Source organism: Monodelphis domestica, chromosome 4 (genome assembly GCF_027887165.1).
Source record: "Monodelphis domestica isolate mMonDom1 chromosome 4, mMonDom1.pri, whole genome shotgun sequence".
Classification (NCBI taxonomy): domain Eukaryota; kingdom Metazoa; phylum Chordata; class Mammalia; order Didelphimorphia; family Didelphidae; genus Monodelphis; species Monodelphis domestica.
The window spans coordinates 55,908,626-56,052,804 of record NC_077230.1 but is presented as its reverse complement, the minus strand read 5'-3'; positions in this window follow the sequence as shown (position 1 = coordinate 56,052,804).

Here is a 144,179-nt window from a genome sequence, read left to right as displayed (position 1 = left end):
GGAGAAAGATAATATAGATTGCAAAATATGAAAAAGTATTGAAAAATTAGATTGATGTAATCTGGAAAAAAAATGTTATTATAATAATGAAAAAATTGGTCTTAGACACTTACTAGTTGTGTGACCCTGGACAAACCACTTAACTCTGCCTCAGTTTCTTCATTTGTAAAAATGAGCTGGAGGAAGCTCATTAAGCCATTCTAGTATCATTGCCAAGGAAATCCCAAATGTAGTCACAAAATTTAGACATGCCTGATAAATGACTGAACAACAGAGTTAAAGGTTGCCTGGGTTCATCATCTTCCTTCCTTACCATCTAAAACCAATAAGGCAGGTGTCCACCAGTACAACAAAATTCGCACCCGAAATTGAAATGAAACATCACCCTGAGGAAATTCTTACAGGAAGAATTGAAGTTCATCTTGTGAATCTGGTAATCCATTTAGAATCCTAAATCTTGAGTGAGAGAGGTCCTTGGACACCAGAATTTCATTTAAACTCATTTTACAGAAGAGTCAAGTGAGTTCTAGGAGGAATCAGTGATTTGCTGAAGTCTGGTAGTACGTACCCACTTGTACAAGGCAGTCAGGGCAGGAAATGAGCCCAGGTCATCTGACTTCCAAGTCCTAGTATTTTTACTGAGCATATTGACTTCTATAGATTGAAACTTGGTTGACTTGGATTTCCTCCTCTCTCCTGGCTGCTATATCATCAGCTTTTGGAGTTATTCCCTTGGCAGTGTCTCAGAAACTTGACATAGCTCCTTAAGCATATTAATATTATTAATATTGATATGATGATGATAGCTAGACTGAATTCTAAGTCAGGATTTAAACTCAGATTTTCCAGTTTAAGCTATCTCCCACACTATCTTTTATGTCACCTAACTGCCTGAATGGGTTGAGGTCTATGAATGAGAACATCCCTGAGCTTAGGATGGAGGAAATGGGACAAATATAGAAGAAACCAGGTGGAGATGAAGTCAGGTGAAAATCTTGCTGGATTAATTTCCTAACCAGAATCACTTCTCAACAGGTTAGGAGACCTTAAATTTGGGGATTGTCCACAGATAGGAGAAAGTCTTTATTTATTGCAGAAGAAAGGGTCTAGAAGCTATCACGTTGAAATTATTTAATACTTTGCAGAAGGAAATAAGCAACCAGCAGGAGAATTGCTGGAAAGATGAAGAAGAGGCCCAGCTGCAAAGCAGTCCTGGGTTGAGGCCAGAGAATCCAACCAGACTCCAGAGTTAGCCTGGAGATGGAAAAAAAAAAAGTTGGCTGCTAAAAGAAGGTGGAGCCTAGAGGAGAGGAACCAAGAAAAATGAAGAATAGGCCCAGCTGCAATGGTCTCTTGGTGTCTTTTTGTAACAGCAACCCAGCTGATCACCCTTACTTCTTAAGAGTCACAAATCTCATCCAACCATACAATCTGGAGATATCAGAGAATAGGCATAGGAGATGGACCTGTAAACCATCACTGGACCTCAAAACCATATAGTAAGGTCTAGAGGTCTCATAACTTCAGTACGTACTGACAGAACTAGATATGGAATTCAAATTTATTGAAAAATTAGGAACTTTATGAGGGGAAAATCCTTGTAAATACAATGAAAATTTAAAAAGAAACACTTTAGTTAACAGTCAGTATGACCAGATAGCAAAATATTAATTTTAGAGAGAAGTCATATATGTACAATAATAATTGAATAGCCTTCAATCACAAATTAAATCTCAAAAAAATATTTGAAAACATATTCTGAAAATTCCATACATGCAATTCATGTTAGAACACTCTTTGAGAACTCATCTTTTTCAAAACATTAGAGAATTCATATAAGAGAAAGACCATCTGAAGGTAATGTACCAATCAATCGAATCCATCAATACACATTTATTAAACATTGACTCTTTGCTGGGCATTCCACTTGGTGCTGAGACTATAAAGACAAAAAAAAAAATGAAAGTCTGTCCCTTTAGTTTGTTTCTGACATAGGAAGGCCTTAAGTTTGACTTCATAACTAACTTAATATTAGGAGAAACCCTATTAATGCAATGAATACCGCCAAGTCCTCTCTCATTCCTCTGCTCTTATTAAACATCACAAAATGCATATTAGAGAAGAACCTTAAACAAGTCTGATAGTCTTTCCCAGAAACTGGTTGCATTGGGAGGTTAGAAATGGACAAAATGGGGATGGGGCACTTTTATCTTTAATTAAGTCTTGTCTTTGGTGATTTAGGGTAGATGATGGAGTTTCCTGGAGGAGAAGGGATTTGAATTGGGGAGCTCTGGATTACTGGAGTGGCAGACAGTCAAGATTGAGTGTGACTAGAGAGACATAGGAAGGTCATGTGGAAAGAGGGTTTAGGACATGGAACTTCTTACTTAGTAATGGGGAGCAGTAGAAAGTTTAATCTGGTAGAGGTAATGTGCCTAACCCTCTTTTTCTTCCCCCATCTCTTGTTGGACCACAACTCCCAAGAAGAAAGAGAAGTTTAAGGGTGCCTTCCACAATAAGGGGGTTAGGAGCACAATTCCCCTCCCCATCCCAATCTGAAAAATCCAGGTGAAATATTTTGGCCCTCCTTCCATACCAGAGAACATTCCTGAATTTTTTCTTTTACTGTAAAATTTGGGTTAAGTATTTGGTCATAGGCTATATGTAGATCAATATCAAAATATCTCTACATTTCTTGCCTTTTTGTATTGTCTTCTTGCTTTTGCATTCTTTTGTAAACTTTAACTATTTTATTTATTTCAACTTTAAAATAGAAGTTGTATATATTTATGGCACTAAAAGATAAAATATGTTAGTATTATAAAATACTGTACAATTTTTTTGCATGACAGAGTTTCTAAACCTTTTCTGTGTTATCTGCTGACCTTGCTATGTCATCCACAACTTCCTGCAAACTACTAAAAAATCACATTTGATTTCTAATGCTGGCCTGTGATATATCAAAACTGTGACAGGGAAAGTCATGATCTGGAGGAGATGCCATCTTAGTAGCTAACTAAGCACTGGATGTTGAGAATTTTTATGTCAAAGTTCTATCTTAATTCCTATGCTACTAAACCAAAGCTTAATTGTTGACCTCTTTGACTAGTGTTTAGATGAAATTTTGAGTCATCAGTAAACCCATTTAAGGAATTAAATTTTATGTTGGACTAAATATATGAGGCTTTTAAGATAATACTGTGGTTGCCAATTTTAAAATGAATAAAGTTCAAGTCAAAATGAGTTTTAGCACCCTTTATTTACAAAAAAAAGTGGAAAGAGTGAAAGAGAAATGAGAAAAAAAGGGTTGAGAAGATGCCTATCCTATCATACTAAATATTTGCTCCTGTGCTTGTTCAACTCTGGTAGGGTTCCTTAATCCCTCAGCCAGAGGACTTGGAAGTGAATTAAACAAGGGTTAAATCCACGTGGCCACCTCCAAGAAGGGGAGGCTTCTCTGGAACTAATCTCTCCAGAAGCCAGGAAAGGAGGGTCATCTTTTCACCTACCCAAGCTGAAGTTCCAAAGGGAGAATATCCAGGAGCAGTTTTACCAGAAGCAATCCAAGAGCCAGAGTCCCAGGTCCAAATTGAAGCTCCAAGCTGCAGTCCCAGTCCAAGATCCTCCAACCTGAAAATTCAGAACAAAGGCCTCTTGGACAGGAAATTCATTACTTTTTATAATCCTTTTTTTTTACATCACTTCCTGACCCTTCCTCCACTTTACAAGGACCAATTGAAGTCTTTAAATTTACTTAGTGTTGCTCAGGGGGTGGTCAGTCATTTCTGAGTTGTCACCCACTTTAGCAAGTGGTTTGTGACCATTCCCTACTTAGTGTTAAGAAGGGGTATCTAAGTTTTTCATTGATTAAATTTAAAAGTAGGCAAGGAGAGAGTCAATCCCATCTTCACAATCCCCATTATAATCCTTTGGAAGTCTAGTCTCCCCAGTGGATCATTTAAACATAATTATCTTCTACCTCTAAAAATCTAACTAAAGGTGCATACAATATTGCATTTTCTAAGGGGAAAGTATAATAGTTAGAGATAAGAGGGAAATAGAAGAGAAAGGAGAGCAAAACCAATGTTTTCTAGGCACATAGACAAAAAGCCAATTAAGGGGAAGTCCCCTTTGGCATATACGAGTTTACAGTCATAATAAATATATTCAACCCCCTTCAGTTCAATTAATTACACCCCAAAGTTCATTCTGGATCATCTTGATGCAGTGGAGGTTTCTTTACGGCATTTTCTCCAGACACTTCATTTTCTAGATTCAAGTTAGCGAGCTTCTTTCCCTGAAAATTTTTTTCAAAAAGTTTTTAAATCTTGGATTTTATGAAAATTATACACCCCAGAAGGGAAAGACATTTAAATTACTGATTTTCCAACACTGCTGGCTGAGAGCTCATATTCAAAGAAAAATGCATTTATTGATTATTTTCATAGTTCCCTAGAACCAAAAGAATGTATTCTTTAGGAATATCACCTAGAGATAAATTACAACTATGACTGGCTAGAGTGTTAACTCAACTAGATTAGAAAAGGAATTAGTTTTATTCTTGTGATGAATTCAGAGATGTAATGACCAGAATTTATAGAGAATCACTCTTAAGTTCAATGTGAGGAAATATTTTATAAAATTAGAGTTATCTCAAATTGGAATGGATTATCTTTGGTGGCATTAGGTCCCCCTTTCATTAAATATTTCACAGTCAGAGTCCAGATAGTTTCTAATATTCCTTCCAACTCTAAGATTCTGGATAGGCCTAACACAATTGAGTCCAGTGATTTAAATTCAGGACTGGAATGCAACAAGATACTATGAATAATAATAATGCAATGATGATAATATTTACTGAATGTATTAGTTTAGAAAAAAGAATACAATTCAGATAAAGTTACTTCCTTCTGTCTCTGTATTCAGCCCAAAGACCACAATAGACCAGAGACTCATTCCTGTTGGACAATGGGAATTCTGCTAAAAATCTCTGGCATCAGTTCTACGTAAGCTAAGTCTTTTATGCCTGAAAAGCAAGAAAGCCAAACCAGTGATAATCCTAGCATAGCTTCTTGTTATTGTCATTCAGTCATATCAAACTCTTCTTGACCCCATGAACCATAGTTATTCATGGAGTTTTCTTGTCAAGGTTACTGGAGTGGTTTACCATTTCTTTCTCCAGTGGATCAAGTGTATGTATTTATCAGACAATCCAAAGTTAAGGGACTTGTCCAGGATCACACAGTTAGGAAATGTCTGAGCCTGGAATTGAAGTCAGATCTTCCTGACTCCTTGTCCAGTATTCTATTTACTGAAGCACTTAGCTGCCTTCCAGGCATACAGAGGTTATTTGATTTATACAAGGTTGCAAGTCTAGGAAATGTTTGAGGTTGGATTTGAGCTCAGATTTTCCTGACTCTAGGCTAAATGATCTTTACCACTGAGCCACAGCTGCCTTGGTACCCAGTCTATCTAAAGGGAAATGATCCCAAGCCACATAAAATAGGTGCCACCCTTACCACACATTTCCATTCTTATTGATACCTTTGCAATACCCTCCAAATTGGTTGTCCATCTTCATCTCTTTCCAATTCATCCTTGACAGTTCTATAACACTAATGATCTTGCTAAGGTACAGATCTAAAGTTACCCTCAGTTGCCTCTTAAAGCCTTCCAAATAGCATGCAAACTTCTCATTCTGCTATTTAAGTTCTTTTCCCAAAGTAACTCTAATATATCTTTCCAGTCTTATTTATTGATGCTTTTCTTCATATGCTTTTATGTGCTAGACAGTGTAGGTCCTCTCTTGTGCATTTGCGCAGATCTAAAACATATCCTTGTCTCTGCCCTACATTTCAGAATGGTGATTGATTGCATTTAGGAAATTGATCAGTTCTTTCAAATTCTCAATGAACCAAGACTCAACTTTTCAACACTAATCATTCTCCCAACAATGCGAGATGGCAGCAAATGATGTGATATCTCTGTCTTCAAAGAATTAAAGTGGAATATGCTGGTATAAAGAGAAATTCCCATGTCACACCTTTGCTGGTGGTTAGGATGGGAGTTATTTTATTGTCTTTTGCCATTCCTTAATTCCTAGTAAAAATTGTTCTCAACAATAGCAGCTACTTCTAGACTAACAATGTATTTCAAATGCAGAATTGTTCTGGGACATAAGTGGAATGAGTGAAACATTCTTGTTACCTTGATGTAACTAGAGGAATATTGTTTTTTCTTGAACCTAACTACAAAATTACCACAACATCAGCTGGGCCATATGCTAGACCACTAGTCAAGCACTTAGAAATCCTCATAAGGAAAGACAGTATTTAAGTGCTTCAAAACCTCTGCTAAAGTTCTCTTTCAAGGAATCATTATGGCATGAAGGTACCACAGATTCTCAAAAGCTACATTATCTGAGCTGTTAGCTCTGGCAATTTGTTTCAAATTGTAAACGTTTGAAGTTGCACACAGAGTTAGAATGTATTTCTGCTGTATGAACATTGGCTTCCTTAAGTTTAGGAAAGTTAATCAACAGAAGGTTGTTCATAATTTTTCTCTGTCACAGAAACTCCCACAATATTCTGGTGGAAATTCATATGATATTGCTGTCTTAAATGTAAATTTCGAGTTTATACCTTTGCTAATGGGAAGGTTTGGAGCAAGAGATTGTTATGTTGAGCATGGGGTCCGTAATGTTAGCTGTCTTCTGTTGCCATCTGTGGTGGTGAAGTAGAATATTTCTTTAAATCTTTTTAAATTAAAAAAAAACACACCTTTTAAAATCCCATACATGGATCCTTCCTCCTCCTCCTTCTGTCTACCTACTGGCTTCCTTTAAGTCCCAACTAATGTCCCTTCTTTATCTGGAATCCTTCCCCTCTTAATTCTCTCTGTTAATTAGTTCCTTTTTATGCAGTGCATAAATCTTACTCTATATACATTTACACATTGTCTCCCTCCTTAAATTGTAAGCTCCTTGAGGGCAAAAACTGTCTTTTCCCTCTTTCTGTATCCCCAGTGCGAGGTAGTTCCTGGCACAGAGTAGGCACTTAATATATGTTTATTGATTGATTGAATTTTAAATGTTTTGTTGATCATATCTTTATGTTCTTTTTTTTAACATCACTACCCTTTCTCAATGACTCTCCTTCTTACTCCCTTCTTGACTCAACTCCAAGTAAAACACTGCTTTGTAACAAAGAAAAACAGTTCGTCACAACAAATCAACCCATTTTCCATATCTGACAGTGTACATACTCTGCACCTGTAGTCGGCCACCTCTCTAATGAAAAGCAGGAGGCATGCTTCATCCCCAGACCCCTGAAATCATGATTAGTTACAGTATTGCTGTATTCCTGGACATCACTGGCATCCTTGAGGCTAAATGAAGCCTATAAGAATTAAGTCACTTATTCAACCAATCTCTACCAGGGAGGATTGTGTTTCCTTTAGATTCATTCAGCACCTTTGCCTCTTTAATCTGTGTAAACCCTTTGCCTTGACTGCTTGTGAACAGACTCACTTACCTTTAACTTGGGGCCTTGCCACACTTGGGGAGAAGAGAGTCTGAGGTGAGGGAACTCAAACATTACTCAGAAATACTTTGTAAAGATTTCCAGCTGCTGGCAATACCACATCTGACCTTTATGATGGGTTTTGCTCCAACTTTAATCACTTTACCATCACTTGCAAAGGACGAGTCATTGTGAGCAGTGCCCTATTTATAGGATTCCCCATAGCCAAACTACAGAGAAGGCTCTCATTGTTTAGCACGCTGAGGAAGTAACCAGATGTACAGTAAAATGACTACTTTTCACCAAAAGGGTTTGCCTAAAGCTCTCGTTGGAGATGAGGGGCACGCTTTATGGTGGCCATTTATTGTTGCTATTAAGTCTTTTATATGGTGGTGGGTTGTTTCTTTAAATGTTTGCATAGCAGTAAATGAAGTGTATATGAGCTTAGCGGTGTCCAGAACGTTACCTCAAATTTCCCCCAACTGATAGCCAAACCTCTTGTAAACTCTTTAAAAGCCATAACTGCCAGAGATTTTCACCTAAAGGCATTTACTTGCACTGACTGATTTGGGGTCTCTTGGAGTCTTTAATCTGTTGGGGGCTGGGGAGCTATTGCTCCATTTCAGGGTGCCTGGGCTCTAAAGAGAAGGCATCCCCACTTTGAGCTACACACTGATATTTAAATATTTGGGGGGCCCATTTAGTATAAGAGTCTTATAGAGGATCTGGGTATATTTTACTGTATACCTTTAATTTCTCTCCAAATTTAATCCACTCTTCTGAATCACAGAGATAATCTCCTCAGAGGGATGTTCTGAAGAAATACTCTATAAAACCCCCAAGGCTATAGAAATGTGAAATTGTGATGGTCAAGGCTCAAAGGTTCTTTCTGACTTAGTCCTCTATATGGAGTGTATGGTAGGGGCAGCATTCAAAGTACTTGTTTCAAGCTAGTTTATGTTTCCTTAAACGGTATTGAAACCCATCTTCTAAATTAAATGAGCATAGAGAACTCGGGCTCAGGACAGCAGCACGTTTTCCAGTGGCCTAAGCACAAACAAGCCAGGACATAAGGAGTCAGGGACTCCTCCCTCATGCTTCTGATCAGGAGACTAGCAAGACCAAAACAGAGGCAGGGAAACTGATCCCAATCAATGCTATATTCTAGCTGAATATTCTTTCCATTTTAAGGTTAAGAAGTTTTTTAACTCTATCATCTTATTTTATTTTTGAACTTAAACTACCACTTATCCACTACAGAGCCTAATGCTATAGCATTTTATGTATATATATATGTATAGATACATATATATATATATGCACCATAAAAATAGTTAAACCTGTTTAACTCAGGCCCAAGTTGTTCCTTAATTAAGCAGTTATTAGTTGTAATGTGTTTTCCCTCCTGCTTTAAATTCATCTTTAGAAAGATGTCTCACATTTTGTCTCACTTAATGAAGCACTGCTTGCTTTTATGAAGTAATATCCCATTTTCATTAGAATTAAATTGCATGTAAAGAAAGAAATGCATTTTTGTATTTGTGTTTTACAATTGCATAAGCTTAGTGAATTTTTCTGGATGAAAACAAATCTAGGAATTCAATGACATGATGAGAAAACCAAAATACATTATGGATAAAGTAAATTAAATTTCTGAGTAAGACAGCTATTTATAATGGTTAAAGGATAACTAGAAGATACCTTGAATACTATGTCACCTTCATTCTTTTATTCTATACACACAAAATCTAAGGCTCAGAGAAGTAACATGAGATAAGTGCCTCTGTCAGGCCCAATGCTCAAACCAAAACTCAGAAGAAGAAGAAGAAGAAGATGAAGAAGAGGAAGAAGAGGAAAGCGAGGGGCAGGAGGGTAAGAGGAAAGAAAGAGAAGGTTTGGGAGACAAATTAAATGTTTGCACTGAAGAGTCCAGTTGGTTTTGTAGTACACATCTGCTAACCACTCTTTATCCTTGGCTCAAAGTGTTCCCCATGACTGCGGGAAAAAAAATGTGATGCTTTCAGAAACATTTCCCCTTTGTGTAGCCCAACATATTTCAGAAGTCTGTGTTCTTAAAACTGGTGGTTGAAAAAAAACACTAAACCTTATGCCTACATTTCCTGAAAGCAAGATCAGCCCAGAGTGGATTCAGTAACAAATTAAGCCTGCACTCTAGACACCAAGTATGAAGTTCAAGTCAGGAAGAGCCCTGGCATCGGAAATGACAGCCTCTTCATCACGCTGAGTCAGTCATTCAATCCTATTATTAGTTAGCAGGGATTGAGTGTTCTTTGGCATTTCATGAGGGCCAACAATAGGCTCGGCCCTGTATAGAACATGGAATTAGACACGGTTCCTGCCCAGTGGGCTTGAAATCAAGATTAGACAGACCAGACACTAACTAACACAGACCAGAAGTCTGGAGTAGGAACAATATTGAATTTACTTGGGGGATCTAAGGTCATTCAGCCCATGATAACACTGGCTTTTCCTCCAACCAGTACTTATTTTTTTCTCATTATGGTCTGATACTTTTAGAAACTTGTATTTTCCATGCAAGGTGTGAAATAACAGCAACTACTTTTCACTAATTATCAGGAAAGTCCCAGCCTTCTCCTTCAAACCTTCGGTTTCTTTGCAGAGGTGAGGGACTATGGATGTGGAACATCGCATATGACCAGATTTCAGATATGTTTGCTAATTTTATTATATATTTTATTCTTTAATCCCTCCTCCCTTTATTATGAGAGATGGTGTGAGAGAAGGGAGGTCAAGGGGATACAGTGTGAAATGTTCACATTGTAAAAACCAAATGTATGGGGGGGCAGCTGGGTAGCTTAGTGGATTGAGAGCCAGGCCTAGAGATGGGAGATCCTAGGTTCAAATCTGACCTCAGCCACTTCCTAGCTGTGTGACCCTGGGCAAGTCACTTGACCCTCATTGCCTAGCCCTTACCACTCTTCTGCCTTGGAGCCAATACACAGTATTGACTCTAAGAAGGAAGGTAAGGGTTTAAAAAAAATGTATGAGGGCATTAGAGTAAACAATTTCAGGAGAATGGTGGGTTTGGAAACCAAACTATAAGAGGCTGAAATCTGAATGGGAAGTGAGCAAGCAGAGGTAAGAGTACAATTCATTTTTAATTGAGTTTGGCTACAATAGAAAGAAGTGATATGAGACACCATTTTGAAGGAAGGAATTTGACAAAAGGAAATGTAGGCATAAAGTTTAGTGGTTTTTCAACCACAAATTTTTAGGGCTGAATAGACTTAGGATTTGAGAGGATGAAAGGGAAGGGGGCACAGAAATCTCAGCTCTGCCATCACAAATGATCCAGTAAAGTTCAAAAAATGAACCAGAAGGAAAAATGATAAAGAGAACCAGAGATAATAGCTAAACGTTTCTCTCTCTAGTTTGGAATTGCAGTGTTAGGAGCCCGAGAACACTCTGAAGCACTATGAACAAAGGCAAGTCAAGGAAGAAGAAATCAGAGCCACATGAATGATCTTCTCCAAAAAACCATTATAGCAGGACAATGTTCTGGAGAAAGAGAACTTAGAAAGAGAATAAACAGCACAAAATGTAAAGAAGAAAACCTTAAATAAACAGTAGACTTCTTATAAAACAGAATGAGGCCATTGGAACTTAATAACTTCATGAGAGGATAAGAAATTTTTGAAGTCAAAAAACTAAGAAAAGAAAATGTGAGGTATCTATTGTCAAAGATGACTGACCTGGAAAATGGGTCAAAAAGAGATCATTTAAGCATGATATTGGTAGAGTATGACTAGAAAAAAACCTGGACATCATATTTCAAAAAATAATCATAAAAGATAATTAGGTCTTTAGAAATAAAGAAGAAAGGATCCGTTGATCACCTCTTGAATGAAACCCCAATTTCAAAATAAGTATGTCAAGGCTAAAATTCAGAGCTTCTAAGTTGAAAAAAAAATACTGCAGGCTAGAAAGATAGAGTTCAAATGCCAAGGAACCACAGTAAGGGTCACACAAAACTGTGCCAAAAATAATCTTAGAATATGTTATTCTAAAAGATATAAGTTAACAACCAAGAATAATTTACTTTGCAAAAGGAACATTAATAGAATCGATGTTTTTCAAGCATTCCTGATGAAAGAACCAGAACTGTGTAGAATCTTAGAAATAAAAACATTAGAGATAAGAGAAATCTAGAAAAGTAAAAATATTGAGTAACCCAAATGGGTTAAATAATGATGAAGTGCCTACATTCAGATAGAGAGAGGAGAGACAAGGATGTCTTCAGTATCTCACAGGTTTCCAGAGGAAGGAAGGAAGGAAGGAAGGACTAAGCATTTATTAAGTATCTACTTACTATATGCTACAGTCTGGACTAAAATGGTTTACAAATATCTCATTTGATTGTTAGCCACCTGTGGAGATAGATGCTATTTATACCCATTTTACAATTGTAAAAATTGAGACAAGTTATTTGATTGGACTCACACAGGTCCTAAATATCTGAGCTCAGATCTGAATTCAGGTCTTCCCAATTCTAGGCCCAGTACTCTATCTACTCTGTCACCAGCTGCCTCTATCTTAGAGCCATAGAAGGAGTAACAAAAAACCTACACAGGACTTATGATCTTTTGGGGTGAGTGGGGTTATTAAGAGAGGTAAGAAAAGGAGAAAGCTTTAAACTAGAATGAAGAAAAAAGAATTTACAATTATTCATAATTTGGCTTCACAAGAACAAGCATATATAGTACCCAGAAGTGAAAGAAGGAGGAGAGGAAGAAGGTATTTGATGAACCTCATTCTTATTTGAACTAAGAAGGGGGGATTGAATAAACAAGCAAAAATGCTCTGATGTAGAAATATATTAATTTTAATATGGTATAGAGGAGTGAGGGATTTTATAAGTACCAGCTGGAAGTGAACAGTCATAAACAAAAGTCTTTAATTTCAGAAAGTGGTTCATAAAAGGAGTATTAAAAAGAATAAAAGAAAGTAAAATATTGATTAATGATAGGTATCTGGCCAAAATACACAGAAAGTTTAGAAGAGTATGATCAAATCCTTTCATTTATAGCTTCTTAGTGCTGATTGCATACCTTTTCCTTTACTATTGGTCTCTTTGTTGTAAAAATGAGAGTAAGACAATTAGGGAGAAAAGTATGAGCATAAAATGGAGAAAAAACACAATTATCAATAATAATCATAAAGGTGAATGGGGTGGGTCTACTATAAAATGGAGAAAAAAGCAGACTGGATTGCAAAGAAGAATTCAATTATATCTTATTTACAAGAAAGAAACAGAGTTAAAAATGAGGAGTTGGAGCAGAATTTATTATAGCTCAAGAAAAAAAATTAAAATAGGGCCTTTGATTTCTAAGCAAAGAAATTACATTTTGCTTAAAGATGCCACAGATAATATCTATCTGCAGCTATCCTTGGTCTCAGCTCCATTTTTGAAGACAACATCCCTGTCCCTGCTTTCCAGATTCCTTTTGTGTGTTATCTTCACCCATTAGATTGTAAACTCTTCAAGGGCAAGGAATGTCTTTTTATTTTTTTTCCATTTGTATCCCTGGCATTTAGCATTGTGCCTGGCACATAAGTGATGGGGAAAATTCAAGTAGTGTTTTCTGCTGGCTCATAAACTGGACCATATCACATTAATTACAGTACTGTTATGGAATAATTATCACCACATTTAGCCACATTATGAATTATTAGCTATATTTTTTTGTACCTGTGATATTAGCATCATGGAGAACTCCAGATATGGGAACTTCTAACCATACAGATCTGCAATTAATCTGTAAGTTCCAATGTTAGAGAGTAGTCTGGAAGCAATGAAAGGTTTACATGGCTTCGCTAAAGTCATATGACTAATACCTATCAGAGTAATATCTGAACGTAGATCTTCTTGACTTCAGTCAGCCACCTATACGCTACATCACAATGACTCCTTATATAGCAGTACAAATAGTTTTTCTGTCCTTTTCCATTATTTTTACATCATCTTGAAATTCCTTAAGAGTCAAGTAGAGATGTGTATTATAACAGAGAAAAGAAAAAGTCCAAGGATGTTACTCCACTGCCGGAAGCTTGGTAGATAAAGCACTGGACCTGGAATCTAGAAGTCCTGTGTTCCAGTGAGATAATATTTAAGTAAGCATTTAGCACAGGGGCAGGTACATAGTATTATAAACTATAATTATAGCTTAAACCACAAGTTAGTTACAAATTATAATTATAAATATAATAGGTGCTATTATAAATGCTTATTCCTTGACTCTTTGCCACAGATATAGCTATGTGACTCTGGGTAAAACATTTTATCTCTGCTTCATTTTCCTCAACTCTCAAATGGAGATAATAAGTGCACTGTGCTTAGCATAGTGCCTGGTGCATTGTAGATACATATAAATGCGTGTTTCCTTTTTTTTTCCTACACTTCTCAAGAAGTTCCAGTATTTCCCCTTTGCCCCTAGGATCAGATACAAACTCTTCTGTTTGGAATTTAGTCTCTCCTAATTTAATTACAAATTATATGTCCAGACTCACTGCATGTTACTCTCTGACACATATTCTATGTTCCACACGAGGTGGCCCACGTATTCCTCCCTAGATAGAACATTCCATTTTAAATCCCTCTGCCTTTGAATAAGCTTTCCTTCATGTCTAAAATATGATTCCTGCTGCCTTTGGCCTCTCAGATCCTCTAGCTTCCTTCAAGGTTCAGCTCAAGTGATCATTTCAATATAAGCTACTAGAGCCTTCTCTTCACCACTCTAGAAATAACCTTCCATATTTTTTGCACCTACTTATAGGTGTACCTGTTGATTTCCCCTAGTAAAATTAAAGCTCCTAAGGGCAGATAGCATGTTATTTTTCTGTCATACTGTCTGGCACATGCTGGGTGTTTGAAAATGCGTGTGGAATGAATTACTTGATTTCTTAATGGTTATCTATACTAATATAATTGTAATATTTGTGGAAAACATTAGACCAACTGGTACCTCATTTAAAAAGGCATTTCTACCTTAAAAGTCTTGTGTATTTTTTTCTATCACACTATTTTGTGACATTTTTTAAAGGCCCAGTACAATTGTAACAATGAAAAATGGTTTTTGGGAAATACATTATGCAAATGTAAGACAGAGTAGCTTCAAGAGAAATGGTCTTCTACATTCTCTTCACAGATTCTTTTGCTGTCCATCATTAGTTGATGGACAGCAAGGCAAGAAACAATGGTGCCCCAAATGTCATGTAAATGTTGGTTCTGATAACTGAGCCAAATTCAATATTGACCTAGCTAAAAATGAATTAAAGAACCTGTCATACATATGTGGGGTTTTTCCCTTCTCCCAAGGAAAAGAGGGTTTGGGAAAAGTTCAGCCATATAAAACTGTTAAAAATAGTAAGGAAAGATTCTTTTGGTCCATAGACAGAAATTTAGCCATCTTCTTAGCTTTACGTAGTCTTTGAGTTCTGATGGGAAAATGCTCTGGGACATGTCCATCAACTTGCTCATGGTTATTTAATGTGACCCAAACTATGCATTGTCCTTGGAGTGAGTCAGTCAACTGGCATATATCAAATGCATACTACTTGCTAGGTAACATGGTAGGCACAGCGGGATACATAGAAAGAGAAAAAAAAGACTCCAGTAGCACAGAGCTCACAGTCTAAATCAAAGTTAATCAGCAGAAAGAAGGAGCCAGCATTAAGGAAGACTGAGAAAGTCTTCCTACAAGCCAGAAAAGCAAGGAGGTAAGGTGGAGATAAAGAGGGAGACCATTTCCTGCATGATAGGCAACTAGTCTAAGTCAGAGTCAAGGCATTGTCTGATATGTTCACATTTATGAAAGGACAGATTTTTGCTGTCCAAAGGTCGTTACATCTTTCTTTCCATATTAGGATATGAGCATTTTAATGGGAAGAAGGAACTTGCCTGAATTTTAGCTAGTTTTGTTGGTTACCCTTTTAGTTATTATAAGCATCAGTGTCAAGGGATCGGGGAATTCCTAAAGAAAGGAAACAGTATTTCTTACTTTTACTTGTTTTTCCAAATATTTCTTTTAAAATATATTAAACATCAAGGTAAATACCTTGTTATTTACTAGCTTGTTATTTAAATTAAATTTAATTAATTCAATGCATAAAATATCAAGACTACTTTTTGTAGAGAAGATATAGAGAGCTATGCAGTGGAGAGATTTAGAACTGCTTTAGTTGGTTAAGTTCAAAGAGTGACTGTTGACAATTCATTGTCAACGTGGCAAGAAGTTCTTAGTGGAGTGCCCTTTAGATTGGGCCTAGGTACTGTGTAGTTTAACATTTTTTCAATGTCTTCGATAACGTTATGGAGAGCATGTTCATGAAATCTGAATATATCAAGCTGGGAGAGAGAGAGAGAGCTAATAAACTGCATAGCAGAATCTTTAAAAGCCAGAACATTGAGCTGAATATAATAAGATAAAATCCAAAAGGGATAAGTGTAGTCTCTTGCTTGAATTCCAAATATCTCCCTATGGCTCACCAAGCTAATGTAAACAAATAGAAAAATAGTTGACCAAAGTTTTGAAAAGGTTGGAGTCACTATCCCTTCCAAAGGAGACTGGCAGTCCTATTCATTAGAATACTCCTATTTGGGAATTCAGCTTCTTGAAGAAAACTAATAGAGGCCTCCATGCAGCATGTGTTATCTATGCAATAGTAAAGACACACAATAGCTCCAAGATAAACGTTTCTTTATTTGATTCATTCTCAGTTTTGACTAGGTAGACTTGTTTTTGAAAGCATGTTGCCCCTCTGTAGGGCCACTGAATTTAAGGAAGACTTCTTTTTATAAACAATCTCAGTGATTTCATCAGTTGCAAGGAGTACAATTACTGGGTTTTTGTTTTAGCCTGGGTATCCTTCTCCCATTCAGGGAGCAATTATAGTGGGCATTCATTGGCCTGACCACATTAAGATAAGCACATAGTATAGACTTTGACTATCCAGTTTTCCCTTGCTTAGGCCATCTTATAGTTTCCCATTCCCAGGAAACTTGTCCACAGTGGTGGCAGATTTAGTGTGGATACCTAATTAGATTATACTATTCATCATCATCATCATCATCATCATCATCATCATCATCATTTGTAGCTCCCATTAAAGCTTTCAAAGAACTTTAAATATACCATCATATAATTTGATTCTCACAATAACCCTGTGAGGTAGGTGTTATTTTATAGCTGAGGTAACTAAGGCTGAAAAAGGTACGACCTGGGGTCGTACAAGCTTGAAAGGATCTGAAGCAAGATGCAAGCTCAGGTTTGCTTGATTCCATACCCAACTCACTCTATCCACTGCATGATTAAGTTGCCTACTGAAGCTCAGAACTTCCAAGTTCAATGCTTCACCAGTCTTAGCTTCCATAGTAAAAGAGGTACAAAATATGGACCACCACATATGGCCACAATGACCAATTCCATGGAGTTGGCTCCTATTTCTAGCCCTTCTCTGCTTCCTGCATTATATCTCTTCCTTCCTTCTTTAGTTCTTTTTTTTAATCCTTATCTTCTGTCTTACAATCAAGACTGTACATCAGTTCAATGGCAGAAAAACAGTAAGGGCTAGGCAATGGAGGTTAAGTGACTTGCCCAGGGTCACATAGCTAGGTAGTGTCTGAGACCAGATTTGAACCGAAGTCCTCCCATCTCTAAACCTAGCTCCCAATCCACTGAGCCACCTAGGTGCTCCCTATTTTAGTTCTTAATTTTTGTCTGGTAGACATCTCTACCTGAATGTACTATATGAATCTAGAATACATCCTACCCAAAACAGAACTCACTTCCACTCCCCTCAAAATGTGCCTCAATTCCTATATTTCTATTGCTAATGCCATGCTTCCTTCACTCAGGTTCATAGCATTAGAGTCAATTTCTATTTTTCATCTTTTCTCATCCTACAAATCCAGTAATGTGCCACGTTTTGTCAATTGTCCCTTCACAACATGTCATCTCTCTTATCCATCTTTCTCTTTACTCATGTAGCCATCCATCTGGGTCAGGCCCTCTTTTCCTTCCACCTGAACTATTGCAACGATTTCCTCATGAATCTCCTGCCACTTGTCTCTTCCTTCTCCAAATTCTCCTCTCCAAAGCTGCCCAATTGATATTCTTATAGCATAATTGTGTCTCTCACCTACTCAAGAACCTCCAGTGATTCCCTATTACCTCTCTAGGTAATAAATAGAGATAAAACCTGAACTCCTCCATTTGACATTCAAAGCAGTTCACAGTCTGACTCCAACTTGTCTTTCCAGATTGTTGGCACATTATGCTTCTTCAAACACTCCATTCCTGGCATATTGGCAAACATTTACTATCTTCCTTTTTGCCCTTTTCCTCTTTGCCTCTTTGAATCTAATTGTTCTCCTTCAAATGTCAATGTGAATGTGAGTGAACATAAAATCTTTCCTATTCACTCAGTTATGAGTACTCTATTTATTCTCTTAATTATGTGCTTATGTATGTTTTTAGTATAGACTTGTCTGTGTTCCATTGGTTCCCTCAGTAGAATGTGGGCTTCTTGAGGGAAAAAGAGATTAGGTCATTTTTATTTTTCTATTCCTAGCACCAAGTGCAAAGCCTGTGACAAGCTTCATAAATACTTGAACTGAATTGATGACCTTAAATTTAGTTTATGTGACCTCTTCCACCTTGATTCCCTGGGACTTTCCTAAAGGATAAGAAGATGTTCAGTTCATTTTCTAGAGAATAAAACCCCAAAGGAAGGAAGGAAAGAAGGAAGCAAGGAAGGAAGGAAGGAAGGAAGGAAGGAAGGAAGGAAGGAAGGAAGTTAGGAAGGAAGGAAGGAAGGAAGGAAGGAAGGAAGGAAGTTAGGAAGGAAGGAAGGAAGTTAGGAAGGAAGGAAGGAAGCTAGGAAGGAAGGAAGCTAGGAAGGAAGGAAGCTAGGAAGGAAGGAAGGAAGAAAGCTAGGAAGGAAGGAAGGAAGAAAGCTAGGAAGGAAGGAAGGAAGAAAGCTAGGAAGGAAGGAAGGAAGGAAGCAAGCCAGCCAGCCAGCCAGCCAGCCAGCCAGCCAGCCAGCCAGTCCAATATCAGTGACAAATCAGCTATTTTACAACTGAAAAGACACTGGATCATGTGGATTACTCATATCTCAGTAAAATCCAAGTTCATCAGACCCTCATCTTCACTTTGGCAGTGTAGATATAGGCCATGAAATCAGTCACAAATTTGTTTTTAATTTTATCCTACTTGGTTCCAAAATGACATCCAAATCATTAGCTAAACAATTGCACATTGACTTGAAAAGGAGAAAAAGAAATGAGGGCTTTGTAAGCCAAATTGAAAGGTTTCTACCTTGCCAAGTCCAATGTTTGCTTTTGGTGGCTGTCATAAGAGCAGTAACACCCAACCCAGGCAGGAGACTGTGGCAGACAGTCTTCTGTACTAGATACAGATCCTGATGACTTGAGACATGGTTCAGAAAAGGAATAAAAAATAGTGTGCAATATTCCAGCTTTAAAAATGAGCTTGTTGCGTCCTTTTTTTCTTCCAGTTGTTGGTATGATGGGGTGGCTAGGTTGCACAGTGGATAGAGCACTGGGTTTGGAATCAGGAATTCTCATCTTTCTGGGTTCAAAGCTGACTTCAGAAACTAACTAGCTGTGTGACCCTGGACAAGTCACTTAACCCTACTTGCCTTAGTTTCCTTATCAGTAAAATGGCTTGAAGAATGGAATGGCCAACCATTCCAGTATCTTTACCAAGAAAACCACAAATTGATGATGAAGAGTAAAAAATGACTGGACAGCAATGAACATTGGTAAGATAGATACATTAGATGAAGAATTTATTGAACACTTATTCTATCACGGCACTTTGCTAAGCATTTAAGCTATAAAGCCAAGCAAACAAGATTGTCTCCTGCCCGCTAGAGGCTTATATGGTAATAAGAGAAGCCAACGCATATAAGTGAGCTAGAAGTGGGGGAAAATATAATAAAGTGGCAGGTAAGGTGGAGGAGAAGTCTGAAGAATATCATACTATCTTGTCTTTTGTCACTTACCATGTTTGTTGTTCTAATGGACCCAAAAGATATTTAAAGAGGGAGTCCGGTCATGAGGAATGTGAAGGGTCATTTGTTTTCTTGAATTCAGTTCCACAAATCTTTTATCACTTTTCAAAGTGTTCCAATAGTGATCACAATTCCAAATAGCACTTAAGATTGACTATCTAGGTTCCACAATGGATAGAGCACTGCACCTAGAGGCAGGAAGACTCATCTTCCAGAGTTCAAATCTGGCCTCAGACACTCAGTAGCTGGGTGGCCTTGGACAAGTCTCTTAACCCTGTTTGCCTCAGTTTTCCCATCTGTAAAATGACCTAGAGAAGGAAAAGTCAAACCTATTCCAATATCTTTGCCAAGAAAACCCCAAATGGGTCACCAAGAGTCAGACATAACTGAAAAATGACTGAAAACAACATCTTGGAGATATAGCACTGGGAGCTAAAACCTACTCACTGGTAAAACAGAGAATAACGACTTGGAAAATATTGGAAGAGAGACAGAATAGTATAGTGGAAGAACTGTTGGCCTTGAAGTTGAATTGGGTTAAAGTTGTGTTTGACTCTGAGCAAGTTATTTAACCTCTTGGTGTAAAAGGCAGCTATGTAAGATTCTAAGTTGCTGGGGAGCTACATTAGTGGATTGAGTTTCTATACCAGAAGTACTATACACCAATGAAGTCCCTAATCCAAGTGCCCCACCACCACCAAAAAAAAAAGGTAAATGAAAAGAGATGCTACAATTATTTTCTATAGTTTATTTTTCTGGTCTGGGCAAAACTAGTGACTATGGCTAAACAAATATGGTTTAATTGAGCTCCATAAATATTTCTAATAGCACAAGCACTATGAGGTCAGCAAGACAAAAACCAGCTGTTAGTTCTCTAAATAAAGTCCAAATAAAAATGTGGTGAAAATGTCAGGTTATTAATGCTTCATGCCAACCTGTTTTTCCTCTTTTCTGCTCTTTTAACTAAGAGGCAGTTAGGTTGCACAGTGGATAGAATCAAATCCAACCTCAGATACTTACCAACTGGATGACACTGGACAAGTCATTTAACCCTAACTGACTCATTTTCCTCATCTGTCAAAAGAGCTGGAGAAGGAAATAGCAAATGGTATCAGTATCTTTGCTAAGAAAACACTATGGACAGTAGGGTCCATGGAGTTATGAAGAGTCAAGCACGACTCTACAATGACAATTTTTCTAACCAAATGATATAGCATACAAAAGGGTAGGTAGATATCACAGTGGATAGAGTGCCAGGAAAACTCATCTTCCTGAATTCAAATCTGGCCTCAGACACATACTAGCTGTATGACCCTGGGGAAGTCACTTAACCCCATCTGCCTCAGTTCCCTTATCTAAAACATGAGCTGGAGTGAATTTGAGAAGGAAATGGCAAATCATTTTAGTATCTTTGCCAAAAGAATTCCAAATAATGTTATAAAAAAGTAAAATGGCTCAGCAACAATCAATAGCATACAAAGAACCCACTAATTAATGTCCTAGGTCTGATACAGTGAATTCTCTCCTAACATACCAGCCAACAAACATTTATTAAGCACTTAATAATGATGTGCTAATCACCATGCTAGGTGCTCAGAATACAGACAAAAATGAAACAGTCCTTCTAGCCAGAGTATATATATCTGCAATGGTTACCAATTTGTATGATTCTTCTCATATCCACCCTCATCCCATACTTATTCCAATCCAGATAGAGAATCTCCTAAATTAGGAAAGAGTTATTTCTGTTATAGCTCTAAAATTGCATTCTTTAGTATCTTTTATAACTTCTGTTTTGTTCATTCCAATCTCTATCATGTTTTTGTTCTAATGGACCTGAAAGTCATTTGCTAGCTTCTGCATTTCTCAAAAAATGAAGATGTCAACTCCAAATTGTTTTTCTTTAGTGGATAAAACCCATTATCATTCTAAGCCACGATAAGCAATCTTTTTAAAAAGCATGAACCAGAGAATGTCGAAATCTTGCAATATCTCTCTTGGGATTTTAAATCCTGCTGCTAATGGTAATATTACATGACTTTTGTCATAATGAAAGACTTAGATCATTAGAATCCTCACATATTGTACTGTATATGGGTAGCAGCTTCTCTTCGTCATTGTCATTTGCCAGACACTTGTTTGATTTAAGGGAAAGAAAAAGGGGATAACTAATAATTTCTTTTCATTTCTTCTAGTTTCATCTCCTTTCAGGCTGCCTGATTTAAATTAATAACCAGATGTTGTTGATGGCATGACAAGTGGTTATCCATAGAATGTTAGTTTTAGAAGAGCTCTTGGAAATCTAGGTCAATGTCTTCATTTAATAATTGAGGAAACTGAAATCCAGAGGCATGAAGCTGTACATTAAGATAACTGCTTTGTCAGTCAGAGGGCCTGAATTTCAATTCTGGCTCTACTAATTACATAGAACTACTATATAGTATTGATTTTAAAATAGAATGTAAGGGTTTAAGAAAAAGAAAGGAAATAGTATAATAACTTCTGTTACTCTTCATTTCACTGATTAATTAGGCTCCTAGAATGAGTCTGCTACTCCCCATCTCACCTTCTGCCTCAAATTTGAAGGATATCTTCAAACTGTTGGGGATTATTCTAAATATAATATACCTCATGAGTCCCCACTGGTGTATTCTTTTTTTTTAAACTTATTTATTTAATTAATTTAGAATATATTTTATTTGAAATAATTTTAATTAATTAATTTAGAATATTGTTCCACGGTTACATGATTCATGTTATTTCCCTCCCTTCCTCCCACCTCCCCCTCCTGTAGCGAACAAGCAATTCCACTGGGTTTTACATGTATCATTGATCAAGACCTATTTCCATAGTATTAATATTTGAATTAGGGTGATCTTTTAGAGTCTATATTCCCAATTATATCCTCATCAACCCATGTGATCAAGCTGTTTTTTTTTTCTTCTGCATTTCTGCTCCCACAATTCTTTCCCTGGATGTGAATAGTGCTCTTTTTATCTCATAAGTCCCTCAGAACTGTCCTGGAGCATTGCAATGCTACCCGTAGAGAAGTTCATTACATTTGATTGTACCACAGTGTATAAGTCTCTGTGTACAGTGTTTTCCTGGTTCTGCTCCTTTCACTGCATCAATTCCTGGAGGTCATTCCAGTTCCCATGGAATTCCTCCACTTTATTATTCCTTTGAGCACAATAGTATTCCATCACCAACATATACCACAATTTGTTCAGCCATTCCCTATTGAAGGGCATCCCCTCATTTTCCAATTTTTTTGCCACCACAAAGAGGGTAGCTATGAATATTCTTCTACATGTATTTTTCCTTATTATCTCTTTGGGGTATAAACTCAGCAGCTGGATCAAAGGGCAGATAGTCTTTTAGTGCCCTTTGGGCATAGTTCCAAATTGCCTTCCACTGATGTGTTCTTTATCCCCATTTTAAGTTGATATTGGTCAAACAGATTTACTTAAATTTTAGACATTGATATTTATTATACTAATATAATTGTTAGAAAATATCATCTCAAAAGTTAGTGATAGTCTCTTCTACCATGACCTATGAAATTCAGGGAAAAAAATGAGCTCATATTTAAAGCACATGTAGCTATGTGTTATAGCTGTTATAGCATCACTTACAACTCCTACAAATTCTTTTTTTCTGGAATCTCCAAAATGTTCCCTTTAGGTTTTATGTACTTTTTCTTCTGGGTCCTTTGCCAAGCTTTTAATCTTCTTTTCTCATCTCCAAATTGTCTTTGTCTCCCAATGTAGACACTGATACCAAATGCTGCTGTTGTGGGGACACTGCTAAAAAAGTCTAAATCTTCTGGTTATCATAGTTCATAAAATCCTCCTTCCATCAAAGGAGTAAGCTGTGTCCAGGTAAAGCTGAGGTGAAGGTGTTTCCCCTCTTCAAACCAACTGATTGTTACTTCATAGAAACCCTAATTTTAACCAGCTTGATGTTTTATAAGGACCCTAGAAATCCTGACAAAGTCACTCAGTTAATCTGAAAAGATTTCCTATTATGACTATTATGTTCAGGCCTTGTTCTCATGAAAAATCAAGATGTATTCTCACCTGATAAATATATCAGAGTTAAATGGGTTATAATGATTTTGTCTCTATCCTTACACTATGATCATTGAAGTTCTCACAAGAGGTATGTTGTCAGTTTCTCTTTCTTGCTTCCTATTGTCAGTCCCTTGCTTCATTTGAAGGTAGGGAAAGCACCTGGAGAATTAATTTCTTTTTGCTTGCTCTAATATCGTGTTCTTTCAGGCTCATTGATTTTTTCTTGAAACCAGATGTGATGGATGACATGTGTATATTACCTGTTTGAGAATGACAGACATGGAGAGGGGAGAGAAAGAAAGAGAAGGAGAGGAAGAGAAAGAAGGAGGGAGAGAGAGACAAACAGAGAGAGAAATGGGGAAAGGTAGATACAGAGGAGAGAAGGAAGAGGAGAGGAAGAGAGAGGGGGAGAGAGATATAAAAGGAGGAGTAGCAAGAGAGATCTAGAATCAAAATTTAGATCTAGAAAAGACCTTACTCATCTAATTCAATCCCCTTATCATTTAGTAAGTGAAGAAACTGAGGCATTCCAATATACATTGGCAAAATGGGAAGAACATTAGATTTGGAGTCAAGGGAGCTAGATTTGAATTTTGCCTTTCTTAACTACTAGTGTGACCCTAGGCAAGATACTTCATTCCTCTGGGCTTCTTTTCTCATCTATAAAATGAGATGATTGAATAAGATAATTTCTAATGTCTATTATAGATTTAAATCTATAATCTTGAGTATCTTTCCTAAAAGCATATAATCATACTTTCTATAAATATCCCAGATACCTACAATTTTGGTGTTTTATCTCAGTTTTTTCTTTCTTTGTTTTGTGATTTGTATTTGTTTTGTTTTTATTTATGATAATGGTATTATTTATTTTCTAGGCTCAAGGCCAGGTATCCCTTTCTTACTTTCCCCATCAAATTTTTGATATATTGCAGTAAGCATACAAAATTAAGAGAGAATTTTTTAGGAGTTTTGAGGAACCTACAAGCAACATGCAAAAGGCCAGACAATGACACATAAAATGTTTAGAAACTTGGAAATGTCCCAAATATATGTATAGTATTACATAATATCATTATATTTTATCTATTAATACCATCATATTCTTATTGAAGTAAAAATAAGTACAAGGTTAAAGTTTGAGAAAAAAAAATTTGAAAGCCAACAGATGACACTCCAGAAATGTAGTGAGATCTTAACATTGACCTACACACAGCCTATGACAAAATGAATTTTATAATAAGGTACTATAAACAGTCCATAAAAGAAAAAAAAATCAGACTTCTTCTCTGGCTCAAAGGGAGGGCCAAAAATTTTTACACAGATTTTCCAAATTGTGGGGGCTGCACATCTCTAATCCCCCATGTAGAGACAGTTATCTATTTTTGAGTGTGGGTTGCTAGGAGCATTGGGAACAATAAAACGAGAATTGGGGAAGCTAGGTGGCATAGTGGATAGAATGCCAGGTCTAAAATCGGGAGGACTCTTCAAATTTGGCCTCAGATACTTCCTAGCTGTGTGACTCAGGGCAAGGCACTAAACCCTTTTGCCTTCCATTCCCTCATCTAAGAACTGAGTTGGAGAAGAAATGGCAAACCACTCCAGTATCTTTACTAAGAAAAACCCCAAATGGTACCACATAGAGTCAGACATGACTGAAAACCACTGACCAAAGTAGGGATCACTGAATTATGGATTTAGAACTGGAAGAAACTTTAAAGACCATTTAATCCTACTGATGACTTATCTATCCTAGGTTACATGGAAAAGAACTCACAAAGTCCTTTCTATGATGCATGGTGGGGTTCCCCATCACTTAAAGGATAAAATCCAGATTCCTTAGTCTAGTAATTTAGGCCCTCTATAATCTGGCCCCTGTTGACCTTTCCAACCATCTTCTCTGCTACTCCACTAAAATAACCGTCTCCTCCAAGCTGTTCTATTCCTTCTTGCCCTCAGATACTTTGTAAATACCTTTGCTTGCTTCATTCTCCCTTCACCTGTCACATTCCAACTAGCTTGGCTTCTATACTCTACTTTGCTTATTTGAAACTTATCCATCCTTCAAGGCTCTGGTCCAAAACCAACTTTTCCATTAACTTTTTTTCCTGGCATTCCCAGAGATGATCTTGCAGCCATCTCTCCCTTTTTTGAGCAAACATGGACAAGATGGCTTATCTTTCTCACTTGACAATTAAATCCTGGTTTGTGTTGTTAACCTTTTCCCTCTTGCCCATGTCTTATTTTGTCAGGAAGGCTATCAGATCCCTGAGTCCTAGAGTGTGCCCTGTACTTTGAATTCTCTGCAGAGACAATGCCAATGTTCAATAAATATTCTGAACTTAGAATTATAATCAAATAAACTACTTCTTTGTGAAAGGAAATGTATATTATTCCACCTAAGAGAAGATGGCATATCTTGTGTTTGTTTTTTTATATTATTAAAATTTACTTTCTGCTGACAGGAAAGTAAGTTCCCCAAGGACAGGGACAATTTTGTTTTTATAAACTAATTTGTACTTAATAAATGCTTAATAGATCAAATTGGGTTCATAGTTTAAAATATATTTTTAGTATTAACTAAAATGTTTTTTTTTTAAATTCAGTTTCTCCATTTTATAACATTTAGGACACATCCTCAGGTTGCAACCATCAAACTTATCTACCAAGAATGATGAGTACGGGTCTATTTTGAATCCTAACAATGGTCAAATGTGTCCTTATGTCAGGTGATCTCTGATGTCTTTTCTGTTCTGTATCCGGTGACTCTTCACTGGAGGAAATCTGTTAAGTAGAAACTAGTCCCAAATAGTGACACTCCTGGAATTAATCGCTTCTGAAGAAGTCTGGTCGGGGAAAACTTTTGACATGTTGGACACCTTGAGTGATGATGATTAACATGTAAGCTCAAACTTCAGAAATTTTTTATTTTCCCCAACTGCAGCAGAAACCTGGGAGAAACCTAAATTTACTTCTCATACTTTGTTGTTTATCCAAGAAATGAAACATTTTGTAAGAATTTGGGCAATGTATGTGCATGGCGCCTTGGGTTTATATTGAGAATTTATGCAGGGTGGAAATCAAAATATACAGCATCTGTGTGAAGAATGTACATGGGTCCTGGGGCAAAGTGGAGATAGACAGAGCTTGACAGAGTGGGCGAGCCAAGCCAGTATCCTTCAGTTGGCCCTTAGCAATATCCCCTACCCTGAGTATTCTTCTCCTCCATTCTGTTGCTTTTGGCCTTCACTTTCCTCTTGGAAGTTAATGGCTTTCTCTAAAGCTGGCGGAGAGATTGACGGCACTGTGAACATGAAGGGTAATTTTTTAAAAATCACGACAACACACCAATAGGATCCATTTCAAGTTTTCAGCATCCTGTGCCTGAGGGCCAGTGGGCGCTTTCACAAAAACTAAACCTCAAGTCTAAATAAACCAGGAGCTGTCAGCCCATGGAGACGCTGAAAGAATATGAGTAAATTACTTTGCATGTATTTTGGTGAAACTTTGGTTCAACCCTATGGCTTTTTTTTCTTTCCTTTCCCTCAGTAGCTGAAATCAGACTCAGATATCTTCCCAATGAAGATGACAGTTAAGTCCCCATGTGCTATTCTTTGATGGTAATTCTGCTGACTGAATATGGAGCACACCTGGTGATCAGTGTGGACTCCTTGTTCTTGGCTATGGTGAAATAGAAAAATTAATTGGCTTTAAAAGAGATCTATTTACTTACTGAGGTCATTTTACCTTAGCATTTGGTTTATCCCTAATAAGGACGTAGACACTAAAGTAATTTAGGACTTTCCCTTGCTAAATACAACTGAGACACCTGGTAGGATAGGATTCTCATTATTTCTCTCTGTCTCTCCCTTCTTTTCTGTCTCTCTGTCTCTGTTTCTCCCTCCTTCCCTCTCCCTCTCCCTCTCCTTCTCTCTCTCTCTGTCTCTCCCTCATTCTCACTCTGTATCTCCCTTTCTATCCTTGTCTCTGTTTCTCCCTCCCTCCCTCTCCCTCTCCCTCTCCTTCTCTCTCTCTGTCTCTCCCTCATTCTCACTCTGTATCTCCCTTTCTATCCCTGTCTCTGTCTCTCTCCCTCCACTTTCCCTCGTGCTCTCTCTGTCTCTGTCTGTCTATCGTTCCTTTCTCTTCTCCACCCTGTTTTTCCAATTGAGCTGTGGATGACTGGTAGAACTTTATTGACACTTCTGGCATGACTTCTTAAATCCAATAAAGACTTTCCATTTATAAGGGTAGACAGTCAATAAGCATTTGGTGCTTTAATGGAGTTGTATTCCTGTGACCTGACATACTTGTTTTGTTTTAAGCACAGTTGCAGAATTATCATTTGTTATACTCTCGATGGTAATGTTGTGGATGATGCAGAATTAAATAAAAACATATTTATATACTTGAACTTTGACACAGTAAGACAATATAATATAAACAGGCAAAAGACTTCAACCTGGTATAATTATAATAGTCAACATGTATATAGCACCCACTAGGTGAGAGGCACTGTGCTAACATTTTTAGCACCTACTAAGTGCCAGGCACTTTACAAATATTATTGTATTTGATGCTCACAATATCTCTGGGAGGTAGTATCTATTTTTAACACTATTCTACAGTTGAGGAAACTGAGGCAAACAAAAGTTAGGTGACTAACTCACAGTCACACAGCTAGTAAGTATCTGAGACCCAATTTGAACTTGATTCTCTTTGAACCTGAAGGTCTCCCTGATTCCAAGCTTCTATCTACGGTATCACCTAGCAACCTTACTGGGTTTTCTACCTAATTCAGTAAGTAGGGAATAAAAAGTCTGGAGGCCAGTATAAATCTCCATTTAGGTCCTACTTCTGATGCTAGGTAACCAAAGATGAATCATTTAACCTTTTGATGCGCTAGGCAATTCTTTAAATTAAAAAAAAAAATCCCTTACTTTCCATCTCAGAATCAGTCCTATGTATTGGTTCCAAGGCAGAAGAGTGATAAAGGCTGGACTGGGAGTTAAGTGACTTACCCAGGGTCACACAGCTAGGAAGTGTCTGAGGCCACATTTGAACTTAGGATCTCCCATCTCTAGGTTTGACTATCTATCCACTGCACAACCCAGCTGACCCCTATACAATTCTTTAAGCCTTTCAAGTTTCAGAGAAGTCATGCTGTACTGGTAGAGGGAATTCCTTTACCTTTTAACAGTGAAGTTAGAGGTCTGTTCCTTATCTCTACTACATCTAAAAGCCATGTTATCAACTAGTAATTATTAAAATTTAAGTATTATTTATGATCAATTACATTTCATTTTAGCAAATTCAGTAACTTCCTAATTTCTGGTAATTTTTTTAAAGGAATGTGAACATGTTATGAATAATGGACAGTGTGGCAAAGAGTAAAGAACAGGGATTATGAAGGCCCAGGTTCTGGCCCTTTGATAAATTTGCGGAGAAAGTTCCCTCTCTTGCCCTTACTTTCTCTATCTCTAAAAATGAAGGAATTTGTTTAAATGATCTTTAAAGCCCTTTTAGTACTTGTGTGCCTATTTTAAACTAAGACCTTAATTAAGAAAAAGATTACAAATTTAAAGTTCATCGATAGAAATAGAATAATTGATATAAAATACTAAAAATGTCAAGAATAAAAAAGATATATATACGATATGAAATGTAGATGGTCAGATTTGGGCTATACTTCCATTAATAACAGGTGTAGACAGCATCACCAGGAGGTTATTGATGAAAAGAGAGGTTCCATACATATTGAAATATTTATAGTGAGACAATATTTTGTAACAAAGAAGTGGAAACAAAGTAGATAACTGTTGAACTACATGAATATAATGACATATAGGTACATTAGTCTAGGCCTAGAAATGAGAGGTCCTGGGTTCAAATTTGACCTCAACTACTTCCTAGCTGCATGACTCTGGGCAAGTCACTTAACCCCCATTGCCTAGTCCTTAACACTCTTTTGCCTTGGAACCAATACGTAGTATTAGACAGAAGGTAAGTTGCTTTTTTTAAAGAAACACACACACACATATAATAATGTGTATATATGTATATATATGTTAGCACATAATTCAAATATCATATATAATACACATTCTATAATATATAACACAAATAGAATGCAAATATATAAACATTCAACATTTTAATACACATATATTGTATAATACACATGTATATAATATGCACTCTATATTATATAATACACACCTACATTTTATAATATACATGATATATATAATACATAGTTTATATTATATAATACACTATATTACATAATACATATACTGTATTATATTGCATACATATAATTCACATTCTACATTATATAATATATGTTATATTTGATTCACAGTCTAAATTTTATAACACACATTATATATGATACTCATTCTATATTATATAATACACATTCTAGATTGTATATACACATATATGATATATATTCTATATTATATAAAAAAGATATTATATGTAACACATTTTATATTAATACACACATATAATACAATTCTATATTATGTAATACAAATATATTATACAATATAAATATATAATATACATTTTACATTTTACAATACACATATTATATATGATCTATATTCTATAGTATATAAGACACATGTTATATGATATACATTCTATAATATATGACATATATAATATTATATATTACACAATACAAATATATAATTGTAATATAAGTCATATTATATAATAAAATATATTATATATGATACAAATATATCATACATACACATATTTATAGACATCATACATAATATATAAATATAATATATATATATACACACTGTGAATAGAAAAAGTTTATTTGTAACTTGACTTTTTCTTCAGGTTCATTTTTCTATGAGTTTTTATGTTTTGGGAGGGGCTGAGGTATAGTGACCTTATTAATGAGCTGACACAGGATCTTGAGAACCTCATGATATTTTAATTCATCTATAGGATGCTGGTCCCCATGAGGCAACCTTGAATTTAAGAAAAGTCGAAGCTTCTGTATTTTGTCAAGCTCTTCCTGGACTAATGAATCCAAAAGAGAAGTCTTAAATAGGGACGTCAAGCTGCTCTCAGGCCATCCAGATGTAATGCATTAGTTTCTCCTAACATATGTAAGTACTATGGGAAAAGCAGTTCAGGCACTCTATTCTTCATACCTCATGTAAAACTAATCTCCAGGAAGATATTTATTGTTTATTTATAAGCAATAAAATACACACACACACCCATACAGTTACATATAATTACTATTTCCTTTGAAGTATTACAAAGCAATTTATTTTGTAAATGTCATTTGAATTAGACAAAATCCTGTATCTATTTAAGGTGTTTAATTGGGGACATTTTAATAAATTCTCTTTTCTCCTCGAGCACATAAAAAAAGAACTAGCATAGAGCAGCTAGGTGGACCAGTGGATAGAGAGACAGGTCTGGAGATTCCAGGTTCAACTATGGCCTCAGATACTTCTGAGTTATGTGACTCTGGGCAATTCACTTAACCCCCATTGCCTAGGCTTTAGTGCTCTTCTGTATTCTAAGAAAGCCTATAATGGTTTTAAAAAACCTAGCATAAATTAGAAGTTAAAGGTAAGGGGCAGATGGTATGAATGCTTCCTTTTTTCCCCCACTACAGGGTGAGGCACATTCAAATGAGCATAATTTCTCTGATTCTCCAACAGAGAAATGGTGAGTGAGTCATTTTACTTCTCAGCATCCCTAGGTGATTTACTAAGGCAACAATTCATAGGGAAGGTGCTGAATTACAGCTGGATGGCCCAGTGGATAGTGTACTGAGTCTGGAATCAGAAAGATGTCAGTGAAATCCTGCCTTAGACACCTACTAGTGGTATGGCTCCGGGCAAGTCACTTAATCTCTGCCTCATTTTCCTCATCTGTAAAATGAAATTAATAATAGTACTTCCTTTCCAAGGTTGTTGTAAGAATTGAATGAGATAATAATTGTAAATTGTTTAGTATGGTGACTGGCACACAGTAAGTACTATATAATGTTATCTATAATTATTAGAGGATAAAGATACTTCTCTTGGGAAGCTCTTTCAATAGATGAGATCATAGGTTTGGTTTAAAAAAATGTTTATGATGCTGCCAGGTTCCTAGGGTTCTATGGAGTACATGCCAAGGATATCCCTAGGTTCAAACCTCAGTTTTGGTCTAAGTTGTTGAAAGTATTCTCAGCTTAGAAAGACCCAAGATCCTGATTGATTCTCCTAGCCTCAGGGAGACTGGTTTGAAATGATCACCATGTTCTTCGGGGATTCTGATCAGTCTGGTCAGAAAGGCAAAGAAAGAGACTTTCCATATACAATTCTCCATATCTCTTTGGAATTAACAGAACATTTTACTTATACTTCTGATGTATTTGTCACATCTAAGATTTGACAGTTATTTTCATGTATAATTCCTAGTTACCACTAGACTGGAAGCTCCACGAGAGCAGGGTCCCTTTCTTAGGCATTGTGTCTCCGACAATTTTCTGGGCATTGTAGGTGTGTAGTAAATGATCATTGCATTGAATTACTTCATTTTAACTGCAGAAAACCTTTGTTGAATTGTTTTATTTGTTAGATACATAGTAGTAGTATTCCAATAAGTCCTTGTTGGTTGAATAAAGAGATTAATTAGGGATAGAAGAAACTCCCTGTAATAAGATTATAGTATCTATTGGCTAGAGCCAGGGATCCTTGATGGAGTCAGACTTGCTCAGGCTTGATCCCTAGGAATCTTTATCAATAGCATCATTTTAACAAGAAGTTCAGTTATTGGACTGGTCTGGCTAGTAGTTCACCAGCTCATTCTGTTATTCTAAATATTATGACATTCTTCCTTCACTTATAAGAGTGGGAGGGAGTTTCTCAGGAAGAAACAAGTGACTAATCCCATCTTGAATCTTTGGAAACAATTTGTAAATTACATTGGAGACAGCTGCAGTAACACAACCCTCTTGGACTCTTAAAATGACTTTTTCGTGGAGATCACATTTATTCAAAGTGTCTGCATCATCACACATCCCACAGTCCCTCAGGTTCCATACTTCTTTGCCACCAAAATGTCTTTGAAATATTTTCCTCTAGATCCAGAGAAAAATGAATAACTAGAATGGCTCAATGGCCCTGAGTATATTGTAATTCTGTAAGCTGTCTAGTCTCTTCCTTGTGGCAAAATATAGTACCATACCTGGAATATAATTAAATGTCATAGTGGGGGGAAAAAGGAGCAGGGATGTGTGAATTAGTGTAAACCTCAAAATTCCTTAGACTTATAAATGTTGGAAATTTCACCATTGGGATATTTCGTACTTGGAAAATTTCTTACTGATAGTCTATTGGAATGGGAACCCCATTGGCATGGGAGGTTCCTTCTCTTCCCTTCTTAAGATTACTTTAGGACAGAAACCCTTTGCTGAACAATGGAAAGGACTTTGACCTATGCTTAAGCATAGAACAGGAATTTCTTTGAGTCTTGATTGATTTTAGAATTGATACAATGGAGATACTTGGAATAAATCTCCACCCTATTCAGTCCTAACAGGATTGAGTAAGGGCTGCAGCCTAGATCAAAGATTTAATCATTTGAAAATATGACCTTCAACAGACATGTGCAAAAGCCAGAAACCTCTGGGCGGTCCTGGGTTAAGCTAGAGCCTCCATTGGCACAGGGAAATTGATGAACAGTGATTGGTAGATGGGAGAACTGAGAGGAGGGACTTGGATGGTTTCCGAAAAGAGAGGAGGGTCTGGAGAGTGGAGGAGGGTTGAGGAGTTTGTGGAAGTAGTGGCGGTGGACTCGGAGAAGCTTGCGCTGAAGGAAGCTGAAGGTGGGGGCCTCTGAGACTGTTTCTCCATTTTGGTCACGTGAGTGATAGGGACTGATCTCTTTTCTTTGCCCCAGCTATCTAAGGGCTTGGGCCTTTTGGCCCAGCCTAAACAGAAGGGGTATTTAAGCCCTATTCCCTTCTCTCCCTTTTTCTCTCTCTCTATCTCTAATTCCTTTCTTGCTCCTATTGTAATTAAACTCCAAAAAAGGCTGACGGCTGATTTGAGTTTTTCATTTAGGAATTACATAGCTGAATTCCTTGGAGACCTTAAATTAATATATATCAGTCTTTTAAAGTGATTCCCTTGTAACATTAGGAAACTCTATGGATCATACAGGGTAGCACCATGAAAATGTATAACTACACAACTTTGTCAAAAAGATGTACTTTTGATGGGCACATTAATTTTACACTTTGAGGGAAACTAAATTGACCCTATTCTTCTGAAAAACAATTCAGAAATATGCTAGAAAAGTAACTAAATTCCTACCCTTAGATCTAGTGATCCCAATACTAGGCAGATACTGTAAGGATGTCCTACAGAGAGAAAGTTCAGATGTATATAGACAAACAAACATACATATATGAACTTTTGGGTAGAGATGAATATGTATATGTGAACTTTTATGCATATGTACACATATACATATATATTAACTTTCCTTTCTATTTCACATCCTTAGGGGATCTGCTCAGTGATGAGATCACTAGATCTAAGGGTATGAGATTTAGTAATTTTTCTAGAATACTTCCAAATTGTTTTTCAGAATGGTTGGATCAGTTCACAGTTTCACTAATAGTGTGTGTGTGTAAGTACAATGGGTTAATAAAATGAGAAAGTTAGACTATATAATTGATAAGCTCCTTCCCAGTTCTAACTTGCTAGGATCTCAGATTTCAAGCATTTTAGGGGTTTTGTGTTTAGAATGCTTTCTGTAATGTCTATGTCAGAAACCTGTAGTATCTCATGAAAGACTTTTTATAATGATGGTTACCTTCATCTTTAGCCTTGATGAAATATAAAAACTTTCACAAAACATAATGTTTCGAGGAAACTGAACAAAGATTTTTCTAGTTCTCTTCACTCTACTTTCTCCTTTTACTAAATATGTAAGCAATCACTACTTTAGCTAGATTGTAGCCAAATAGCATCTCTTTAAGAACAAGTCACCTTTTACATTTAAGTAGCACGTAGATGCAAGTGTTTTAGTCATCCATTCATCATGATGCCAGAGAAAAAATATCAAGAGAGATGATTATATAAATCAAAAAAGATTTATTTAATCTTAAGTCCCTTTGTGGATTTGTGTCTGAAATCTTCAAAAATATTTCAGGCAATAACACCTATTCTGCCCAATTTAAGACTGCTGTCCAAGAGGGAGGGAAAAGTGAGTGCTGGTACTATATTTTCTATTGGTTAAGTGTTTCTAGCCCAACTTTCCTCCAAACTGTGTGTGTGTGTGAATTGCTGTGTTTCCCATGTATTTTGGTATTCCTTGATTTTGTTTTAGCAACTGTGACTCTGACTTCACTTCCTGTTTAGAACAGCTGCTTATGATCTTGGTCTTTTTACTGAGTGATTTCTGTCTGTCTTTTGATTATCCTTCCTGCTTGACTGATTGGTTTTCTGTGTACTTGAGTAATGACTCTGGGGAAACTAGGTGGCATAGTGTGTGGAGTGCCTGGCCTGGAGTCCTCAAGACTCATCTTCCTGAATTCAAATTTGGCATCAAATACTTACTGGTTGTATAACTTTTGATAAGTCATTTAACCTTCTTTGCCTCAGTTTCTTCATCTATTAAAAGAGTTGGAGAAGGAAATGACCAACTACTCTAGTATCTTTGCCAATAAAACCCCAAATGGGATCACCAAGACTCAGATATGACTGAAAAATGGCTGAAAAACAACATCTTGAAGACACAGCCCTGGGAACTTTATGGAAGGATAAATTGCTTACTTCTGGGTTACCAAACTCATATAGAGGCAAGAGCCACTAAACTAGAGAAGCCCACATATTGACTTTTAAAACGACAAATTAACATTACCTATGCCCTGCTACATTTGTATTTATTTTGTTAAATATTTCCCAACTATATTTTAATGAGATTCTCCACACCCAGGAGTGTGGCATGTTTGACATCTCTGGCTTATGTCATTTAATCATGTTAATTTTCCCAGAAAACTAAAGAAAAATCTTGATTGATCTGATTGAGATAACGGTACTGGCCTCTTAATCATTCAACAAGAATAAATAATAATAAAGAAAATGTTCATAGCAAACATCACTCTATGGATTTAGGGCATAAAGTTTGAAAGACATTGTACTAAAAATAGATTTTATTGTTTAGTCATTCCTAGTCATATCCAACCCTTGGTGATTCCATTTGGAATTTTCTTGGCAAATATAATGGAGTATTTTTTTTTGCCATTTCCTTCTCCAGCTCATTTTAAAGATGAGAAAACTGAGGCAAGCAAGGTTAAGTAACTTGTCCAGGGTCACACAGCTAGTGAGTATCTAAGACTGGATTTGAACTTGGGGTTTCCTGATTCTAGGCCACTGTGCCACCTCTCTAGAAGGAAGCCCTTAAAAATATAGAACATCTCCCCCTAATATTATTCTTTCTGGAGTGTTTTTCTAAGTTTCCACAGAATCATTCAGACTTCTCTAATAACTTTCTGTCCTTTGGGCCCATTTTTGTTGTTTATCCTCTTCCCATAGTTTGTGCATCATCACTCTTTTGTGTGGTTGCATTGGTTTTCCTTTTTGTCTCTCAGTTTTTCATGAGGTTGTTCTCTTTTTCTGCTTTTCTTCCCAGAACCATTTAAAGATGGAAAGATGCATTTGATCATGAAATCCCTCCTCATTCAGTGTCAAATAGTCCTCGGCTACAGTATAATTTTTCTAGTTCAGTTGAAAATCATTCAAGTGATGGGGTTTCCACCACTTCCTGTGAATAATCATTCCACAGACTGACAGATCCCATTACGTGGTCACTTTCTCCCTCATGTTCTGCCTACATTTTTCTTTGCTCAATTTCATTCTGTTTCTCCTAGTTATACCCCTTTGGACAACTCTAAAGAAATTCCTCTCCCTCCTTGCTCCATGTCCCTTTCAAATATTTGCAGATGGTTATTATTTCTCCTTAGTCATTATTTGGCCAAGCTACTTGAATTGATGGCTTTCATCTTTCCCCATCATGCATTGCCTCTGGGCTTTTCTGATCTTTCTGGTGTTTGTTCTTTGATCTTGTTACTGGTTGTGATTGTTCTGGTGAATTTGTTATTGAGCACTGTTCCAACCAGACAGAGATCTCAGAAGCTTTAACCCTGAGATCCCTAGAAGAAAGAAAAAAGCCATTTTTATGTGGCTGTTATGAGAACTTTTTAAGAGTGTCATGGCATAATCTGTGACACAACCAGGTAAAAGAGGCATATAAGGACAGCTAACTAAAAATGACAATTCAGCCTCAAGATGCGTAGTCATTGTCAGAAAGAGTTTTCTCCCTGCCCAGAGCTATAAGTGCTTTTTGACAACACAAATTGTCAGCTAAAAAGTACATTTTCTCTCAAATTGTTTTGCAAGCTTTATTTGCTGTTCACAGTTGTTCCCAAGTCTCTAGGCTTCTTTTTGGCATGGAATTAGGTTTCTCATTAGCCAGACCTCTATGTGTCATTTGAATAATATGTCCTAACAGTTAGACACTTTCATTTTTACTGCCAAACTCCCAATGTTCAATTATTTTGATAGCAGCAAAAAAATAATTAAGATGTGAAAAAATAATAAAAGCAAAACAAAATATCCAGAACCCCTCCAGTATGACATTAATTCCACAAGCAGGTAACATCTGTCCTGAGTAGGTCTTTTGGTTAGACACAAAAATTTCAGCTTTGTTTTCCCCAAATTTAATTCTTTTTTCCATTCTGAAATATTACTAACAGACTGTACTCAATACTTGTTGACTCCTATTATTTTCTTCAAGGCCCCTTATAATGGGATTTTTCAACCTCCAATAAAGCTTATAGGACTTTCCTTTATTGTGCTAGGTCTAGAAATATTTAAGAATTTGATAGATGCTCAATAATGGCCTTTAGTGTTTTCTCAGATCAATGGGTAGATGACTTTCTTTTGATATATTTTAAAAACTCTTCCATTTATATTTATTTGTATAATTTATAAGGTTTGTCAAATAAGGGATCATTCTGTGACTTTTTCTTTATTTTCCTTTAGCTTCTGGCTGGAAAAACCTTTTAAAAGACTTATCAGAACCTCCACTTAAGATGGTGATATGAAAGGTCCTAAAGAATGCAGCACTTCCACAAACATTGCAAGAAAGGTAACTAAATGGATCGATGATCAAGATGGCCAAGAAAAGCATCATTAAGTTTCTCCAGCATAATAAAATAGTCGGGAGTTTTTAGGATGATCTGAGTAAGATTGTACCTAGGAAAGTGAAAGCTAACATGAACTCTAGTAAATAGGGCACCACATTTTGCAAGCCATGTGGTATCAGAAAATTTCCCAACCTCTAGGAAATTGGTCCTAAAGGCTTTGCAACTCTGAAGAAATTTGCACACTGAGTTTACATGTAGAGAAGTTAATTCTGAGTGGAGGCAAGTAGAGACAAGTGATGTTAAGACCAATACTAGCTCCTAATGGGTCTAAAATCAGTAGAATCTTTGCCCTAGGTTATTGGAACAACACTGTGAGAAAGAATCTGCTTCCAATAGGGCATTCTTATGGAGATAAGGCCAGGGATTGAATGGCCCAGGGCAGTGATGGTGAACCTTTTAGAGACCCTGTGCTGTGCTGCAGACTGTGTGCTATTCCCTGCCCCCCCCCAGACCCAGTGCTGACCCCTCCCCATCTCACCCTGGACAGGGGAGGGAGAAAGGAAGAGAATTGGCCTGAGGGCTCTGCTCAGGGGAAGGAGTAAGATCTCCCATTGGGCTGCTATGCAGATGGGGAAACATGGTGAAGAGGGAGAAAGGAGTAGCTCCACCTGAGTCCCTCAGCCTTTCTAGTAACTAATTCTGGCAGACAATAGCATGTGTGCATACAGAGATCTCTGTATGCTATCTGTGGCACATGTGCCATAGGTTTGCCATCATGGGCCTAGGATACTCAGAGCCATGGCAGGGGAGAGGGGAAACAATGACCAATAAGTCAATCAACAACATTTTTCTTTGTCTCCAGCATTATGCTAAGCTCTAAGGATACAAGTAAAGGGGAAAAAATACCCAAGTATATAATAGAAGCACTTTTAAGACTATTCAATTTCTGACATCTAATCAGGGTAGCTATTTTTTTCTCCATATCTATCTTAAATAGCTTATAACAGAGTGTAGAAAACAATGACCCAATATTATGAAAAATAGGATGGAGTAAACAGAACTCATTGACTCCAGGCAACAATATAAAATAGAAGAAGAAAGGTAAAGGGCTGAAAAATTAGAAGTTATCTACTTTCAAAAACAGTTGTCTGGGAAAACAGTAAGAAGAGGTCATTTAAGAATCATCAAATTCCACCGGGTAAGCATGGCTGCAGAGTAGACATGGCTAGCTTCTTCTCCTCAGACCTGACAACACAGACAACCACAAAAGACCCCCCCCAAAAAAAAACAAAAAAAATCCTCATGAGAACGGAGAGGTCCCACACTAAGGGGCAGCACTGAAGGTAGGTGGGACTCCGGCAATTCCACAATATAAGGGAATGAAAAGCTGACCCACCCTCCCCCCACCCATCACACCAACGGAGCCAGAGTTTAAGTTGGCACTGGCCCAAATCAACAAGTGAGAAAGCGCCACCCCAGGACTGAACAACAGGCAGCCCCAGGTCTGGGGACCTGAGTAAGACCACCAAAGACTCCCTCCTGAGAGTAGTAAAACCCGAAACTCGAGTAGGCCAGCAAGGGGAACTCAGATCATGGGCACCCAGAACCAGCGCGCTATAATCAACAAGTGCATGAAGGGATCGCCTGAAGTGAGCAAGGGGCAGCCACAGGTCTTGGAAGTTAAATATAAATACCAAAGACACACACCTGAGAGCAGTAACACCAGAAATGCCGGCAGGCAGGGGAGGGCAGACACTGGGCTTCACCGGGAAGACAGCACAGCTGTGGAGAATGGAGAATTGGCCTGAGGCTAAAGCCTTGAGCATTAAGCCTTTACACTGAGAGCCAGCCCTCCTCACTCAGATTTCTGATTGGAAAGGGGAGAAAAAAAACCATAGAGATGGCAAACAGTGCACAGGAGCAACAGACTCCAAACACCAAGAAAAGCAAGAAGAAGGGGGTGAATTTGGACACATTTTATGGAGCAAAAATACAAAATACAGAAGAAATAGAAGAGGAAACACGAAGAAATGCTCCAAAACCTTCCAAAAGAAATGGAAATTCTCCACAAGCTCTTGAAGAATTTAAATTGGAAATTATCAAAAAGATGGAAGCTTTCTGGCAGGAAAAATGGGAAATGATGCAAAAAAAAAACAAAAAACTCAGCAATCTGAGTTACCAAAATATGCAAATGCAGAAACGGCTTGAAGGCTCAAAAAAAAAAAAACAGGTCAGAAAAACTGAAAAGGAAAACCATTCTTTAAAGGTCAGAATCAGGCAACTGTAAGACAATGATCTTGCAAAAGAGCAAGAATTAATAAAGCAAAGTCAAAAGACTAAGGAATTAGAAGATATAATAAAATATCTCACTGATATGGTGACAGACCTGGAAAACAGAAGAAGGACAGAGATAATCTGAGAATCATTGGCCTACCGGAAAAGCCAGAAATAAACAGTAATGTTGACATTATAATACAAGATATCATCAAAGAAAACTGCCCGGAGATTCTAGAACAAGGGAACAAAATATGCATTGAAAGAGTTCACAGAACACCCTCTACACTAAATCCCCAAAAGACAATTCCCAGGAATGTAATTGCCAAATTCCAAAGCTTCCAAGCAAAAGAAAAAATCTTACAAGAAGCCAGAAAAAGACAATTTAGATATAAAGGAATGCCAATCAGGATCATACAGTACCTAGCAATTTCCACTCAGAATGACCATAAGGCCTGGAACATGATATTCAGAAAGGTAAGAGAGCTGGGTCTTCAACCAAGAATCAGCTATCCATCAAAACTGACTATATACTCCCAGGGGAAAGTATGGGCATTCAACAAAATAAAAGATTTCCAAGTATTTGCAAAGAAAAGACCAGAGCTCTGTGGAAAATTTGACATCCAAACACAAAGAGCAAGAGAAACATGAAAAGGTAAATATGAAGGAAAGGGAAAAGGAGAAAAATGTTATCTTTTTCTTTTAATCAAACTCTCTTCTATAACGACTACATTTATATCAAATTATATATATTAATATGTGTGGAAAATGTAATGTGTAACTCTCAAAAATTGTATGCATCATTAGAGTAGTAAGAAGAATCATGCATAGGGAAAGTTTGGGGCATCAAGACAATATGGAGAAAGGGGGGGAGAAAGAAAAAGGGAGGGAGGGAATAATTGATGATACTAAGATATACTGCAAGAAATAAAAAGGAAAAAAACAAATAGAATAATCTTTCTCACAAAAAGATACACATGGGAAGGGGAGGGGAAGAATTCTCCTATAAGAAGGAGAGGAAGAGGGTTTTTACTTAAATCTTACTCTCAGTGAAATCAACTCTGAGAGGGAAGAACATCTAGATCCATTGGGATCTTGAATTCTATCTTATCCAACAGGGTAAGTGAGAAGAGAAAACCAAGAGGAGCAAGGGGGGAGGGAACACAGAAAGGGAGGGAAGGAGAGGGGAGAGGGGAAGGGAAAAAAAGGGAGGGGATAGAAAGGTAAACATATCAAGAGAAGGGACTAGGGGGACAGATTTAAAGTAAATAACTGGTTTAAAAGGTTATAGCAAAAGAAGAAAGGTCAGAATTAGGGGAGGACATCCAAATGCCAGGGAATCCACAAGTCACAATCATAACTTTGAACGTGAATGGGATGAACTCACCCATAAAACATACATGAATAGCAGAATGGATTAGAATCCCAAACCCTACCATATGTTGTCTTCAAGAAACACACATGAGGTGGGTAGATACTCACAAGGTCAGAATTAAAGAATGGAGTAAGACCTTTTTGGCATCAGTTGATAGAAAGAAGGTAGTAGTTGCAATCATGATATCTGACAAAGCCAAAGCAAAAATAGACCTGATTAAAAGGGATGGGGAAGGTAAATATATTTTGTTAAAAGGAACTATAGACAATGAGGAAATATCACTAATCAATATGTATGCACCAAATGGTATAGCACCCAAATTACTAATGGAGAAACTAGGAGAATTGGAGGAGGAAATAGACAGTAAAACCATATTAGAGGGAGATCTGAACCATCCACTATCAAATTTAGATTAATCAAATACAATAAACAAATAAGAAAGAGGTAAAAGAAGTGAATGAGATCTTAGAAAAATTAGAGTTAATAGACATATGGAGAAAAATAAATAGGGACAAAAAGGAATATAGCATTTTCACAAAGATTGACCATACACTAGGTCACATAAACATGGCATACAAATGCAGAAAAGTAGAAATGATGAATGAAGCCTTTTCAGATCATAAGGCAATAAAAATAATGATCAGTAATGGTACATGGAGAGCCAAATCAAAAATTAATTGGAAATTAAATAATATGATACTCCAACATTGGTTAGTTAGAGAAAAAATTATAGAAACAATTAATAATTTCATTGAGAAAATGACAATGGTGAGACATCCTTTCAAACCTTATGGGATGCAGCCAAAGCATTACTCAGAGGAAAATTCACATCCCTGAGTGTATATATTAATAAATTAGGGAGGGAAGAGATCAATGAATTGGAAATGCAAATTTAAAAACTTGAAAGCAAACAAATTAAAAATCCTCAGAAGAAAACCAAACTACAAAATCTAAAAACTAAGGGAGAAATTAATAAAATCAAAAGTGATAGAACTATTGAACTAATAAATAAGACTAGAAGCTGGTACTTTGAGAAAACAAACAAAATAGACAAAGTACTGGTCAATCTAATTAAAAAAAGGAAAGAAGAAAAGCAAATTAACAGCATCAAGGATGAAAAGGGGAAACTCATCTCCAATGAAGAGGAAATTAAGGCAATCATTAAAAACTACTTTGCCCAATTATATGGCAATAAATATGCCAATATAGGCAATATAGATGAATATATACAAAAATATAAATTGCCTAGACTAATAGAAGAAGAAATAGAATTCTTAAGTAATCCCATATTAGAAAAAGAAATCCAGCAGGCCATCAAAGAACTCCCTAAGAAAAAATCCCCAGGGCCAGATGGATTCACAAGTGAATTCTATCAAACATTCAAAGAATAACTAATCTCAATACTATACAAACTATTTGACATAATAAGCAAAGAGGGAGTTCTACCAAATTCCTTCTATGACACAAACATGGTACTGATTCCAAAGCCAGGCAGGTCAAAAACGGAGAAAGAAAACTATAGACCAATCTCCCTAATGAATATAGATGCAAAAATCTTAAATAGGATACTAGCAAAAAGATTCCAGCAAGTGATCAGGAGGGTCATTCACTATGATCAAGTAGGATTTATACCAGGAATGCAGGGCTGGCTCAATATTGGAAAACCATTCACATAATTGACCATATCAACAAGAAAACCAGCAAAAATCACATGATTATCTCAATAGACGCAGAAAAAGCCTTTGATAAAATACAGCACTCATTCCTATTAAAAACACTAGAAAGCATAGGAATAGAAAGGTCGTTCCTAAAAATAATAAACACTATATATCTACAACCATCAGCTAACATCATCTGCAATGGGGATAAACTAGATGCATTCCCAAAAAGATCAGGAGTGAACAAGGATGCCCATTATCACCTCTATTATTTGACATTGTACTAGAAACACTAGCAGTAGCAATTAGAGAAGAAAAAGAAATTGAAGGCATTAAAATAGGCAATTAGGAGACCAAGTTATCACTCTTTGTGGATGATATGATGGTCTACTTAAATAATCCTAGAGAATCAACCAAAAAACTAGTTGAAATAATCAACAACTTTAGCAAAGTTGCAGGATACAAATAAACCCACATATGTCATCACCATTTCTATATATTTCCAACACAGCTCAGCAGCAAGAATTAGAAAGAGCAATCCCATTCAAAATCACCTTAGACAAAATAAAATACCTAGGAATCTATCTCCTGAGACAAACACAGGAACTATATGAATACAACTACAAAACACTCTCCACATAACTAAAACTCAACCTGAGCAATTGGATAAACATCAACTGCTCATGGGTAGGATGAGCCAATATAATAAAAATGACCATCCTACCCAAACTCATTTATCTATTTAGTGCCATACACATTGAACTTCCAAATTTTTTTGTTTACTGATTTAGAAAAAATCATAACAAAGTTCATTTGGAAGAATAAAGGATCAAGGACATCCAGGGAAATAATGAAAAAAATACAAAGGAAGGTGGCCTTGTAGTCCCAGATCTCAAACTATTATAAAGCAGTGGTCATCAAAACAATTTGGTACTGGCTAAGAGATAGAAAGAGGATCAGTTGATTAGACTTGGGGTAAGTGACATCAGCAAGACAGTATATGACAAACCCAAAGACTCCAGCTTTTGGGACAAAACCCAGTATTTGACAAAAACTGCTGGGAAAACTGGAAGACAGTGTGGGAGAGATTAGGTTTGGATCAACACCATACACCCTACTCCAAGATAAACTCAGAATGGGTGAATGACTTGAACATATAGAAGGAAACTATAAGTAAATTAGGTGAACACAGAATAGTATACATGTCAGACCTGTGGGAAGGTAAAGACTTTAAAACCAAGCACGACATAGAAAGATTCACAAAATGTAAAAGAAACAATTTTCATTACATCAAATTAAAAAGTTTTTGTACAAACAAAACCAATGTAACCAAAATGAGAAGGGAAGCAACAAATTGGGAAACAATCTTCATAACAAAAACCTCAGACAAAGGTCTAATTACTCAAATTTATAAAGAGCTAAATCAATTGTACAAAAAATCAAGCCATTCTCCAATTGATAAATGGGCAAGGTACATGAACAGGTAGTTTTCAGCCAAAGAAATCAAAACTATTAATAAGCACATGAAAAAGTGCTCTAAATCTCTTATAATCAGAGAGATACAAAGCAAAACAACTCTGAGGTATCACCTCACACCTAGCAGATTGGCTAATATGACAGCTATGGAAAGTAATGAATGCTGGAGGGCATGTGGCAAAGTTGGGACATTAATTCATTGCTGGTGGAGTTGTGAATTGATCCAACCATTCTTGAGAGCAATTTATAATTATGCCCAAAGTGCGATAGAAGACTGTTGGTCCTTTGATCCAGCCATAGCACTGTTGGGTTTGTACCCCAAAGAAATAATAAGGAAAAAGACTTGTACAAGAATATTCATAGCTGGGCTCTTTGTGGTGGCCAAAAATTGGAAAATGAGGGAATGCCCTTCAATTGGGGAATGGCTGAACAAATTGTGGTATATGTTGGTGATGGAATACTTCTGTGCTAAAGGAATAGTAAAGTGGAGGAATTCCATGGAGACTGGAACAACCTCCAGGAAGTGATGCAGAGCGAAAGGAGCAGAACCAGGAAAACATTGTACACAGACTGTGGTACAATCGTACATAATGGACTTCTCCATTAATGTCAATACAACGTCCCTGAACATTCTGCAGGGATCTAGAAGAAAAAACACTAGCCACAAGAAGAGGACAAATTTTGGGAGTAAAAACACCGAGGAAAAGCAACTGCTTGATTAAAAGGGTGGAGGGGACATGACTGAGGAGAGACTCTAAATGAACACCCTAATACAAATACCAACAACATGAATATGGGTTCGAATCAAGGACACATGCCATACCCAGTGGAATCTTGCATCAGCTATGGGAGGGGTGTTGGGGGGGGAGGAAAAGAAAATTAATGAATAATGTGTGAAATTGACCAAATAAAATAATGTTTAAAAAAAAGAATCATCAAATTCCCTGAAACAAAGATGCCACCACCCCAAACAAAACTGGATGCTGTATTTCAAGAAGTTGTAAAAAAAAGCCTTGACCTATTTATTACATCCATAGGGAATGTGAATAAGAAATAACCTACCGATTACCTCCTAAAACCAGAAAGACCCAGGAATGTTTTAGTCCAATCTCAGAGCTTCCAGATCAAATAAGAAAGCCAGAAGGAAAGCATTCTAAAACTGAGGAACCATACTCAAGATTATCCAATGCTTATGTGACTTTTCATTATGGTATTCCAAAAGGCAAAAAATAAAGTTGTATAACAAAGAATAATTTATTTTTAGATGTGGTCAAATGAGATAAGGAAGAGAAAATTACATTATACTTAAAGACACCAACAATAATGAAATCATATCAATACATAATAAACGTGTACATATGTATGTGCACTAAAAGAAACATATATGTAGTATTGAAATGATTTTGCCATCTTTGATATATGTACACACACAAACACACACCAACCAAATGGCATAATATTTAAGTACTTAAAGGGAAGATAATAGAATTGTATGAACAAATAGAAAGCAAAACCATAACCGCAACAGATATCAGTGTGTTGTTTCTTTCATACCCAGACAAATTTCACAAAAAATATAAGCAAGGACAGGTCATATGATCATTAAGACGATAGACTAGACATTTTTTCCTCATCTCCATTACCTCTCAAACTTTTCCAAAACAGAAATTATGTGCCAAAGATAAAGCGATTTCAGCTGTTTCCATGATCTAGAACACTTATAGAACCCAGCCACCCCCACCCCAAATGAAACCCCTCCCTTAAAGCCAAGTGATCCTTAGCTCACTCAGCAGCCCTCTCTAACCTCCCACATTACCAGCAGTGAAGCCTAGCAGACCCAAGGACACAACAGAAGCTTACATGAAAACTCACTCTCTTCATTTCCAGAGCTACAGAGATCCTAGTTCTAGAATTTTCTCCAGCTTTTACAGTCAGCTTGTCTACAACCCTCTAGGAGGAGAAGCCATTAGCCACTGCAGCCTGGAAGCACCAACACTGAAAAACTCAGTTGTCAGGCTCTCAAAATCAGAATTTGAACTGCTGGTCCCAGTCTAGAGAAAGAGCCAAGAAACAGAAAGAGTGGGAAAGGTTACCACAATAGGACATCTTCTGTGTGAGGAGCTGTATAGCAGCACTCCACCAAGCCTGCAGTAGAGCACAGGATCCAGCTAGACCTTTCAAAAATTTGTTGGAGCAGAGACGAGTCTGGTGAACTGTGAATTACCCAGAATGGAAGGAAGCTGAGATGCTTTGAGATCTAGCCTGAAAGGAAACCAAGATCAGAGGGGAATGAGTGAGAGTGAAAGTAAAAGACTGAAAGTACCAAAGATTTCAGGAAAAATAAATCTTAAAGACTGAGAATACAAACAGGTAAATCATCAGGAAAAATAGTAACAGAAGGAAATATGGCTTCTAGATCTAGAAAAAAAAGTTCAGGCATCTGTGAATAGATACTACAAAATTATGAAAAATGTTCTACCACTTGATAAGAGAGGAGATTCTGTAGAATATAAGGAAAATATGGAACCTCGACACAGTTTCTGTATGGTTTCAAAAGGAATTGAGAATTATGAAAGCGGAATTTATGTCCTTCATATGAAAAATAATGAGCATAATGGAAAAAAAAACTTGAACCTCTAATGGCAAGTCTCAATAAAGATGTAAACAAGAGAAAAACAGATTGAAAATGAAAATACATAGAAGAGAAGGACAATATAGAAGAAAAGGAGCAAAAAAATAAAAGAAAATATGCTTACAGAAAGAAAATATGCAAACAAAAGATCTTTGTGAGTCTCAAAAACAAAATATATAGAGACAATCTAAGAAGCATAGGTCTTCTGGAAAAACACAATTAGACAAAAAAAAATCTTAATACTATAACGAAAGAAATAATAGAAGAGAATTGTCAGAAACTTCTGAACAGAGGAGATGAAATTCCTATTGGAAGAATTCACACATTGCCTCCAGAAAATCCAAAGACTGTAAAATCTAAGACAGTGATTAAATTTAACAATTGAATTCAGAAACAGGTTTTCTAAGGCATCAGAATGATAATCAAATACAAAGAAAAGCACATTTAAATAGCTATTCTGTGACCACTAGAAAAAGAAGGCAGGAATAGAATAATGTCCTCCAAGAATATAATAGCTGAGGATTGAGCCACAGGGGACCTCTCCTGACAATCTGTACTTAACCATATTAGACAAAAGATGGATGTATAATAAAAAAGAAGAATTTGAAGTGTTTTAGAAAGAAAACCAGAGATAAAAAGGCTATTTCCTTCTCAAACACCACAAATAACAGTCCTGCAAGAGGGGTTAATAAATGCAGGCAACAACAGCAATAGAGGAGAAACAAAAAGACAAATAAGTTTTTTTTTTCTAAAAATACACCAGGTAGATAGGGGGGGATTATGTACAGAACCTGGTTTCATACTGGTAAATGCTTCTTTTATGTGACTGCATTTCAACATGAGTAGATACATGAATGAGACTGAGGATTATCAGGTGGATAAAGAGGAGTAAGTGATGCTCTAGCATCAAATCAAGGGTTAACAATGAAAGGAAAGTGGTCTCTGTGGTCTCAGAAAGAAAATAAGGAGTGGATAGGAAAGAGGAAAGATTGAAAAGATGAAAAGAAGAGAAATATATAAGAAAATATAAACCTAATTTATAACTTTAAATGTCAATAGACTAAATAATACAATAAAAGAAAAAATGATTGTTTTGATAAGAAAAAAAGTCCAAAATCTATTATTTATGAGAAACATTTAAAAAACAAAAACATACACAAATGAGTTTATTTCCTTCTCAAACATCACAAACAACAGGTGAATAAATGCAGATAACAGCAGTAGTAGAGTGACAACAAAAAAAGACAAGTAAGATTTTTTTTTTTTATAAAAATACATTAGGAGACAGGGTGAAGGCAGAAATCTGATCGAGACAACAGTAGATGGGAAATTATGGACAGAATATGGTTATATCTTGCCTACAGGTAATTAGTTTCTTTTGTGGGACTACAATTTCAACATAGATCAGTATTTTAAAGAAGTAAAGGGGAGAGAGATGAGCAAGGGCATAAAGAGAAGTAAGGGATCCTGTAGGGTCAAATCAAGGGTTAACAATGAAGGGAAGGTGACCTCAGTGGTCTCAGAAAGAAAATGAGAAAGGGGTAGGAAGAAAAAAGATTGAAAAGATGGGGAAAAGAGAGTCTTTGTTTTGGAGGTAGGAGGATATTCTACTGAGGATTACTAAGTATAGTTCGTGAAGGGGGATTATGTTGAATGAGATTTAGTGCCTGAAAAGTCTACCTGTCCTTGGAGGGAAGGGGAGATGTAACCCCTTGTCAGGGCAACAGACATCAGGAAAGTGGGAGATATGGACATAGGAAGGAGACATCTAAGTAAACTTATGAGAAAGAAGGAGAACAAAAGCAGGAATGGGGAAAGCATAAACATGGAGCACTGTGTCCTTTCTGACAACTATAATAATTGGCATTGTTTGTTGTGAGAGTGAAATACAGTGGAAAGGGGAAATCTATGGGGGAAGCCCAGGGGGAAGCCTAAAATAGATGCCTCAAGAGCTTTGATTGTATAAAAAATAGTGAAAATAGGCCTGGTAATTATAAGGGTCATGAGGAGGGCCTAAAAAAAGGGCCTATGAAAAAGAAAAATAATAACTAAGAGAGAGTGAAAGAGTGAAAAGGGGCTCAAAAAGTGAAATTGAAAAAATAATGAACAATAATGAATAAAGGAGAGGAATGAAAGAAGAAATCCACTTGACTAACTGAAAGGAAAAAAATGGGGAAAGAAATCTATGTCACATAAAAGCAGGTCTGAAGAACAAATAAACAAAAATCAAAAGAGAAAAGGATAAGAAACAAAAAAAGAGGAAATTTAGGGAGAGGAGAAGAAAGTGAGTGGGAACAGGGTCATCTTAAAAAAAAGATTAAAGTAAAATAATTGAAGGAATATAAAACTTGTTTTTTTCTCAGTATAGGATAGAGAAAACCATAAGCTAAAGAAACTCAATTTTAGAGACAACTGTAAGAAAATATAAACCTTACAAATTTAAATGTCATTTCATTAAATAATAAAATAAAATAAAAAAGAATGATAGATTTGATAAGAAAATGTAGCTCTAAAATCTATTGCTTATAAGAAACACATTAAAAAATAGATATATACAAAATAAAACTAAAGAGATGGGGGGGGATTTACTGTGCATCAATTAAACCCCCAAAACAATAGGAATTGATATCATGTCATGAGACAAAGCAAAAACAGAGTAAAAAAAAATAAAAAGGAACCAATAAGGAAACTACGGTTGATCTTCAACATTCACAATTTAATTTTCACTACTTTAATCATTTGTATAATTCCATTAGTAACTTCATTTTCACTGTTGTATTGGCAACTTCATAACAATCATGGCTCTATGCAACAGGGGAAAAAATGAACTGCATGATATCAACAAGTTTGTGGAGCAGCCATCTTTAAAAATCTAAAATGGGGCAGGGAGCAGAAATCACTGATGGATCATTTCAAGATTGTATGGCTTTCATGCTCTCCAATGCCATCTATCAGCCATGAAGGATAGAATGTTTGAGGTGAAGTTAAACTTTCACCCATTTTGGTGTCTTCTAGTAGGAGTAGCTAAAGTCTCAGCAACTTCTCTCATGGTTTTCAGGGGGTGGTCAAGGTAGAGAGGTTTAAAACAGTATACAATACAATGCCCTCACACTGCCACCTGACAGTATAAAGTAAGACAAATTTAAAAAATGTTTTTGTTTTTGAATTTTTATATGCTGTACAAGAATTATGGTACTACAAATTTCATGTATTATGAAAAATGAATATTGTCTGAATTCAGTGTGTTATTTTATTGAGATGTTAGCATAAAAGATCACAGAATTCTAGGAATTACTAGCAAAGAAAAATGTTTTGCATATTACCAATTTTATTTTGTATACTGCATTTTATGGGTTCTTTTATGGTTCCTGTGTTGGGAAAAAGTGCATGTTATCAAATTAATGTTTGATTATTAAGAACTATATGCAGATTTCTTGTTTATATTCATACAATTCTTAATATTTATTTCCTGACATTTTGTAATCCATGTTCTCTCCCTTTTTTCTACCCCTTCTTCCTTCCCATGAAGGCAGATAAAATGATATAGTTTGTAAATATATATTAATATAATACATATTTCCATGTTCATCATGCTATAAGGTAAGAAACATATTGCTTAGACTAAAGAAAATTTTATGAAGAAAATAAAGTAATAAATTTTATGTCCCAATCCTCATTCAGACTGTTTGTTTCTTCTAGGACAGTGGATATTCTTTTTTCATCATGAGTCTATTGAAGTTGTCCTGGATCCTTACTTTGTTGATAATGGTTGCCATTCACAGGCAATCATCATACATCATTGTATTTACTGTGTACTGGTTCTGCTCATTTCATCTTGCCTCACTTTATATGTCTTTGCAGGTTTTTTGTGATCATCCTGTTTGTCATTTATTATGGCACAACAGCATTTTATTAAAAGCATGTGCCGTGAGTTGTTCAGCCATTCCCCAGCTGGTGAATATCCCTTCAGTTTCCAGTTCTTTGCTACCACAGGGGGAGTTGCTATAAATATTTTTGTACAGGTATGTTATTTTTCCCCTGTCTTTACTCTCATTGGGATATAGACCACATTGGTATTGCTGGATCAAATTGTATGTGCAATTTTATGGACATTTGGGCATTGTTTCAGATTACACTCCAGAATTGTATTGTTTCACAGTTCCACCAACAGTATATTAGCATCCCAATTTTTCCATATCCTCTCCAATATTTATCACTTTATATTTTCCATCATGTTGGCCAATCTGTTACATGTGAATTGATACCTGAGTCATTTTGATATGTATTTCTCTAATTGATAGTGATTTTGAACATTTTATATGATTAAAAATAATCTTGATTTCTTCATCTGAGAATTTCCTGTTCATGTCTTTTGACTATTTGTCAATTGGGGAATGTTGTATATTCTTATAAATTTGATTAAGTTCTCAATATAGTTGAGAAATTATGCTATTTGCCTTTAAAAAAAAGAACTATTTGTGGAAAATATCTAGAATATCAAGGGAAATGATGAATAAAATTAAGGATGAAGGGAGAATGGCACTTCCAGACCCCAAACAATTATAAAGTATCATAAATGAGAAGTTATCAAAACCATCTGGAATTGGTAAAAAAAGAGATAAACCATTGAAATAGAACAGACAAGAAAGATTCAGAAATAATAGCTCTCAATAACACATTATTTGATATAGTATAAAATCTAAATTACACAGGGAAAAATTCCCCATTTGATGAAAAGTGTTAGAAAAAATGGGAAGTGGTCAGCTAGAAACTGGGCTAAGTCCTTTCACCTTACATCAATGCCATCTTATATTAAAAAAAACACAATATGTTATAAAATGGTTTGAACTTAATAATAAAAATGTATAATAAAAAATTTAGAAAGAAATAGGACATGCACCTCTCACAGCTGTGGACAGGAACCAATCTTAAAAATCTTAAAAATCTTAAAAAGAGACAGATTCAGTTACAAAATATAAAATGGACAACTGATTACTAAAAGATGTAATGTGTCCATGGAAGCCTCTAGGATAAGAAAGGAAGTGGTTGAGTAGAAAAAAAATATTTGTATCAATATTTTCTGATAAGGTACATATATTTTCTTTCTTTCTTCCTTCCTTCCTTTATCTTTCTTTCTTTCTTTCTTTCTTTCCTTCCTTCCTCCTTCCTTCCTTCCTTCCTTCCTTCCTTCCTTCCTTCCTTCCTTCCTTCCTTCCTTCCTTCCTTCCTTCCTTCCTTCCTTCCTTCCTTTCTTTCTTTCTTTCTTTCTTTCTTTCTTTCTTTCTTTCTTTCTTTCTTTCTTTCTTTCTTTCTTTCTTTCTTTCTTTCTTTCTTTCTTTCTTTCTTTCTTTCTTTCTTTCTTTCTTTCTTTCTTTCTATTATCTATAGATACATACAGTGATACCTTGGTACTCATCCTTAATTCATTCCAGAACACAGGTTGAGCACCAAAGAAGAGTACCAGATGATTTTTTCCATATGGAATAATGTAAATTAATCCATTTCAGACACCCAGAAAACCCAGTTTTTATAAGGCACTGTATGCATTAATGTCATTGTAATTTACTAAATAAACATTAGTAATACATAAACATAAATTTAAAATGATAATTAAATTATTTTAACAACTTTACCTTTATCAAAAAGAGTTCATGGCATAATGCAGTGATGGTGAACCTTTTATTAGAGACAGAATGCTGGGCCCTGTCCCCACCCCACCCTCCAGACCAAGTTTTGTGCCCTGCCCTTCCCCACCTTTCTTCATGCCCCTCATCCCAGACCTTCCCCTCCTTCCTGTCCCTTCCCATAGTCAATGAGCAATTCAACTGGGGATTTATTTGTAAGAAGACCAGGCTGACCTATGAATCTCAAATATTTGAAAGAGGGCATTTCTAATACAACAAAGCACATGATGACAACCATAGAGAAATCTACATCTCCCCAGAAATAAAAAAGGAGGAAGCCAATGGCATTTATCAGATGACTTGGTAACATGCCAAAAGAATGTTCCAGTCACTGAACAGCCACCCCTTCAGTTATGAGGCAAGCTCAAGATCACCAAGTTCCATCAATATAAAGTAAAAAAAAAATGTCTTAAGACATTATCTGTAATAGATACTGTTACTCTGACCTTTTATTCTTACTGCCCCTCCAGGAATGAGCATGAATGACTGACTACTCAGGAATTCAGAGTGTGGATACAGTATTCATCATGGGAGGCCATTAATTTTTAGATAGCTTTCTGGCTATTGAATAGGTCTGAGCTGTCCAAATACTTCCAAATTAAGTGTGCATAATGTTCAAAGTAAAAGGGCAAGGGCAAGGATAGCATGCAGGTTGGAAAACACTTCATTCTATTAAATACTAACTAACCTTTCTTGCAGACAAGGGAAAGAGGAGGGTTAGGGGAGACTTCTTAATTGGGTGATGAAAAACTGTCAACCCAATCTGCCTGCTCTCATCTTGGCTCTGCACTCCAGGTGACCTAAAGGTCCCTTTCAGCATGATTTTCCATAATAATCTGAATCAGCATAAATTAACCAATGGCATGCTGTGCTAATATCAAACCCACCATCCTTATTTTGTCCTCAGCTATTCAGCAAGGATTCTCCTATATTCATTTTGCATCTGAATTTAAATCTCCTCCTTTGCTTTCAATGATATAAAAGTTAAAATGTAAAAAAGCAATTCCACATTTTTAAGAAAAAAGGCACTGACAAATCCTGCATAGAAATGGAAATAAATACTTCATTTGTTTGTGGATCCAAAGTCAATCTACAAACGAAAGCAACTAATTGGTACAACAGGTAGAATGCTAGGCACAGAGTTAAGAAGAGCTGAGTTCAAGACTGGTCTCAGCTACCTAGCTGCCTATAATTTAAGTTCTCTCTGTTTCACTTTCCTCATCTGTAAAATGAGGATAATAATAGCACCTACCTCCCAAGGGTGGTTTTGAGGATAAAATGAAATAAAATTTGTAAACTACTTTGAAAATCTTAACACTCTATATAAATACTATTATTATGATCATTAATTTCATCACGCTCTTACACAATATGTTAAGAAGACATGTAGTAGAAATATCTAGAGTGGATCTTTGATGTTCGTATGATGAATGGCTTATCTTCATTTCCTTCCCTAGATAAAAGTCTCAAAAATTGTTTGAATTATTTGAATGAACTGTCTCTTGTGGCAATAGGAAGTAACAGTTTTTAAAATATGTTAATGCTTTGAAATGTTTTGAAATTTGAATAGATTTGCTTTTCCATCCATTTGTTTCTATATCCTATAGCTATTGCTTATCAAAAAAAAAGGAAAGTTCTTCAGCTACCAACAACTTAGTAGAATCTGAAAGTAAATGCATTTTAATTAATTAAATTAATTAATTTAATTAAATGCATACAGTTCCTAAGCTCTCCAATGAACAGGAGGCCACATGAACTCTAAAGAGAAAGTGCCCCACTCCCTTTAATACTCTGTTGGCTTTTAGTGTCCTAAATCACAATATATTGATTTTCCAGAATCACTTATGGGGCAGGTAAGTGGTGTAGTAGATAGGGTATGTTCCTGAGTTCAATTCTGGCCTCAAATACTTACTAGCTGTGTGACCCTGGGAAAGTCACTTAACCCTCTTTGCCTCAGTTCCTCATCTGTGAAGTAATCTGGGAAAGGAAATCAATCCAATCTTTGCCAAGAAAAGCCCAAATGGGTCCATGAAGAATCAGATACAACTGAAAAAGACCATCCAACATCACCACCACCATAAAAATGATTCTAATTGGTGCCTCTACCTGGTGCTGAAAAAAGTCCTCCCTTATCACTTTTACATCATTAAAATTTTTATTCATTCTTCCAGGATTAACTCAAAAGCAACTTCCTATAAGAAGCCTTCATAAACTTCTCCAGACCCAACAGATCTCACCCTTCTCTGAACTTTGTTTTAAATTTAGAGTACTCATCACACAAATTTGTATTTATTTGTTTTCTAGGACTTAAGTTTTTTTTTTCTCCTTTGTAAACTAATTAGTTCCTTGAGGGCAAGGATTCCATCTATACTATCTTTATGTATCACCTTCCCCAGTGTCCAGAATAATATTGGCTACACAGCAGGACTTATGCCAGTGTTCATCAAGTGACTATAATTATTCTTCTGCTATTTTTCACAGAAAGAAAGAATCAGAAAATAGAAAAATATGGAAAGAAAAAGGATATGAGGCCAAAAATGGATGAAATGCTAATGTTTTGGACATGGCAGTTAGCTGCTTTTATTGCAACTGTGTTGGACAATGTGTGTAATCACAGAAACACAAAACTTGAGCTCTCCAACCTATTGCTTAGACATGACATCATGCCTTCTTATGACTCAGGGAGATTAAGTGACTGTTCAATCCTCCAAGATTAATTCCATTCCAGAGTCTTACTAAGACAAACAAACAAACAAAATGAAGTCATTTTTCTTAACCTGTAGCTTTCAATTTCTGAAGTCTTCTCTTATCCTCTGTTTTACTGGAAATTCTAACTGTAACTTCCCGCAACAGAGCTGGAGTTTGGAAGGGAACTTCTGGGGTGCTGAGATCATTTTTCCTTCCACTCCAGCCCAACAGCCAAGTTTTCTTACCCCATATTTTCCCAAATACTACAGCCAATTATGACCTGAATACCTCAGTGATATCCAAGGATAAATGCCATTACTAGTCTGACCTTACTATTGGGAATGCCTTACAAAAGAACTACTTAATAATATGCCTTTTTTCCTTTGAAAAAGAAAACTCTGTCACTAATGTCCCTTAAACAGTGCAAATTATTCTATTGGTTCATTTTAGTTACTATTTCAAAAGATTTTCTGGACCACTTTTTGATAAGTATCTTTTTCTTAAATAATTATATAAACAATTTTTCCTTTACATTGAAGCCTAGGAATTATTATTTAGTTGTTTTCAGTGGTGTTTAGTAACTCTTCCTGACTCCATTTGGGTTTTTCTTTGCCAAGATACTGAAGTCAATTGGCATGTCTTTCTCCATCATTTTAAAGATAAGGAAACTAAGACAAACAGGGTCAATGCCCAAGATCAGATTTGACTTCTGGACTGTAGGTCCAAAACTCTATCCATTGTGTAACCTAGTTGCCCTAATGATAAGAATATTCAATCAATAAATAATAAAATATTTTAATTAATAAATTATATAATAACATAATAAATAAAATAATAAACAAAAATAATAATCAGTAAATATTTATTAAGCACTTACTGAATGCTGTAGTAAGTACTGAGAATATAAAGAGAGCCAAAAGACAGGGACTGACTTAAAGCAAACAAATATGTACAAATAAACTATATACTAGATATGGGAAATAATTAAAGGAGGAAATGCTCTAGAATTAAGAGGGGCTGGAAAAGACCTCCTATAGAAATTAGTATTTTAATAGGGACTTGAAGGAAGCCAGAGAAGTCAGTAGACAAAATGAGGAGGGAAAACATTCCAGGAATGGGGAAAGCCAAAGCAAGAGGAGTGTGTTGTTCAAGGAACAACAATGTTGTCCAGTGTCCTTTGATTGAAGAGTACATGATGGGAGAGGGGGGTGTTGGAGGGAAGTCAAGTCTGAGGATCCTGGAAAGAGGTAGGTTATGAAATAATTTTAAAATGCCCCAAACAAAGGATTTTTGTAGTGAGCAATATAGTGAAGGAATCAAATTAGTTCCATCTTAAGGAAGTATATTGTGACAAGTTAATTAAAGATGGTCTATGACAAATGCTAATAAATCGCATTGGGGTTACAAAGCAGAAAGTTAACTAAAATTTTTTATATATTTCTTTTCTATTTTTCTTAAACAGGTGAGGAACTCACACATAACCAGCAGTCCAGTCCATTTCTATCTTGCTCAAATCGTTAGGAAATGGTTTCTTATCTTAAACTGAACTGGGTCCAGCTGTGATAAATCTGAGCCTTCTTTTACATAACTTTTGTGCTTTTGGTCAGGGAAGTGTAGTTAAAATATTTGGTGAGAGAACTGTCTGATCTTTAGAATATCTTTTCTAAACCTTTTATGTCTCTCCTTGTATATCATTTGTTTTACCAATTCCATTTCATCTGTGAACTCTCTATCCCTGACTTACCTAGGAGGCATGAATGAGTCACTTAACTTCTTGACGCAGTTTTCTTCTTCAAAGTGAATATCAGGCTCCAGAAATGGCATGCTGAAATACAAAGGCATGCTCAGCATTAACAGTATAGTCTCTCAGTGTCACTATTCTATCATCAAGCCAGATCCCAGAAATATATATTTATTTATATGATCCAAAGATTTGGAAAACTTTGCCAATGTGCAGAATGTATTCATTTCCAGAAAGTGGTTTACACTGAAGGCAACTTTCTTGTTTTGTTCAAACCACTTTCTTTGATGAACATACCACAGAACTGAGGTGGCTTTGTGCATATGAAGGTGTGTGTGTGTGTGTGTGTGTGTGTGTGTGAGTGTGTGTGTGTGTGTGTGTGTGTTTATATATGGGAAGAGGTAAAGAGGAAGAAAGCAATTCATCACCATCAGTGAATTCTTTTGCTATAGGTCACAAACTGTCACAGGATGGAGTTCCTTTGGTCAAAAAAACCCAGAGCTCAAAATTTGCACAATAACAAGTGCCAAGGAAATCTAAATTCAGATGACTCTTCAGAAACATGTCCAAATACCTGGAGAGGTCCTTCGGATATAACTGAACCAAACTACTTGGAAGGTTTACATAGAAAATTCGGGATTTTATGACACATTGACAAGGATTTTGCAATATTCCCAAATTCACTAGAAAAAAATCATTATTGCTTCAAGCAATTTGTAAATCTGGAAAAAAAATTACAATGTGATCTACCTAAATTGAGATGTGTCATTTGTATTTCATACTATAGCAAAGTCCCAAGAGGGGTTATTTTTTAGCGGGGGATTTCCCTCTGTCAATAGAATTTTATAGTTAAGATGAGCAAAAGGTGGATATTTGGAAATCAGGTGAAAGGGGAAAGGACTAGGTAAATATATCAGATATCAGCCACTAAAGGGTCAGGAGGAAATGAGCTATTAGAGTGAAGGCTTGTGATCCTGGCCTGAGTAATTAACTTATTATTGATAATTTGCACTACTCCCTTCTCATGGAACTGAGTGTGATTCTAGTTATTAGGATCCCCATGGGAGTGGCTTTCAAGAAACATGTCTTAGATGGTTTGTATCACATAGAGATTTGCAAGTCATACAAGGCAGCCACAGACTCTGGAGTCTAGCGTTGGCAAGAGAAATAAATATTTCCGTATTACATTTAGCAATTGCTATACATTAAGGCAATTTTGTCTTAAAATTATTAAAGACTTTATATCCCAGAGACCCTGTTAAGTTACATAGAAAGGATTATGTTTACGGGGTGGGGTGGGTAGGGGGATATTGGATATGCATGTACAGATGGTCTTCATCAACTTGTTAACACACCAGAGCCAAACTGGAAATGTATGTTTTATGTAGTTACATATGTCATAAAAGACTCTCAGTTCTTTTCTAAAAGAAAGAGAAGAAGAGGAGGGAAACAGAAGAGAAAGGAAGAAAAGGAGGAAAAGGAGGTGAGGAAGAGAAGGAGAGGAAGGAAAGAAAACAATTGGTGGCAAAAGGTGAAAAAAGACAAAAGCAACTCCCAATGCAGATGTCTGGCAACGGAACAAGAGGATGTGGAGACAAGGGAGTTGAATTCCTTTTCCCTGTGGCATCTGCATCTGGAAGATGGAGCAAGAAGAGATCTTTTTCTATGCCAAGGATTGGGAGTTTAGACATTTAGGGTGGGACTTTGTCTGAAGCTTGTTGCCCAGGGGATCCATGTGCTGCTGCCTACCCAATGAGGGTTAGGATAAAAAGTAGCTACCTGAGTAGGACAAGGCTACATCAGTTTATCTTTACTTAAGATGTATATGTCTATGTAAAATAGGTATACCCACAAGGGTTTTCTAAATGAGACTCCTGGGCAACTGAATAGTAATTTCTGGATGATTGTCCATTCTTTTCTAAGGATTACTTCCATCCTTGCCTTACGGGAATCAGAAGAGCCATGACTGGCTTTGCTTTCCTCAAATCTCAATGAAGAATATCAGATCAAAATATTATCCATCTTCTACCCCAAGTCTTGCTAGGCTAGGTTTACAAACTTTTAAGGATTCAAAATAAAAGCTATTTCCTCGATCACTCATATATGGAAAGTGTAGCTTCAAGCTATGTAATACTGCTTGGCTTGTCATCATCCCACCAATTCTAGTTATACAAAAATATCACAAATATTGAATAATGAGTAAATCCATTTATCCAAGGAAATTATGGAGAGAAATTTGAAAAGCTATACTGATTAGAATATGCCAAATATTATACAATAATTAAGAGCTCCTCTGAGAACAGAAAGGTAAGTTCTGCTTGAATGAAGAGAGACTATGATCTCACCCAAGGTGTAATTATCCTACCAAAATCTCTAGGAAGGCAATTTCTCCTCCAGACAATGTATTGCTGTATTCTTATAAGAAGATCAAGGGCAAGTTGAATAGCCAGCTTCTCTTACATGCTGGCAGCTTCCAAAATCTTTCTCAATTCCCTTTGGAATTGGTCTTGAAAAAGAGCTGGAATGAAATGTGAATCAACTCTAACACCAAATCCATCCCCTATAACAGGTCTACAGCATTGTGTCAGCATTTTTTCCACCCATTATGATTCATATTTCATTTTATATACAGCACGCAGAATAGGGCTGCCCCTTCCCATTCCAAAATGAGTGGGAACCAGGTTATATTCAATCTCAATTTCTTAACTTAGTATAAATATTAGATAGCTAAGAAGCATTAATGAGAAACTCTGGAAGATTTATTACTGGATTATGATGATAATGATGATGTTAACTAATACTCATACAGCACTTCAAGGTTTATAAAGCACTTTCCAAATATTATTTTATCTTCATGACAACCCTGGAAGGTTGATACTATTATTAATCTTAATACAAATGATATATAGTATTATTCCAAGTTGTCTCAAGTCATTCCATTGAAAAACCTAGAAAATCCTTTGGTATATATTGTAAGCTTTATATATAAAGTATACATGGACATTAATAAAGCTATTGTTTGAAGCAAAAAAAAAAGACCAATAGAAGTTAAATGGCTTAACCAGCATCATATAGCTAGTATCTATAGTTACATTAGAACTCAGAACTTCTTGAATATAGATTTAGCTCTCCATTCACTGCACTGCCTAGGTGTCACTGTTTTCTACATTGCTATCAATTTAGAGAATTTAATTTGATTTGGTTAAACAAATTTTTATTAGGTAGCTACTATGTGCCAATCATTATGTAAGGTGCTGGGGATATAAAGACAAAAAATGAATCAGTTCTTCCCTGCCTCAAGGAACAAATTCTATACTGCTAGAGAAACCAGTATATTTACAACTCTATAAATGGAAAATATAGACAAAATAAATATAAACTAATTGCACCAGGCAAGGGAAGAGTACTAAGAACTGTGTGGTTTAGGCAAAGTCTTTTAGGAGTACTAAAGGTAAGACTTGAACAGATCTGGAGCTTCTAAGAGGCAAATCTGAAGAGAAAGAGAAAAATAAGTTGACAAATAAGGAATCCTTCTTTGTGTCAGGCCTAATAGGCAAATCCATCAGTTTAAAATGCAATGAGATAGTCATGGACTATAAAATACAATGAGAGACTTTACTAGTAATAAAGGATGAAAAGGAAATTTCTAAGATTTAAAAAGGTAAATGTTAGGATGAAACTGCTACATTCACATCACAACCTGCCATATAGGGTAAGAAAGGTTCTCCCTCCTATATTGGGAATTCCACTAAAAGTTATGACACTGGGCCTTATGAATCTCAGATGGCAAGAAGTCCAAAGCACAGATAATCCTGGAAATGGCCTCCATGCCTCCTTACTCTTCCAGGGAAAACAGTGAATCACATATAAAACAGATGCTACTCCTACCAGAGGGACAGACTTTGAAAAGGTTCAAAGTGGAAGATGGAATGGGGGGTGAAGGGTGTGAAAAAGTAGGGCAGTGTAGCCAGAATGTACAATGGTTGAGGTGACGTAAGGTGAAATTGATCTGGAAAGAGAGATTTACCCATCTCTAAAGGACTTTAAATATCAAAGAAGAACATTATCCTACCAGCAATAGGGAGGAACTGAAATGTTCATGAACAAGTTAGAGACATGGTCAGGCTTGTGCTTTAGGAATATCAGTTTGGGGACAGGTAGGAGGTCCTGGGCTCAAATCTGAACTCAAGATACTTCTTAGCTGTGGGACCCTGGACAAGTCACTTAATCCCAATTACCTAGCCTTTACTGCTTTTCTGCCTTGGAACCAATACCCAGTATCATTTCCAACTGGAAACATCATAATTTCTTTTTTAAAAAGGAATATAAGTCTGGTGGGTCAGTATGGGATGGATTAGTGAGGAGAGAGTAGAGTCATGAGATAAATGAGGGACAATAAAAGAAAATGATAAATTTTGGTGGGGAGGGCAAAATTCAGTTACTAATGCATTATTGTGAATTGATTCTACAATTTTGAAGGGCAATTTTAACTATATGCCCAAGAGGCTATCAAGCTGTACATACCCTTTGATTCAGTAATACCACAACTAGGTCTGTGTACCAAAGTGATCCAAAAAGGGAGAAAGGACAGAAAGAGTTACAGAACCTCTTTTTGTGGTGGCAAAGAATTGGAAAATGGTTAAGCAAATGGTGATATATGAGTGTGATGAAATACTATTGCACTATAAGGAATGATTAGTTGACTTCCTAAACAGAAATAAGGATGTTAGAAAGTAGATAACTTTTTTTAAACCCTTACCTTCCATATTAGTCTCAATACTACGTATTAGTTCTAAGGCAGAAGAGTGGTAAGGGCTGGGCAATGGGGGTTAAGTGACTTGCCCAGGGTCACACAGCTAGGAAGTGGCTGAGGCCAGATTTGAACCCAGGAACTCCTGGCTCTAGGCCTAGCTCTCAATCCTCTGAGCCACCCAGCTTGCCCCCCAGAAAGGAGATTACATTTTAAGATAATGCATTTGGTTTTAGATATGTGGTAACTTGTGATGCCTATGGTATAGCAAAGTTGAGCTGTCCAGCAGGTAGTGATGCTACCAGAAATATATGTTAGGTGCATAGATTTAGAAGGTGACTATATGGAGATGTTCATTGAATTCAAGAAAACTGATGAGATGACCAAGAAAAAGATTAGAGATCTTTCCCTTTATGGTTGTGATTCTGATTTCTGAAATTTTGGCTCCATGACTTAGTTGGCTTCTCACCCTGAAACTTCACTTCATCATGCTGGGCCCTTCTCCTGTTGGTATCTTCTAGGGGCTGCCATTTTGTGGATGGGCACAGGGAATTTATACTTCATTCCCCTCACAACCCTCCAGACTTTGCCACCTGGTGGGGAGACTTTTTTCCTCATTCTCTCTCAGCTTTTCAACTTTACCTTCTTTCTTTATGTTCTGTCTTTCCTTATTAGAAAATTAATTCCTTGAGGCCAGGGACTACCTCTCTTCATGCTTGCATTTGTACCTGCAGGGCTTAACCCAGTTCCCAATAAGTGCTTTAAACAAGTTTGTGCTTTAAAAAATGAATTTTTTATGAGATAGCTGGATGGCTCAGTGGATAGAGATATAGCCCTACAGACAGGTAGTCCTTTCCCCTTTGCAACTTTGCTCCTATACCTAACAAATTGAGCTTCTGACTCTAAGTCAGTGGTGGTGAATTTTTTTAGAAGACCTTAGAGACCGAATACCCAAACTGCAAGACTCACATGGAATGTGAGCCCCCTGACCTTACCCCAAACAGGGGAGAAAGGAAGTGCTCCCATTGGTGCTGGGCAAAGTAGAGGGTGATGGAAGAAATGCCCTCAGGCATGGTGGAGAGTTGAATTGGTTAGGTATAGGAGCAAAGTTGCAAAGGAAGAGGAGACTAGGGCAAAGAGAATAATAGCCTTAGAAAGGGTTGGGAGGCTAGAGGTTGTGGAGAAAATAAAGAATCAGCATAAAAGATTTCAGAGATGTGGACCCCAAAGATGGAGCACATTTACTCACTGAAGACAGCCCCTGTGTATGAATGAGATTTCTTCCAGATCTAACATTGTAGGCTCTTGAGCTATTCCCTAAATAAATGTGAATTTCCTCATCTTCCTGTTCATGGGTACTTCAGAAAGGTATACCTATAAGGTATCTTTATTATCTCCAATCTCAACACCAAAATAATGCAAAGACCACAAATTCCTGACCAGTAACACCCACAGAACCAAAATAAAATTCGCTGCCTAAATACCTAGAGTCACAGATTCTTAGGGCTCAAAAACATTTCAGAGATCATCTAGTGTGATGATCTGCCTCCCCTATTCCCAATATTTTTCACTGTTGGAGGGGAGACAAGTGATTTGACTGAGGCGACACAGTTATCTAGATGGACTCCCTTCCAGGGTCAGCTAATTTAAAGACCAGGATCATAGGAGATACAGTGGGGAAAACATGCTAGTTTCATAGTCAGTGGATCTAGGTTCAAATCTGGACTGCCAATTCTACCTGTGTGACAGCAGTCAACTCCCTTAATCTCTCTGGGGAAATGTTTCCTCATATATAAAAATTTGAGTTTGGACTATGTGGCTTCTGAGACTCCTTTTTGCTCTAAGGCATGATGTTCTGATTATTCATCCTTAAGAAGAACTAAAATATAGTACTATGTACCTATTGCTTGCAAGTTACTAATGATACAAAGAGAAAGTCATTTCATATAGTCTTCAACAATTTTTTACTGGTATGCCTAGTGTATATAAAGCATTGAGAATAAAGTCTGTGATTTATCAACATAATAAGTCAACACCACAGAATTTCTCCCTCCAATTTACTTTTTTTCTTTGTATTTAGTCTGAATTCTAAAATACTCCCCCAACCCCCAAACACCCCATAATCACTCCTCTACATTTATATTCATGTATGAATTTATATACATGCATTAAAGGGAAAAGCAATATTTAAAGTCAGCATAAGTTTTGCAAATATTGCCACTATCAGGGCATTTATTGCTTATGTGACTTGGAATATTTCATTCCACCTCTATGGCATGTAAAATCCAAACTTTATATGTAAAATGATGGGAGTAAACTTAATTGTCTGTAAAGACTCTTATGGATTTGAATGGTGGTCATTGCTTAGTTTCATGCCTCTGGATTTTGAAATCAGGATCATAGCAGATCTTTAAAAAATCTGAGATGAGGAGGTGATGTGTCTCAGTGGGAGCTAGGCCTAGAGAGGGGAGGTCCTGGGTTCAAATCTGGTCTCAGACATTTCTGAGCTGTGTGACCCTGGACAAGTCACTTGACTCCCATTGTCTAGCCCTTACCACTCTTCTGCCTTGGAACCAATACCCAGCATTGATTATAAGATGGGTGGTAAGGGTTTTAAAAAAATGATCTGAGATGAAAGTTCATTTCAAGGGGAGGGGAGAGGAGATAGAAAAGGTCTGCTTATATTAGTCATTATATATATATGTCATTATTATTATATATTATATATATAATTATATAAATATAAATAAATATAAATACATATTTATTTATATTTATATAATTATATATATTATTATATAGTCATTATATAGTTTCATCTATAATATCTATTTTTCAGGATTGTGAAGAGAATAGCACGAGATAACACTCTGCAAGAATGAAAATGCTTTATAAATACTAATTATCCTGCCAAGAGGCTTCCATAAACCCCTTTGCTCTTCATTATAACTTAGAGAAAATGAACTAGATCTAGGGTTCTGAGATGCCCCCTAAAGATGTATGGTCATCACTGTCTGGAGTCTTCAAGGTTTAAATAATAGGGTACATTGTTTGGAACATTTCCCAGTCTAAATTCTGAACTAGCTCCACTCAATTATCATTTTCTTTTATAAGACTGAAAGAGATCTGCTTAGTTACTATTATTTATTTCATTTCAACAAATCTAGTCCCGTATTTGTCTTAACGTCCTAGATTATCAAAGCAATAGTTGAGGGATTTGGGGGACTCGTGGTGGTGCTGTGGGGTGGGTGGTAGTGGTTGAAGATTTTCTAGATTGTCTATTAAATAAGACATGTACATATTAAAAGTCTATACCTATGACTTCATAGGATGATCATTCAGATAGGGAAGGGACTTTAGAGACTAACAAGTCCAAAGTCTGAATTTTACAGATGAGTAAACAGATGCACAGAGAAGTAAGATGATTTTCATAGGGTCACACAGCTAGTAAATGTCTGAGGTAGGATTTTAATTCAAGTCTCCCTGTGTCTAAATTGAGTGCTATATAGATAAACTTGCCTACAAAGAATGTTGTGGGGCGTAGTTCTTCATTTTCAAAGGGGAGCAATGATATGATGAGTGATGTCTTGCCTGGCACATAAATTGAATTTAAGTGAGGTAGAGTTCCACATTGTCATTAACTTTTACTGTCTCTTCCAGAGTCATTAAAGTCTAGTGGGAAGTGTAACAGTTAAAATTTAGGGGAGATGGGGAGACTGAGGCAGGTAGAAATTAGTTTCTCTCTGCAAGGAGTATTATATTTTTTAGAGGTTTATTGAAGATTAAGGATTAAAGAAAATACAATATAAGAAAACATGGTGCCTAGGCCACAGAGGCCTAGGCAAGACCTCACCTACCTAATGGAAAGAGCCACGTCTGCCCCAAAATGGAAGTCCAAAAGGAGAGAGAGCTCAAAAGTCTTTGCACTCAGCTTAAATACCTTCTCGATCTTGCCCACCTCAGAATTCCGTGAGATTACAAAGCATTTTGGGGAAGTGGAGCAAGGACTTATGGGGATTGAAGTCCAGAGTTCAAATCTCAATTTTACATATCCCCGTTTGATCCTCTGGGAAGAAGTCCTTCCCCAAAGGATCATAAAACATAATCAATTTAAAGATTACAATAATTTGAGGATAAGAGAAAAAAAAACAATAATTGCTGAATGCATTGACAAAAAGCCAGTTAGGGGGCAGTCCCCTTTGGCATGAAAGTATATATACAAATAAATGTTCAATCAACCACACCCAAAGTTCAATTTTGTGCAACTGTGGTCTGGAGGCATCTTCATGGTGGCTTCTCCAACAGTTCAGTTTCTGGGTTCAGAGAGGTAGCATCTTCTTTACCTAAAATTCTTCTCAAAAGGAATTTAAACTTTGCAATTTAAAATAATAATATTTTTTACATTCCCCCCATTAAGAGGGTGATTGACAAATACAGAATCACTTAGGGATGCATGGCTGAGGTATGAGGTATATAAATCAATTGGTAAGAGATATTAAAAAGATATCAGAAAAATCAAAAAGAAAAGAAAAAAATTTCTGGATGAAAATATAGAATATAGACTATCAAAGTCTTATGTGTAAAAATTCCAAGTAAAAGAAAAATAAATCTATAACAGGTCCTTCAATCAGGACCCAATTAAAATGATAGAAGCAATGATGCATTTACCCAGTCAGTAGCCAGGACTACAGAAAGGTACCACACTATGAAAGGCAGAAAAGGGGACCAGATTATATGAGCCAAAGTTTTGGGGATACTCGTCTGTGAGTATTTTCAGAGTGAGTGTGGACACAAGGAAAGCCTATGTCTAGCAATGATAAACACAGTAACCTCGAGTCTTCACACTAGGTTCAAGACCTTTGTATTGGCCTAGAAGTGCATCAATCCATCCTGGATTGGCTTTTCTTTGGCTCTGTGCAATGGCTCTTGTGTGTAGATCTTGTCCTGGAATCAGACAGAATCATTAAGCAAAATCCCATAATTTATTTAAATCATTAGTGGCATTGTTTTTATAGTCACAAGCTTTTTGGACATTCTCTGACAAATGTATTTCAAACTTGTAGTACTGAAAAATCAAAACCTTAATGCTGGTGACATATGCTTTAAATATAAAAAGGAGAGAAAAAAACAAATAGTATATTGCACATGCAAGAAAAATATAATAATAAAAGAGCTTTAAAAATTTTAAAAATATGGCTTATAATCATTGACATAGTGTCAGCTAAGAAAATAAAGATTACAAGACTTTCTCACTAAAAATGAGATCCATTCCTCTTAATATCTGGCCATGATCACTGTGAATAGAAGGCAAATGAATTGAACAGTAGTACAAATATGTAGTTTCAACATCCCCAAAATTCTCAATAGCCCAATTAATTACAATAGCAAACAAACACTATCATATTTCACTTAAGTTGCTTTATGGCATTTTTTAAAAAGCCTATGAATTGATAGATATTTGTCACAAGTTTTTACAAACAGCAATCTTTCAACCTTGGTAATAAACATATATTTTTAAACAAAGTAAAACTCATTTTGGATTAAGAACATAATCAAGAAATCTATATATCATTCTGGTGCAAGTAAAATAGTGAGCTGAAGAGTATAAATAAAGGGGTGCTCCTTTTTTTGGAGGCTTTTTAAGGGTACAAATGCCCTGAGATTAACTGCCCAACTTCCATTCACATGTGGGAAGGTTGGGGTTTATAAAATGCATTTCACTTCAGCTACTAGAATGGGCCTTACCTCGTGGTAGCGGCAGGCAAAAATAACCAGATTGTTAAAAAAAATTCCAAAAATCATATTTAAAAAACCCTTAAAATCATTTGAGATATTTAGCACATTAAGTTTTCCAAAGGTTGTTCTAGCAATTGTAACCAGTTCTGAAGTCCATCTATGTGATAATTTACAAAGTCAAAATATAAAGGTTGTTTTTTTTTTCATATGGGCTTAATTACAATAATATTTGTTCAGTAGTTATAGGGGAAAAAACAACATAATTTTAAAACTCAGTACATTCAAAATAAATTTATTCAACCTTCAGTGTAACATAATAATATTCAATCCAGTAATATATGAACTTAAAATCACAAAGTTAAACCATAACAAAAAATGCAATAGAATACAGAGATTTTTATAAACCATTGGAGTTTGAAATGCCTCAAAATATAGCCTTTAAGTTCCTTGGGTTCTTATCCATTTAAATGTCTATTGTCTGAAGGCAGAGTGATAAGGGCTAGGCAATGAGGGTTAAGGGATCTGGTCAGGGCTCCACAGCTGGGCAGTATCTGAGGCCAGATTTTAACCCAGGACCGCATGTCTGTAGGCCTGGCTATCAGTTCGCTGAGCCACCCATTTGTCTCCCCAAAGTTGAATCTTTGGGCTGAATCTTTCTTCTGGCACACAGGTGGAATCAATGAAATTACCAGAACAGTCAAAAGGTATCCTTTTAAACAGCCCATTGCTTTTTAAGTTTCTGTTTGAAAAAATCTGTTTCTTCTCCTCTCCCTTTTTCTCTCTCCCCTGCTCTGATACCTCCTCCTGCCCCAGTCCACATGGAGCCCAGGCCACCCACGTGGAGCCAATACAACCCCCCCCCCCCGTTTTGTTACCTATCAAGGATCTGGGTTTGTTGGGGAGGCAGGTCACAAGGTGATTACAATCTTGGTTGAATCAGGTGGGCCAGGTGAGCTAGAGAAAGTCTGCTGGGCCTGGGCCAGAGCCAGAGCGCAGACAAGCAGGGCCGAGCGGAGCGGGCAGCTGGGGTGGGGCCGTGAGAAGAGGCTGTCCGAAACGGATGGTGGCGGCAGGCAGGCAGGAGCTGATCAACAGCTTTTCGAGGGTAAAAAGAAAGACAAGCAGGGCCAGGAGCTTGGGCACCAGGTGAGAGGCTGCAGAAGCAGGAGCAGGAGAGGGCCGCAGGCAGGAGCTGATCAAGATAGTTTTCTAAAAAGCATCTTGGACAGACGTGGCTTAAAAAAATTCTAGGCACTAGCTATAAAGATTAAATCAGAAGATTGAGAGTTTTTTCCCCATTAGGTCACCAACTGCAAAGATTAAAATTTAGGGGAGACTGAGGTAGGTAGAAATTAGTTTCTCTCTGCAAGGAGTATTATATTTTTTTTAGAGGTTTATTGAAGATTAAGGATTAAAGAAAACACAGGATAAGAAAACGTGGTGCCTAGGCCACAGAGGCCTAGGCAAGACCTCACCTACCTAATGGAAAGAGCCACATCTGCCCCAAAACAGAAGTCCAAAAAAGAGAGCTTAAAAGCCTTTGTAATCAGCTTAAATACCTTCTCAATCTCACCCACCTCAGAATTCCGTGAGATTACAAAGCATTTTGGGGAAGTGGAGCAAGGACTTGTGGGGATTGAAGTCCAGAGTTCAAATCTCAATTTTACAGAAGTCTAAAGTCAAGGCTGGTGATTGTCTGGGTTGCATCTTTGATTTTCAACTAAACTCCAAGCCCTCCACAGAGCCAATTTCAGCTGTCTTCCTTGTCATTAGAATAAATTGTTCTTATATTCCCATTTTGCTGGGGGAAATCTTCACATTGTTTGGGTACAGATCCCCTTAACTCATCAATGGGTTTAAGCCTTGTCAGTCCATCAGCCTGGCTTAGTCAACTTGCTGAAATGGTTTTATCATGGTATATCCACTGGCAGTACTACAGATTCTTAGAGCTGCAGAAGAGAATTAGGTGAAAGATGAGCCCCCAAAGTGGATAAGCAGCCCTGAAAGACAAGCCCTCATGTCAGAAGTGCTAGTTGCCCCTGAATGCTGCATGCACCCCATAAAGAATGCACAGGTTTCAGCAATGGCCTACAACATTGGTAAATCTTTTAGAGATCTCATATCCAAACTGTACCTTCAAGATGCCTGTGAGCCCCACACATTACCCCAGAGAGTGGAGGGAGGAAGTACTCACATTGGGTGGCTGGCAGAGGGACAGGGTATGTGAAAAATATCCTCAGGCATGGTAGAAAGAGGGAAATGGAGCAGTCCCCTCTGGCACACCCAGGCACATGTGCCACATCTTCACCAAGAGGCATTAAGGACATTGAATTGCTAAGTGACTTACTCATGGTTAAAAAGTAGATTGTATTAGTCAGAACTTAAACTCAGATCATCCTGCCTTCAATTATATCACCTGATTGCCTCCCTAAATGAACTAGTACAGGAGAACTGTCTGTCTTTACTTCTTTCTGACCTTAGCCAATAGCTTTGGAGAAAGAATAGGTAAATCCCTTGACTATATCATATTGGCAAAGATAACAAAGAAGACAGGAAAGGAGAAAAGGGGAGGGGAGAGGAGAGGAGAAGAAAGGAGAGGAGAGGAGAGGAGAGGAGAGGACAGGACAGGACAGGACAGGACAGGACAGGACAGGACAGGACAGGACAGGACAGGACAGGACAGGAGAGGAGAGGACAGGAGAGGAGAGGACAGGAGAGGAGAGGACAGGACAGGACAGGACAGGAGAGGACAGGAGAGGACAGGAGAGGACAGGAGAGGAGAGGACAGGAGAGGACAGGACAGGAGAGGAGAGGAGAGGAGAGGACAGGAGAGGAGAGGACAGGAGAGGACAAAAGAGGACAGGAGAAGAGGGGACGGGAGGGGAGGGGACGGGACGGGATGGGGCGGGACGGGAAGGGACAGGACAGGAGAAGAGAGGAGAGGAGAGGAGAGGAGAGGAGAGGACAGGAGAGGAGAAGAGAGGACAGAAGAGGGGAAGGAAGAAGGGGAAGGAAAGGAAAGGAAAGATATTGAATATTGGGGTGGGTGATAGTACAGAAAAAACTTATTGATGTACTTTTGGTGTAGTCCAACCATTCTTTAAAGCAATATAGAATTATGCACAAAATTTGTTAATCCATGCATGCCTTTTGACCCAGCTTATATCACTGCTAAAACTATACCCTCCAAAAAAGACCAAAGAAACAGGAAAAAGTCCTAAATGTGCCAAATATCCTTTTTTGTGATGAAAAAGAATGCTAAACACTAAAGGGGGACCAGTCAATTGGGTAACAAATTACGATATATGACTGTAATAGATATAATACTATTATTATTCTCTAAGAAAGGAAAGGAAAGAGTTTCATAGATATAGAAAGGACTTGTACAAATAGATGTAGAGTTCAATGAGCAAAACTTTTGAAAGTGTACTTTAATATCAATATTGTAAAAACTATCAATTTTGAAACTCCTAACAACTCTGACAATATAAATGTTTGATGATTATTCTAGAGTGATAAAGAATTCTGTCCACTTTGTAATAGGGACTACTAATATGACATATGAGAAATTACTTTTTGAAAGTGATGAATGTGGGATTTGTGTTTCTTGACTTATTTGATATGGAAGTTTTGTCATTCTTCCTTTTTTTTTCAATAGATGAGAGGAAGCGGGAGGAAGAAAAATAATGAATGAAGGATAGCTGTACTGATTTTTTACTCTTTCTTTTCAATATCTGTTAACAAAGCATGGCTTGCCAGATAAGGGGGTGAATATGTTCAAATGATAGCATATAAAAATTAAAAAGTATCAATAAAATTTGACAAAATTTTAGCATAATAACAGATAGCATTTATATAGTGCTTTAAGGTTTGCAAAGCACTTTACACATCTTATTTCATTTGATCCTCACAAAAACCCTGCAAGTTAGCTACTGCTATTACTTCATTGTACAAATGAAGAAACTGAGACTGACAGAAGCTTAATGACTTCTCCAGGATCATAAAGCTAATAAGAGTCCGTTAGAACTGAAACAAGGGTCTTCCTAATTCCAAGTCTTGCATTCTATCCTCTGTACCACCTAACTGTTATGTGTGTTTCAAGTATTCATAAGTATAGGCAAAATACTGCCTAAGCATTCTCCAAAATTGCTGAGGCCTCACAAAAGGAGGTGTCCTTAGGAGGAAATAAGCAGGAGGTCCTCAAAGCACAAAAGTGCTTGTAGATCCAACTTAAGCTGATCGCAAAGATTCTTTGAAGCTGTTATTGTGAGAATTAATTCCATCATTTATCCCTATAAATCATTTCCAAATTCATTTCTATAGACAGTCAATCACAATGTCAAAATACATAAAAATTGAGGATCTGGGACTTGATGTGTGTGTGTGTGTGTATCCAGTTCAACAATGTGAAAAATCACAGCTCTAATGGCAAACATCATTCTCCGTCCTGGCACAATATAAATCAAGTGGCTGCATGGAGTTTAGAAAATATGAAATAGTTACAAAGAGCATTCTTTTTTGTCACAATGTTAAATTTGTAATCCCATGTTCCCCTTCACAATGCCATATGGAAAAGGAACAACATTCTAAATGGGTTTCTGAAGAACTGCAGTTGACATGAATACCCAAAAAAAAAAAATTCACAAAACCACTAAATATTTGGCTGGTCTTAAGTCTAGTGGAGGTTCAAAGAAAGCTGAAGACAAACTATTATGGTAAGGGAAAAGTCCTCAGACTATAGCTGACCTGTCAAATGACCAGTGGATTGCCACCCACAAAACCTTAAATCACCCAGCCTTTAGACTCAGTGAGCTACCTAATTAAAGCAGCGTCACCTCCCCTACTGCACCCCCCGCAACCCCCCAAAGGTTTGGAATGGGAGTGTGCTCAGCTCTGGCTCGCCTAGCATGTAAAGTGCAGAAAGTCTGGCCAGCCAGCCAGACCTCGTTCCCATACATCACAGATCCAATATAACCTCAGCAGACACTCTAAAGTGGAATCATAATTTGCCAATTTCCATCTCACATATCTTCCTAGAAAACAGAGACCTAGAATCCTTGAGATCCATGCTCAGACATGGAACTTGGCAGATGTCCTCTGTGCCCAGAATGGATGGACTGTTTGTTCGAGGGCTTAAAGAAATTAAAACGAGATGTAAAGTTTGTATAGTGACATTGTCAATCAGTTGGTCAATAAGCTTTTATTAAAGTGCTTACTGGGTGCCAGATACTGTGCTAAATGATGGGAAGGGAAAAGTAGCTGGGAAGAAAAAACAGTGATCTGTTTTATTTGAAAATAAAATTTGCCTCTATCCTTAACTGTTCACACAACAAAGAGGAGATTTGGTGATAAGAGCATTTTGAATCCAGGACGATTAGGCAACTGGGTATTAGTGTCTGCAAAGGTTAGTCCAATAAACCATCATCCTGGTGTCAAAATTCCTCCCTGTGGTGACAGGTTTCCTTCCACCTCCAGACTCAGCCAGACCCTTCAAGTTCAGGTAGAATGTTCACATACAACATATTTGTGTTGCAAGTTCCAAGGCAGCAATCTCATGGAAATTATTGTATGTCAAAAGAAAATATATCAACTGAGGGTTCATATTCTGATTTCCTTGGACTTCACCACCGTGAGAATTGTGTTTCTCTCCTCAGAATGTAGACTAAAACTGAAAAGTGCTTGTTATAGGATTACAGATGGTGATGAGGCCAGTCTGGTTTCTTTTTAACAGAGAAAGATTTAAAGATAGCTCACTTCAAGTGAATGGAAATATGGGAGTATCTCCATCAGATTTAGTGGGAAATGCTAGAGAGACCTGGGGGTGGGGGTAAATGGGTTGGGGGGGTTATTCAATAAAAACTTACGGGTAGATTCTTATATCTGACTCTATTTTTGAGAAGAATATATACACATGGGTGTAGGAGGAACTGTTTTCTCCTCCATTCCCCTCCAAATTTTCTCTGTTCCATTGGGCAAAAGCAAGATCTGCTAACTGCCTTGAGGAATGGATGGCATCTCTGGTTGAAGGGAGAATCTCTGAAATAAGGTTTTCTCCAAGATAGATTTTTATGTCTAAAGAAAATCTTCTTCATTGAAGCCCCCAACAAAAAGTAGGACTGGAAAGTTCTTTGTCCTTGTCCCTTACTGGACCCCTAGACCAACTTACACTTTGAACTTGGGATCAGAAAACCTTGGTTGAATTTAGGCTCTGAAATTTATTTGCTGAATGACCATGGGTAGAGGATTTTTCCCCTGGGGAATAAACATGTATAAATATAAATATAAATAAACAATAAACCAAGTCTGGAAATAGGGTGAGATGAGAGGAGGTTACCTCCAAACTGCCATAGAAAGCCTTTTTGAATGTTAAGATATATATGGAATGCATTTTCACTTTTAAGAGTTTATTTATACATGACATATTTCTGAATATATCTCTAATCTTGTAACAAATATTAACATTTATCATAATCAACCAGTGCAGTGAATGCAAGTGATGGCATATTCAATATTTTATATGTATTGATCCTTGTCTTCTCAATGGTAGCATACTGTTTTTAACTAATTATTCTTGCTATCTACATGCAATTATTCTATCTAATTATTCTTGCTATCTACATACTGTTGTTTCTAAAATGCTGAAAAAGAACAAGTCTGATTTCCTCCTACTTATAGCTTTGGATATTTTCAAGTCACTTAACCTTTCTGAGCCTCAGTTTAACCATCAGTACAATGGCAAAAAAATGTGGTATCAAATATTTGTCATACTTTTTTATTTTTGAAGCATTTGTTTTTGTCTTGGCAGATTGCGTGATTGCAAACACTGCTTTTTTTTTTTTATTCACTTGATGCATAATAATAGTTTTTTCCCAGTCCCTCTGTTTTATTCTGTATATGACTGTTTTTAGATAGGTTTCTTGTAACAACAGACTGTCGGATTTGGGATACTTTTCTCTTGTAGAGGGACAGAATTAAATAACCAAATTAAATAACTCACATGCTGTTCTACTTTGTTTCTTCTGTCCCTCACTTTTCTAACCCAATAGGACTTAGCATTGCCATGCTATTGTTATCACAGTCTAGGCAAATTTCTGCCATTTGGAGTTTCTCTTTCTCTGGCAGGGACCAAAGTGTAGAGTTGAGCCCTATTCCAAGCCCAGATGTATATCCTGTCTTGCTCCCTCTCTTCTTCCTCTGTCTTGCAGAATTCTGTCTCAGTGCTGGCTGTGTGTTTTGGAGTTTGTATCTCCATGACACTCTAAATGAAGGGTAGGGGGGAGTACAGTTGCATTCTATTGCAAGTGGGCGCATTAGATTGGTTTGTGCAACCTTGCTACTAACATTGTGGTGGGTTCTTGGGAGGAGTTACTGACTAAGCATGACAGGCATTAATTCATGAAGTTATTATTTTCTTTGAATCGTTAATGTCCTCTAACACAGAGACAGCTGAAACTGAATTCTCTCTATGGCATAATTTCTATTTTGAAGAGTTTTGAGCAGTAACTAGCAGAGAGTATTTTAGAGTTCTAAAGCAGTCATAACTAGGGCAGAGCTGCTGGACCTTTGATGCTGTATCCTAACATTCAAAAGTTGCTTCTAATACGTCCAGTTCTCCATCAGGCTGGTCACTCCCCAGCTCCCAGTGAAGAAAGTACCTTATAAATCATAAAGTACTAATTAAATGACAATATAATAAAGAGCTGATTATTCTTCCAACTACAATTTGAAGGATCTTAAATGTTCCACCTAATTTTATCAGTGCTTGTGATTGTCACTATGAGTGATAGATATTTTCAATGTTGAGGCTGTTTTAGGGCATTAACTACATATTAACTGAGCTAAAGCCTTGCTCTATCTGGGAATGAATGCCCACAATCATTTAATGTCATTTATCTGATTAATAATGAGAGAACCAAAAGAAAAACTCGGTTAAGCTGGGGGGGGAGGGGGAGAAGGGAAAGAAGTCAAGAGAATGAGGCAATATTTTAAGGGGTTTTGTGGCAGCCAGAGGCAAAACAGAGACACTGACTGCCTGTTTGGAGAGGTACTAAGAGGTGAACCAAAGGAGAGGTGGAGAGATGCCAGAGATAATCTTGGCTTTCACTATTTTCCTTAGTGCCAGTCAGACCTGGCATCCATCTTTCCAATCTCCTTCATGGCCCAAGGAAATGGGGTTCCATGGGAGCATTGTGTAAAAAGTACCTGCAAATTGAGATCAAGTTAGTGACTCCTCTCTCTTGCTTCCATCACTTCCACCCAAACACATATAAAAATGTACTCTCTGTGCAAGGCTATGTTTATATAAGTCCATGTGCCTTGCCAACATAGGAGAGAGGAACTCATTCCATCCTATTTTATTAAGTTCTTCTGTCTCTTGAAGTCCCTTCTCTTCTATTAATCCAAGAAGTTATCCTTTTATTATGCCTAGAAAGCTTTTCTCCATTCATGGTTCTCAACGAGATGGATGCATATGCATTCCTCACTTTATACTGGCAATTGTAATGTTATTATAGTCTTTCAGATGAGGGAATCTTGGCATGGATGATTTATACAATTTTATCAGTACTTCCCAGGTAAACATGTCTCAGGCTCAGAAGAAACTCAAAAATTCTATATAGCTTTCTGTGAAGATCATGAGGCATCATTACTATCACTTCTTTCTTCAATCTTCTTTTTTAAAAATTCCTTCATTTCCTCTTCCTTTTTCTCCTCCTCCTTTCCTTCTTTCCTTCTCATTTCCTTTCCTTTTCCCCTTCCTCCTCATCATAGGGCTCATATTCCCTTTCTGAATTCTTGCAAGAGCCTTTCCATTAAATGCTTATACTGGTTTCTAGTACCAAGAACTCACCTAGAAAATGTGACTTCTGATGTTCTTTTGAAGGTGACAATATCTGAATATTGTTTCAGTAGGAAGAAAAGCTATTGAATCTGTTCATGTGAATTATTGTTATGTAGCAGAAAGAGTATTTTAGAGTTCTAATGGAATCATAATTAGGCAGGGCAATTGGAGCTTTGCTCCTGGATTCTAAAATTTGAAAAGTTCTTCTAGTATTTGCAATCTTCTATATCATAGGAAATAGTTGAGCTTAGTAAAGAAAGCTAGCAAAAATAATTTGTTAAAATGGTAAGCTACTAAATGGTACTTCTATGCCTTAACCACAATCTAGGTGAGTAGTCTTTCCTATGCTGTACCTCCACCTCAAATAGATTTTCATATTTATTAAAATTGCCTGTTATGGTTCTACATTCTAGTTTAAGTCCCATCTCCCACTAACCCTGTGAGGGTAGTTGAAGTAAATCTTTGTACTTCAGTTTCTCCAAAAGCCTCTCCCAAACTTATTTGCAAAAAGATACTAAAGTGTTCCAAGCTACTTGTCAGAAGCTCTGGTAGGATAATAAGTACAGGAGAAGTGGCAAAAAAGAACCAAAATGTGGTTCTAGGATTACTGTAGTCTGTTACTAGAATGACTAAACAAGAGTTAACTTCACTTCAGTTCCTAAACTAGTCCTTACAATTAACCAATCTCTAAAATCCATACCATTAACATTTTTCACTACTAGATGTCTGTAAACCTTTATTAGTTTTATCATCAACACAATTCATATAACTTGAGCTGAAAACCCCAGTTTTCTGAATAGTAAAATAGGGATGAATATAGTATGTTCTTCACAGAGTTGTGAAAACCAAAGAGAGGTGAAGGAATGTATGTATATGAGAGAGTATATGTGCCCATGTAAAATATGGGCATCCACATTGGGTTATCTAAATATGACTAAAAAAGGGCAATGAGACATAGCTCTGAAATCCTGAGTATCTCTCCCTAAGAAAGACTGAATTTCTTCCCTTGAAGTAAGAAAAGGGTCCTGGATGAGTGCTCCTTACTCCAATCTTAATGACAATCTTTGACTCTATTAAAATTATAGCTGCTCTTTGACAATGGAGAGATGGCTGGTGGCAGCTTGCTGAGCAGTTCGACATCTTGGTGTGGTGGCTGCTACTATCTGGGTTTAGCGAATAACCTTCAGAAATGGCTTGCTGTAGGAAGTGGAGTCAAGATGGTGGCATAAAGGCAGCAAAAATTCAGTCTTCTTAAAACCTTTCCTTACCAAATACAAACCAAATGTTCCTATGGGACTGAAAATCAAACCAAATAATAAGACAGAGCCAAGGAACTCTCCTGCTGGACTCAATTCAAAGAGTATGCCCCCCAAAAGCCAGAATCTGAGAACACTCAGGCTTAAGGGGAAGGCAGAAGGATGGTCCCAGGACCCCTCCTTCCTGAACTAGAGAGCTAAGCTTCCAGCAGCAGCAGGATCCTCTGGGTAGGCAAAGGTGCTGATCTGGAGGGTGTACCTTGTGGAAAGGGCTATGCCAGGCTCAGAGCATTGAACACATGTGGTGGGGAAGGAGCTGGAGAGGGAGCACAGATTGGGCAGCCTGGACACAGTGGTGGAAGGCTCCAGCCTTCCAGGAGGTTTTGGCCTCAGGACACATACATCCCAAAGCAGCTGAATTTAATCCCATCAAAAGTTTTCAGAGGTCAGGGAAGCTCAAGCTCCAGTGCCTCTCCCCAAAGACTGCTGGACTTTAATCCATTCAAAATCCTCCAGAGGACAGGGAAGCTCAAACTCCAACACTCCTTCCCCACAGATCTTCTGACAAAGCTCCAAGAGGGAAGACTGACAGAAAACCCCAAAACCAAAAAAAATGAGAGGAACAAGAGGACAGACAACCACAGGGAGTAAAGAAGGGGGGTAAATATGAGCAAACAACAGAAAAAGAAAAAAGAAATTACAATCAACAGCTTCTATACAGTCAAGGAACAAAGAGCAAATGGAACCGAGGAGAAGGGAATCATCAAGTAATAAATCAGAAATCCCAGTGAATTGGATATAGGCTTTGGAAGAACTCAAAATGCAATTCAAAACACAATTAATAGAGGCTAAAGACAACTGGGAAAAGAACTTAAAAACTAAGATAAGTCATCTGGAAACAGAAAATAGTGTCTTGAAAGCCAAAATCAACCAGCTTGAAAATGAGGCAAAGGAGATGAAAGATGAGACAAGGGAAATGAAAGACGAGGTAAAGAAGATGAAAGATGACCTTCAAAGGAAATCAGACCAGTAGGAAAAGGATGACCAAAAAGCCAGGGATGAAATCCAGTCTTTACAAACCAGAATATAACTAGGATTAAGTGACTTCACAAGGCAGCAGGACACTATAAAACAAAACCAAAAGAATGAAAAGAATGAGAAAAATATAAAGCATCTCATTTACAAAACAGATTTAGAAAATTGTTTGAGGAGAGATAATTTAAGAATCATTGGTCTACCAGAAGACCATGAAAAAAGAAAAAGTCTGGACATAATACTATAGGAAGTTATCCAAGAAAACTGCCCCGATATTCTAGAACAATTATTTTGTGCCATACCCATTGAACTACCAAAAAACTTTTTTACTGAATTAGAAAAAAATAATAACAAAGTTCTTTTGGAAGAACAAAAGATCAAGGATATCCAGGGAAATCATGAAAAAATGAGAAGGAAGGAGGCTTTGCAGTCCTAGATCCCAAACTATACTATAAAGCAGTGGGCATCAAAACAATTTGGTACTGGCTAAGAGACAGAAAGGAGGATCAGTGCAATACACTTGGGGTAAATGACCTTAGCAAGACATTCTATGATAACCCCAAAGATCCCAGTTTTGGGGACCAAAACCCACTATTTGATAAAAACTGCTGGGAAAATTGGAAGATAGTATGGGAAAGATTAGATTTGGATCAACATCTCACACCCTATACCAATATAAACTCAGAATGGGTGAATGACCTGAATATAAAGAAGGAAACTAAATCAAATTAGGTGAACACAGAATAGTGTATTTGTCAGATCTTTGGGAAAGGAAAGACTTTAAAACCAAGCAAGATCTAGAAAAAACACAAAATGTAAAATCAACACTTTTGATTACATCAAATTGAAAAGGTTTTATACAAACAAAACCAATGCAACCAAAATGAGAAGGGAAGTAAGAAATTTGAAAAAAATCTTCATAACAAAAATCTCTGACAAAGGTCCAATTACTCAAATTTATAAAGAACTAAATCAGTTGTACAAAAAATCAAGCCATTCTCCAATTGATAAATTGGCAAGGGGAATGAATAGCCAATTTTCAGCTAAAGAAATCAAAACTATTAATAAGCACATGAAAAAGTGTTCTAAATCTCTTATAATCAGAGAAATGCAAATCAAAACTAACTCTGAGGCATCACCAAACACTAGCAGATTGGCTAACATGACAGCAAATGAAAGTAATGAATGCTGGAGGGAATGTGGCAAAGTCAGAATATTAATGCATTGCTGATGAAGTTGTGAATTGATCCAACCATTCTGGAAGGCAATTTGGAACTATGCCCAAAGGGCACTAAAAGACTGTCTGCCCTTTGATCAAGCTATAGCACTACTGGGTTTGTACCCTAAAGAGATAATAAGGAAAAAGACACATACAAAAATTTTCATAGCTGTGCTCATTGTGGTGGCAAAAAATTGGAAAATGAGGGGATGCCCTTCAATTGGGAAATGACTGAACAAATTGTGGTATATGTTGGTGATGGAATACTATTGTGCTCAAAGGAATAATGAAATGGAGGAATTCCATGGGAACTGGAACAACCTCCAGGAATTGGTGCAGAGTGAGAGGAGCAGAACCAAGAGAAGATTATACACAGAGACTGATACACTGGGGTACAATAGAATGTAATGGACTTATCCATTAGTGGCAGTACAGTGATCCTGAACAACTTGGAGGAATCTATGAGAAAAACCATTATGCACATTCAGAGGAAAAACTGTGGGAGTAGAAACACAGAAGAAAAAACAACTGCTTGAATATATGGGTCAATGGGATATGATTGGGGTTGTAGACTTTAAATGAATATCCTAGTGCAAACCTCATTAACATGGAAATAGGACACAAATAATACCCAATGAAATTGTGCATAGACTGAGGGAAGGGCAGGGGGAAGGTAGGGAGGGAAATAATGTGATTATTGTAACCAAGGAATAATGTTGTAAATTGACTAAATAAATTAATTCAAATGGAAATTAAAACAAAAAAAGAATAAGCAGTTAAGAAAAATAAAAATAAAATTATATCTGGTCCTCTAAATCTTGCTGGTGCTGATTTAGGCACACAATGCATCTAAAACAAAAGTAATTTCCCTAATTACTAACCTTTCTAGGGTAAAAAGTATCTTCAACTGATACCCACCATCTATGTCTTTTTCACTGAATTCTGGTAACACAAACAAGCACTGCAAATATGAAATAGCAAATGAACCCATTTGTCTAATCAAGAAACAAGTGGAAATTGAAAACATTATGCAGATACCAGAAAATACACGAGTGAATGAGTTCTCCAGCTGAGAGAGATATCTCAACTAAACCAAGAGAGAAGTTCCAATCTCACCCAAAGGAAATTCTCTCTGAAGTTACCAGAGAAACAACTTGAAAACCAGGAAGGGTAAAACACCAACTGCTCTACTCCTTTGCAGTTTCCAAAGTCTTTCTCTCTTTTCTCTCTGGTGCTAGTCCTGAAGAGACTCTGGCACTATACAAACTGCTTCCAAAGGTCTTACACTAACTCTGTTCTTTATGTGCGGACAGCATCTGTTGGCACTTTCTCCAAGGATCGGGAATTTTTCTACTCATTTAGTGGCATTTCCAAGCAAAAGGTTTGGAAGTATAAGTTACATTCATAAAGTGCTTTGTAAACCTTAAAGTGCTATTTAAGTTTGAGTCACTGTTACCATCATCTCCATCACCATCATTATTATTATATATTATTATATTATCCATGTTCTAACAGCATCTTCTATTCCCTTAACCTTTTTATGACTGTCTAATGGTTTTGATTACATCTCCCTCTCTGTGGAATAGGGAATTCTCTAAGATTTCGAACTTTCCCAGCACCTTTGTTCACATCAGGAGCTTAATAAACATTTATTCAATAAATAAATGAATGAAAAGAAATCTTTCTCAGAGACCCATTAAAAGGATTTCTTTTGAGTTTTCATATTCATCTTTGTTCTTCCTCAACCATTTCAATGGTTTCCTGAAGACTGTTCCTTCTCTGCCATTGAATCTGAGTAAAAAGGTTATCCAGGAGCTCTTCATTCAGCATAACTCCCTTTTTAGCCAGACAACATATATTTAAATGAAAGAAGATTTACAGTTTTGCAAAGTGTGGAAGAGGCATGAAGGAAGAGAGAATTTCATGCATGCAGGACAGAGAGTAAAGAGCCTCAGATGTCAATCAAGAAAGAACATTTCAAATAGAATGTTCCCAGGAAAGTCAGTTGGAGCCAGGCCAGCAGATGAACTGAGAGATTGTCTTGGCTTCTGACCAAGGGAGAGACTGGCTTTTATCCTGACCTAGGCTGAGGCTTTGGTGTAGATGATGTTGGTGACTGATTGTTATATACTGGGCTGATTAGAAGACAGAAGAAAATCAATTGTCCTTCACATCTCCATGACAGACTTTGTGTCACAGCTGTAACAGGATTGACATTTCCCAAAATCTTCCTAACCCTCCTTATAGATTAGGGACAGCCTCATCCCTCTCACCTCAATTTCCATCCTTGTCCTCTTTTTCCCAATAAACCTCCTTACCTGAGAAAGAGGGGAAAAGTATCTTCTCCAAATCTCACAGTTCACCTTTGAGTTACATAGAAAGGTGACTGACTAACAGGGGGGAGGGTAACGGAGGCAGGAGGGCATGGGTGGAAAACTGGAAGGTGAAAAGTGGAGGGTAGGAAATATCTTGATCTATTCACCATAAGTAATGATCAATAGGCAACCCCAGAATATATCTCTCTAATAGTATTTCTCTATATCTCAGAAGTATCTCCTCTCCATTATAACTAGGAACCTTGAAGGTTCCCCTAGTATTTCTCTAGCAAAGTCAGAGTATCCCAGTTTTTGTAACCAGAAATAGCTCCAGATTATCTATTTCTAATACAAAAGGTAGATTACTCTCCCAAGTTGCCTTGACCTTGATTGCAAAATAATGCCATGCTGTAGCTTCAGAACTTCTATCTGGACCAGATTTGGCCCCTGGGGAAAGTCAATCGTTCCCCAATGAAAAAACAGATTGAACTTGGAGGTACAGTCCATCCTTCTCACTTGCAAGAGACTACATAATTTTCATAGCTCTGAGGACTGGTAATGGAAATTAACACTTCAGCCATACAGCCTGTGCCCTGACTTCTTTTTTCCACCCAAGCAAATGTACAGCAGGGCACATAGCTGACATAATTCTTCTCTGATCAGTACTTTGGATATTTTCTTTTTTTCTTTCTTTTTGAATAGTAAGTGGAGACAGGAAAACAGTCAGGAAAAATAAAATCAGACTGTGACTTGCAGACTATAGTTAAAATGACTATCCTACATTGCTTTGGGCACTAACTCTGATCTGAGTTTACCTTACTTGAACCTAGAAACAAGGGATCTCAATAGGTTGGTGCTATGGAAATCATTTGAGTAAAAGTAAATGGCACCATGGAAATTCTTGAAGGCAAAATGTCAAAAGAAATAGTAAAATGTCAAAGGAGGTTAGGTTTTTTGTTTTCTTTCTGAAATCCAGTGATTGTCTTCTATTCCAGAAGCATTTGAAACAAGTGTCATAAATAGGAAAAAATAAAAACTACTCCAAATTTACTTATATAAAATGACTTATTCAAAGCATGCAACAACATTTAATGATTTAAATACTTTATAATCAATATGTTTAACTTGTATATATCCTATATTTAGGCAGCTTTGTACCATAATGGGATACGGCACTGAACCCGAAGTCAGAAAGACCTGACTTCCAATCTAGACTTAAATGCCAGCTATATAGATAAGCCACCTAAGCTCTACTTCATAGAGTTGTAAGCATAAAATGAAATAATATTTGTAAAGCACTTTACAAACCTCAAAGTGTTATGGAAATGCTATTATTGTTGTTATTGTTATTAGAAAGTATAGTCCAAGTAAGAATCTGGTATATTCATATGTTAGAATGAAAATTATGAGGCTGGCCATAAATTAATAATTTATTAATTAAAAATAGGAGAAAAATATGGAAAAATAAGAGAGACAGAGAGAGACAGAGACAGGGACAGAGACAGAGAGACAGAGAGAGAGAGAGACAGAGAGAGAGACAGAGACAGAGAGAGACAGAGAGAGATGAAAGATATTTTCCTTACTACTTCATTTAGCTTGCTATTCTGTGGCCGCCATTTTGGGCCCTTTATCCATACTCCACAGGCAGATCCAGTGAGCAACAAATTTAGAAAAGAAGAGAGTGAAATCCACTTTTGCCTCAGATTATCAAACCTTCTCTCTATCTACTAAATCATACATCATGTCTTGGAAGCCAGCTATGGCTTCCCATTTTTCATGCACCACCCAGGTAGGCAGTCCAGGGGCTATTGCAGGGAAGATCACCCTTCCCCTTGTCTAGTGATCTCTTGTCTCTACTGCTACATTTTTCCATCTGTCATTTAATCCTCATGATTCAATTCATGAAATGATTTCCTTCACACAGACTTGGCCTCCATGTCAAATCATCAGCAGAGGATGCAGTGTGTGATCCCAGGAGAGAGAGAAAAAGTAAATTTCCTTCACATACATATTTCCTTATATTAATATTATATGTTTTGATTCATGTTGGTACCTACATGGAAATATTTCTCTCTTTGAATGTAGAGACTGTTTTTGCTTTTATTTTATAGCATAATGCCTGTACATAGTAAGTACTCAATAAATGCTCATTAATTGATTCCATTAACAAAGGAGGCTTGAGATTAGCTATCCTGTATTTTTCTTAGAGTTTTGTGAAGGCAAAAAATAAACATCTGGCCCAAATACAAGTGCTTTCTCTCCTTAACCTCTTTCTACTAAAGACTTCTAAATGTCACAGTGGATAGAGTACTTTTCCTGGAATCAAGAAGGTCTGAGTTCAAATTTTATCTTCAGGTATCAGCTATTTGACCTTGGGCAAATCACTTAACCTCTGTCTGGCTGAATTTCCTTAACTGTAAAGTAGGGAAAATAATAGCATCTACCTTCCAGGGTTGTATGGATCAAATGAAATAACATTTGTAAAGTGCTTAGTGAAGTGCCTCAAACATAATGAGACTTTAATAAATCCTTGATTCCTCCCTTCTATAATTTCACTTTCTCTGGTAATAGTCAAGTAAAGAACTAGAATGAAGAAGTCACCAAAAAAGATTATTTTTTTATTTGGTATTAAATATAATATTTTTTAAGATGGAGCTGAGATGCTAGGAAAAGGCACAGGCATACATGACTCTACCAAATAATTTAAAAAATTTAAAATAATGCCTCAAAATAAATTTTGGAGTGGCAGAACCCACAAAAGGATAAAGTGAAATAACTCAGAAGGTTTGCAGAAAAAGTGTATCACACCAGAGAATGGAGTGTACAGCAACACTTCAAAACAGGGCTTAAGTGGATATGCCAGCATAGATCTTGGGGGTAGCTGAATCAAAAGTAGCAGCTTCTGGAGCTCTCATCACACAGATGGTAAAGGGGCCAAACAACTAGTCAGAAGGCAATTAGAGGGGTCCTTTTGCTGGCACTGGGTGCAAGACTCTATTTTATTGCCCATATGCAGATCTAGGTAACAGTACTGAGTCACAGTCCCAGAATGAGGAGGAAGAGGCATATCACATGTACAGTATATCCACTGGGGAGCTGGGAATGTGGTCACAGTTCTAGGGCAGAAAAGAGTGCTTTTGTTCACTTATAGTGTAGAGCACAGGGGGCAGCTGGATGGCTCAGTGAATTGAGAGCCAGGCCTAGAAATGGGAGGTCCTAGGTTCAAATCTGGACTCAGCCACTTTCCAACTCTGTGACCCTGGGCAAGTCACTTAACCCCCATTGCCTAGCCCTTACCACTCTTCTGCCTTGGAACCAATACACAGTATTGATTCCAAGACGGAAGGTAAGGGTTTTTATTAAAAAAAAGAAAAGAAAAGAAAAGAATAGAGCACAGTCTAAAAACTCATTTTTCCACATTTTCCACCTTGGAAAAAGTGAAAAATTATAGATTCCCAGAACTAATTTTGAAAAGATGTGCACAAAAGCCTGCAGGATAATACACCATCCCCCACAGGAATAGAATCCAATTTTAACAACATTTTAAATTAAAAATAAAAACAAAAAATGGTTGAAAAAGCAGTAAAAATGAGGAAAAAAATGAGCAAACACTGAAGAAACTCATTATAGAAAGTTATTTTAAAGACATGGAAGGTCAAAACACAAACTTAGAAGAAGATAACAAAGTCAAATACACTGTATCAAAAGTCACAATGAAAAATGTAAATTGATTTGAGACCCAAAAAGAATTTCTGGAAGAGCTCAAAAAGCTTTTAAAATCAAATAAGAGAGAAAAAGTTAAAATTTGGTATAAAGGAATGAGAGTGATCCAAACAAAAGAAAACAAAAAAAATGAAAAGAGGGGTCTATAGCTTGGTAAATGAGGCACAAAAAAAAATAACACTTGAAAAAATATATAGGCCAAATTTTTAAAAAGAGGCACAAAAATTCATATAAGAGAACTATTTGAAATGTAGAATAGGATAAATGGAGAAAGGTATACAAAAATTCACTGAAAAGTAGAAGTTCTTAAAAAACAGAAATGACCAAATGGAAAAAAATGCTCACTGAAGAAAATATTTATTTCTTAAAAAGTAAAATTGTCCAAAAGGAAATGGACAACAACTCCCTGAAGAAAATGATTTCTTAAAAGTTATAATTGGGCAAAAGGAAGCTAATGAGTCCATGGGCCACCAAGAAAAAATGCAACAAAATCAAAATAATGAAGAAAATGTGAATTATCTCCTTAGAAAAAGCAACTCATCTGGAAACTAGATAATGGGGAGATAATTTAAGAATTTTGGACTGTCTGAAAAGCCAAAAGAGAGAGAGAGAGAGAGAGAGAGAGAGAGAGAGAGAGAGAGAGAGAGAGAGAGAGAGAGAGAGAGAGAGAGAGAGAGAGAGAGAAAGAAAGAAACTAAATGTCATCTTTCAAGAAATCATCAAGGAAAAGTTCCCTGCTATTCTAAAATCAATGGGTAAAATAGATACTAAAAGAATTCACTGATCACTGAATCTCACTGAACAATGGGAAAGAAATTCCACATTGAAAACTCCCAAGATTATTATATTCCAGAGCAACTAGGCTGAGGAGAAAATATTATAAGCAGACAAAAAGAAAAAAAATCAACTATTGGGTAGACACAGTTAAAATGACACAAAATTTAGCAGCTTTTATGTTAATGGATCAGAAGACTTGGAATGTGATATTCTGGAAGGTAAAGACACTGAGATTACAACCAACAATTACCTATTCAGAAAAAAAAATGAGTAAAATTCTTCAGGGGAAAAAATGGATATTCAGTGAAACAAAACACTTCCAAACATTCCTAATGAAAAGACCATAGCTGAATAGAAAATTTAATTCTCAAATATAAGACTTAAGAAAAACATAAATAGGTGAGCAGAAAAGAGAAGTCATGAGAGATTTAACAAGGTTTATTTTTACAGCCCTAAGTGGGAAGATGTTTCCTGCAACTTCTAAGAACCTTATCATTATTAGGGCAGTTAGAAAGAGTATACATAGACAGAGAGAAGATATGATTTGAATATCATGGAATTAAGCCTAAGTAAATAAAAGGAAAGGGTGAGAAAGGGCAATAACCAAGAGAAGAAGTTTCCCTTGGCACCTTCATACAATATTTCTTCTTGTTTTCAGAGAGGTAGAATGGGAAAATATTTCACATAAAAGAGACAAGAAAGATACAGTGGAGGGTAAGATTTATGAAGTGAAGAGGGAAATACTTGAACCTAACTACTACAATCACAAGTGGCTCAAAGAGAGAAACTATTCACACATAGTTGTGTCCAAAAATCTGTCTTATGTTACACAGGAATATAGGAGAGGAAAGGAATAAAAGAGTGGGACTGATAGTAGGGAATTCATATTGGGGTAGGCAATGGTCAGAAGCAAATCACTTTTGAAGATGGACAGGGAATAAGTAGAGACAATAGTAAAATAGGTAGGGGAGAATGGAGAGAAATATGCAGTAGACATATCTATGAAAAAAATTCATGTTTTTCTAATAAAACCCTAATTTCCTCCATATAGAGAAAAGTGAATTAAATGTATAAGAAAACACTTAATTCCCCAATTGATTAATGATCAAAGGAAATGGACAATTTGTTTTTAGATAAAGTATTCAAAACTATCTATAATGTGAAAAAAAAGTCTCCAGATCACTTTTGATTTAGACAAATACAAATCAAAACAATTCTGAGGTAACACCTCACACATATCAGATTAGGTAATATTGACAGAAAAGGAAAAAAATGTTGGAGACCATGTGGAAAATTTAAGACACTAATGCATTCTGTGAGTATCTGTGAACTGATTCAACCATTCTGGAGAGCAATTAGAAACTATATCCAAAAAGCTATAAAACTATACATACCCTCTGACTCAGTAGTACCATTACAATGTCTCTATCCCAAAGAAATGTTTTAAATTGGGGGAAAGGACTTATTTTCACAAAAATATCTACTTTAGCTCTTTTTGTGATTTCAAAGATTTGGAACCTTAGGGGATACCAATCAATTGAGGAATGACTGAACAATGAATGATTGTAATGGAATACTATATATGCTTTAAGAAATGATAAATAGGATGATTTCAGAAAAAGCCTGGAAAGAGTTACATCAACTGATAAAGAGTAAAATGAATAAAACCAGAAGAACACTGTATACAATGACAGCAATACTAAGCAATATATTACTGAATGACAGCCATTTTCAGCACTACAATGATCCAAGACACTACCAAAGGAATCATAATGAAAAATACCATCTACCTCCAGAAAAAGAACTGATGTAGTCTAAGTCCGGACAAAAGCATACTATATTTCACTTTCTTCTTTCATTTTTATTTTTTAGTTTTCTAGAAAAGGACTAATATGGACAGATGCTTTACATGACTATACATGTAAAAATGTACATCAGATTACTTACTGCCTCAGGGAGATGGGAGGAGAGAGAATTCAGTTCTCATTTAAAAAAAGAATGTTAAATATTGTTTTTACATGTAATTAGGGGAAAACAAAATATTATTGAATACATAAATACAGTATTTTTACCTATTCTTTCCCATGTCCCAAAATTCTGCTACCCTATAGTAGAGCCTTTTGTTTCTCATGTGATATTGTTCTGCTTGGATGTCATTTGTCATTTTTCAGTAATTTCTGACTCTTCATGATCCTATTTGGTGTTTTCTTGACAGAGATATTGGAGTGGTTTGCCATTTCCTTTTATAGTGTGTTTTATAGATGAGGAAACTGGGCAAACAGGGCTAAATGACTTGCCCAGAGTTACATAGCTAGTATGTGTCTGAGATGAGATTTGAACTCAGATGAGTCTTCGTGGATCCAATCCCTGCACTCTATCCACTGCTCCATCTATCTGCCCTTCTGGTTAGACAGATCTTCCATACAGATTTAGTGGCAAGTCATGAGAATGACTGATTTCTCTGAGTACACTATGATTGCTTTAGTAAATATTCTATATAGATTCTATTACAGGGATAACAGAGGGTTAATTTTTTAGCTCAAAAATTTCTTTCTTATTATATAACTTAATATATCACTTCTATAAACCCCCATTTCAATGCAGTCAGTTTTTCCCCCCTCAAAACTCAAGAACTTCAGTATCATTCACTGTAGATGACAGCTTTATGCTTCAGTTATCTCTCTTGACAAGGAAGTAACTTTTTTTTTAAGCAATATGGTCACAAATAGCTTGATGATTAGAGGAGGAAGGTCACTGGGTTTGGCAGTTAAGAGATCACTTATTTTTGCCCTTGAAGAGAGCAGTTTAAATAGAATGATTGAGATGGAAGGTATATTGTATGGGATTAAGTAGTGAGAGGTAAGAAGGAATAATGGTTGACATTTACATAACAATGTGATGTTATGAGTCTCAAATTAAGTAATGGATGAGAAACACTTTGAAAGTCTTAAAACGATATCTAAGTGCTATTCTTTTTATTAGTCACACAGACAGAGCTGCTAATTCAGTGAAGATTTCAATCCCTGAAACTTCTACTGTACCTGCTGAGCACAATGTTCACTGAGCAATACAGGGTATGTGTTTGTAAAATGTTAAACAATCAGGATCTTGAAAAAAATCATGTGTACATACCTCCTAAAGTTTAATCTACATTGTTAATACCATATTCAGTCTAGACAACTGACAAAATAATAAATCAGTTCATGATTGTAATATTGCCATATAAATGAAAATTTAACAATTAGCTCTCACAAGACTGCTTGACCTGACTTTATCATATCTTTTCATAGTGCATTAAAAATTGCAAAGCATTATACACATACACACATATGCATATGTGTATATTGTAAGAGTTAAAATTAGTTTCTCTGCTAAAAGTATTCTATTTTTAGAGGTTTAATACAAAATAAGAAAGCACGTGCCTAGGAGGGCCAAAAGGCCCATTCAATTTTACTTACTATGTCTTGAGAGACGTGTGTGTTTAGAAGCGGAAGCAGAGAGAGAGAGACTGGGTAGGTGGTACAATTGGTTTAAATACCCCTTCTTGCTCTCACACTCAGGTGAGGACTCAGGGTGAGATTTTAGACATTCTGGGAACTACCAAGGACTTCTTGGAATTGAAGTCTGGGGTTCAAATCTCCATTTTTACATTTCTCCATTTGATCCTTATTGGTAAAGATTTCCCCCAAAAGATCATGAAAATATAATCAACTTAAAGTAAGAGGAAAAAAGAATAAAACCAATAATTGCTAGACTCATTGACAAAAAGCCAGTTAGGGAGCAGACCCCTTTGGCATGAAAGTATAGATACAAATAAACGTTCAATCAACCACACTCAAAGTTCATTCTTGATCTTCTCATGCAGCTTGTCATCTGGAGGCATCTTCATTGTGTCTTCTCCAAACATTTCACTTTCTAGATTAGGAGAGGTAGCATGTTTCTTAATGTAAAATTCTTCTCAAAAGGAATTTAAACTTTGCAATTTAAAATAATAATATTTTAAATTTCCCTGTGAAAAAGGTGATTGAAAAACACAGGATCACTTAGGGATGCATGGCTGAGTTATGAGGTATATATGAATCAATTGGTAAGAGAAATTAAAAGACATCAGAAAAATCCAAATAAAAAAAGATAATTTCTGGATGAAAGTATAGACTATCAGTCTTATGTGTAAAAATTCTAAGTAAAGGAAAAATAAATCTATAACAGGTCCTTGAATCAAGGCCCAATTAAAATGATCTAAGCAAGTAAGCATTTATTTACCCAGTCAGCAGCCAGGACTATAGAAAGTTGCCACACTAGAAAAGACAGAAAAGGGACTAGATTATAGAAGCCAAGTAGGAGCCAAGTTTGGGATACTCGTCTGTAAGTATTTTCAGAGTGAGTATGGATACAAGAAGGCCTACGTCTTAACATATGTTAAGTGTCGCAACCTTGAGTCTTCACACTAATATATCCTGTGTGCTTTTTTGTGGCACTAATTTAGTTTAGCTGTGCTCCTTTTTTGATCCCATTTCCTAGAATCAGACACAAACATTAATCATGGTCCCCTAACAAGTATCAATAATGGCAGGTTCCCACAGTCTAAAGCTGTTTGGGTATAATAATATAGTATATATATATATATATATATATATATATATATATATATATATATATATATACTTAAACTTATATTATTGTAGAATTAAAATTAATATTGATTGTGTGTACCTTGAGTACATAGAAATGAGAAAAGGGAAAAATAAAATATTTTAATAAAAGAAAAGAAAAAAATAATAAAATAGGGAAAAAGAGAAAAGGGGGAAAAATAAATTCAGGAATTCAATGTGTTAAAAAAAAAACTTCTACTTGTCAATGGGTAATTATCTCCAATGCTTTGTATAGGATACAGTCAATCAGTCTCAATAGAAGATGCTCTCTTTACATGTGAGCAATTAAAAGAAGAGTACTTCTCTCCAACCTTTATAGATGTTGGAGTAGTTAACAATATTTGGAATGGTCCTTCCCAGGAAGGCTGAGTTGCTCCTGTATGCTGGAAATTCTTTATATATACGTTGTCTCCCGGGTTCAGGTCATGAAGTGAGAAGTATAGTGGTCCAGCTTGTACTGAAGCTCCGGATTCATGTAGCTCACGCAGTTTGTGCTGTAATTCCTGTATATAGGAAGCAATAGTAGTATCTCCCCCTAATAGAGATGTATATGGTGGGGAGAAAGGCTTAGCCTGTATAGGCGGATGTCGAAAAAGCATCTCAAATGGTGAAATATGTAAGTCTCCTCTAGGCCTGCTTCTAAGATAAAATAGGGCCAGAGGGAGAATTTCAGGGCATTTTAAATGGGTCTCAGTGCATAATTTGCCAATCATAGTTTTAAGTTCTTTATTCATCCTCTCAACTTGGCCTGAACTCTGGGGATGATATGGAACATGGAATTTTGGAGTTATCCCCAAGCAAGAATATATCTGATTTAGAACAGAATCAGTAAAATGACTCCCCCTATCAGAATCAATAGGTGCTGGCAGGCCAAAGCGAGAATAATTTCTTTTAAAAGCACCTTAGCAATGAAAGCCACTGTGGCTCGGGCTACAGGAAATATTTTTGCCCATCTGGTCAGTTGGTCTACTATGACTAGACAAAATTTATAAAGTCCAGCCTTTAGCATTGCTATAAAATCTATCTGCAGGTGCTCAAAAGGTGTGTAAGCCAGAGGACGCCCACCAAAGGCTTTTCCATGAAAGGCATGTTGGTTATATGCCTGGCAGGTAGAGTAGGCTGAATACACTTTAGAGGCTATGGTAGTTATACCAGGGGCTATCCATACTCTCTTAACAGAGTCCATGATGCCCTGGGTACCAAAGTGGGCATTTTTATGGACAGATTGGCAAATTTGGTAATTGAAACTTCTAGGGAGTAGGGGTTTCCCTTTAAATGACACCCAAACTCCATTGATCTGCTTTGCTTGGAATTTTTGTTTCCATTTTTACACTTCCTTTTTGTTATACAAAAGTGATAAATTTATGTCATCAGTGGTTGTTAATGCTAAAATTAATTCAGGCCCTTCTATGGCTGCTATCTTTGCAGCAGCATCTGCTTGGTCATTTTGCTTAGAGACAGAATCAGTGCCACCTGTATGGGCATACCAATGAACTACAGCTAAGGTTTCAGGCAGCTGGAGAACAGAAAGAACTTCATTAATAAGTTCTGCATTAGCTATGGATTTTCCAGCTGAGGTTAAAAATCCTCTCTGGAGCCATAGCATCCCGACTGAGTGACAAATGCCAAAAGCATATCTAGAATCCATATAAATTGTTGCCTTCTTACCCTTGGCAATTATACAGGCATGTTTCAGAGCTATGAGTTCTGCCCCTTGAGCTCTAATGTTAGAGGACAGTGAAGCTGACCATTCAGTGGCAAATTCTGTGACTACAGCAGCTCCAGTGTAGTGTATGCCATCCCTTATAAAAGAAGAACCATCAGTAAATAGGACCAGGTCTGAGTTGTTTACAGGAGTGTCCAAGAGATCATCTTGAAGCTTTTCTGCCATGGACACTAGTGTTTCACAACTGTGTAATGGTTCTCCTGAAGTTGGTAAATCTGGATGCAAGGTGGCAGGGTTAAGGGTTGTACAGTGTTTTAGAGCAATATTTTCATTGTTTAACAAGGTTATTTCATACCTTGTAATTAGCTGATCAGAAAATTCCTCTGTTCTCTGTCTTCACAACAATGCTTCTACCTCATGTGGGTACATAATTGTTCATGGGCATCCTAATACTAGATCAAAGGTTTTTTCCCTAGTAAAGCTGTAGCAGCCATGCCTCTAAGATATGGTGGTGCTCCTGAAGCTGTTGGGTCCAGCTAGGCTGAATAATAAGCAACTGGGTGCTGAGAAGGCCCCAAAGTCTGAGTGAAAACACCTGAAGCCACTCCTCTTCGCTCATGTACATACAAAATAAATGGCTTGTTGTAATCTGGGATGCCTAGAGCATGGGCAGACAGGATAGCCTGTTTTAGGGCTGACAGAGTTGACAGGTATTCTGGCTCTAGTTTAAGTGGTTCAGGGACTGAATCTCTTCTTAGTGCTATAATGGGCTTGGTAATTTCCCCATAGCAAGGGATCCATTGTCTGCAAAACCCTGTTGCTCCCAGAATTGCTCTTAACTGTTTCTTAGTGGTAGGAGCACTCAATTTTTTAATATTTTCAATTTTCTTGGGAGAAATAGAATGGGCACCAGATGTCAGAATGAACTCCAAATATTCTACTTTAGGGAGACACAACTTTATCCTTCGAGATCTTATTCCCTCTTTTGTGCAATTGCAAAAGAAGGTGTTTACTATCTTCTTGACATGCTTCTGCATCACCATGTATTTTATTAATTTGCTGTTTTTAAATTTTATATTATCTGTATCTTGGCTCAAAAGTTGTGCAAATAAAGCTTGAGCTTTCTACATAACCTTGTGGCAGAAGACTCTATGAATAATTGGAGCCCTTCCAGGTGAAAGCAAAAATATGCCTGGAGTTCTCATGTATGGGTATGGAAAAGAAGGCCAAGCACAAATCCACTACTGTAAAGTATGTAGCTGTGCTAGGAATAAAGAAAATAAGAGTATTGATGTGGAAACTACAGTGTCTCTTTATAGCATGATTGTTCACAGCCCTCAAATCCGGTATAAATCTATAGAGGTGCTTGCCATTGGGTCCCCTTTTTGGTTTTTTAATGGGCAGGATGGGCGTGTTGTATTTAGATTTACAAGGGATTATTATTCCCTGGTCAATTAATGAGTTTATTATTGGGGTAATGCCCTCTGTTGCCTCCTCTGAGAGAGGATACTAAGGAATGAAAGGATGTGGGCTGGGTTTAGTTTTTATTTTCACAGGAACAGCTGATTTAAGTAAGCCTACATCACAGAAGATGTGGCCTAAAGAGACTCTGGTATATCTGTATGTATTTCAAAGGTGGGAGGCTCTTTTGCCTCCTGGCTCTCTGAGAGAAATACAGGGAGTAAATTTAAGGATTCCTCAGGCACTTCTAAATACATAGAGTCATCTGGGGCGCACATTATTGTGGCTTGTAATTTGCATAGTAAATCTCTCGATTCAGACATTAAAATAAAAGAATGTTCAACAGTTAGCGGTCCCACACATACCATATGAGGAGAAAGTTTTGGGACCTTTAACGGAATTCTTGATACACCTACTACATTTAGGGAGCCAATAGAGTCACATTTTCCATCTGGTTTGCTCACCAAAATTGACGTAGATGCTCCAGTGTCCAAAAGACAATCATAGTATGAATTTTCCACCTTTAAAGTGACATGAGGTTCCTTACTATTTGGGGGGGAATGTATAGGGATTATTGGCATTAAAATATCAGGGTCTGGAAAATCAAAGGTTTCATTTCTTGATTCCAAGGCCCTCACCGCCCCCCTTCACACCTCCATAAAGATGCTTGGACAGTTTTTTGGGATCCTCCATGCTGTTGGGGGTATTCAACCTGAGTGTAGTGTAGTCGAGCTCCATTTTTTATATATTGTTGTTGGGCATTGTGTTGGGTATTATCATTTTCCACATTTGGAGCACTGTACTTATTTTGATTGACATTACAGTTCCTATAGTTATTATTCCTAATGTTGTTATTATTTCTTTTTTCCCTGTAGCCAGCTCCTACAGACCATCATTGCATGGCCTCTCTTCCCACAGAAAGAACATGTTAATGATTTATCTGTGGATTCCTGTAAAGGGGCTGTGGTCTCTCCCTTATTTTTAAATTATTCCTGTATCCTTTCAATTTCTTTCATTAAGTCATTCACTGACTTATTGTGAGTCTCATGTCTTTTTGCATGAACCTTATAGACATAGGTTGCTACTTTCCTCAGTTCTTCGAGGTCCATAGAGTCCCAATTAGGACAGCTAGTTTTAAAGTAGTCCTTTACCACTGAATAACAATTCTTAATGAATTGCCTGAGTACATGTTTAATGTCCCTTTCTCTTGTCAAATCAAGGTCATATATGTATTTCCTATGTCAATAAGTCTGTCCATAAATTGGGAGGGGGTCTCATCAATTTCCTGTCGGGACAGTTCAAAATTTTCCCATGTTTCAGGTCTATCAGAGCAATCTCTCCTGGCTTTCAATAATGTTTCTCTGGACAGGGCTAGTTTTGTGTGATCTTGTGCAATATTGCGGTTCCAGTTTGGATCTACAGAGGTCAATGGTGTCCTCCTTTACGTCTTTTCTGATTAGCCAGAGAGATGACATTGGCTTTTTTTCTCTCTTTGTCAGAAATGTATCTAACAAATTTTCCACATCCAACTAAGAGGGGTCAAAGTTTCTGAATATATTCTCTAATTTTTCTATAATTAAGATTGGTTCTGCCTCAAATGATGGAACATTTTCCTTGAATTTTTCTAAATCATCAGTGTTAAAAGGTGTATAGTGTCTTACAGACACCAAGTTCCCATCTTTATTAAAGGTGGTTACTTCCCTCAACAGAAATAAACTTCTATACAAATTATCTAGTGTTCCTGTTTCTAGGCTTCTTGCTCCATTTTCAATGGGATAGGTAAGAGAAGGGAAAGGGTTGGGAAAAGCTTGAGTGGGGGGAGGGGCTGGGGTCAAGGGAGCAGGATAGGCAGCAAGAATGGTGGGCGGGGCTAGGATTGAGGGGGCAGGGCAGGGGGCAGGAGTGGGTTGGATAGCTGGTTGGTCAGGAGTGGGGAGTGCTATTTGAGAACTAGGAGCCAAATTGTGTAGGGCAGGGTGGGACAGGGAATCTGATAATGCTGTAGAATGGAGAGATAAATCACTCCTATTACAGGATGCCCTTAAGTCTCTTGTAATGCTTTGCATAAAAGCTATGAGCTCCCCCCATCTTTCCTCCATAAGCTCAAACCAAGTATTTTGTTCCGCAAATTGTTGAGTAATAAAAGGAAAAATTGCTTGGTTTGGTTGGGAAACATGGTCTCGAGAGGGAGACTGACATAATCCTATTTGTTTCTCTACCTTATGTATGGTATTTTCCAGGGCTCTCTTAGAAGAAATTAGATATAATATTACAGTTCCAACAATTACAATCCCAAGGAAGAGGAGTGCAGCAATCAGGTATAGCCATAAATCCTCTGGAATGAGCCATCTTAGAGAGACAAAGACTAGTAAATTCATAAACTTGGTTATGGAGCTCACAAGCCAATTGTTAAGTAAATCATGTACAGGATGTAATCACATTTTTTTAAGTCAATAACTAAGTTGCCTATAACCTTTTCCTCTTGTCAGTAGGTGGCTCTCCTTACTGCCTACTGCTAAGGGTCTTATTCTGTTGTAAATTCTCCTTTCATATCTCTTAGGTTAGGCTTTTTGGGTGGGACTGAACTTTCTGTAAAAGTCTGGGAGGGTTCACAAGTGAGAGAGGAGTCAAAACAAAGCCTTGTGCCTAAGGATAGGGCTTTTATGAAAAAGTAAATTTGGGAGAGGTTACAAGTGAAAAGGCCATAAAACAAAGGGTAAAGCTAAGACTCCTTCTTTTCAAAAGTATGTATGGAAGAGGTACCAAGTGATCTTTCCTTAGCCCTCAGGCTAAAACTGCCAGGACCATGTGCTATTCTCCTTGAGCAAAGCTTTTTTAAAAAAAAACTAGAGAAGCTGGAAAGCAGGAAAATGGGCTTTACATTTCCTCACTACCTTTACTCTGGTGGTCTAGCTGTTTTTGTTGCGAGAGATCGAAGCAAGGACTCTGTTTCCCAGAGTTTCCTCACTGCTAATCAACAAGGGTCAGCCAATTAGATTTAGCTATCTATCTAGCTGTCAGAGTCACACAGCTGGGAAGTATCTGAGGTCAGATTTTGAATCTAGGACCTTCTGTTTCTAGTCCTGGCTCTTAATCCACTGAGCCACCCAGCTGTCCCCTTAAGATTAAAAAGAAAAAAAAATTGCTGATTCCAATTTAACTTAAGGAGAAAAGTGAAGAGAGAAAAAGTGTTTTATACTCACCTGTTCTAGCAGCTGTGTCTTCAAGCCAATTTAGCTGTTAAAATGCCTGACTGAGTGAGGAGGAAGTAGAGTAAGAGGCAAGAAAATTCAGGAAATTTTTTTGTTTTTGAGGGGACTCGTTAAAGGTTTAATGGTCATCCAAACTGTAATATTTGAAATTACTTTTAAAGACTGATTATATTAATTATTGGTCACCAAGGATTTCACTTATGAAAATCCTAATGAAACACTCAAGTCAGAATGGAGTTTTATGGTAATTTAATTACAACAGGAATAAGAAATTATTAGAGGGAGAGAAAGAGGGAGAGAAGGGAAGAGGGAGAGAAGGAAGAGGTTAACTCAACCTCCTTACAGAGCCAGAGGGAGTTTTAGGCCTTGGAGGGCCAGGGCAAGGAAGGGAGTCAGTCATTTCACTCACATGACAGATTTGAAGGAAAGCTGTCTGCAGAGGCTTCCTCCCAGCTAGAGCTCCAGGATCAAAGTGACTCTAGCCCTGACCACAGGAAGTGAGCAAACTCCAGAGGCTGTTCCCTTACCTCACTTCCTGTGCCTCACACCTGTCAATGGTGGCTCAAGCTTGGTTTAGGTTAGCCCAGGGGGGCATTCAGTTGTTTCTGATTTGTCATTAGCTAGCACATACCAGTGTAGTGTGGGTGTGCACATTCCTGGGTGCTAGAACAAGTAAGATGGAGGAAATTTAAAAATCACAATCCCTCCTGATGATGATTAGGGGACTAGTCTCCCCAATTGATCACTAAACTTTAATGTCCTGCACCCCAAAAAATTCTAACTGCAAGTGTATACTAAATTTTACCCTCTAAGAGAAAAACTACAATAGTTGTAGACAAAGGGAAATAGAGGGGAGAGAGAGAGACAGCAAAACCAATGTTTTGCTGCGTGCATTGACAAAAGCCAATTAGGGGGTAGTCACCTTTGGCATAAGAGTGTACATTCAAAATAAATTTTCAATCAACTTTCAGTTCAATCAACTGCATCCCAAGGTTTATTCTGGATCTTCCTGTAATGTAAGGGTTTAGATATCTTTCTGTAAACAGTTCATTCTCTGGATTCAGTTAGTTATTAAGCTTCTTCTCTGAAGATCTATCTTGAACAAAATTTAAATCTTGGATTTTATGAAAATACAACATATACAACTGATTTGACCCTCACAACAATTTTGTAGGGTAGGTGCTATTATCTCCATTTTACAAGTGGGGAAACAGAGGCTAAGAGAGTGTAGTGCCTCAAATTTTAACCAATAAATTTTTAAATGAGGTCATTTTTCTGAATATAACATCATTTGTTAATAAGGGCATGTAATATATTAATAAACAATGGATCAATCATGAGCTGTCTCTATGAGTAAAAACCTTCAGTGATGGCTGATTCAATCTTTTATATGGAGGTGTGCCATTGTTCTGATTAGCCTGATAGTGTGTCATTTAGACCTCCTCTGACAGTGTTGATTAGTGGATATTTTAATGAGGAAGAAGATATAGATGCCAACTCCTCACACATTACCTCACCTATAGCTTCACTATAGCTAGACTGACCCACCATTCTCTGACTTAAGAAATGATATTTGTTTATAGGATTACTCAGTTAAACCCTTCAGAAATTGCTTAACTTTTAGAGATTGAATTCTGAGAGAATGAATTGATTCATAGAAATATTGATAATAAAAAATACAATCCAATATTAATTTTTCTTAAGAGCATTAGGGAGTTTTCCAGAGTCACATCACTAGTAAACATCTGGGGAAGAGTTTGAACTCGTCTATTTTTACTGCAAATCCATCATTTTATCCATTGGGCCATCTAGTTACCTCTATTCATGTAGGAGGGCAGCTTGGTGGCACAGTGGATTGAGTACTGGACCTGGAATACTCTTCTTTCTGAGTTCAAATATGGTCTCAATGGCCATTAACTGTGTGACTCTGGGCAAGTCACTTAACCCTCTTTGACTCCATTTTGTAAAATGAGCTGGAGAAGGATATCTGAAACTACTCCAGTAGCTTTGCCAAGAAAATGCCCAATGGGGTCATAAAGAGTTGAACATGACTGAAAAAAAATGACTCAACAACAACAAAATCATGTAGGAATTAGAGTGAATACAGACTATTTTTTCTAATAGGTTAGTAGAAAAAGGGAAGAGAAATATAGGATTTGAAAGGGTCCTGAGGTTAAAGAAAATGATTAAATTTAAAGTTAGAGGTTAAGTGACTAGGACTCTACTCATCACTGATAAAAATCTGGCACAGTCACCAAGAATGTATTAGGATTTCCGTTCCTCATTCCTAATCTTTTTAGACTAATGTTGTATTGGCTCCAAGGCAGAAGAGTGGTAAGGGCTAGGCAATGGGGGTCAAGTGACTCACACAGGGTCACACAGATAGGAAGTGGCTGAGGCCAGATTTGAACCTAGGACCTCCCGTCGCTAGGCTCAGCTCTCAATCCACTGAGCCTGTTTTATGTCCCAAAGTTATCCCTCATGTTGATTTCAACCTGATTTCACCAATATCCTGGGGAAAGGAAGATGGGGAGAAGAGAATCAGGGATATAGAAAAAGATAAAAGCAAGAATAACTGGGACAACAGCCTCTAGACAATGGTACTAATGGTATATGTCTTCCTGAAAAGCTTTTAGAGTCTTCAAATGCTTCTGTTACTATAACAACAAACCGTTTCATTTTAAAAACTATAAAGTGGGAAACATGGATTGGCTAAGACTCAAAGCAGTTCTTTAAACTTTCCTCCATTTTTGCCCTGATTCTAGTCAATTTCCCCTCAGCTGGATATGATGACTAGAAATAAGTCCTTTATTCACCGTCCATAGTATAACAATTGAAGTATGGCCAGACAAGATAAAATGTAAAGTCACAGGTCTAGTGATTGAATCCTGGGAAGACTCTTAGAGGAGAGGGCCAGAAGGCTTGGGAGGTGAGGGAAATAACCCTTCCCCTTTCTTAAAGTCAAAACATAAATCAGTACACCTGGCTTGTTCAACACAGAATGTTCCTAGAAAACATTTCAGATTAACATCTTTGCCCATGTTCTTGCTAGTCCTTTAATCATCATATAACCTAGCTCACTGATATTGAAGGACTGAGTTTTAAATAATTCCTCTGCAGCTTGGGAGAAGAAGAACTGGACCAAAAGTCAGAAGTCCCAGAGTTCTAAACCCATATCATTCTTTACTTTACTTCTGATAATAATGATGAAATAATGAGGTGGCAAAGTGGATATGATGTCAGGTGTGAAGTCAGGAAGACTCAATTTTGCAAAGTCAAATCTGGTCTCAGAAACTTAACTGTATTACCTTGAGAAAATCATTTAATCCTATTTGTCTCAGTTTTCTCATCTTTCAAATGAGCTAGAGAAATTTAAAAATAGTGAGCTGGAGAAAGAAATGGCAAAACACTTCAGGATCTCCTAGGGGCTAGGCACTGTGTTAATCATTTTTTAAATTTTTTATCTCATTTGATTCTCACAACAACTCTGTGAGGTAGATGATATTATGATCCTCATTTTAGAGTTGAGGAAATGGAAGCAAACAGAGTTAAATGAAATTCCCAGTCACACATCTAGTAAATGCCTGAAGACAGTTTTGAACTCAAGTCTCCAGATCCAGTACTCTACATAATGTGCCATTAGTTGCCTCATATATAAACACTTCCCTACCTATTCCTCAAATAATAGAAGACCAAATGTATATATTTAAAATACCATGAAGCTAAAAGGTCCAACATTATATGAGACATTCTGTTAAAAATAGTTTAACTTTTTATTCTTCCCTTAGTAAAAAATCATATCAGTGATTTTATTATTAGTCCAAAGAAAACAGAGTTCTAGTTTTTTAATGCAATGAGCAGCAAAATTAGTGGTGAAAAAAATTTTATGAAGATATCATTGTAAAAATACTGTGATATTTTGAACATCTATATCATCTGTGTAGGTACTCCCTGGTTCAGTGCAAAATATAATTCCTTCTCTTCCTCTCCATCCTCTCACCATAGTACACATCCTTTTTGTATGGTAACGAGTGGTTGGAAAAAACAAACACCATTGTCTTATGGCATTTGTGAGCCTTGAATCTATTTATTATAAGAACTTGTAGAAGGAAATGAGAGGGTTTAGCCTAGAAAAGACTTGGAGAAAAAAATGTATAATATCTATCTTCAAATATTCGAAGGGATATCATATAAAAGAGAAATTAGATTTGTTCTATTAGACTCTTAAGGGAAAAACAAGGAAGGAGTCGAAATTTAGGCTTGATGGGAATATAAAATTTCTAACAATTAGAGCTGACCCAAAGCAGAATGGTCTGCTCAAAGAGAGATATCCTTTATTGAAGATCTTCCAACAGAATCAATATGACCCCTCAGCATTCTTTTTGGGGATGAGTTGGGCCAGATGGCCACTGAACTCCATTCTAACTACCAAAATTACAAGATTCTATGATAAATCGCCTTTTGATGATGAATATATATGAACTTAACTGAGTTGGTCTTCAGGCTTTTATTTAAAAAGCTTTCCAACTTGGAATGACTTACCAACATTTGTCAATAATCCACAGCAAAGGACATCAGTGGAAGCTCTATAAAAGCTCATATTGAAGTAGTACTTTGTAGTGGCATCATTTGACCTTCATGATGACCCTAAAACCTTGTGAAAGTAGATAGAAAAAAGTATTATCTCCATTTTACAGAGGAAGAAACTGAGGCTTAAGGAAATTACAAGAGGTAGAGGCAGCTTAAACTTCAGTCTTCCCAGTGTCTGTCCAGTGACCTTTCATTACCCCCATTCATGCTGTTTTTCACAAGCACTGGCATGTTGTCCTGGGAGAAAAGATATCATCCTCCTCTATTAATTATTTCCCCACAGATTTATGGTGCTGCATCAAAGGATGCGTATCTGAAAATCCAGAGTGGATTTCAAAAGTCTCAGCATGGCCATGACAGACTTTAGACTCCTGGCTTTCCACCATGGCGACTTTGAGTTCTCCTGATACCTTTCTTGATGAAGTTTGCTTTCTTTAGGCCACTTCAAACTGGATAAATTTAATGGGGAAGGAAAAGGGGAGATATTTCCATGGCTCCAAACATTTGCCACAGCCTCAACACCAGCATGGCCAAAGGAACGGTATTCAAGCCTTGTGAATAGTGTTCTTTGTCATAGGAGGAGCTGAGCCAGGAATCTCTAATAGACAGATGTAGTGAGCCACACATGCAGGGTGCCAAGAGCACTCCAGTGGTGCAGGAATGTGGAACAATGCATGCTTAGGGCGTCTGCAGAACTATTTGTTGCTTTGGGGCATGAAATGGAGTTTTGTTTTTCTCTGTTGCAGATACTCTGAGCCTAGGTCAATAAAGTTCTACTGAGTAAATAAAGAATGTTGTAGAAATACTTAGCTAGGATCTTCAAACTGACAAAGAACTTATGGTAAGCGGGAGTGGTGACATTTCATTCTCTGATTGGCTATTGTATTGTTATGCTCCACCAAAGTTGGATTTCAAAAGAGTGTCCTTACCAAAATCTGTCCAATTTATATTTTGCATATGCTTTTTTGCTGCCTTATTTTTTATGCCTTAGAATAACTCATTGGCCAAAGAAAAGGGATGGACATACCAATGGAACTATTTTTAACTTTATCTTTGGGGGGGCTATTTTCCTGAGATTATTGGAATAACCATGAATGGTTATTGGAATCAACCATGAAAAGCAGTAGTTATGTAGCAGAAAAAAATATGGAAGTTAGAAGTCCTGAGTTCAAGTCCTGTCTCTGATAAGCAAGTCTTTGAAGTTCTCTGAGGGTCAGCTTAAAATTGGATAAATAGTTGTATGGTCTGTCTAAAAGAGTTGATGCAAGGAAAGCTTTCTTAAAGAGCTCGAAGTGTATATTTTTACATTTAATGATCTATATACACATTGTTCCCTGCCCTTCAGAAGATTATAAGCTCCCTTTGGGCTTTGTATACCCAGTGCTTGGACCAGTACCTGAACAGATCAAACCTTTAATGAAAATGTGTGTTGAAGAAATGAAGGAAATGATAAATGAATAAAGTAAAAATGGAAAAGACATTGAAGTGACCCCGTGCTAAAAGAACTTGTACTCTAAAGAAAGACAGGAAAACCTCCAATCCAGTTCACATCATCTCTCTCAACTTTACCACTAGAGCTATTTTAAAAGACGTGAGCTTTATGAGCAGTTGCTGGAGTTATTAGATTGTCTAGAAGAAAGTGAGGTTAGCAAGAGACAGAAAGTCCTCATGGAATAAATTCACTCTGACAGTTTTTTGACAGAGAGAAAGAACATAGTATTCTAGAAAGGAGATGGGAGAACAAAAGACTAAATAGCCTAACCTTGGGTATGTTGGAGATATTATGTTGGGAATAATTTGTGGAGAGACTTGAGATCAGTTGTTAAGAGTGGCAATCTGAAAGGTAAATGGTAACCAGCATAAACTTCTGAAAGATGAAAGAATGAAAATTTTAAAAGAAAGATTATATTCACTATTGCATGTAAGAAGGAAGGGAACTATGAGATTTTAGGGGAAGGGAAGGGAGGTCAAGGAATCGGTTGTATTCATCCAGGTTGAATTCTCTGTCTCTCTCACATTTCTATAGAATGTTACAGTTTAAATACCGAGCATTTTCCTTGATGCTTTACGGATACTGGTTGGGCAAGTATTGTTTGCCTCACTTTACAGAGGAGGAAACTCAGGTTTTAAGAGGATATGTGATTTGCTAGCACTGACGAGGATTAATGAGTAGCAGAGCCAGGACTTCAGCTTCAAAATCTAATGATCTTTCTAACCTAACAAACTCCTTCAAAGTTAGTAGAGATGTGGGTTTTTGAATGGAAAGGGAAAAGAAGGATCCAAGAAATATTAAAGAATGGACATTCCTTGGAACTCTGTGGCTTACCGGAAGGAATAACAGTGGTGCGAAAAAGTAATCATGGATAACTCAAAAATTATAAGTCCAAGGGACCAGAATCATGATGGCAATGGTAAAACAAGTTAGTAAAAGTTGAGAGGAAATATTATGTGGCTTTTTTTTCTTTCTTTTTTTACATTTTACATTTTTAGCGTTAGGTGTCAAAGTCATAAAAGGGAAGGAGATCTATGGAAGACAAGAAAGATGGGGGAAAGAGTAAGAGATGTGGAAGAAATGTAAAAGTGAATGCCAACTCTGTAAAATGAGAAAATCCATTCCACAGCTTCCACAGCTTCAGAGACAGAAGGGATTTAGGAACTCTCTATACCTGTCCCTGCTCCCAATTAGAAGAAAAAAAAAAAGAAAATACAAGGAGATTAGGAAACTTGCTCAAATAGAAAGCAAGGAGATTTGAATCCATATAATTTGACTCTAAACTCACTGTGCTTTTGAGGGTCTCATACATAAATAGTAATTTTTAAAATGTAAAATAATTATTTATATAAAGCACACTACACCCTCTTCCTAATGGTATAGGGTAAATGAAAACTTAAAAATTAAGATGATTTTTGTAAAAATTTCATAGAAATTCCATTGTTTAAAAAAACCTATACATTCAACAAATTCTAAGGTTTACACTGGATTTTCTATCATTACTATAGAACAAGGAACAAGAAGGCCATTTCTATTTATCTTCATAAAAGGTATTTATTACACATGACTAAATCTTGAGATGCCATTTTGACATTGTGAAGTTTGGCTTCTTGATGCAGCTGGTGTCTTCCTGGAAGCTGTGCATGTGATTTACAGATTCTGAGAAAGTTAGTCATTTTTCACTGTGCTTATGAATTCTTTAATAAAACCCTAAATTGCCACCTTGTGGTACGGCTGTTTTGCTTTTGCATGGTTCTTTCAACTTATAGGTCCATGAGGGTTTTCATTCCCTGAGATTTTCATTTAAAGGTGAACTCAAGTACCTAAACCAATTTCATTTTGGTCAAGTCAAAATAATAGTAATCACTTTCTATCATTCGTGTTCAGTTCTCTTCTCTGAGATGGTACACTATTTATGTCTGAAGGCAAGAATCTCAATAGCTTGCCTCTTTCTCATAAACTCCTCTATTTTTTTATTCATGCAGGTGATTGGAAGACTGAGGTTTACTTCAGAAGACCAGATGTTCTACTCCTGACTATGTAGCAGCCAGCCCAGAATTATTTTAAACTCACTATGTGCATAGGAAAACTCCCAGTGTAACCCTTGTGGACAAAGACCATATAAAAAGGCATAGCTACGCTGTAGTCAACTTCCTTGCTTGGGTCAACTTCCCTTGCAAGCACATAGTACACAAATCTCAAAGATAAAATGTATATTCTAAAATTCATACCAGGTCTCAAAAAATAATAGTGCCCACAAATAGACAATCTTTTCTTAAATACATGTATCATTTGCCATTTGTAGATATTATATACATATTATATTAGTTTCCCAGCAGTCATTGTCTCTCATAGTTCCAGGCAGTGTAATACTACTAAAACCTTTTTTAAAGTATTTTATTTTCCCCAATTATATGTAATTTTAATTTTTAACATATGTTTTCTAAAATTATGAGTCCTGAATTGTCTTGCTTCCTCCCTTCCCTCACCCCTTCCTGAGATGGTAAACAATTTGATCTAGATTATACATGTATGCACATGGGAATCCTAAATCCATATTGGTCATTCTGTGAGAGAATACTCATATAAAACCCAAACCCCCAAATAAAAACACACAGAAATAAACTAAGGTGAGAAATAGTATGCTTCAATCTACATCCACTCCATCAACCCAGTGGAATTGCTCATTGACTACAGGAGGAGGGGAGAGAAAGAACATGAATCATGTAACCATGGAAAAATATTTTAAATTAATTCATTAAATAAAAATTTTAAGGAATGAAAGACTCCATCAATTCTTCTACAGAAGTGGATAGCATTCTTTGTCATAATTCAATCAGAATTGTTTTGGATCATTGTATTACTGAGAATAACTAAGTTTTTCACAGCTGATCATCATACAAAATTGTTACTCTGTACAATATTCTCCTGGTTCTGTTTACTTCACTCTGCATCCAGTCATATAGGTGTTTCAGGTTTTTCTGAAATAATCCTGCTCAGCATTTCTTCTAGCACAATAGTATTCCATCACAATTATATACACACAACTTGTTCAACAATTCCCCAAAGGATCATCTCTTCAATTTCTAATTCTTTGCTAGGACAAAGGAGCTGCTATAAATGATTTTATACAAATAGGTACTTTCCCCTTTTATCTCTTGGAGATACAGAGCTAGTAGTGGTATTGCAGGATCACATTTCTATAGCCCTTTGGGCATGATTTTAAATTGCTCTACAGAATGGCTGGATAAACTTACTACAACTTTTCCATTCTGATTGCATTTATTTCTTTGGGATCCCAGGAGGTAACAGTGCTAACCTACTTTTTAAATATCAGTAGCCAAAATCATTAGATTGTTGTGGGTTCTGTCTTCATAATAGAGAGGTATATCATAGTTTTTTTCTGTTGTGGCAAAAAACACAGGGTGTCTCATGTTCAGCTTAAATATAGAGCAGGACTAGGTCCTCCATTCCGATAGACCTATTTTCTCATGTACAAATTTGCCTAGGAATTGGAAACAGAAAGCATCCCTGTCAATCAGCTTAAACACCAAGTTGAGACATGGTGCCTCCTAAGTCTGATATGCACTTTCCCCCTAATAGCAATGTTTCTCACCTATGCCAATACTTCTTTCAGATTAGAACATTGTCAAAACACCATATAAATATGAAAATGGGTATACATCAAAAGGAGTATAGGTATAGAACTTGAAGGGAGCTTAGTAGACATCAAAATTAACTGTCTTTGGAGATGGGAAAATTAAGGAAGAAAAAGGTTAAGGTGATTTGTTCAATGTCTTTCAGCTAATAAGTAGCAGAAACAATGTTTGAACCCTGGTCTTATGACTCCAAATCTAACGCCCTGTCCATTGCCCTATACAAAATTTAAAGAAGTTAAATATAAATTGTACAGGTGATTATAAATTCTTTGGAGCCAGGGACCCATCTACTTCTTCCTGTTTACAAGGGATGATAAAGATGCCTTGTCTTTGAGTTTCTTGCCTCCTCAGCTTGAGAACAGAGCATATGCTGGTCTCCTAGGCTGATTTCTACCTACTTTCAAGGTATTGGTTGGCTTCTATCTACTTACAAGGGAACATTCTTACTTGCAAGGGATAGAGAATGCCATTCTATCCTGCTTTGCTCTGTTTATCTCCTGGCCTGGTCTGCTTGCAGGGTTTCAGAGAAAAATACCATCCTATACATTTACTCTTCCGAGCCCCTGTCTGAGCCATTTGACATTGTGATGAATTTCATTTCTCACCAAATCACAAACCTTTACCCTGTATTCTCCCCATCACAGTAATCCTGAACCCCTGGATGTCATTATTCAAACCCCATATTCTATCCCCCCAACATTCATTCCTTCCAACCCAACCCCTCCTTCTGCCATCTCCCATTTTTGAAATACCCACTCTTTCCACTGGGACCTATGGGATGTCTGCTCCACAGGTAATTGCTTTCATCTTAAATCATTTCCTTTCCTACTTATAAATCTTTTGGTTTTACTAACACCTGGCTCCAACCCTATGATACAGCTTCTCTGGCTGTTTTAGCACTGGTTGCATTTTCATTCATTCCCCTGACTCACTGGTCATAATAGGGGAATTGGAATACTCCTTTGGTGGTTCCTTAAAGTGTCTGTAGTATGAGGATGGAGTAGGGGCTGCCCCAGAGTACATGTGGTAGCAATACTAGCTGTTGGGCTTGAAGAAAGTAACAGTAAGAGCAATAGCTTCAGGAGCTCTCCAGTTAGACTCAGTAAAGGGACCACACTGTTCTTAGGCACTAGGTACAGGATTTGATGCTGTTTGGCAACTTCATTGCCTATATCTTTTCTGGAGGTAAGGACTAGAGCACAAAGAGAACAGTGATCTAATTTCTACATGGATCATAGAAGCACTAAAAACTTCCAAACTCCAGAACTAGTTGTTAAAACAAAGGTACAAAAAAGGTTAAAGGTTGGTAAAATGTCTCCCTCCCTTCCCTTACCCTTGGAAAAAGAGTCCAATATAAGATTCAAAGTCAAGAAATAGAATGACAAAATGAGCAAACAATAGAAAAAAAAAGAACTTGACCTTAAAAATCTATTGTGGTGACAAAGAAAATCAAGGCACGAACTCAGAAGAAGACAATAATATCAAACAGCTACAAGCAAACCTTAGAGGAAAAAAAAAACAATTGGAAATAAATTCAATAAAGATTCTTAGAAGAGCAGAAAAAATATTTTAAAGATCAAATAAAGGAATAGTGAAAAAAATTGGGGAAAGAAATGAGAGTAATGCAATAAAATTATGAAAAGACAGTTATCAGGTTTGTTAAAAGGGGCACAAAAATGCTGAAGAAAATGATAGCTTAAAAATCAGAATTGACAAAGTGAAAAAAATAGATTTATAACTTCATTGATGAAAATCACTCCTTAAAAAAGCAGAACTTTCCAAATGTAAAAAGAGATACAAAAGCTCACTGAAGAAAAAAAATTCTTATAAAAAGAAAATTTGGGAAAATAGAGGCTAATGACTCCATGACACATCAAGAACAATAAAGCAAAGTAGAAAAAAAAAACGGGAAAGAAAGTGAAATTTCTCATTAAAAAAATTTACCTGGGAAATAGGTCAAGGAGATATTTTAAAAATCGTTGGACTTTCTGAAAGCTATGATGAAAGAAAAGGCTTAGATATTATATTTTGAAAAAATTCTAGAGAAAATCTGCCCTCCAGTATCCTAGAACAAGAGGGTAAAGTAAAAATTGAAAGAATCCACTGATTGCTCCTGAAAATCAAAACTCCCAGCCATATTATAGCAACATTCCAGAGATCCCACGTCACGAAGAAAACATTGCAAGCAACCTGAAAGAAATAATTCAAATAATTGTGAAGACTCAGTCAGGATCACACAAGATTTTTTAGTAGCTATCACATTAAAGGAATTGAGGGATTAAAGTATTATATTCTGGCAGGCAAAGGAACTAGGATTACAACCAATATTAATCTACTCTAGAAAACTGAATATAATCCTTTAGGGAAAAAATACATTTTAGTGAAATAGACAACTTTCAAACATTGCTGATGAAAAAAAAAAGAGATGAATAGAAAATTTGACTTTCAAATACTTAAGGTAAAAAGATGGTTGATTAAGGGAGGAAGTGATCAGAAGAAGCATAACAGGCTTTTGAAGAGGGTTGGGACAAAAAGAGAGGAAGAGAAGAATAAACAGGAAAAACAGGATGGAGGGAAATACACAGGTAGTATTCATAACTAGGAATGTGAAAAGAATGAATTAACCCATGAAATAGAAGCAGATAGCAGAACTAAATAGAAACAAGAATCCAATAACATTTCTACAAGAAATACACTTGGGGACTTCCAGTCAAGATGGTGGCTTAGAGAGAGCTAAAGTTCAGATCTCCGGAAACCCCTTCCTTACCGATCTCAAACTGTATGCTCCTAGGACCCTGAAATTTAAAACAAACAACAGGATAGATCCTGGGAACCCTCCTCCTGTACCTGGATCAAAAGGTACGGCCCCCCAAAAGCCAGAACCCAAGATCACTCGGATCTAAGGGGTAGGCAGAAGGAAGGTCCCAGGACCCATCCCCCCCAACCCAGAGCACTGAGTCCAAGGAAGCAGTGGGAACCTAAGAGCCAGCAAAAGGACCCCAGGGCCAGCTATTCTGAAGGCTGCACCCTGAAAACAACCTGAGCCAGTTACGGGGGCACCCAGACAGCAGGGAAACAGAGAGAGACAGAGGGGAGCCTGTAGCCCCCTGGCTGGATTCTTCCATCTGAGTCTCAGGGAAGGTCCCTGCTTTAAGACACACTCAATCCAACCCAGCGGAAGTTAATCCTATCAGGAGCCCTCAGAGCTCCAGGAAGCCTCGGACCCTCCCCCCTCAGAGTGCAGGCCTCTCTGGCCCACAAAGGCTCTGAGATACCTCGCAGACAGTGCCAAGCCAGTCTCAGAGCGTGGAAGTAAGGCAACGAAGAAGCTTTGGGAGGGAACTGAGAGCAGTAACACCCACGAACGGACAATTTGCCTGGGGCTAAAGCCTCTGAACACCAGACAGAGATAAGAAAAGCTAGACCTCCCCACTCAGATAGAGATGGCAAACAGCACAGAAAAGCCTCAAAACTCCAAGAAAAACAAGAAGAAGGGGGTGACTTTGGATACATTTTATGGAGCAAAAATACAAAATACAGAGGAGATAGAAGAGGAAACACAAGCAAATGCTCTGAAACCTCCAAAGGAAATGGAAACTCTCCACAAACCCATGAAGAATTAGAATCAGAAATGATCAAAAAGATGGAAGCCTTCTGGGAGGAAAAGTGGGAAATAATGCAAAAGAAATTCACGCATCTACAAAAGCAGTTTGACCAAACTGAAAAGGAAAACTAGGCCTTAAAGGTCAGAATCAGCCAACTGGAAGACAACGAGCATGTAAAAGAGCAAGAATTAATATAGCAAAGCCAAAAGACCAAGAAATTAGAAGAGAACATAAAATATCTCACCGATCATTTCATAGACTTGGAAAATAGAGGGAGAAGAGACAATTTAAGAATAATTGGACTACCAGAAAAGCCAGAAATAAACAGCAAACTCATCATCGTAATACAAGAGATAATCAAAGAAAATTGCCCAGAGATTCTAGAACAAAGGGGCAATACACCCACTGAAAGGGCTCACAGAACACCCTCTACACTAAATCCTCAAAAGACAACTCCCAGGAATGTAATTGCCAAATTCCAAAGCTTTCAAGCAAAAGAAAAAATCATACAAGAAGCCAGAAAAAGACAATTTAGATATAAAGGAATGCCAATCAGGGTCACAGAAGACCTTGCAAATGCTACTCTGAATGACTGTAAGGCATGGAACATGATTTTCAGAAAGTCAAGAGAGCTGGTCCTTCAAAAATGACTATATACTTCCAAGGGAAAGTATGGGCATTCAACAAAATAGAAGATTTCCAAGTTTTTGCAAAGAAAAGACCAGAGCTCTATGGAAAGGTCGATATCAAAAAACAAAGAGCATGGAACACCTGAAAAGGTAAATATGAAGGAAAGGGAAAAGGAGAAAAATGTTACCTTTTTCTTTTAATCAAACTCTCTTCTATAAGGACTATATTTATATCAATCTATGTATACTAACATGTGGGGGAAATGTAAGGTGTAAATACGGGGAAAAGAAAGACCAAATAGAATAATCTTTCTCACACAAAGATTCACATGGGAAGGGGAGGGGAAGAAAACTCCTATAAGAAGGAGAGGAAGAGAGTTTTTACTTAAACCTTATTCTCAGGGAAATCAACTCTGAGAGGGAAGAACATCCAGATCCATTGGGATCTTGAATTCTATCTTACCCAACAAGGGAAAGGAGAAGGGAAAACCAAGGGGGGAAGGGGAGGAGGGAACATAAAAAAGGGAGGGAAGAAGAGGGGGGTGGGGAGGAAACAAAAAGGGAGGGGCTAGAAAGGGAAATATATCAAGGAAGGGTACAAGGGGGACTGATTTAAAATAAATCACTGGATTAAAAAGTTAGAGCTGAAGAAGAAAGGTTAGAATTGGGGAAGGGTATCAAAATTCCAGGGAGTCCACAAGTGACAAACATAACTTTGAACGTGAATGGGATGAACTGCCCCATAAAATGTAGATGAATAGCAGAATGGATTAGAATCCAAAACCCTACCATATGTTGTCTTCAAGAAACACACATGAAGAGGGTAGACTCCCAAAAGGTCAGAATTAAAGGATGGAGTAATATCTTCTGGGCCTCAACTGACAGAAAAAAGGCAGGAGTTGCAATCATGATATCTGACAAAGCCAAAGCAAAAATAGACCTGATTAAAAGGGATAGGGAAGGTAATTACATTCTGTTAAAAGGGACTTTAGATAATGAGGAAATATCACTAATCAACATCTATGCCCCAAATAATATAGCACCCAAATTTCTAATGGAGAAAATAGGAGAATTGAAGGAAGAAATAGACAGCAAAACCATATTAGTGGGAGACTTGAACCAACCATTATCAAATTTAGATAAATCAAGTAAAAATTAATAAGAAAGAGGTAAAAGAAGTGAATGAAATCTTAGAAAAATTAGAATTAATAGATATATGGAGAAAAATAAATAGGGACAAAAAGGAATATATCTTCTTCTCAGCACCACATGGCACATTCACAAAGATTGACCATACACTAGGTCACAGAAACATGGCATACAAATGCAGAAAAGCAGAAATAATAAATGCAGCCTTTTTAGATCACAAGGCAATAAAAATAACGATCAGTAATGGTACGTGGAAAACCAAATCAAAAACCAATTGGAAATTAGACAATATGATACTCCAAAATCGTTTAGTTAGAGAAGAAATCATAGAAACAATAATTTCACTGAGGAAAATGACAACGGCGAGACATCCTTTCAAACCTTTTGGGATGCAGCCAAAGCAGTAATCAGAGGTAAATTCATATCCCTGAGTGCATATATTAACAAACTAGGGAGAGCAGAGATCAATCAATTGGAAATGCAAATAAAAAAACTCAAAAGCAATCAAACACGCAGCAGAAAACCAAACTCGAAATCCTAAAAATTAAGGGAGAAATTAATAAAATCAAAAGTGATAGAACTATTGATTTAATAAATAAGACAAGAAGCTGGTACTTTGAAAAAACACACAAAATAGACAAAGTACTGGTCAATCTAATTTAAAAAAAGAAAGGAGAAAAGCAAATTAACAGCATCAAAGATGAAAAGGGGGACATCACCTTTGATGAAGAGGAAATTAAGGCAATCATTAAAAATTACTTTGCCCAATTATATGGCAATAATACACCAATTTAGGTGATGTGGATGAATATATACAAAAATACAAACTGCCTAGACTAAGAGAAGAAGAAATAGAATTCTTAAATAATTCCATATCAGAAAATGAAATCCAATAGGCCATCAAAGAACTCCCTAAGAAAAAATCCCTAGGGCCCGATGCATTCACAAGTGAATTCTATCAAACATTCAGAGAACAGTTAATCCCAATACTATACAAACTATTTGACATAATAAGCAAAGACGGAGTTCTACCAAACTCCTTTTATGACACAAACATGGTACTGATTCCAAAACCAGGCAGGTCAAAAACAGAGAAAGAAAATTATAGACTAATCTCGCTAATGAATATAGATTCAAAAATCTTAAATAGGATACTAGCAAAAAGACTCCAGCAAGTGATCAGAAGGGTCATCCACCATGATCAAGTATGATTTATACCAGGGATGCAGGGCTGGTTCAATATTAGGAAAACCATCCACATAATTGACCACATCAACAAGCAAACCAACAAGAACCACATGATTATCTCAATAGATGCAGAAAAAGCCTTTGATAAAATACAACACCCATTCCTATTAAAAACACTAGAAAGCATAGGAATAGAAGGGTCATTCCTAAAATAATAAACAGTGTATATCTAAAACCATCAGCTAATATCATCTGCAATGGGGAAAAATTAGATGCATTCCCAATAAGATTAAGAGTGAAACAAGGATGCCCATTATCACCTCTACTATTTGACATTGTACTAGAAACACTAGCAGTAGCAATTAGAGAAGAAAAAGAAATTGAAGGCATCAAAGTAGGCAAGGAGGAGACCAAGTTATCGCTCTTTGCAGATGACATGATGGTCTACTTAAAGAATCCTAGAGATTCAACCAAAAAGCTAATCGAAATAATCAACAAATTTAGCAAAGTTGCAGGATACAAAATAAACCCACATAAGTCATCAGGTTTTCTATATAATTCCAACACAGCTCAGCAGCAAGAACTATAAAGAGAAATCCCATTCAAAAATTACCTTAGACAAAATAAAATATCTAGGAATCTATTTCCCGAGACAAACACAGGAACTATATGAACACACTACAAAACACTTTACACACAATAAAAACTAGACTTGAGTAATTGGAAAAACATTAACTATTCATGGATAGGATGAGCCAATATAATAAAAATGAACATCCTACCCAAACTTATTTATCTATTTAGTGCCATACCCATTGAACTCCCAAAAAATTTCTTTACTGGTTTAGAAAAAACCATAACAAAGTTCATTTGGAAGAACAAAGGATCAAGGATATCCAGGGAAATAATGGGGGGAAAAACACAAATGATGGGGGCTTTGCAGTCCCAGACCTCAAACTATATTACAAAGCAGCAGTCATCAAAATAATTTGGTACTGGCTAAGAGACAGAAAGGAGGATCAGTGGAATAGACTGGGGGAAAGCGACCTCAGCAAGACAGTATACAATAAACCCAAAGATCCCAGATTTTGGGACAAATATCCACTATTTGATAAAAACTGCTGGGAAAATTGGAAGACAGTGTGGGAGAGATTAGGAATTGATCAACACCTCACACCCTACACCAAGATAAATTCAAAATGGGTGAATGACTTAAACATAAAGAAGGAAATCATAAGTAAATTGGGTAAACACAAAATAGTATACATGTCAGACCTTTGGGAGGGGAAAGACTTTAAAACCAAGCAAGACATAGAAAGAATCACAAAATGTAAAATAAATAATTTCCACTACATCAAATTAAAAAGCTTTTGTACAAACAAAACCAATGTAACTAAAATCAGAAGGGAAACAACAAATTGTGAAAAAATCTTCATAGAATCCTCTGACAAAGGTTTAATTACTCAAATTTATAAAGAGCTAAATCAATTGTACAAAAAATCAAGCCATTCTCCAATTGATAAATGGGCAAGGGACATGGATAGGCAGTTTTCAGATAAAGAAATCCAAACTATTAATAAGCACATGAATAAGTGTTCTAAATCTCTTATAATCAGAGAGATGCAAATCAAAACAACTCTGAGGTATCACCTCATACCTAGCAGATTGGCTAATATGACAGCAGAGGAAAGCAGTGAATACTGGAGTGGATGTGGCAAAGTTGGGATATTAATTCATTGCTGGTGGAGTTGTAAATTGATCCAACCATTCTGGAGGGCAATTTGGAACTATGCCCAAAGGGTGATAAAAGAATGTTTACCCTTTGATCCAGCCATAGCACTGCTGTGTTTGTACCCTAAAGAGATAATGGGGGAAAAGACTTGTACCAGAATATTCATAGCTGCGCTCTTTGTGGTGGCCAAAAATTGGAAAATGAGGGGATGTCCATCAATTGGGGGATAGCTGAACAAATTGTGGTATATGTTGGTGATGGAATGCTATTGTGCTAAAAGGAATAATAAAGTGGAGGAATTCCATAGAGACTGGAACAACCTCCAGGAAGCAATGCAGAGCGAGAGGAGCAGAACCAGGAGAACATTGGACACAGAAACTATTACACTGTGGTACAATCGAACGTAATGGAATTCTCCATTAATGGCGGTTTAATGTCCCTGAACAATCTGTAGGGATCTAGGATAAAAACACTATCCATAAGCAGAGGACAAACTGTGGTAGTAGAAACCCTGAGGAAAAGCAACTGCCTGACTACAGCGGTTGAGGGGACATGTCTGAGGAGAGACTCTAAAGGAACACTCTAATCAAATACTAACAACATGGCAATGGGTTTGAATCAAGAACACATGTGATACCCAGTGGAATCACGTATTGACTATGGGGGGGGGGAGAAAAGAAAATGATCTTTGTCTCTAATGAATAATGCTTGGAAATGATCAAATAAAATATTATTTAAAAAAAGAATAAAAAAAAGAAATACACTTGGGACAAACATACACACACAGAGTTAAAATAAAGAGCTAGCAAAATTAAAAAGTCAGGGGTAGAAATCATGATTGTGGATGGTGCAAAAGCAAAATAGTTATAATTAAAAGAGATAACCAGGGAAACTACATCTTGCTAAAAGGTATCATAGACAATAAAGTAATCCAAACTATACATATATGCACAGAATGGCACACAGCACCCAGATTCTTAAAGGAAAAGTTAAATGATTTACAGAAGGATAGAGACAGGAAAACTATACTAGTAGAGGACCTTAACTTTCCCCTCTCAGAACTATATAAATTTAACCACGATATAAATAAGATAAAAGTTAAGGAGATGAATTGGATTTTATAAAAGTTAGAGATAATAGATTTCTGGAGAAAAATTGAATGAGAATACGAAGAAGCATCCCTTTTCCTAAGTTGCATATAGCACCTTCATAGCAATTGGCCATGTATTAAAGTATAAAAACTTCACAACCAAGGGCAAGAAAGCAGAAATATTCAGCGAACCATTTTGGTGCCATAATATGATAAAAATTACATTCAACAAAAGGCATATCCTTAGGCTCAGTAATACTCTGACTAGGTTTTTATCACAGAGATATTGTAAAAAGGAAAAAGAACGTATTTATTTAAAAAATATTTATGGTAGTTCTTTCAGTCATGGCAAAGAATTTGGAACTGAGGGGATGCCCACCAATTGGAGAGGGACTGAACAAGTTATTGAATATCTTTGGGATGGAATGTTTTTGTTCTATCAAAAATAATGAACAGGATCATTTCAGAAAAACTTAAGGGAGCTTATACAATGTGATGCAAAGTGAAAAGATCAGAACCAGGAGAACATTTTACAAAGCAATCGCAGTATTGTAAGGATGATCAACTGTGTTAGACTAGCTACTCTTAGACAATTACAAAGAATCCAGGATGAAAAATGCTGTCCACCTTCAGAGAGAGAATTGATGGTTCTGAGTGAAAATCAAAGCCCAGGCTTTTTACCTTCTTTATTTTTCTTATTGTTGTTTTTTGTTTGTTTGTTTTGTTATGTAACATGGCTAATATGGAACTGTTTTGCATAACTTCACATGTATAATTTGTATTTTGCTGTCCATCTTCTTGATAGCTAGGTAAGGATTAGGAGGGTGAAAATTTGGAAGTCAAATAATTTTTAAATGTTTCATAAATGAAAAAAATTAAAGAAAAATTTGTAATGATACTCTCCTATACATCCTAACCTCCCATGTCAATTTATTTATTACCTATTATACACTCCTCTTCTTTAACTCACATATACATATCGTTATACTATTGATTTTGCTACTACCCACACACTACTTCTGTATTCATGAATTCTGCAATTCTCTTAAATATTAGCAATTTGTTGTCATTATACCTTTCCCTCTGCCTTGAAATCCCCAAACCTGACCTATGTACTCAATATTCTCTCTATTACTTCACCTCCTTAGTTCTTTCCCAGACCATAACTTCTGCTCTGACTGTACTCTCCTCCTCCCTTCCCTGACTTGACCCTTCTGTGAATCAATTCATCTCTAAAACTGTCCTTTTTAATTCCTTGTCCCTTCATCCTATCACCAATCTGGAGCTGTCAAACCTAATCCTTAAATGACTTTTAACATTTCCTACCTTCACTCCTACTCACATGCTGTTGTACTAAACTAGAGATAATGACAGAACCGTTTTCACAAGATCTGCTACAAATTTAAGATGATCTCATCTGGGCTCTCATAGTGGGAAGGTAATCCTTTTTATTCCTCCCTAAATGATTTACTATCACTTTCACCAAAGCACCTTTTCTAAACCTTTTTTACCTTCTCAAACTTCTGCCAGCTCCCCTGCCTCTGATTTGACAACTTGGCTTCATATTTTACTAAAAAAAAAAATGAAATAATTTCCCAAGAACTTTCTCTTCTCTCTTCCATGTTTCATTGCTCAGACTATATATGTCTATTAACCATGGGTACTCCCCTAGGGCTTTGTCCTGGGTATTTTTCTCTTTTTATCATTCTACCTGTATATCTCAAGCTCTCATAAACTCAACTATCATCTCTATGTCAATGATTCTTAAGTCTGTTTATCCTGCCCTGACAGCACTGATAAGCTCCAGTCTTGTACTCCAACTTTAGGACATCTCAGACTGAATATCTTAAACTCACTTCTTGAGACATCTTAAACTCATCATGTTTAAAACTGAACTCATTATCTTTCCCCCAACTCTTCCTTCTTCCTAACTCTTTATTAGTGTGAAGAGCACCATCTTCCAAGTTCCGTAGGCTCACAACTTAGATGTCATTCTCAACTCTTCACTATTTCTCACTCCTCATATCCATTATGTCAATTTTATCTCCATAATATTCCTGGAATATGTTCCCTTGTCTCATCTGACACTCCCACCAATTTGGTGCGAGCCCTAATCTCCTCTCATCTGAACGATTACAATAGCCTCCTGGTTAGTCTTTATTCCACAAGTCTCTTCCCACTGCAGTATCTTCTCAACATGCCAAAATGGACTTTCTAAAGTAGAAGTCTGGCCATTTACCCCCTTACTCAAGAAACTCATGTGGCTACCTATCACTTACAGAATCAAATGTAAAGTTTTCTGTTTGATAATCAAAGCCCTTACTCTATCTCCCACACAAATATTTCCAATCTTTTTACACCTTATTCAAGACCATGGATTTTGAGATACATTGATACTGACCTTTTTGCAGGTCTGCAATCAAAACGCTCCAACTCCAAGCATTTCCATTGACTATTTTCCATGTCTGAAATTGTTTCCCCCACCTCATCTCTGCCTCCTGGATTTCCTTCAAGTCTCATTAAAATCCCACCTTCTATAAGAAACCTTTCTGGATTATTCTTTAATGCTTGTACTTTCCCTCTGTTGATTTCCCCCAATTAATCTTACAATCATTTGGGGGGCATTTACTTGCAAATTTTGGCAATATTTGTATGTTTTATCCCCATTAGACTGTGAACTCCTTGAGAAAAGGAACTTTCTTCTGCCTTTATATTCTCAGTTCTTAGGACAGTGCCTGGTACATAATAGGTGTTCAAAATATGTTATTAACTATTATAGACTATTGACTTTTTGTAATTCCCTGTGTGTCTAGAACAATGCTCTGCACAGAAGAGGTATTCTCTAAATGCAAAGTAATATTATATTTAAAAACCAAAAATATAATATTTGACATTATAAAGATTAGTTATTATGACATTCTTTTTAAAATAATATTTTAATTTTCTCAATTACATGTAAGAACAATTTTGAACATTCATTTTAAAAATTCTGAGTTCTAAATTCTCTCCCATCCTCCCTGCCTCCTCTTCTCCCCCGAAACAATAAACAATTTGATATAGATTTGTTATATACAATCATATAAAACATTTATGCAAATTAGTCATTCTGTGGAAGATATCGCAAACAAAAAAATGAAGAAAGAAAGTGAAATATAGAATGTTTTTCTCTGAAATTAGACTCCATTTTTTCCTCTGGAAAGTGCATGATATTTTTTAGCTTGAGTCTTTGTGATTGTGTTAGATCACTGTATAACATTTATGAGAATAACTAGGTCACTCAAAGTTGTTCATTATGAAATATTCTTCTGGTTCTCCTCACTTCACATTAGATACTATTTTCCTCTTCTCATGTCAGGAACAATAGGCTCACATAAATGTTCTCTTGAATCAGGCAAATAAAAATGGGTTAAGAAGTCTAGAGCTACAAGGCACCTTGTTGCATCATATAGTCCAACAAATATATTTATGTAACCCATAAATGATGGTCCCAAGAATCTCCAGGACAACTCCAGTTAAGCATTGTATCATAGGATGCCATACTGAGAGGAATCCTTGAGAACATCAATTCCAATTCTCTTAGTTTGGGGTAAATATTTAAAGAAATTACAAAGAACTTCTTTAGTCTAGCATTCAAGAACCTCTATTCATTATAGCTGACCTCTACTTCCATATCTCATCCTATTTTCTCTACGCAAATCCTCGACTTCATCTAAACAAGTCTACTCATTCCCCTTATCTCTCTTCCCTAATACAAGAAGTATTTCTACTCCTATTTATAATTTGTTCATCCCTTCTGCCCTGCTAGGAATGTCTCCCTGTTCCATCCCCAACTTAGACCCACTGCCACACGCACACACACACACACACACACACACACAAGTCCTACTCATTCTACAGAAACCAGTTAAGTCCACCCCACCCCTGCAATTTTTTTCATTGATCTCCCTTTGCTCTAAACTTCTATTTTCTTTTTAGTACGCAACACACAATTAAGCACTAGATTCCCTAGCATATTGTTCACTTATTTTCACATTTGCCTAGCTTTGTTTCAGCAATCATATTGTAAAGGCTTAAGGGACAGGAACCATGTCTTACTCTTCTCTGTCCCTCATTGGAGATATGTCAAATGTTCTGCCCACCCACAGTCCTATGTGACCCACAATTCTCCTGAGAGCAGCCTGAACTGGATTAAAATGTACTGGGGATAAAGAGATAAGGGGAAATGTTTGTATCAGATACTTATAACTCTGCTCATTGTGGTGGCAAAAAATTGGAAAATGAGGTGGGGTGCTCCTTGATTGGGGAATGGCTAAACAGATTGTGGTATATTATGGTGATGGATTACTATTGTGCTATAAGGAATAATGAAGTGGAAGATTTCTATATGAACTGAAAGAATCTCCAGGAACCCATGCAGAGTGAAATTCATGAGCAGAACCAAGAGAATATTGTACACAGAAAGTGCAACATTGTGGGACAATACAATGTAAGGGAATTTTCTAATACAAGACAATCTCAAGGGACTTATAAGAAAGAATGCTATCCATGTCAAGGGGGGGGGAACTACAGGAGTAGAAACAGAAGAAAAACAGAAGAAAAAAATTGTTTATATGGATATATAATTTTGGGGTTTTAGTTTTAAAAGATTGCTCTATTGCAAAAATGAATAATATGGAAATAGGTGTAAGTGATAACATTTGTATAACCCAGTGGAAATGCTGATTGGATCTTGGAGGGGAAAAAGGAGGGAAATAAAATGAAATATGTAAACATGGGAAAATATTTTAAAAAGAAAAAATTATAAAAAAATGTATTGGGGAAATTGTTAACAAAATAAATAAAAATACAATAAAACATGCATAACATTTTAAAACTAAATCAATATGTGGTCTGTAAGGATGAATTAGTATGAATCAACATTCCCATTTGTATTTGAATTTGCCACAACTGGTTTATAGCACCTGGAATTCTACTGAGCACATAAACAGTAAGCATAAAAGATCCCCTCATAAAAGATCCATTCATTGATCAATAGCTTGCTGACATCCACAGATTCCGGGTGACATTTGACTACTGGTTTTCTTCTTCATCATGATAACCAAGAGCAAAGGGAGCTAGTAGAAACTGAAGATTTTATTTTAGAACCTCTATTCTATTATGCCCATCCAAATTGCTTTCTAGCTTTGAAAATAGGATTGGCTATTACCATTTGCTCCCTAAGTTTAGATTTTATGAATGAACTATCTATCCAACTCTTTAAAGGTGGCTTAAGTAACAACATTCAAGAGAGACAAGCTAAGGTCAGAGGGAAAAGTTCAGTTGGTCAGAATTTCCTATGAAATCCTCCATTTCTCCATGGCTCATAGGAGCTCCTAATTTTTAAGACTGCTAATAAATCCGTACATTATAAACTATGTTGTATTCAGTTTTAACTGCTTTGGAAGGCTAAAAGCCCAAGTTTTATTTCCTTATTAAAAAAACCTGCTGCAGTATGTGTTGGCTAAGACCTTCTTTACCATATGATGTGTCTGTGGTAACAGATTGCCTTCCATTTAAGGCACATAGACTGCCTGGTGCATATTAAATCCAAATAGCAGTAGGAGACAGCATGGAAAGTTCTCTTAAAGAGAGAAAGATCTATGTTCAAGTCCTGCTTTTGACACATATTTGTCATATGATCTCAGATAAGACATTTATATTCTCAATTCTAGGAAATTCTCTAAAACTAAGTTACAGAGCAGGTGCTAATTTGCATTATTTGAAGGCATTTCTCCACCAATAAGTTCCCATTACCAATGTAATCATAGATACAGTCCCTTTTCCTATCAGCATATATTAACCGTGAGCTAAATGAATGGTAAGAGTCAATGACTTTCAATGAATTTCACATATAACATAAGGTAAGCTATAGCCTGGTTTGAATACTGGTTTGTTGATTTCATAAATCAGTAGATGTCACAAGAATCAGTTGGACACATTCTTCAGAAGCTGCACTGAGCTGTCCAAATATCACAAGATATTTCCTAATTAAACTCCACTTTTCTGCTCTCCCTTTCCCACCTTCTCCTGTTAGAAGACAGACGAGAAATGTGCTTTCCATCAAATGTTTATGAGGACAAAGAAGCAGATGAAATGAAAACAACTTCTCCAAAGCAAGATTATTGGGTCATGTCATTGTTCCCATATCCCGCTGGTCTCACCAGATGTGACAGCCTTTACAACAGAAATTTATCATTTAAGAAATATTAAAAATATTTATAAGAGCCATCCAGACTTTTCTAAAACATATTTGGCTGTTCCTTTCTTTTGTTTTCCCCCAAGAAAATGCCACAATCATAGAATGTAGTCATCTTTTAGCAAAGAGACTATAACTGAGATTCAGGAAAGATCCCTGAATCAGAGTGACATGGTTAACACAATGTGCCAAGTTCAGACAACTTTGAGTGTTTCCAAATAGACTTGTCCTATTCCAAATCCCACTGTCATTCTTTTGGCCTTTCCTTAGCAAAAAATGACTTTTGGCTTTTTGAAAAAGGAGTTTTGGAGGAGGTCATAGTCTAGGTGGTTACTAAGCACTATGTGCTTATATATTTACTGCTTCATCCTCTTTCTATTAAGTGTTCTACTTTCTTTCTAGGAGCACAGGTTTATAACCTTGGAGTCTTCCTTGACTTTTTCCTCCAACTGGTTGCCAAGTCTTATCAATTCTATCTCTAAAACATTTCTCAAAAGCTTTTCTTCTCCAGTCACAGAGCCTCTATCCTAGAGTAGTCCTGCCTTACCTCCCACTTGAATCCCACCAACTTAGTCTCCCCATTTCCAACCTTTCCCCTCTCAATAATATCTCCCATGCAAGTGCCAAATTGATATTGCTAAAATACAAATCTATCCATGTCACTTCCCTATTAAAAAAACAAAGCAAGACAAAACTTCAGGCATTCTTGATTTCTTTTAAGATAAAATTCTTTCTAGCATTTGAAACCCTTCACAATATGACTCTGAGCTCCCTTTCCAGTGTAATATTGTTCCCTTCATATACTCTTGATTCTATTCAAACTAGCCTTCCAACTATTGCTCATATAAACATCTAATTTTCCACCTTCATGCCTTTGCTGAGCCACTCCTCCTTGCCTGCCAATCCTTTTTCTCAATTTACAGAATCCCTTTCTTCCCAGGGAGCTAGATGTTGCAGATTGAGCACTGGACCTGGAGTCATGAAGACCTGAGTTCAAATTTGGCATCAGATTCTTACTAGCTATTTGACCCTAGGAAAGTCACTTAACTCTATTTGCTTCAGGAAATGGCAAATCACTCCAGTATCTTTGCCAAGAAAATCTCAAATGGGGTCATGAAGAATTGGACAGCATTGAATGACAACAACAACCTTCCTTCCAAGCATGGCTCAAGTGTCACCTCCTCTATATACATTTTCCTGTTCTATTCCCTAGTTTTCAGTGTTCTCTTTAGCTTGATTGGTTTAGCTTGGTACACACTTCTTTTTATCAAGTTATTTGTATACATATTGTATCCCTCTTATAGAACATGTTACTTGAGGACAGTGACTTGTTCTTATCTTTTTGTCACCAGGTCATAAGCCTTAATGGAGGCTTAACAAATGTTTATGGCACTGAACTTATCACATTTCTAATCTGAATTAATCAATAAACATTAATTAAGTACCAACTATTCCCCAAAACTGTACAAAACACTGGTGATATGAAGAAAGGTAAAAAGACTTATCTCCTTAAGGAGGTAGGCTCTGGGAGGAGAGCTCCCCAGGTACCAATAAGAGGAAAGAAGAGGAACCAGGGGCAGAGAGACTAGGTTCCAGGGCTGAAGGGATCTTGCAGGATGAAAATTACAGGATGAATCTGGGCCATGATGAACAAGTGCTAAGGAATGTAAACAAATGGAAAATAAAGCTTCTCAAAGTTCTAAGAGTAACCATTGAAACTAAAGAAATAAATTTCAATAACTGAATTTGTCACCAATGATTGAATAAGAAAGAAAAGATTCCTTGGTTCCTAATATTCTGTATCTATTCATACTAGATCACAAAATGTATGCCTATGCTTCAAAAATGTGGTTAAATATCAGATACAGGAAATACTATATTTCATATCTTTGTATCTCCCACAGTATGTTGTGTAAAATAATTATTTAAAGAATGACTATTGGGCACTTTCCTCTCTCCTTCATAGTATTTGATTTTGTAATTCACATGGCTAAATTTCCCATAGGTATAGTTAACTAAAAATATGAAATAGAATTCTTTTCTCCTGAAAGCTAGGATTTTAAAAGTTCATCATAGTTTTGTATAAGCAATAAACTAATATTGAAAAGATGATGGCAGTTAGAGCAAAGATTAAAGAAATCAAAATACCAGGAAACACTAAATTAAAAAAAAAAAAACCTTAAAGGGAGGCAGCTGGGTGTCTCAATGGATTAAGAGTCAAGTCTAGAGATGGGAAGTACTGGATTCAAATGTGACCTCAGACACTTCCCAGCTATCTGGGCAAGTCACTAAACCCCATTGCCTAGCCCTTACCACTCTTCTGCCTTGGAGCTAATACACAGTATTGACTCCAAGGTGGAAGGTAAGGGTTTAAAAAAAACAAAAACCTTAAAGACCCTAAATTCCAGCTGAATATCTTTGTGTATTTATTCATTTGTGAATAAAATTATAGATCTTGGGTACATCTAGAGTAGTGTGAATTGTTTGAAAAAATCCCTCTTAAAATTCTATATCCCAACATTTCTCAGCATTTTATCATTTTCTAAATTAAATCTTTTAATTATTAACTCACCAATTATTAAGCAGTGTATAGGTAGAGCTTACCAGGATAAGAAATAGATGAAAAGTACTCTTCTCAGGAAAACATTACCTTTTTCCAGGCAATAACTATTTTTGTACATATTCAAAATATTTGCAAGTCTCAATCATATGGAATATCTACACTCATTAAAATTATTGATTATATGAATTACTGTTATTTAAAGCAATGAATTTTTTTGTCTGATACACATGGAGAGTTTTATAATAATGCTGGCAATCAAACCAATTATTCATGTATTTGTTTGATCAAGAATTGGCCTGCAACCAAGGAAGATTTGACTTTTCCCAACAGCTGGCTTTGTAAAACAAAAACTGCCCATAAGAAATAGCTCATTTTTTAAAAATGTAAATGAAAACCTTATATTTGTTCATTTATTTTAGAGGTCCATGTAAACTGGATTGGGGTTAAAACTATTATAGGGATTGTCTTTTAATACTAGGTCAAGCCTAGGAAAAAACGTCAAGGAGATGAGAGATCTTTTGATGCCTTCCTACTCAGATCCTAATTTTCTAGCTCTTGACTGTTTGAGTCTATCTAGTATGATTTTCTGTCTCTAGAGCTGTTACTTTGACAAGGAGCAATGTTCAATGCTTTCCCTATTAGGTCATTTCCCTCACTCCCAAGTGCTATACTGGTAATGAACTAAAATGGGTGCCTTAATGTTGTTGTCTCAAACAAAAAAGCCACAGCCCATTCTGGGATCATCCAATATAGATATGGTCAAACTCCCTGCAGATTCAACGACTTGAGTCTAGCTTGCCTTCTTCTTCTCTTGGTTCATGGAATGATACAAATAATTTCTGTCTAAGATCCCTACCCTCCAGGGAAACACAGAGGCAAAACCTCTTCTATACCTAGTAAGTTATTATTATGATAAGGGGGACTGACATAGTGACCAAAATAAATACGACCAAATCCTCGAACTCAAGGAACTTAAAAGAAGGTCAATGAGTTATACAATAAAACAAAATGTCATAAGAATTGTATCCCACCAAAAAAATATCCATAAGTATTCAGAAGAGGAAGAGACTACTTCTGATAGGAAAGTCTTCGTGGAGAATTTTGCATTTAAGATGAAATTTAAAGAGCAGGTAGGATACTGATGGATAAATTTATGGATGAAAGGAAGGCATGCCAGGTTTAAGGAATAGCATTGGCAAATGGAAAGAAAGAAGGAAAGAAGGAAGAAAGAAAGAAAGGAAGGAAGGAAGGAAGCAAGGAAGCAAGGAAGCAAGGAAGCAAGGAATAAAAATGAAGGAAGGAAAGAAGGAAGGAAGGAAGGAAGGAAGGAAGAAAGGAAGGAAGGAAGGAAGGAAGGAAGGAAGGAAGGAAGGAAGGAAGGAAGGAAGGAAGGAAGGAAGGAAGGAAGGAAGGAAGGAAGAAAGGAAGGAAGGAAGGAAGGAAGGAGGAAAATGTTCAACACGATTGGCACAAAGAACTGGAAGTGAAGATTTATGAAGAAGACTCTACTTATTTTAAAATGCAGTGACTCTGGCCTCCTTGCTGTTCCTCACACAAGACATTTAATTTTCCAACTCCATGTATTTTTGTTAACTGTCCCATGTGCCTGGAATTCTCTCCCTCCTTGCTTTTTTGGCTTCCTTCCAGGATCAGCTAAAAATCTTATCTTTTACATAAAGCTTTTCCTAGTCCCCATTAGTACTAGAACCTTCCCTCTGAGATTGTCTCTAATTTATCCTCTATGTTGTAAACCTTAACATTTCTTAGACTTATGAATGTTGGAAATGGGGAAATTTCCAACATTCATAAGTCTAAGAAATTTTAAATGTATCTTCTTTGTACATAGTTGGTTGCATGTTGCATCCCTCAGTATATGGTGAGCTTCCTGATTTCTAAGACAATTTTTTTAACTTTATTTCAGTCTTGAGGTCTTAATATCTGGCACATAGCGGGTGCTTAGATGATTGTTGACTTGACTTGAGTAGGGAAAAATTAAGCTAAGAGAGTACATTACATCCACATGATGATTTCCCCCCTACAGGCAAATGGGTAACCACTGAAGACTATTGAGTAAAGAAGTGAAAACAAAGAATGGTCCAAGAAGATTAATTTGGTAGAGTAATACTCCAGCCTTAGATGAAGGAAAGAATAGAGTCATAGAGACTAGTTAGAAACTACAGTAACAGACTTGGAATAAAGTAATGAGGGACTTAATGAGTATACCCCTACTCTAAGTGACTTCTCTTGGGATTTTTGAAAGTGTTAAAGATTTTTCCGTTAACAGTTTAAAAAGCTTGGTAGATAATTCTGGGGAAGTAGGCAATAGGGATCCCATTCATTCCTGTGATTTTATGGCACAAGGCAAAACAAATGAGAAAATTGATGTACTGTTTACCATATTGTTGCCAAGATTGCCACCTGCTATCTTCAGGCAACAAGCAGCTTTGTTGGCAAAGGTACCCATAGTGAGGAAACTGAAGAATGATTAATAACCTGTTTTCTCATGCTGCCAGTCCCTACCTCCCCCACCTCCCAATCAGACATGGTGCATAGTAGGGATTGGCATGGGATCAAGTACTTCTCAAGGAAATAAACTGGCAATTCAAAGCTCCCAGATCATTGATCAAACCTGTTTATGGCCAAAAATCAGTGTTTTCATTTGGCCTGCTTGGATCACTCTCATCCCAAACCTAACCTAAGCCAAGGACTCTTCATCTATTTATATAGACTCTGAGTAACTACAAACAGAGCTGTATAAATTCATCCCTTTGGGGTTCCAGCTGCCATGCACTTCCCTCCAATAAGAGCCAAGAAATGAACATATTTGTAATTTTATTGTCCTGGAGACTCTTGCTACAGATTTATTGGCTGTATGCTGTAATGTACATTTCCAACCCAGAACCTAGAAGAACAAGGCCTACAGCTCCTGTTTTTATTAACCAGAATTGGCCTCCTGATTCCTAATCCACTGATAGATAAAGTCCTTTTTGTGCCTTTTCTGACTGTACTGGAAATGAATTTGTAGGGAAAAGCCCCCTTTTAGGAAATCCAGCATTCAATGGACAGCAAGGGAGCACTGAGAATGCTCAGCATTGAGCAATGCTCAATGGGTTGTTTCAGAGGGAAGAGTAAGTCATTAAAGAAAAGTATGAGTTAAACTAGGAAAATGGATCCTTGCCATATTTCCTCTGTGGAAATCTTTTTTTTAAAAAAGAGCAGGTATATAGTTGTTCATTTAGAGTGGTTTCCAAAGAGTCTGGCCTAAAAGAAGAGGGTTGAATTATAAATTTTTAAATATTATTATTATTATTGCTGCTGCTGGTAGTTGCTGTTTTTTTTTGTGGCAGTTGTTATTGCTATTGATTGGTTGTAGTGGTAGTGGTCATTGTTGTTAGCTGTGGGTGTTGTTGCTAGTGGTGGTATTTGGTTGTTGTTGGTTGTTATAGGCGGCGGTGGTGGTGGTGGTGGTGAAGAAATTGCAATGAATTGAAAGTCAGAAAAAGTTCTAGTTCTGCTTTTCATTAATCCACTGTGATCTTAAGCAAGTTATTTAGTTTCTCTTTAAGTATCATTCCTATATTTGTGAAATGAGGGAGTTTCTTTCAGTTTCAAAGTTCTGTGACTCCTTCCAATCTCATAATCACTCAATCAGCAACTATTTATTGAACCTCTCTAGAGTGGACATTTCCATGACTCTGCATGGGAAGGGAGATACAAAAGAATTCTAAGACATGAACTCTGTCCCTCAGGGGGCTTATGAGTCCATGGTTCCAGTGAAAACTTAGAACATGGAGCACGGATAAAATTACAATCTGACCAAGTGGGCAAATTTAAGAATGTCTTCTTAAAAATTAACAAAAATCATGAAGTTTGTTCCTTTTGAAATTATATCCTACAGGATCATTGCTGGGCAATGGAAGGATATTGGGGTATTTGCTTTAAGATTAAATAAGATTATTTTGTCCTTTTCAGGGACAGAATGACTTGATGGGAAGATCAATTAACTAAAAGCCTAGAAATCACTGAATATGAGTTGAAGCTAGAGCTTCAGAGGTGCCCAGTCTAATCTATCCATGAAAGGGAATTCATTCTTCCACAATTACTTTGACAATTAATCATCTACCCTGACCCCCCTGCTTAAAGACCTGCAATGGAGGGTGATCCATTACCTCCTGAGATCACCTATTCCACTTTTAGTTTGCTTTAATTATTGGAAATTACTTCAAGCCTCAATTTGCCTCTTTGCAGCCTCTATCCATTGTTCTTAGTTCTGCTTTCTGGGAATAATCTGAAGGGAGAGAAAGAGAAGAGAGAGAATTATGTATAGAGAAAATTATATACAGATAAAAAGGAAATTTATATATATATATGGAGAGGAGGGGAGGGGGAGAGAGAGAGAGAGAGAGAGAGAGAGCGAGAGAGAGAGAGAGAGAGAGAGAGAGAGAGAGAGAGAGAGAGAGAGAGAGAGAGGGAGGGAGGGAGGAAGGGAGGGAGAGAGAACATTTATTGTGTGGAAGAAATTACTCTAGAACATTCTGGAGTTACAAAAACAAGAAAACAAGGTGTATTCTCAGGGAGTTTACATTCTAATGTGGAAGAAAAAAATATAAAGGGGAACAAAAAAAGGGTAGGGGAAAGCAGATTAGACAGTCAATATGAAGGTGAAGCAGATCAGAAAATAAGACAAAATAAGAGAAGCAGCTGCAACTTCTTATGATATGAAAGTTCCAGGCAAGAATTCATTAATCATTGAGTCAGTGTCAGTGTGGGTTTGTCCCCCAGGGGTCCAGGCAGCTACAATATCCTTCCTTCAAGTCCAAGGAATATAAGATTATACATTAAAGACTAGAAGGAGCCTCATTTTATAGATGGGAAAACTGAGATCAAAGAAATGAAATTACTTTTCTATAATTATAAAGGTGCCCAAGTTAGAATCTGAATCTAACTCACTTGACTCAAAATTTAGCATCCTTTTTTATTATTAAATGTATTTATTTATTTAGGAATATTTTTCTATGGTTACATGATTCATGTTGTTTCCCATACCTCTTTCCTTCCCCCTGCCAGAGCTAACAAGCAATTCCACTGGGTTATACAGATATTATTGTTCAAAATCTATTTCTGTATTATTCTTATGGAATATGAATATCACTCAATAGAGTTATCTTTTAAACCTCAAAGCTTAATCATATACCCATAGAACCACATGATTGATCATATGTTTTTCCACTGTATTTCTACTCCCACAGTTCTTCATCTGGATGTGGATAGCATTCTTTCTTATAAATTCCTTGATGTTGTCCTGGATCATTGAATTGCTACTAGTAGAAAAGTCTGTTACATTTGATTGTGCTACAATGTATCAGTCTCTGTGTACAATGTTCTCCTGGTTATGCTCCTTTCACTCTGCATCAATTCCTGGAGGTGATTCCAGTTCACATGGAATTCCTCCAGTTCATCATTCCTTTCAGTACAATAGTATTCCATCACTAACATGTACCACAATGTGTTTAGATATTTCCCAATTGCTGGACATCCCCTCCTTTTCCAATTTTTGTCATTATAAAAAGTGAGGCTATACATATTTTTGTACAAACATTTAAAATTTAGCATCCTAAACATGAAATAATCACCTTCTATTGTCCAGTTAACTAAACATTATATTTTTGTTTTTCAGAACTATTACTGCGAAAATAGCACTTCTCCTTGTTGCTTCTGTAAAGATTAAAATTTAGGGGAGACTGAGGCAGGTAGAAATTAGTTTCTCTCTGCAAGGAATATATATTTTTTAGAGGTTTATTAAAGGTTAAAGATTAAGAATATACAAGTAAGAAACATGTGCCTAGGCCAGAGGCCTAGACAAAATAACCTCACATCATGGAAGAGACGCCTCTGCTCCAAAAACGGAAGTCCAAAGGGCCGAGCCCTTCAAAAGCCTTTGCTTAAATATCTTCTTGATCTCGGCCCAGGTGAGATTACAAGGCATTCTGGGGAAGTGGAGCAAAGGCTCATGGGGATTGTAGTCCTGTATTCGAGTCTATTTTTTACATCCCCCCGTGTGATCATTTGTGGAAAAATTAATTTTTCCCCAAAAGGATCATAAAAACATAATAAACTTAAAAGATTACAATAGTGTGAGGATAAGAGAAAAAAGAATAAAACCAATAATTTCTGAACACATTGACAAAAAGCCATTAGGGGGCAGTCCCCTTTGGCATAAAAGTATACATACAAATAAATGTTCAATCAACCACACCCAAAGTTCAATTTTGTGCAACTTGTGGTCTGGAGGCTTCTTCATGGTGGCTTCTCCAACAGTTCAGTTCTGGATTCAGAGAGGTAGCATCTTCTTTACCTAAAATTCTTCTCAAAAGGAATTTAAACTTTGCAATTTAAATAATGATTTTTTTTACATTCCCCCGTGTTGTGGGTGATTGAAAGATTCAGAATCAGTTAGGGATGCATGGCTGAGGTATGAGGTATATGAATCAATTGGCAAGAGATATTAAAAAGACATCAGAAAATACAAGGCTTTCTCACAAAAAATGAGATCCATTTCCTCTTTGTATCTGGCCATGATCACTGTGAGTAGAAGGCAAATGAATTGAACAAGGTTAACAATTTTTCATCTTTAAAAATACAGTAGTACAAATATGTAGATATCAAAATCCCCAAAATTCTCAATAGCCCAATTAATTACAATAGCAAACAAACACACTTTCATATTTCACATAAGTTGCTGTATGACATTTTAAAAACCTATGAATTTATGGACATTTGTCACAATTTTTACAAATGTAGCAATCTTTCAACCTTGGTATTTAAACATATTTTAAAACAAAGTAAAACTCATCTTGGGTTTAGAGCATAATCAAGAAATCTATATATCATTCTGGTGCAAATAAAGTAGTGAGCTGAAGAGTATAAATAAAGGGTGCTCCTTCTGGAGGCTTTTCCCAAGGGTACAAATGCCCTGAAATTAACTGCCCAACTTCCATTCACATGTGGGAAGGTTGGGGGTTATAAAATACATTTCACTTCAGCTACTAGAATGGGCCTTACCTCGTGGTAGGGGCAGGCAAAAATAACCAGACTGTTAAAAAAAATTCCAAAATCATATTTAAAAAACCCTTAAAATCAAATCATTTGAGGTATTTAGCACATTAAATTTTCCAAAGGTTGTTAATACAATTATAACCAGTTCTGAAGTCCATCTATCCTCAGCAAAATAGAAAAAAGCTGTTTTTTCATATATGGGCTTATTCACAATAATATTTTTTCAACACAGTTATAGGGGAAAAACAACAGAATTTTAAAACTCAGTACATTCAAAATAAATTCAATCAACCTTCAGTTCACAGAATAATATTCAATCCAGTAATATATGAACTTAAAATCACAAAGTTAAACCTTAAACAAAACAATGCAATATAATACAGAGATTTTTTATAAATCATTGGAGTCTGAAATGCCTTAGAGCCTTTAGTCTCTTCAAAATTCCTTGGGTTGTTTTTTCTTGTTTGTTTGTTTTTAATTATCCATTTAAATGTCTATTGTCCGAAGGTAGAGTAGTAAAGGCTAGGCTACGGGGTTCAAGGGATCCGTCCAGGGCCCCATAGCTGGGAAGCATCAGAGGCCAGATTTTAACTAGAGACCTCCCGTCTCTGGGCCTGGCTTCCAGTTCGCTGGGCCACCCATTTTCCTCCCCAAAGCTAAAGTTGAATCTTTGGGCTGAGTCTGCTCCCAGACAGGCAGGTAAAATCAATGAAACTGCCAGAAGAGTCAAAAATCCTTTTAAACAGCCCATTGCTATTAAGTTTCTGTTTGAAAAGATCTGTTTCTTCTCTCTAGTCTTTTCTCTCTTTCCCCTCTCTGATCCCACAGTGGCCAATACCCCCAGCCACGTGGAGGCATAGCCTAAGGGAAAATTGCCCGGTCTCCTTTCCCTCTGGTCTCTCCCCTCCACCCACGTGGCCAATACTGTTACCAGCTGGTCGCAATGAGTCCTGAGCGATCTGCTCCAAGGATCTGGGTGATGAGCCGGCTGGGGTCACGCTCGAGGGTCTTAGGCGCAGAAATAGGCAGGCAGTGGGCCGGTGAGAGGCCAGGAGCAGGAGCGGCTGCGGGGGTGGGCAAGGCCGGGACCAGGTACCAGGTGAGGATGATCAGGGCTGCAGGCTGCAGGCAGGAAGCGGCGGGGCCGCTTTCTAGGTACTAGCTATTAAAACTGAATTTAAGATCAGAAAAGAAATCAGAAGACTGAAAGTTCTTTTTCCCGTAGTGGTTAGCCAAACTGTAAAGATTAAAATTTAGGGGAGACTGAGGCAGGTAGAAATTAGTTTCTCTCTGCAAGGAATATATATTTTTTAGAGGTTTATTAAAGGTTAAAGATTAAGAATATACAAGTAAGAAACATGTGCCTAGGCCAGAGGCCTAGACAAAATAACCTCACATCATGGAAGAGACGCCTCTGCTCCAAAAACGGAAGTCCAAAGGGCCGAGCCCTTCAAAAGCCTTTGCTTAAATATCTTCTCGATCTCGGCCCAGGTGAGATTACAAGGCATTCTGGGGAAGTGGAGCAAAGGCTCATGGGGATTGTAGTCCTGTATTCGAGTCTATTTTTTACACTTATTTAACCTGAGCAGCTGAATAGTATAGTGGATAAAGTAAAGGTGCTGAAGTCAGGAAAATGGAGTTCAAATCAAGTCTTAGAAATTACTAGATGTGTGACACTGGGCAACACACTTCATCTCTGACTCAATTTCCTTAGCTATAAAATGGGGATAATAATAGCACCTACTATGAAGATTGAATTTAGCTATCTCCTGATTTTAACAATGAAGATACTTAGTCCAACAGAATCAGGAATGTCTTGGGAACTTTACATTACTCCACCCTACTTAGATCTTACTTTATGGGGAAGATACAGTTGTAATCTCCTGATTGAACAATGAAGGTACTTAGCTCTTCCCTTATAGTGAAGCTAGATTTTAAGATCTTAATACAAAAAAGTGTAAGTAACTATAAAGGTTAAAATCATCACAAAAAGGTTAAGTAACTCACAAAAGGGTGAACTTAACAAAGAAGTGTTAAGTAATTCTAAAGATATAATCTAATCAAAGAAGATGAGAATTAAAAAGAATGGGCATTTAGAGGAGGAGACACAAGAGTAAAAGGGCTATATATTTGGCTCACTAGCTCTCTCCAGGAGAACCTTCTGACTCTTCCCAGAGAGGTGGCTCTGGCTGATCACTTCCTGTGAGCAGACCTGGGCTCCAGTTAAATCCTGGAACTCAAGACTGGAGGAGCACCCTCAGGCAGCTTCCTTGAGATGGTCACGTGATGAGTTATAAGACTTTTCTTTTGGCTTGGCTCTCAGGGGAAGCCCCCTTGGCCAAGACCTTGAACTCCTGCCTGGCTCAGCCTGAGCCAGTACAATTTAAAGGAACTCTTTACCTCTCTCTCTTTCTTAATATCTTTCCTGTATATTAATTAAAATCACCATAGACTTCCAGCTGACTTGGGTATTTTATTAGGGCATTTCCTTGGTGACCAAATTAATTTAGATTTTAAGTCACAACCCTAAAAATATCTTTAACACTACCTCACAGAATTGTTATGAGAATCAATGAAATAATATTTGTAAAGTGACTGGTACATCATAAGTGCTATAGAATGCTTATTCTCTTCCCTTTCCACTCTCTTCTGAGAGAAAAAAGGCCACTCATAATATATTAGATGCTTTTTAAAAACAGAATTAGACTTTCAGCAAAAGCACAGATAGTGGAAATTATATTTTAATGATTACTATAGCTTGAGCCATTTTTGTGGGGGGTTTTATTTATTTGTTTTTTTTTTCATTTTATTATTTTATTTTATTTTTGAATATTATTTTATTTGGTCATTTTCAAACATTATTCATTGGAAACAAAGATCATTTTCTTTCCCTCTCCCCCTTCCCACCACCTCTCCCATAGCCGATGCGTGATTCCACTGGGTATGAAATGTGTCCTTGATTCGAACTCATTTCCATGTTGTTGGTATTTGAATTAGAGTATCCATTTAGAGTCTCTCCTCAGTCATATCCCTTCAACCCCTGTAGTCAAGCAGTTGCTTTTCCTCTGTGTTTTTACTCCCACAGTTTGTCCTCTGCTTAAAGATAGTGTTTTTTCTCCTAGACCCCTGCAGATTGCACAGGAACATTGCATTATGTTTGATTGTACCACAGTGTTTCAGTCTCTGTGTACAATGTTCTCCTGGTTCTGCTCCTCTCACTCGGCATCACTTCCTGGAGGTTGTTCCAGTCTCCATGGAATTCCTCCACTTTATTAGTCCTTTGAGCACAATAGTATTCCATCACCAAAATATACCACGATTTGTTCAGCCATTCCCCAATTGAAGGTCATCCCCTCATTTTCCAATTTTTGGCTACCACAAAGAGCGCAGCTATGAATATTCTTGTACAAGTCTTTTTCCTTATTATCTCTTTGGGGTACAAACCCAGCAGTGCTATGGCTGGATCAAAGGGCAGACAGTCTTTTATCACCCTTTGGGCATAGTTCCAAATTGCCCTCCAGAATGGTTGGATCAATTCACAACTCCACCAGCAATGAATTAATGTCCCTATTTTGACTCATCCCCTCCAGCATTCATTACTTTCCTTTGCTGTCATGGTGGCCAATCTGCTAGGTGTGAGATGATACCTCAGAGTTGTTTTGATTTGCATCTCTCTGATTATAAAAGATGTAGAGCACTTTTTTCACTTGCTTATTAATAGTTTTGATTTCTTTGGTTGAGAACTGCCTGTTCATGTCCCTTGCCCATTTATCAATTGGAGAATGGCTTGATTTTTTGTACAATTGATTTAGCTCTTTGTAAATTTGAGTAATTAAACCTTTGTCAGAGGTTTTTATGAAGATTGTTTCCCAATTTGCTGCTTCCCTTCTGATTTTAGTTATATTTGGTTGTGTTTGTACAAAACCTTTTTTAATTTGATGTAGTCAAAATTATTTATTTTATATTTTGTGACTCTTTCTAAGTCTTGCTTGGTTTTAAAATCTTTCCCTTCCCAAAGGTCTGACAGGTATACTATTCTGTGTTCACCAAATTTACTTATACTTTCCTTCTTTATGTTCAAGTCATTCACCCATTCTGAATTTATCTAGGGTATGAGGTGTTGATCCAAACCTAATTTCTCCCAAACTGTCTTCCAATTTTCCCAGCAGTTTTTATCAAATAGTGGATATTTGTCCCAAAATCTGGGGTCTTTGGGTTTGTAATAGACTGATTTGCTGAGGTCATTTACACCAAGTCTATTCCACTGATCCTCCTTTCTATTTCTTAGCCAGTACCAAATTATTTTGATGAACACTGCTTTACAGTACAATTTGAGATCTGGTACTGCAAGTCCTCCTTCCTTTGCATTTTTTTCATGATTTCACTTGATATCCTTGATCTTTTGTACTTCCAAATGAACTTTGTTATGTTTTTTTCTAATTCAGTAAAGAACTGTTTTGGTAGTTCAAAGGGTATGGCACTAAATAAGTAAATTAATTTGGGTAGGATCGTCATTTTTATTGTGTTAGCTCATCCCACCCATGAGCAATCAATGTTTTTCCAATTATTGAGATTTAGTTTTAACTATGTGGAGAGTGTTTTGTAGTTGTGTTCATATAGTTCCTATGTTTGTCTTGGCAGATAGATTCCTAAGTATTTTATATTGTCTAAGGTGATTTCAAATGGTATTCCTCTTTCTAGTTCTTGCTGCTGAAATGTGTTAGAGATATATAAAAATGCTGATGACTTATGCGGGTTTATTTTATATCCTGCAACTTTGCTAAAGTTGTTTATTATTTCGAGTAACTTTTTGGTTGATTTTCTAGGATTCCTTAAGTAAACCATCATATCATCCTCAAAGAGTGATAACTTGGTCTCCTCATTGCCAATTTTAAGACCTTCAATTTATTTTTCTTCTCTAATTGCTACTGATAGTGTTTCTAGTACAATATTAAATAGTAAAGGTGATAATGGGCATCCTTGTTTTACTCCTGATCTTATTGGGAAGGCTTCGAGTTTATCCCAATTGCAGATGACGTTTGCTGATGGTTTGGGATATACTATTTATTATTTTTAGGAAAGGCCCTTCTATTCCTACAGTTTCTAGTGTTTTCAATAGGAATGGGTGTTATATTTTATCAAAGGCTTTTTGTACATCTATTGAGATAATCATGTGATTTTTATCAGTTTGCTTGTTAATATGGTCAATTATGAGGATGGTTTTCCTAATATTGAACCATCCTTGTTTTCCTGGTATGAATCCTGCCTGGTCATATTGGATGACCCTTGTGATGACTTGCTGGAGTCTTTTTGCTAGTATCCTATTTAAGATTTTTGCATCTATATTCATTAGGGAGATTGGTCTATAGTTTTCTCTCTTTGTATTTGATCTTCCTGGCTTTGGGATCAGTACCATGTTTGTGTCGTGAAATGAATTTGGTAGAACTCCTTCTTGGCTTATTCTGTCAAGTAGCTTGTATCATATTGGGATTAGTTGTTCTCTGAATGTTTGACAGAATTCATTTGTGAATTCATCTGGACCTGGGGATTTTTTCTTTGGGAGTTCTTTGATGGCTTGTTCAACTTCTTTTTCTGATATGGGGTTATTTAAGTAATTTATTTCTTCCTCTTTTAGTCTAGGCAATTTATATTTTTGTAAGTATTCATCCATATCACCTAGATTGCCATATTTGTTGCCATATAATTGGGAATAGTAGTTTTTAATGATTGCCTTAATTTCTTCTTCATTAGAGGTGAGGTCAATTAATTTTTTATTTATCTATCCATGTACCCTTACTAATTATTATTTTTATTGCACTGTCGTCTGAGAAGGTTGCATTTATTATTTCTGCCCTTTTGCACTTGTTTGCAATGATTTTGTGCCCTAGCACATGGTCAATTTTTGTGAATGTACCATGTACTGCTGAAAAGAACGTGTATTCCTTTTTGTCCCTATTTATTTTTCTCCATATGTCTACAAACTCTAATTTTTCTAAGATTTCATTTGCTTCTCTAACCTCTTTCTTATTTTTTTTTATTTGATTTATCTAGTTCGGATAGGGGAAGGTTCAGATTTCCCACTAGTATAGTTTTTCAATCTATTTCATCCTTGAGCTCCTCTAGTTTCTCCTTTAAAAATTTGGATGCTCTGCCATTTGGTGCATACATATTGAGTACAGATATTTCCTCGTTGTCTATACTGCCTTTTATCAGGATGTAATTACCTTCCCTATCTCTTTTGACTAGATTTATTTTTACTTTGGCTTTGTCTGATATCATGATTGCTACTCCTGCCTTCTTTTTATCATTTGATGCCCAATAGGTTTGGCTCCATCCTCTTACTTTCACCCTATGCATATGTACCTTCCTCATGTGTGTTTCTTGCAGACAGCATATGGCAGGGTTTTGGATTCTAATCCACTCTGCTATTTGCTTGCATTTTATGGGTGAGTTCATTCCATTCACATTCAGAGTTGTGATTACTAACTGTGTATTTCCCAGCATTTTGATTTCTACTCCTGGTCCGGCCTTTTCTTCTTTCACTGGTTCCTTCTATACCAATGTTTGTTTATAGTCAGTCCCCCTCCCCTGTTCCCACCCTTATTTTACTTCCCTTTCTACCCTCCTCCCTTCTTATTCCCCCCCTTATTTTCCCCTGTAGTTTTTTTTAAAATTTTCCCCCTACCCTCTCCCTCCCTTGTACTGTTTCCATCCCGACCAGTCCGTTTTTTACCCTTCTACTCCCCTATAGGGTGCAAATCTATTCTCTTCCCCAATGGATTGGAGTGTTTTTCCCTCTTTGGGTCAGTTTCAAAGTATGTTAGAGTTGAGTATTTCCTATCTCCAACCTCTTTACCCTTCCAGTGTATCAATGTTCTCCCCCCTCCCGCCATGAGCTTCTTTGTGACATATAAATTTACCCCTATTTGTTTCTTTTCCCATTTCTTTTAGTCATAACCTCTTTTTTTAGCTCTAGTCCTGTGTGTATATATATATATATATACACATACACATGTATATGTATTTATGCATGCATATATCTATATACCTATTTATGTCTTGTCCTTTAATCCTATACAGTTTGTTACTGTTCCTTCTGAGTGTAATTCTTCTAGCTGCTCAGATGATAGCAACCGTTTTTAAGAGTTACCAATGACCTCTTTTCTTATATGGATACGTATCATTTTAACTTATTGAGTCTCTTAAAATTTTGTTGTTGTTGTTTTTCCCCCCTCTTTTTTAATTACCTTTTGATGATTCTCTTGAATTCTGTAGTTGGACATCAAATTTTCTGTTCAGGTCTGGTCTTTTATTTATGAATGCTTGGAACTCTTCTGTTGTGTTGAATGACCATACTTTCCCCTATAAGAATATAGTCAGTTTTGATGGGTATTTTATTCTTGGTTGTAGACCTAGTTCCCTTGCTTTCCGTAATATCATATCCCATGCCTTTTGGTCCTTCAATGTGGATGCAGCCAGGTCCTGTGTTAACCTCACCGTGTTTCCGTGGCATCTGAATGGCTTCTTCTTGGCAGCTTGTAATATCTTTTCTTTCATCTGATTGTTTTTGAATTTGGCTATAACATTTCTTGGTGTTGTCAGTTGGGGATTAAATACAGGGGGTGATCTGTGGATTCTTTCAATCTCCACTTTCCCCTCTTGTTCTAGGATCTCGGAACAATTTTCCTAGATAATTTCCTCTAGTATTATGTCTAGGCTTTTTCTTTTGTTGTGGTCTTCTGGTAGTCCAATTATTCTTAAATTGTCTCTTCTTGAATGATTTTCTAAATTGTCTGTTTTGTGAATGAGATGCTTCACATTTTCCTCAATTTTTTCATTCTTTTTGTTTTGTTTTATAGTGTCCTGCTGCCTTGTGAGGTCACTTGATTCTAGTTGTTGTATTCTGGTTATTAAAGACTGGATTTCATCCTTGGCTTTTTGGACATCCTTTTCTTTTTGGTCTGATTTTATTTGGAGGTCATCTTTCATCCTCTTTACCTCGTCTTTCATCTCCTTTTTCTCATCTTTTATCTTCTTCACTTCATCTTTCATCTCCTTTGCCTCATTTTCCAGCTGGTTGATTTTGGCTTTCAAGACACTATTTTCTGTTTCCAGATGATTTATCTTATTTTTTAAGTTCTTTTCCCAATTGTCTTCATCCTCTCTTAATTGTGTTTTGAATTGCATTTTGAGTTCTTTCAAAGCCTGTATCCAATTCGCTGGGATTTCTGATTTTTCCATTGCTGATCCCTCCCCCTCTTTCATTTGCTCTTTGATCATTACCTGTACAGAAGCTGTCTATTATAATTTCTTTCTTCTTTTTCTGTTGTTTGCTCGAGTTTACCCCTTCTTTTCTCCCCATATTTGTCTGTGCTCTTTCTCCTTTCATTTTCATTTTGGTTTTGGGGCTTTCAGTCTCCCCTCTTTGAGCTCTGTCAGATCTCTTAGTACAGTCTCTCAGGGAGGAATGTTGACTTCCCTGTCCTCTCGAGGCTTTTGATTGGATTAAGTTCAACTGAGTTGGGCTATCTGTGCTCTGAGGTCGAAGACTCCTGGAAGACTGGAGCCACCCAGTCTCTCTCCAGTTCTCTCCAGCTGCTTCTCTGCTGTCGGCAAGGTACCCCAGTGCCTTTCCCCACCCTAAGGTTCCTGTCCTTGTGGGAGGCCCTGCACTCTAGGTGGGGAGGGGTCCTGGCCTCCCTGAGCTCTGAGGAGTCCTGATGGGATTAGGTTCAACTGGGTTGGTCTGGATGTGCCCCGAGGCAGAAAACTCCAGTGAGACTGGAGCCAGATGGAAAGACCCAGCCATGGGGCTGCAGGCTCCCTGATCTCTCCCCAACTGCCTCCCTGCCGCCTGTACTGGACACTTCAAGCCCAGCACCCTGCTGCTTACAAGGTAGACCCTCCAAACCAGCACCTTTGCCCACCCAGAGGTTCCCGCTGCTGCTGGGTGCTCAGTGCTCTGGGTTGGGATGGAGGGGTCCTGGGACCTTCCTTCTGCCTTTCCCTTAGATGCAAGTATTCTAGGATTCTGGCTTTTGGGGGGCGTACCTTTTGACTCCAGAAGGAGGGTTCTCTGCCTCTGTCCTATTGTTAAGTTTGAATTTCAGTCTCCTAGGTTTTGCTGCTTCTAAGCCGCCATCTTGACTCTGCCTCCTGTGTCTTCTTTTAGAAAAGCATTATCTATATTTTCTGCCTGACTAAATATTCTATAGTAAAATTTCATATTAGTACTGCTTCTGTTTTCCTCTCCTTTTATTTTCACACATTTGATCATGCTTCTCCTAAATAGTTTGTGAATTTCCACAACAGAATTTAGGCTAGGCTTCTAAACTTGGGCTCCATGGATAAACTGCAGGAGGCTCTGTGGACTTGAATGGGGAAAAGTTATATCTTTATTTTCACTAATTATTTATAATCATATTTAATTATTTTTTATACATTTTCCTTCTGTTTGACTATCAGTCCTAAGACAGAAGAACAGCAAAAGTTAGGCAAGCAGGATTAAGTGACATGCCCATGATGACACAGCTATTTAGTGACTGTGCTGGTTCTAGTACTCATATTTCCTGAATCTTTGTTCAGTGTGATCTATATCATGATGTCTCCTGGGCTTCTCCATTCTCATAGCTGAAAAGACATTATAAATGTTGGGAGAAGCAAAGACCAATTTGGGACCCTTAACTTAAACAACCAGCTGCAATATGAAGACATAATGCTTCAGATTAATATAATGTTAATAAGAAAATTTTAGTCATTAGAAAGTACCACCTTCAAATCAGACATGACAATGAGGTAGATTTTGCTATGAATTTATTAAGCCACAAATGAGTTGCTGGAACTCAAATGTCTACCAGGAAAGTAAGGATTTTCTACAAATGAATACCTGACCTTCATGGGGGAAAAGAAAAGAAAATACACAAAAACGGCCAAACCTCAAACTGGAGTTCTGTTGCCTTTGCTACAGTCTGAGTCTGGGATCATAGTACCAATAAGCATAGCCTACAAGCAATTCCTTTCATTTCTCACCAGAAGAGACTGTTGCTTCTTTTGCTATACAGAGCAATGCTAATTCACCAGGCTTCCTGGGACATTTTTATGGAATGGAATTTCACGGCTATAATGGGGAGAGAAGAAAGCATCCATTGCCTTCACCAAGGACATTTTGAGGGGGTGGGGAATCCCTTTCCATTTCTTTGAAAAATGCAGTCTGAGACAGTTATCCCTAAGGCGTATCAATAAAAACTTAATAGCTCTATATTACCGCACACATTTTATAGGCAAAACGCTGAAGAGCTACAAACACTTTGGGGGACATTATACATTTTGTTCTTGGGTTTGCAGCAGCCTTATATTAACATATCCTTAACATTCAAGGAATAAGAATAGGTAAATGCAATAAACTTTCTTTTGTAGTGTTTTTCAGGTAATTTTCTGTGATCTGGAGAGAAAAACACCTGACTACTTCCCAATCCACCATTAAGATCTCGGGCAAGCAATATGGTAGCTGTGATAGGGGTCTAATCCAAGGACTTTAATGACAGTCTGGAAAGATGCAGAGGCTTCTCGTCCACAATGGGGAAGGGGCTCAAGAGGATTAGAATCTGGAGAGAGGAGGAGATTCTAAGAGTGGAAACTGTTGCTCTCTCTCTCTCTCTCTCTCTCTCTCTCTCTCTCTCTCTCTCTCTCTCTCTCTCTCTCTTGACAGCAAAGGGAAAAGTCCTGTCTGAGACTGGATCCTGGATCTTGAGCACTAGACAAAATACCTCCTTACCTGATCACCATCCTCCCCCCAAATATCCCAAGAAGTGTGGCAGAAATCTGACAAGAATAATTAGCAGTCCTAACAAGATTTCTCACATCTCCTTGACACTCTGGATCTGGACATTGCTCTACTATGACTAGACCAGGGTTTACCAAACCTGAACTTCTCAGAGACCAGGCTGTTAGGCCTGGGTCTCTCAAATTTGGAGGGAGGAAAGGAAGATTTAGACAGAGACCCCCTTTCTCCTCTTTCCTCTAGATATTAACCCTTCAGACATCTTCCCCTGTTACCCCTGACAACAATTGTTAGAATAAATATTGATATTTATCTTCAAAAGACTTCATTGTGAATGAAGGAAATAGTCACAGTGGAAGAGGGAGAGAGCTGATTTC